The sequence below is a fragment of the Coturnix japonica genome, chromosome 23 (assembly GCF_001577835.2).
Source record: "Coturnix japonica isolate 7356 chromosome 23, Coturnix japonica 2.1, whole genome shotgun sequence".
NCBI lineage: Eukaryota > Metazoa > Chordata > Aves > Galliformes > Phasianidae > Coturnix > Coturnix japonica.
The window spans coordinates 3,652,608-3,764,359 of NC_029538.1; the positions used below are offsets into that span (position 1 = coordinate 3,652,608).

At 49.6% G+C, this 111,752-nt stretch overlaps 7 protein-coding genes and 2 long non-coding RNA genes across 18 annotated transcripts; 4 read left to right on the plus strand and 5 right to left on the minus strand.

Annotated features, from left to right (window-relative positions):
* Positions 1-7,437: 7,437 nt before the first annotated feature.
* COL8A2 (collagen type VIII alpha 2 chain) lies at positions 7,438-30,560 on the plus strand. 2 transcript variants are annotated; one of them, XM_015883240.2, is made up of 3 exons: positions 7,438-7,596; positions 22,585-22,764; positions 25,732-30,560. In XM_015883240.2, the coding sequence occupies exons 2-3, from the start codon at positions 22,602-22,604 to the stop codon at positions 27,651-27,653; spliced, it is 2,085 nt and encodes a 694-aa protein (XP_015738726.1). In that variant the 5' UTR covers positions 7,438-7,596; positions 22,585-22,601; the 3' UTR covers positions 27,654-30,560. The 2 variants fall into 2 exon arrangements, with proteins under 2 accessions (XP_015738726.1, XP_032304851.1); XM_032448960.1 differs by lacking the exon at positions 7,438-7,596 and having other exon boundaries at positions 21,854-22,764.
* ADPRS (ADP-ribosylserine hydrolase) lies at positions 30,270-35,010 on the minus strand. 2 transcript variants are annotated; one of them, XM_015883255.2, is made up of 6 exons: positions 34,665-35,010; positions 33,940-34,036; positions 33,294-33,501; positions 33,017-33,201; positions 32,831-32,931; positions 30,270-32,471 (listed from the first exon to the last, which is right to left on the minus strand). In XM_015883255.2, the coding sequence occupies exons 1-6, from the start codon at positions 34,993-34,995 to the stop codon at positions 32,179-32,181; spliced, it is 1,215 nt and encodes a 404-aa protein (XP_015738741.1). In that variant the 5' UTR covers positions 34,996-35,010; the 3' UTR covers positions 30,270-32,178. The 2 variants fall into 2 exon arrangements, with proteins under 2 accessions (XP_015738741.1, XP_015738740.1); XM_015883254.2 differs by having other exon boundaries at positions 34,632-35,010.
* Positions 35,011-35,053: 43 nt separating this feature from the next.
* On the minus strand, positions 35,054-38,523 carry TEKT2 (tektin 2). The gene is made up of 10 exons (XM_015883251.1): positions 38,437-38,523; positions 37,995-38,166; positions 37,600-37,725; positions 37,101-37,306; positions 36,851-36,994; positions 36,652-36,766; positions 36,356-36,463; positions 35,994-36,137; positions 35,771-35,850; positions 35,054-35,399 (listed from the first exon to the last, which is right to left on the minus strand). Exons 2-10 carry the CDS (start codon positions 38,148-38,150, stop codon positions 35,186-35,188), a joined length of 1,293 nt encoding a protein of 430 aa, XP_015738737.1. The 5' UTR covers positions 38,151-38,166; positions 38,437-38,523; the 3' UTR covers positions 35,054-35,185.
* On the plus strand, positions 38,132-41,556 carry LOC116654345. The gene is made up of 2 exons (XR_004309524.1): positions 38,132-38,238; positions 38,594-41,556. It is a non-coding gene; the product is annotated as an uncharacterized LOC116654345 (long non-coding RNA).
* AGO3 (argonaute RISC catalytic component 3) lies at positions 39,308-62,705 on the minus strand. 3 transcript variants are annotated; one of them, XR_001559351.2, is made up of 20 exons: positions 62,449-62,705; positions 58,060-58,231; positions 57,106-57,226; positions 56,289-56,497; positions 55,460-55,596; positions 54,139-54,273; positions 52,688-52,775; positions 52,392-52,539; positions 51,985-52,104; positions 51,505-51,627; positions 51,162-51,295; positions 50,542-50,726; positions 50,122-50,281; positions 49,029-49,119; positions 48,519-48,713; positions 48,034-48,195; positions 47,521-47,622; positions 47,015-47,214; positions 44,421-46,728; positions 39,308-44,035 (listed from the first exon to the last, which is right to left on the minus strand). XR_001559351.2 is itself a non-coding variant. In XM_015883234.2 (19 exons), exons 1-19 carry the CDS (start codon positions 62,465-62,467, stop codon positions 46,620-46,622), a joined length of 2,583 nt encoding a protein of 860 aa, XP_015738720.1. In that variant the 5' UTR covers positions 62,468-62,705; the 3' UTR covers positions 39,308-46,619. The 3 variants fall into 3 exon arrangements, 2 of the variants coding, with proteins under 2 accessions (XP_015738720.1, XP_015738719.1); XM_015883234.2 differs by having other exon boundaries at positions 39,308-46,728; positions 48,061-48,195; XM_015883233.2 differs by having other exon boundaries at positions 39,308-46,728.
* A 12-nt stretch (positions 62,706-62,717) lies between these two features.
* On the plus strand, positions 62,718-66,700 carry LOC116654346. The gene is made up of 2 exons (XR_004309525.1): positions 62,718-62,799; positions 63,227-66,700. It is a non-coding gene; the product is annotated as an uncharacterized LOC116654346 (long non-coding RNA).
* On the minus strand, positions 63,910-83,598 carry LOC107323823 (protein argonaute-1). Of its 2 annotated transcripts, XM_015883238.2 has the most exons (19): positions 83,469-83,598; positions 79,703-79,886; positions 78,740-78,860; positions 78,434-78,615; positions 78,202-78,338; positions 77,779-77,913; positions 77,375-77,462; positions 76,286-76,433; positions 75,862-75,981; positions 75,391-75,513; positions 74,701-74,834; positions 73,474-73,658; positions 73,152-73,311; positions 72,786-72,876; positions 70,526-70,720; positions 70,089-70,223; positions 69,122-69,223; positions 68,136-68,335; positions 63,910-67,845 (listed from the first exon to the last, which is right to left on the minus strand). In XM_015883238.2, exons 1-19 carry the CDS (start codon positions 83,491-83,493, stop codon positions 67,737-67,739), a joined length of 2,574 nt encoding a protein of 857 aa, XP_015738724.1. In that variant the 5' UTR covers positions 83,494-83,598; the 3' UTR covers positions 63,910-67,736. The 2 variants fall into 2 exon arrangements, with proteins under 2 accessions (XP_015738724.1, XP_032304850.1); XM_032448959.1 differs by lacking the exon at positions 83,469-83,598 and having other exon boundaries at positions 79,698-79,802.
* A 1,059-nt stretch (positions 83,599-84,657) lies between these two features.
* Positions 84,658-97,793, minus strand: LOC107323822 (argonaute RISC component 4). 2 transcript variants are annotated; one of them, XM_015883236.2, is made up of 18 exons: positions 97,707-97,793; positions 94,409-94,574; positions 93,838-93,958; positions 93,570-93,751; positions 93,053-93,189; positions 92,838-92,972; positions 92,575-92,662; positions 92,051-92,198; positions 91,853-91,972; positions 91,502-91,630; positions 91,208-91,341; positions 90,618-90,802; positions 89,862-90,021; positions 89,323-89,638; positions 88,986-89,120; positions 88,105-88,206; positions 87,678-87,877; positions 84,658-87,579 (listed from the first exon to the last, which is right to left on the minus strand). In XM_015883236.2, the coding sequence occupies exons 3-18, from the start codon at positions 93,940-93,942 to the stop codon at positions 87,471-87,473; spliced, it is 2,385 nt and encodes a 794-aa protein (XP_015738722.1). In that variant the 5' UTR covers positions 93,943-93,958; positions 94,409-94,574; positions 97,707-97,793; the 3' UTR covers positions 84,658-87,470. The 2 variants fall into 2 exon arrangements, with proteins under 2 accessions (XP_015738722.1, XP_015738721.1); XM_015883235.2 differs by lacking the exon at positions 97,707-97,793 and adding an exon at positions 96,834-96,933.
* Positions 97,794-97,889: 96 nt separating this feature from the next.
* Positions 97,890-110,618, plus strand: CLSPN (claspin). 4 transcript variants are annotated; one of them, XM_015883224.2, is made up of 25 exons: positions 97,890-97,999; positions 98,955-99,075; positions 99,881-100,332; positions 100,705-100,872; positions 101,213-101,302; positions 101,524-101,596; positions 101,806-101,914; positions 102,098-102,639; positions 103,150-103,341; positions 103,568-103,749; positions 104,154-104,356; positions 104,510-104,574; positions 104,850-105,055; positions 105,442-105,602; positions 105,699-105,925; positions 106,164-106,278; positions 106,351-106,429; positions 106,649-106,740; positions 107,207-107,371; positions 107,470-107,591; positions 107,672-107,799; positions 107,984-108,095; positions 108,694-108,776; positions 108,977-109,138; positions 109,354-110,618. In XM_015883224.2, the coding sequence occupies exons 1-25, from the start codon at positions 97,982-97,984 to the stop codon at positions 109,465-109,467; spliced, it is 3,981 nt and encodes a 1,326-aa protein (XP_015738710.1). In that variant the 5' UTR covers positions 97,890-97,981; the 3' UTR covers positions 109,468-110,618. The 4 variants fall into 4 exon arrangements, with proteins under 4 accessions (XP_015738710.1, XP_015738713.1, XP_015738714.1 ...); XM_015883227.2 differs by having other exon boundaries at positions 106,167-106,278; XM_015883228.2 differs by having other exon boundaries at positions 104,853-105,055.
* Positions 110,619-111,752: the final 1,134 nt, after the last annotated feature.

The following is a 111,752-nucleotide window of genomic DNA, read 5'->3' on the forward strand; positions in this document are numbered from 1 at the left end:
AGAACAATGTCCTGGGTTTTTTTTCAGCACAAAAAAACTTGGTTTTTGCTTTAATTAGAGCCGGCGCTGACATCCGAAGGCTCGGAGGGTTTGCTGGGCATGGGGCTGCCCTGCCCCAGGCTCTGTCTCTGTGTGTCTATCCTCATAGTGAGCACCATATGGGCACCCTCTGCCCATCCCCAAGCTCAGTGCCTTGTAACAGCCACATCACTGCTCCCACAGCAGCCAGATAATGCTGGGAAGGTGCTGGAGAACAGGGGGTCCCATGGAGGGTGGTTGGACATGGAGCCTGGAAACCAAATGGATTCCCTGAGTGTGGAGCACTGGGATGTCCTGGTTGGATCCCTCTCTGCCCAGCACACAGCAGAGAGGCAAGGAGCTGCCCTGGGCTCCAGCACCCCCCAAAGTCCTTCAGCCTCCCACCCTCAGCTCCAGCATCCCCCATCCTCCACTTCTGCATCCCTCCTTCAATCCTGGACTCCATAGCATCCCATAGGCCCCACCATCCCATGGGCTCCAACATCAAGCACGGGCAGCAGCATCCCAAGGGCATCAAGCATCCTATATGTGCCAACATCCTATGGGCTCCCTGGCTGCCAGCATCCCTCAGTATCATGCATCCCCCAACCCCAGGCTCTGGCATCCCATATCCTTCCATCCCACCTCCCCCTCCCCACCTTTGGCTGCTTAAGGCAATGCCACAGTGCTGGGGAATGCAGTGTTAACATGGAATGAGGAAGCAAGGAGTGGGCACAGACAGCTTGGCACAGGCCATGGAAAATGGAGGCCTAGAGAAATGTGACAGCAGGCTGGACTGGCTCGCGGTACCACACAGGCGTAGTTAAGCCTTCAAGCCTGCCATTGTTCTCCCCTAATTATTCCCACTCCCTGAGTATTACACCCCATAATTCAGGAAAGCTGAGTAATGGAAGAAACAACAGCAATTTTAATCTCTCAGTACCGGTGGTCTCCACCAAAAAAATGCTTTCAAGAACTCTGTGGTCTCCACTTCCTCCAGTTGGTGAGCGGTGAGGGGAGGGAGCGTCGGTCACTGCTCCAGGAGTGGGACTGAATGGGACCTCGATGGCGCCGGGAGAAGAGAGATGGGAGAACCCCACAGGTACCGTGAGCCCTGTGATGGTGGTGGGGGGTGAAGCTCCATTGGGAGTGGGGGTAAATGATGGGGATGTGGGGTGGGATGGATATGGGGGTGTGGGGTCAGAGCTGGGGATGTGAAGACAGATATGGGAAGAGCTGGAGCTGGGGACATGGGATCAGATGGATTTGTGATATAGGGTAGGATAGAGCTGGAAATGTGGGGACAGACAGAGCTGAGGATATGGGAACAGCCACATCTGGGGACATGGGGACAGACGGAGCCAGGCACGAACCCGCCTTGTGCCATCAGCATCTTATCTCCTGCTCGTGGCTAAACTGCAGAGAAAAGAACCGGGCATCCTGCTTTTGGACAGAGAATGTTTTCCTTAATGGGAACTTGCTTGAAGGAAAAAAACAAACCCTCCTCTCCCTTGAAATGCTTTTGTTGTTTGACACGAGCCACAGCAGGTCTGTGTTTGGGTCAGTGAGATTTTGGTATCCCTGGTGCGAGGAATGAGAGTGGCCACAGAGTGAAGGCAATCCCAACTGGGCTGGAGGAGCCTGGGGGCGGTGGGACCCCACGCCATCCCCATCCACTGCTATGGGAGTTACTGTGCTCACAGCACAGGGTTGGGAGTGGGAGGACTTGAACGAGATGATCTTATTGATTTTACCAGCCTTAATGATTCTGTGATTCTATGAAGATCCCTTTGTATTTCAGCACATTGCCCATCAGTGACATTCAGGGCTGCTCAAAGCACCAAACTTGCCCAGCTCTTCCTGCAGGCCCAGCAGCTAATGAACCTGCAGTCAATTAAAACAAGTGTTTTCCTTTCTGTTTGATGTTTCAGCAGCAGTCTAAAGCTCAGGACAAGTGAAGAAGCAGCTCACGAGGCCAAGAGGGGACAGTCACAGCCCAACCCATAGGGCTGGTAGCACTGTGCAGTGCAGCCAAGCAGATGGAGTGGATGCTTTTGGGACCTGGAGTGGTCCCTGAGGTGCCCAGCGGTGGCACAGGGTGGCTCAAGCAATAGAAGGGTGCGTGTTGCCTCTGTGTGGTCCTCATCCATCTGGATGTACTTACAGCAATCCTGCAGCAATTGTGAAAAGATCAAAACTCGTCAGGCCAACCTTGAATCCCAGCACATTTTTGGCATATTTGAGGACTGGTGTCTCAAACCTGACAGCAGGGAGGGAACGTGGCTGGCATCACCATGAAACCTCAGCACAGCAGCCCATGAAGATGCTCTGCCCCACATCTGGCTGCAATGGGCACGCAAAGCCCCTTCCCTGCAGGGGCACGAGGTCTCTGCACAGCACTGCCCTGGGGTTAATGACTGACCAACACCTTCAGCCCTGCACAGAGCTGCTCTGAGAGGTGTGGGGCTGTGCAGTTCATCATCACCTCCATCCTTACAGGGATGTATGGCCGGAGGATGCAGAGCGCTGCCAGCACTGCTGAATGGCTCAGTCATGGCAGGAGTGGGCTCTCCTGGCTGTTCCCCTGAGCTGCCTGGAAAGGGGCCACGTTCTGCTTTACAACTAAAATAACACATTATTTCATAGAGGGCCAGAGCTGCCGGAGTGGAGCCATCGCTGTGCTCCTGGTAGTGTGGGCACAGGGAGCAGCAATGCTGGGGGAGGAGGGGATCAACAGGGGCTGCTGTGTCCCCAAGTCACCTGTCCCCATTGGGGCCCAAGACCCCCCCAGTCCTGCACCCATCTATGGGCTGGGCTGAGCTCTGTGTGCTGCTGCCCCACACCATGCTCTAGGCACAGCAATGCCCCACTGCCCAGCTTCCCATGGGAAAGTGGGGCTGTGCCATGCTCCAGGCTTCCCATCCCAGGGAATTCAATGGGTCGAGCCCATGCCCCACTCACACGTCTGCTTCAGATCCCATTGAAAATGGCCCATTCCACCCCTGACCCGTTGACAGCCCCAACAATAGTGGGGCAGATAAAAATCATAGAGAAACAAGTGCACTTCCCTGGGCAGTGCTGCTCACAGTGGAACCCAATGGGGCCAGGGCTGAACTCTACCCAACCTCAGCACCCCTGTGCACCCCAAAAGCACCCACAGGTGTTGGTGCTGTGGAGCAGAAGGGAGCACAGATCCCAGCTCTGTGCTGCAGCTGGACCTCCTTGGAGAGCGACCCCCATAAAACGAAGCAGCAGCTGTTCGCAGGATAATAAAACATTATTTTCTTTTCTCTTTTAAAGCTGGTTTACTGCAGCAAGGTTTCAGCAGCACAGCGGCACGCCAGCAGCAGCAAAGCCATCATAAGGATGCTTTGGGCAGGTCAGTGCCTTCACCCTATGGGAAGGGCTCCCAGCACCCATGGGAGCACCCAGATGTGCAGCATAGACCCAATGGGGTCCCCATCCTGGAGCAGGAGCACCCAGAGGGATGCAGCCCTGGAGGCAGATTTACAAGCGAGCAGCCAGGGGTGTTTATGGTGGGCTGGAATGCGTGCTCTGAGCACGTGATGAGTTTACAACGTGCCAACATGTGGATTTATTTCCAGCCCACTGGCAGTGAGTTAATCACAGGAGGTGCATGGAGAGGTGACAGGGAGAGGTGGCACTGGGTGATGCTGTGGGTGCTCACAGGAGCAGCTCACCCCCATAGGAACACTAAGCTATTTCCAGCTGTATCTTACAGCAGGGTTTGCATGTGGCTGCTTGGAATTCACAGTACTGAGTGGTAACGGGGGTCACTTCATCCTTGGTGCCCACCCCACTGAATGGGGATGCTCAGTGCTGAGCAGCGCTTCCCTCTGCCATCCCATGGGGTGAGGATGGGCTGAAGGGCAGCAGTGGCTGCTGTGCTCCCTGCACAGCTCCCTTTTTAACCTCATCTACTCCTCTGCTTTGCACCCACAGTGCTGTCCCCAAACAGGGGCTGGAAGCTCCCACCTGCGCCATCCCCCTGCAGCACAGGGAGCCTTGGAAATGGGAGGCGAGTGCAGTTTTTCCATGCATATGTATATAGGAGGGGAACCAGCTGCCAAAGTAAATACAACCCTTCCCTTTCCAAAAATGTCCTCCAGGAATTGTAAAGGATCCTGGAGCAAGCATTCTGTCTCAGATCCTTTATGCACATAAAGCAGTTTCAATGGAGCTCTGGCAAAAAAAACCCCCTTGTGCCGAGAGGGTTATTTTTATGACAGGCACCAAAGGTGCTGGGAGCCGGGCACGGCCACGCGCACCCTACACAGAGAAACAATCCCAATAAAGAGCTTTATAGCCACTGAGGAATGTGGAACCTCCAGCAGCCCGGCCGGGGCTCACAGAGCTAATTGCTTTGGGATTTGCTCTTTGGAAGGGGGGGGGGTGTTGAGTCTCTGTGGTTGCAGGCTCGGAGGGTCCCAGCTGCCCCTGTGGTTCATTAGGATGCTGAGTGGGAATGAGGGATGCTTTGAGGAGGGCGGCAGTGTTTGTGGGGTAAGGGAAGGAGCCGTGTGGATCCCGCTGCCTTCTCCTGTTACAGCCCCAGGCTGAGCCCCCCAGGGCAGGGGGTGCTGCTGGGGACCCCTGGGTGCTGAGCTTTGGGCATCGCCACGCTCATCTCAGCTGTGTTTTCTTTGCTGGTCTTTCCTTGCTCATTTTAAGTGACTTTGGAAAATGGGATTTTGGCTCTTAAATCGTTCAGGGGCTTTTGAAAATTTGACTCTAAATACTTTCCGAAGTGCATTTGTATGAAGTAATTCTCTCCAACCTCCCACAGTGGTAGTCAGATTGCATTTAATCCATCACTGAATGTTCCCGAAGGCTGCGAGTTGGCTCCACGCGGCACACGGAGCCGCGGCTCTGCAGGCATTGCCTTCACCCCATTTGCTTCTCCCACCTGCTCAGGGATGCACCAGGGCCGTGCCCTCCCTCCTCTCACCAAGAACAAGGGGCTGGTAGTGGGTACAATGCTGTGATCCCACCCCATGGGGAGCATCACCAACCAGTGCAACCCAACCCAACGCAATGGCGCGGCATGCAGGACTCAGTGTCACCTGCTGGTGGGGACACGTTGAGCAGCACAGCCAATGGTTTGGGTGAACAGAAACGTGCTTGGCCCCCATTCCTGGCCCCCATTTACCCCACAAAGGCACACAGTCCCCTCCTTTGAATGCCACAGCTTTTCCTGCCGAGTGTTGCAGGCTCGTTTTCAGAGCGCAGCCACCCGCCTGGTGGAAACATGGAAACGATATTCCAGTGAGCAGCGCTGATTTGATTACGTCCGTGACCCACCGAAATTAAGTTAGGGCTGAAAACAGCCTTAGATTGAATTATTTCCCTCTCTCGCTCTGTCTGCACAGAGCACTGGGGATGGCTGAGACGGGCTTCTAGGGGAGCAGGGTGAAGCTGGACCCCCACATGGCACCCTATGCACACAGCAGGGCTCCATGCATCTGGATCCCAGCTCCATTGGGAGCACTGTGGAGCACTGGCATGGCAGGCAGGCGATGCGCTGCCAAAGGTTGGAGGCAGCAGAGCCACTAAATCCTGTGCTAAGCCCGGCATCCTCCTGCCAGCAGGGAGCTGTGCTCTGGGCAGCACATGGCACTGTGGGTCTGGATGAGCCAACCCAGTGCAATGCTGTGTCCCAGGGGGGACACCTTTGGGGATGGCACAGTGGGGAAGGTGCTGAGGAAGGAGAGGGTGTAGCCAGTGCTCCCCAGGCAGAGGGAAAGGTGGTGCATGGCTGGATGGAGTGTGGCATCACAGGGAGATGGAGCAGGGCAGCACATCATGGCTTTGCCTTGGGCTGCAGCTCGGCCAAAGGGCAGGAAAAAGGGCATAGAGGGACTGAACAGGGGGGTGATGACAGGAGGGAGAGGCCAGAGCAAAGCGGGGCTGCGGCTGATGGTTCGCTCTGTGGGACAGAGGAATGTCTGTGCTGCTAATGAGTCTGTTTGGAGAGGAAATGCTTTGCCAGTGAGAGCTCCGGTTAAACAAGGCTGGTTCGTTTCTGCGGGAGCTGCTGCATCCGTGGAGGCCCCTCCGTGCACTACCCCATGCTCCAGCCTTGGGATCTGCAATGGGGTTGGGATGGATGCAGCATGGGGCAAGGAGGGGGCTGGCACCTCTGGGAAGAGCCATCTGGGTGCACACAGTACCTACACAGAGACACTATGCCTGCCCAGCTCCATCCTGGCCAGAGCACATCAGCATTCCTGGGAGCAGGGTCTGGGGGACGGCATTGAGGGGGGATTAGCTGTCTGTGCTCCCCCCCACTCAGGCACTTAATACAGAAAACAAACAGCCTTGCACACCCCGATCAAGACTGGTTTTCTCTGCACACGTTGCCTGGGAGACCCTAATCTGCCTCTATGGGCACACTGGGGCCCTGCACCCCCAGGATGACACCGGAGGGTCCTCAGTCCCCAGCAATGGGGCTGGTGGTGGCCCTGCTGTGCGGGCACGAGGCTGCCAGCGGGATGCGGTGACTGCTCTGCATTGGGAATGGCACAGTGGGCAGGGAGGGCAGGGGGTGGGGGCTGAGGAGCACAATGCAGAACCATGCTGAGCCACAGAAGGGGTTTTGGGGTGGTTATACCCTCCCACCATAGCAAAGGAGAGCAGGATGTTCTGCTCACACCGGTCCTATGCCTGCTTAAGGAGCATGGGGGTGGTTTGGGGCAGAGCAGGAGCAAGCTTGCTCCAGGCCAAGAAGGGGAAAGAGGATGGAGCACCCATCCATCCCATCCACTGCACCCATCCTATCTATCCCATCCATCCCATCCCATCCCATCCATCCCATCCATCCCATCCCATCCCATCCCATCCCATCCCATCCCATCCCATCCCATCCATCCCATCCCATCCCATCCCCAGCACCCAGCCAAGCTCAGGGATGATATTTCCCCATCCCTATTGCTGCTATTATATGCTATATATACCCCCAGGGCTCTGCACACCCCAACACCCTCTGGGGGGTGCGACCTGTGGGGCACCGAGGAAATGATCCCTCCAACACAGCAGGGATGGGGCCGGGGATGGGGGGAGTGACTGCGTGTAGGGATTGATTTTGCTCACTGTCTGCATGCGGTGATTGGGAAGGAGTAACGCTGGGGAAAGGATCGGCTGAAAAGTAAGAACAGGAAAAGTAATTAAATAAAGGAGAGTGAATAAAACTATTTATAAAGATGGAAGTGAATTAAAAGAAAAAGAAGAAAGGGAAAAAAGAAAAAAAAAAATGGGGAAAAGAAATAGGAAAAACATAAAAAAATTGAAGAGCAAACCCTGCCCGCCGCCCGCCCAACCCGGCCCGGCCCGGCCCGGCCCCTCGCCCCCTCCCTCATCCCGCACGGCCCCGCTCCGCCCCGCTCCGCGCCCCCCGCACCGCCCCGAGCCCGCAGCCACAGCGGCCCCGGCCCCGTCCCGGCCCCGCCGCGCCCGGGGCAGGCTGTACCGTGCCGAGCCGTGCCGACAGGACCCGAACCGAGCCGAGCCGAACCGAGCCTGGCCGCCCCTCGATGCGACCCTGAGCAGCGCCGGGCCGAGGTAAGGTCGCCCCGCTGTCACCTGCGCTCACGTGTGGCCGCGCTCCGCGCTGAGCTCCTGCCCGTCGGGTCAGCAGACGCAGCGCTGCTCATCGCTTCTCCCCGTACGGAGATCGCTTTTCCAACCCTCTGCCCTGGGGAGCTGCTCACCCACCCGCTGCTCTTCAGTTCTTACGAGCTTTTATCACCCCCCGTTTCCCCCCCCGGTCCCGTTTAATCGCCCCCCGAGCGCTGTCCCACCGCGACCCGGCGCTGCCCGACCGCATCGCGCTCCGAACTTCGTGCGGGTAGAAGGGATTGGGGAACAAACTGAGCCCTGTGGGGCTGTGCCCGTGTGGGGCTGGGGCTGCCCTGGCTCTATGGGATGCAGCTTCACCCTAAAACATCGCCCCGAGCAGCGATGGGGAGGGATGGGGCAGCTCGTTCCCGAGCACTCGGAGCAGAGCAAGGTGCTTCTTAAGAGTTGCTGTTAATTGGCTCCTGCTCCTCCGAGCTCTGAATATTCCCATTGACCCACCGAGATCCCCCCGGCCGTTCCCCCGAGGGCTCAGCAATAACCCGCTGCCTCTATTTTCTCATCTGCGGGCGGCTTTGCTATAGGGAACATGTTTAATAAATCATAAGGCCGGTGAATTCCTGGGATTTTTATTGCTTCTGTAAAAATGCAGTTCTGATCTGTCTGAGAGGGACACTGGGAAACAAAGCGGCTCCGTGCAGGGACCGAACCCTGCGTGCTTAAGGCTGGGATGGGGGGGATGGAGTGCTGCGAGACCCCCACATGGGCACTGCCCACTCCGGGGGTGGCACGGTGCTGTTCCATCTGTTGGGGGCTGAGTGTTGAGCTGGGGATATGAGAGTCAAAGGGGGGGATGTGAGCACGGAGGGGGAGATGTTGCCCCCTGGATAGTGCCGGGCTGCGATGCCAGGGAGCAATGGCAGCCCCAGCCCCAGCCAGGCTTCGGATTACATTTTTCTTCCTCGCCCTATTGCCTGGGGGGGGAGAGAAGCAGTGAAAACAAAACTGGTCCGAAACAAAAAAAAGCCCTTTTCCCTCTCAGTTTGTTCCAGCCGAGGATTGAAGCTGAGAGCTGTCAGGGGCTCCTCAGGTCTTTGGAAAGTGCTGTCATCAGGGGGGGGCTCAATGCAGAGCTGCCCCATTGGGGCCTATGGGTGTCAGTGTGCTGGTGACCCTGCGCTGGGCTCCTTCCCCTCCGTGCTTTTGTTCCAGGCTGTGCACAGTCTGGCTGTGGGGAAGGGAGCTTTCCTTTGTACGAGCATTTAAATTCTTTGCAGTGATTCATATATTCCATTCATATGAAACGCAGTTGTGAGGAGTGTGAATGGGGACTGCTGGGGGATTTTGAAGGCAGTAAGCCCCAGAAGTGTCAGAAGTTATTCACACCTTGGTGAAATCAAGGATATTTCTGTCCGTGGCTCTTGGCAGGGGCTCAGCACAGCGTTGGGTTTTTGGTTTCCCATTTGGAAGCAGCATGGGGGGAGCACTGAGGCTGCTGTCTGCTCCAGCATTGGGGTCACAGCCCCCCAGCACCATCTATGGGGCTCCAGGCACTGCTGGGCTGCTCCTGTGGGGTGGCAAAGGGCAAACATCCCTGCCTCCCTCCAGGGCTGCTCTGCACCCGCTGTGCTCATGTGGTTGAGAAATCCCTCTTAAGAAGTGCTGCAAGGGGGAATCGGGCTCATAGCAATGGTCAGAGGGTCAAGCACGGCCTTGGGGGTATCTGTGTGCTCTGGAGGAGCTGGGGAGCTCAAACAAAGCAGTGATGTCTGAGCTGGGGTGCGCTCAGGTGTGGGGCTGGAGCCCATGGGGAGCTCTCGTCTCCAGGCAGCTCCACACAGCGTGAGCTGCTTATGTGCTGTGCAGCATCCCCTGTGATGCTGGTTCTAACGTGCCTGGTTCCAATGCTCCATCCCCTGTGGCATCTGTGATGTGAGGGACAGAACTCCCATTAGTGGGCTCCTGTGCCCATGGGTGCTGCACTGCACTGAGCTCCCAGCACAGCTCTGACAGCACCGGGCACGGCCACCTGCAGAACGCATTAACCCCATGGAAGGGGCGTGAAGGGCCCTTCCCTTCCCCTTTCTCACACACTCCCCCTGTCATTCTCTCATATTTCAACTTGTCTGCAGCTCGGAAGGCAGCAGAGTTTCCATTCCCCCTGTGCTAAAGAAAGCGTCTGTGACAACAGACCCAACAGCCCGGGAGAGGAGGGAGGAGGAGATGCTGAATTTCAGTTGTTTTTTCCCCCATTTCCCCCTTCCAAGCTTTCCCCTTTCACAGGGGCACAGGCTGTTGGGCTGATGCAGATTCCCCCAGCTGTGCTCTGCCCTGAGCTCTAATTAAGGCAATTAACTGCCTGTTTGGGGTAGCTGGGGGGCACCAGTGGGCACTGGCTCACACCCAGGGGCTCGCTGCCCCTCTGCCCTGCTCTCCCCTGGATATTCTGTGGGGGCTGACTGGAAAATCCCAATCCCTGCAGGAATCCCATAGGACAGAGCCCCGTGGGGCTGCAGGTGATGCCAGGAATGGGGACATGGCTCAGCCCAATGCTGTCCCCGTGTGACGGCCGATGCCAGCAGACACCATAAGCCTCTTTTCCCCCTATGTCGGAGCCATCCCTGAGTCACATCCCTGTGCCTCACCCTCTCCCCGGGGCTGTCTGCTCTCTGTACAACCCCGTGCATCGTCTGCGGACATCAAAGCACTGAGATCAAACCCAACTGTGCGGGGCCTTCTCGGCTGGATGGGTTTCAATGTCCTGAGCACATCTGCTCGGGGTCGTGCCGGGCAGTGAGGTCCATGGGCTGCAAACCTCGGGTTGCTGTGTGCATCCCTATTGCTGTAGGAGCTGCGCCCTTCCTTCCCTACATCCCACCCCAACCCCCCCATGTTCCCTCTGAACCCCCCCAGCACTATTTCCGAGTGCTGCAGACAGGAGTTGAGTGTTGTTCGGAGTGGGGAAGGGAACAAAGCAGCCCCAAAGCAGCTGCACGGGGTGCTCTCCCATCCCCTCCAACATCTGCGGAGGCTCCGTGGCCTCCCGTGGCCCCGATGTCATCTGAGTTCACTCGGTGCTGCCGAGCGCAGGAAGGAACCTCCGCCAAATCCCCGGCTGCTGTACAGCAGGGTCTCATCTCCTCTGCCTCCCCTGGGGCCGAGCCCGTCCCTCGGTCCCATCCACAGATGTTTGTCCTTAGAGACTCTCCAGGCTCCTCTGTGCAGGACAGGGTTTGGTGAGCAGGGAGGGAAAAAGCCCTTTGTGATTCCACCTGCTGCTCCGTGCAGGCAGCGAGGGGATGGAGAGGCACAGCCCCACTGTGGGTGCTTTGCACTGAGTGCTCAGCTCTTGCACTGGGGCTCAGTGCTCACTGCCCCATAGCAATGCCTCCATCATGAGGAGGATATGGCTCCAGGAATGCCCCCAAAATTCAGACCCCAAAGCTCGGGTCTGTGGGGCTGCACCTCCCGTGCAGATCTCCCTTGGCGGCTGCTGAGAGCTTCTTTATTGTTCCTGCGGAGGGTTTTGTTTCACTGCTGCCTTCCAAGTTCCCAGGGATCTAAATTGTAAAGAAGGGGTCTTGTAAAGAGCCCCATCCAGATGAATGAGACGATACTGCCGGTATCGAGGTGAGATCGATCCCCTCCTTTATGCGCAGACAATGCGGCCGCGGGAGCAAACAAGGACACAGCCTTTCTTCTGGGGCACATTAGCCTAAATCAGAGCCTCCTCTTTGTTTCCCCCTGGAACCAAAGCCCTGCAGCTGGGCCGCCTCGTGCCCAGCTCTGCAGCCACGTTTGGCTTCTCCCCTTCCCTACAGCCCTGAGGGTCAGCAGTGCCAGGGGTGCCCCATTGCCACAGGAGCAGCAGAGCTTTGGGGTCAGCACCCTGGTGCTCAAGGCAGCTCACTTGCTCTCAGCCCAGGTTAATTTGAAGGATGCACTGGGGGCTGATTTATGGCTTCCCATCAGAAAGCTGTGGTTGCATTCAGCAGCTGGGGTTGCATTTTCCCCTTGGGGACACTGGCACAGCTCTGTCCCCATTCCTCGGGGTGAGAGCCCAGAGCCTGGGTACACATCAGGGCACATCGCTGCCAAGGGGATATCGGTGTCAGGACAGCACAGCAGTGCAGATAAAGCAGCAGAGCCCTGGCACAGCTGCAGAACTCTGCCTGCATTCCACATAGCTTTAATTTCACCACTTATCGCCGTGCCTCCTGCTTGCTCTGAGTGCCGTGGGGTCAGCAGTGAGCTCTGCCATCCCACCTCTGTACGAGCCGCCGGTGCCCACCGAGGTTAACTATGTGGGTTTCTGCCAGAGCAGCATATTTTCAGCCTCAAACACGCATTGTCCGTGCTTTCAGAAAGGTATTCTCTGTGCCAGCCAGGGCAGAACCGAGCGCCCTGTTCTTGCTGTATCCTGATAGCACAGCCTGGCACTCCAGGTCCGATCCCCCACATCGGGGCTTTGGGTTACAGCAGCGAGACTTCTGTCTGCTCCCTGCCATCAATCCCAGTCCTCTGGGGCCCACAGAGATCCCACTGATAACCTCACCCCAAAACCTCACCTGCGCTTTGCTTTGGGTTGATGTGTGGTCAGGGATGCACTGAGCATCCCAAGCAGCTTTGGGGCTGGGGAGGATCTCTTTTGTAGTTATTCAGTGTCAGTGCTGAATGCAAACCATGAGCTCAGGTGAGCTCCTCCATCAGCAGATGGGCAAAGATTTGTCATTATTTTATACCCATACCGGTACTTTCCTCCCTTAAGGGAAGGTCCATCCAGCCTATAGGACTGACCCCGTGCCAAGCCGTGCCCGGGCAGCTCTTTGATGAAACGTGGGGCTCCTGAGAATTAATTTCATTCAAAACATTCTTCTCGTTTTTCTTAAAGCACAGCAAATCCGCCGTGCTTACAGCAGGAATGCACCCGGAGCGCTGCCGGGCAGACCTGAATTCCCTATGGTGCATGGATGGGATGGGGGCTTTGCTGGTCCCCCCACCAGGAGCACACAGGGCAGCCCCTGCCTTGTCCCACAGCAAAGGAAAGGTGGGTTTTTTGCCCTCCTTTTACACCCAGATTTTGCTGTTTTTCCTGGCAGCCCATCAGCGACGGCAGCTTTGCCCCCTTTGGCCTCTGGTCCCTTTGTGGGGTCAGGGTGCAGCCAGAAGCTGCCTCCCCCTGTCTGGCATTTGGAGGGCTGTGGGAGGAGGAACAACCCCATTTGTCCCAAAGGTCAGGGAAATGCCAGTGAGGCCGCAGTGTGGGTGACTGCCAGGCAGGCAGCAGCAGCTGGTGCTGAGCACTGTGCTGTCTGTAGGGTGGGATCTGGGCAGAGCCCACTGTGGGCTTTGTGGGGCAGCTCTGTGCTGGCTGTGCTGCTTCATTTGGTTACACTGAGTTTTCTCCAATTGAAGACTGGGGGCTGCGGGGCCCCCGATGAGGGGCTTTGGTGAGCCGGGCTGCAAGCCGATCCCCTTCTGTGGTTTTGCTGTTTTGGATGATACAAATTGTTATTCCAAGAACTACCCAGCAAATGGACCCCATTAACCCAGTCCATGGAGCACTGCATTGCTCGCCTTGGGGTGGCTGCAGGGATGGGGGCTGGTTCTGCATCACCCCGAGCTGGGCAGCTCTGAGCCACTTCAACTGGAGCATCCTCACCCCAGCCAGCATCGCCTCCCTCCATGCAGGGATGCTGCTGGCTCTGCTTGCGTTGGCTCCGCGGGGCTTTTTCCTGCATGGAGCTGGGCAGGAGCCAGTGGGTTTATAAATAAAAGCATCGGACACCTCTCTGGGTGGTGCTGAAAGTTCCTGAAATAGCCTCACAGCTCCGCCAAGGCTCGCGTGGCCGCGATGTTCAGCGTGGGGCAGGGCTGGTTGTGCTGCTTGGTGCTGGGCTCAGAGCCCCATTGGCATCACCCACCCCAGCACTGCCCCCAACCCAACCCAGAGCCCTTCCCTGCTCCATTCCCCACACAATAGCTTTGGGTTGGATGTGGATGGCTTTCTGCTCTTGTATTATTTTCTTTTAGAATTGTCCTCTAGAAAAATAGGATGAATAGGTCGAGTTAATTCTTTCCCCATGTCTCGTTGCCGCATGTGAAGTCCCATAAATCCCATGCAGGCCTAAGAGTGAGGCAGCCAGAAACCCAGAGCTCTGCGGGGCATGGCACGCTCAATCCGGGGGCTCTGATGCTGCCCATTTCCTAGAACCTCACTCTCCCCATTTCCTAGAAGGCAGAGACATGAACACACCCAGAGCTGCTCCCGTAGGCATTGAGGGCACAGGCTGGAATGGCTCTGCCCGGCACCTGGGCTGTTTGCTGCTCGGAGAGGTGCTTTGTTTCCCAGCAGTGCCCTGGAGCTGTGCTTTCCTGGAAGCCCGTGGGGTGCCCTGCATGCCTGGATGCCATCCCTGCCCCTTGCACAATTTGGTAACAGAGATGGGATTGATGAGCTGCCTGCTCGCCCTGGGGACAGCGCGTCTCCGGAGCGCGGCGCGGTGACGGATGTGCCCCGCTCTGGGATCCCATGTGATTTCCAGTCCTCGGAAGGCGCCTGGTCTGAGGTCAGCCCTGGGGCAGGATGGTGCCTGGCTGCCCCCGCAGCCCCATAGCAGCCTGGACCCGTGGGGATGGATGGCGTGAATGGTGTCCCGCTGCTTTGTGCCAAAGGACACTGTGTGAAGCGGAGACGAACCGCGCATTGCCTCATCTCCGCTCCCCTGGCACAGGGCAGAAGTAGCAAAGGGACAGTGAGGGGACGGCCCCCAGTCTCAGCCCTTGCGGCTCCGTCTCGCTGCCAGACTGGTTTATAATGGAAATAAGTGGTGGCCCCAGTGGTGAGGCCGGGCTGGCACTGGGCTGTGCGTGGGGTTGGAGCACTATAGGGTTTGGGAAGCGGGTGCTGAGCGTGGGCAGAGGGTGGCTCCCGCATGACACCGCCCGGAGCGGAGCTCTGCATGGAAAATAGGAGCTGAGTGTTTTTCCAGCTTGAAGCCTAAACAAAAGGTTTTGTAATAAATGCATCCCTCGGCCCCAGCTCTGCACCCGGCGCTGCCAGGACAAAGGCCAAGGGGCAGAGCTGTCCCATGCCCCTGTGCCACGGGGCACTGCCCCGCGCCGCCGCCAGCTTTTGGCTTTTTCATGCAAAACCTGCCCTTAAAAAAGCTCCTTCAGTGGGGTTTTGTGTGCTGTTGGCCAAAGCAGGGTGCAGAAATGTGGGAAAGAGGTGAGCAGCGGGGTGTGTGTGCCCATCAACACCAGCCAGCCATGACCAGGGGGTTTGGGATTCATTTCCTACAAGGAGGGCATGTGGCTGCATCCTTAGCAGGAACGGAGCAACCCTGCCCTATCTGAGGGCTAACAGAAACAAGTAGGTCCCAGCAAGAAAACATGCTGTCTTCTTCACTGATTTGCACCGCTGCTTGAACTCCAGGTCCCACATTTTGCTTGGCCGTGCATCAATGGTCGTAAAGACAGCTGAGTTCGGAGCTCTGTGCTGCACCGGGACACAGGGCTGGCTGAGGTGCTGCCAGACCTTTGAACTCACACACATCTCCCACTTCTCTGCAGCTCATTTGGAGCCAGCTGCTCCCGTGGGCTCCCTTCACAATTCAGGGCCAGAAGTGCTTGTTTTCCCCTTGGGATGGGCTCTGCTGTCCTCATCTGCACCCCCATCCCACTGCTCAGCTGATGGGATGAGGATGGACACTGAGGTCTGGGCAGGGGGACCCAGAACCCTTTACAGCAGCTGAGAGCAGAGGTTGGATTGTGCTGGGAATTAGGAGCTTCAGCAGCGTGGCTTCAGGTAGACAGCTGCAGATTGGCATAACTTGGGGCTTAAGGCTTTGTGTTCAGCTCAGAGATTGGCGGTGTGTGGGTACATTGGCCACCATTGGGTATGTGGTGCTGAGCATCAGGGTGTTGGGTGCTGGGCAACACTGGGTCCTTCTGTTGGGTGGGTGGATGGATGGATGGGGGATGGATGGATGGAGGAAGGGAGGGAGGGATGGTGGGATGAAGGGATGGATGAGCTCTGGGTTGGTGCCTCAGCTGAAGGGTTCAGAGGGAGCTGGGAGGTTTGGAGCACTCCCCAGACCCTGGAGAAGCTGGAATTCCCTGCAAGGCTTTCAGCTGTGAGACAAAAGAAATGTGGGAATGACAAAAATAAAAACAAATATATATATAAAACAAACCAAAACCCCAAAACCCCTCGAACTGAAAAATCAAACCAGCTGATTTCGCTGGTGTTGAAACATCTTGTGACAACGTTGGACACATTTTTTCCAAACATGATTCTGGGAAAAAAAAATTGAGAAGACCTGATTTTACCCAACCATTTTACCCAACCCTCCTCCATCCCCATAGCTGCTCACGTGCCATGGGGCGCACACGGTGTATCCCCAGCATAGAACAGAGCCCCACTGTGCTGTCTCACCCCACCACCAATTGGGCTGTGCTGAGAGGGGGGGACACACAGCAGAGCTCACATGGTGCCCCCCCAGATCCCCCCCCATCCCCATTCTCAGCATGGAGCAAAATGAAACTGGAGCCGGCGGCGGCGCGGGGTGGGAGCGCGGTTTCTGGTAGCGCCGTGTCAGAGTTTCCACTGCACACCTCGGGCTTTCTGGGACCACGAGGCGGCGGACATAAATTCAATTACATGAAATAACATAAACGAAGGGTGTCTGAGGATGGGGGTGTGAAACCCGCCCGGCAAAGACCTGCTCAGGGAGGGGGAAAACAGGCGCCGTGATGGAGAGGGGATGGGGGCACGCAGGGCTCAGTGCCTTGAGCTGCAGCCATGGGGATGGGGTGTTTGGGGCTGGCTGGGGAGGAAACCGTCACACTTATTTGTTTTAATGGGTTAATTGACAGAACACAGAAAAAAAAAGTCACATGCCTTAAACCCATGAAATCCCCTGGCTGAGGCTGGGCTTGTCAGTCATCCTTATAGGGCACAGCGAGGGCAGGACCAAACAAGGGGCCCCACTCCGGTTCCGTCCCCCCATAGCGCTGGCCCCACACCTGGTGCCATCCCCAGCACCCCATGGATATGGGCAGGATGGGGAGCCAAGAAGGAGCAGTGCCCGGGGGAGCGGGGCCAGCACCTCACTGCCCGGGAATCCAATCCTTCCTGCCCCCCTCCCAGCAGCCGAGGCTCCCGGTCCTGAAATGTATTTTAATGTAAACCTAGCTCTAAGGCAGCTTTTTCTCATTTTTAAACTATTTCATATCAATCCTTGGCCTGACATTTGTTTTCTTTGAATTTGGTGGGGAGCGTGGTCTGCATTGCTGAGGATATCTCCTCAGGAATCTTGGCAGAGGCTGCTCCGTATCTTTGAAGAAAGAGCAAATGCAAAACAGAAGGGCCGATATTAGAGGAGCACAAACAAGATTTCCCTGCACTTACCCCAGAAGCTGCAGGGCTGTGGGTGCTGGGGGTGGCACAGCACATCCCCAGCATGGGATGAGCCCATAGTAACCCCAACTTAGGCAGTGTTTGTGTCCCCAGCTGGGGGTCATCTTGGTCTGGGGACCCCCAGGTCCTCATCACAGCACAAATACAGGAGGGAATGTGGCTGTTGGGGTGGGACAGGGAGGAACAGTGGGATGCTGCAGGGCACCAGGATTCACATGGGGGTGTCCCTACAGTAGCACAAGGATGCGATGGATGGAGCACATCCATCCTTTGGAAGGCAGCTGGGCACAGAGCTCACTGCTCCATGCACAGAGCTATGGAGAGGGATGGGGTGCCAGGAGGTGCCCAGCTGTGCTGACTCAGTGGCATCTGCTGAAGGCTTCCCAGGCACAAAGTTACAGCACATCCTCAGCACCTGCCCAGAAACCGACCCATCTGTATGGGACCAGACGGATGCTATTACATTTATTTATAAAATATACTGTATCAAAGAGGAGAATAAAAGCACTCCAGAGGAGAAGGGAGGAGTGCCAAGCCACTTTGCCCAGCCTCAAACCAGTGCTCAGTTTTGGGGCTCAGCTGTGGCTTTGGCTGGGGTGCGGACAAGGGTCCCCAGCAGCCCCAAAGCCCCCAGCATCGCCCTGTGGCTCAGCTTCCCACCATGGGTGATGCTGGGACCTCAGCAACCCCAAACAGAACACAAGGGCTGAGCCCCAGTGATGCAGGTGCAGCAGGGTGCTGAGCAGGTGCCTGGGATTTGAGATGCTCAGGGCTGATCCTGTGCAGCTGTTGGTTTGGTGTCCCTATACCACTGCAGGGTGCTGAGAACACCCTGAAAATGCCCTCAAAGCATCCATACTGCTCAGCATGGCCAGGCAGCAGCTCCCATCCTGCAGAACCAACTTGGGGACAGGGCCCCATAGTGCAGGACAGCACAGCACAGCTTGCAGGGCTGAAGGCTCCAGCCTAGACTACAGCATAACATCACCAAACCAGCATGGCACAGCTCTGGCTTGGAGCTACGGTGCCCAGCAGGTGATACACAACACAATGTGACCCATTGGCATCACCACCCTCATTGAGCAGCACCCAGCTCCCAGTCTATGCCTTTGGTTTAGGGAAGGCACCATTCTGCCAGAAGGAGGAGGAGAGGGGAAGAAGAGAGGAGGGAAAAATAAAAAAGAAACCCCACAAAAATGTCTTCATAACAGGAAACGTCTCATAAAATACCTGTGGTTTGGCATGTGAAGTCTGGCTGGTCCAACTATGCACCTGGCAGGCAACCCTGCTATTAGTGCTGCACAGTCTGAGATTTGGCAGAGCTGAGGTTGGAGCCGGAGCCCTCTATGGGGCTGGGTGCAGGGGAACGTGCCCACAAAGACCCATAAGTCCCTGTATCCCCTAAGGGTGCAGGGAGCCAGGCAGAGCATCCTACACCCAGCTACAGAGCAGCCCCAGCGTGCTGCTTTTAAGTCCTGAGCAGTTTTAATTGGCTGAGCTCTTAATTGGCTGAGCACAGCTGGGTGAGGAGCTGCTCTTCATGATCCTAAAGCTGCGCTCCTGCCTGGATGCATCACACCACGGTGTGGGCACAGCATTGCTGTGTGCAGCACTCAGGACCCACCTGCTGCTGGATGCAGTGAAACAGCGGATTGTGATAAGGGCTTTAAGAGCAGAAACATTAAGAGCACAAACCACATTTGGACACACTGGGGCCTGAATTTTCCAGGCCGATCTACATCCCCACCAATACACACACCCACAGCTCTGTAGGCATCACGGTGCCACCGTCGCAGTGCGCATCAGCTGCGATCAGCCCTGAGTTTTGACAGCTGGGGGTGAGGGATTAAGGCCTGAGCTGTGCCCTGTGTCAGGCTCACGCCTTGCTCACGCCTTGCTGCTCTGCGGCACACGCACACCCAGGGTCACTAATCCGCCTTAGCCAACCCCTGACCCCACAGCTGTGGGATCAACAGTGGCACCAACCCCAGTGTCAGCACCGCAGTGGGGATCCGGGCTGCTCAGCACCACGAGGAGTGTGCAACGTGTGCATCCATGCCACGTCCCATGTGTCATCATCCCTTGGGGCAGGGTGTCCTTCCCGCTGCTCGCTGCACGTTGCACATCACACATTGCACGTGGGCTGGGTGTGCTGGGAGGCGAGTTAGGACAGGGAGCAGCACCCAGCGTGGGCTGTGTATCCAGCACAGTGCAGCTGGTTGGGGGGCAGCCTCCTGTGCTTACAGCCCTCCAACTCACCCCGCTGCAGCTCTGCACCTCGCCGTGCCCTGAGCTGCCCCGTGCGCTCTGATCGCCTGCGGTAGTTGTTAGTGCAGCAGGAGTTAATTAGCACGGAGCCCCCAGCTCTGCAGTTCATTTGGCTGCAGCTCCTGCCTGGATCGAGTGCTGCGGGTGGACACGGCCAGCACTGACTGCAGCACGCTGTGAGCTGCGGTGATGGGGACAAAGGGCAGTGCAGCGTGCTGTGCCATGCCATGCCATGCTGTGCCATGCTGGGCTGTGCCAAACAGTGTGATGATGCCATGCCATGCTGTACCACGTTGTGCCATGCTGTGTCATCTGATGTGGTGCCATCCTGTGCCACTCTGTGCCGTGCTGTCCGATGTGATGCTGTGTTGTGCCAAGCAGTGATGCTGTGCCACCTCATGCCATACAATGCCATGCAATATGATGCTATGCCGTGCCATGCTGTGCTGTTCCATGTGATGTGATGCCATGATGCCATGCTGTGCCTTGCCATACAACATGATGCAATGCCATGCAGTGCCATGCAATGCCATGCAGTGCCATGTAGTGCCATGCCATGCCCAGCCAGCCCCGTACCAGCCCCAGACCCGGGGCAGCAGGAAGCTGTGTGCAGATGGGGTGGGATGTTTTTCTTTCGTCAAAGAAAATGTTTTCTTGTTCCCTCTGATGAAGGCTGGGCGAGGCCCTGGATCCGCGCGGTGCGTACAGCAGCTTTTGGCTGCGATCCGGCGTCGTGCATTAAGGCCTCTCTGTGCCAAACCTCTCCCTGCGCTCCTGCACTGCTCGGCCGTGCACTGCTTTGGCTCCCACAGCCCGTCCTGCGGAAACACCGTGCTCTCTCTCTCCTTTTCAATAGCTCACTTTTCGTTTTCGCCTCCTTTTATTATTATTTTTAAAGCATGCGTAGCACAAACCCAATCATTTACCTCCTGCTGGAGACCGTCCAGCCCCGTGTTGGGCTTGGAAACCCTCCCTGCTGTATTTTTTTTCTTTATTGCAAATGACCGGGGATGGAGCTGCTGGATGGGACCCGGTGGCGGCCAAGTGCAGCCCACCCACGCGCCGATGCCGCCCCACGCTTTCTCCTTGCAATGTCCACGCAGAGATGGGGGATGTGTTTTGTTGTGCAATGCTGCACCCATCCCCATACCCAGACACTGATCCTCGTGTCTAAGTACTCCCAGTGCACAGCACAGGGATGGGCATGGGGTGGTGTCACCCCTCCTGGTAGCTCATGAGTGTGGCCAGAGGTTGGTACAGCTCTGGTTGGATCCAGGCTTGGATCTGGGATTGCTGTGACCAGCACTGATGGGGCTTTTACTGCTGTTTAAACAACTTCTCCGCTTCACTGACCTCCAACCACCAGCTCAGCTCCCCCGCAGACCGCCTGTATTGACTTTAAAATAATTAGCCTTGGAGCGAGCGGGCGCTGAGCTGCCTGCCGGCCCCGTCCTTAATATCTAAATAACAGCAGCCATAAATCAGCCACAGCCTTAGGAACAAGTGCGGGGTTGTGTGCGCGGGGCCGTGCCGGGGGCTGGGACATGGGGCTGGGGGCGAAAGCAGAGAAGGTGCCAGGGCTGCGCTGGATGGTGCTGGGAGCACAAGGCACAGCCTGTCTGCGGGGCTCCCCCGGCCCCACGCTCCTGTGAGAACAAGGTGACACTTCTTGTCTCGGCTCTTGGACTGGAAGTGTGAGATTTTTCTCTCCCTGGTGCTTTCATTGCGTGCCAGGGGTTTTTAACACGTCCTGCTCACGCGGTGCCGGGGGAGTGCGGCGGCTGTGAGCTCTGAAGCTGTGCCAGGGGTCCCTTGTGCTGTGCCAGGGGTCTCTGTGCCGTGCCACCACACCTTACCGGGGGTCTCCACGCTGCATCAGGGGTCCTTGTGCCATAGCAGAGATCTCAGTGCCATGCCAGGGGTCTCCGTGCTGTACTTGGGGTCTCCATGTCATACCAGAGGCTCCTGTGCCATACCAGGGCTGTACGTTCCATAACAGATCTCTGTGCTGTATCAGGGTCTCCAGGTCATCTCATCACAGCTGGGAGCATGGGGACCATCCCTGCTGGCTCCCAGCCCCATACAAGGAGCAGCCCCAGAGGATGGACCCATTATGTGGCTGCTAGTAGCAATTAACCAGCACTGCTTAATGCAGCTCTCGGGCGTGAAGGAGCCTCACACACACTGCGTGCACTTTATTCATCGTGCGGATCTCCAAATGTCTCCCTTTGGTTCTTATGAAGTCACCAACTGCAGGGACCGGGTGGTGTGGGACCAGGGGCTGGAGGTCCCCATGCCTCATCCCAGCCCCACAGCCCATGGGGAGTGCAGCAGGACTGCTCAGCTGTGTTAATGGAGAGCACACATCCCCCTCTGCTCCAGCTGTGCCAAGGAGTGGGACAGCCAGAAGCTTCCCATGGGGACACTGTGTCATGGGGGGACAGGGCTGGGTAAGGCCTGGGTGGCAGAGAGGAGAGATGGGGAAGGAGAGGATGGGATGAAGTCAGAGCCAGAGGCACGGGGGTCATTCCAGGTAAGGCAAACAAATAAATAGCTGATTCAGGGGTTTGTTCTCCTCTTTTATTTAGCAGAAACCGTATTTTTACAGCTGCAATCCCTTAAAATGGGATTTTTTTCCCCCCCTTAAACAGATCCCTGTAAAATAATGCTTCATAAAGAGCAGCGTTCCTCTGCTAAACCCTGCAGACAGACAGCAGCACGGCTCCTGTCGGACCCATCCGACACCTGCAGCCTCATTCCCTTTGCTCAATTGCTTTCCTTCTGTTTGTGTTGATGCATTTATTTCTCCCCTCTTTGCTCCCAATTTTCTTCTTTTTTTTCCTCACTGCTGTTTCAGCAAAAACCATCCAGGAAATTCCGATGAAATCCCAGCACACAGCAGCCCTGCCCCGGCGGGGAGAAGCAAAGAAGGGCTTAATGCTCATTAATTACCACCACGGCTCAATTATTGCGAGGAGGAGGGAAACAAGCACATCACGTGTCATTAAGCTTCCAAAAATAAGCAGCATTTGCAAATCAACCTGTTTGCACCGAGCTGAAAACGTCGCTGGGGGGGAGAGGTGTCTGCACACAGCGTGTTTATATCCAATAAGGGATATTCAGGCTGGGGATGCTGCTCACACATGGGGCTTTCCCGGCACCAAAGGGTGTATAAAGCAATGGGGAATTTCACTTTGGGGGGTCCCACTCTATTTGGGGCCCTTCCTTTGGGGGTTGGCATCACGGTGCTGCTGGGTTCCTCACTGCTGCTCTGTCCACAGGAGCATTGTGGAGCAGGATGCTGCCGGACGCTGCGGTGCTGCTGCTGCTGCTGCTGCTGGTTGGACTTCGAGTGGCTGCAGCTGGAGGAGCAGCCGGATACGCGCAGGTCAAGTACATGCAGCCCATGGTGAAGGGGCCCCTGGGACCCCCGTTTCGGGAAGGCAAAGGGCAGTACCTTGGTAAGGGGCGCTCGGAGGGGGTTGGGAGAAGGGGGGGGTGATGCTGACTGCGAGACCAGATCTGCCTGCAGCATCCCATAGCATCCCTCAGCCACTGAGCTCTGCCCAGCACACCCAGACCACATGGTCAGTGCTCTCTGAGCAGGTGCTTCGACCCCTAAAAAACCCCAAGGGCTATCTGTCAATATCAGCATAGAGAAGCTGACCCCCCACCCCCCATCCTGGTTAAGCTCACTCTGGGAGCTCATACACAAAGCAGCCCCGCAGCCCTTTGCTCTCTTCCTCCCATCCTGCCCATTTGCAGTGGCTCTGGGCTCGTCCTCCACCTATCCTGTTTCCCTGTCTGTGTTTCACACCAGCTGGGAAAGGAGAGAAAGGGCCAAGTCCAGAGCTGGGTGACCCAGCCCAGCATAAAGTGAGAGTGATTTCCTCCACCACACGTGTTAAATCAATCCCCACCAGGCGACATGTGCTGCTCGCAGGGGCAGAGGAGCTGAGGTCATTGCAGGGAGCAGCCAGCCCAGCTGCAGCTTCCAGCTGAGCCACAGCCCTTCACACCCGCTGGCTTTGAGCTGCTGCTTCCACCTTGTCTGCTTCCACCTTCCATGCACATCCTGCTTCCATGCCATGCATTCATGCATGCATTCCCTGCTTGTCCTTGCTGCAGAGCCCTGCTCTCTTAATGCCCAGCCACTGGGATGGGGCAATCCAAGGGGTTAACAGCCACCGGGACCCCCCAGGAAACCCAAGTGTTGGCTCTGGGAGGAGAAACTGGAGAAAGCTCAGCTGCTGGTGGCTGATTTACTGCAGGGAGGAACAGCTTATCAGGAGTTGAGCTCAGCACATGTGTCAGAAAACACACAGTGAAACCTGGAGCCGAAACGTGCTGGGAGCCCCCACTCCCTGCCCCCTTCTCAGCTGTTCTAGAGCTGCTCTCTGAATCCCAGCCAGAGACACAACCTTCCAGCTCAGCCTCACCAAAGAGCAGCACTTCAGCTGCTGATGGGCCGGGATTCAAGTATCTCCCTGCTGCTTTTCCTGCTTCTTTTCCTCCTTCCATGCACATCAAGGCAGCCCATGTGTGCTGGGGGGCTGCACAGGTGCCAGGCTGGAGTGGGCACAGGGCTGCAGTGATTCAGGACAGAGCAGAACAAACAGCAGGTGGAGGACCCCTGCTGAGCCCCCCAAATAACAACAGGAGAGATGGAGGCAGGTGGGGATACCTGTAGCTCCCGCATCCCTCTGAGCTCCATGCTGTGTAACTGCTCCTTTGGCAAGGCACATCCCTGCTACTCCCAAGCCTGATGTGGGGGCCGGGACCCCAATCTGGGGGACCAGGGCTGGTCTTTGGGTGCCACATAGTGAGACAGACAGGGCTGTTTGCCTTGGGGTGCCAAGCAGCTGCTCCAACCCCAAAGTAGAGTCCAGGGTGAATGGACGCAGCTGTGGGCAGGGGCTGGGCACTAGGATCCATATGGCAGTGCCCATGCATTGCGCAGGGCCAAGATGAGAGCTCATAGAACTCCTTCCCCCTTCCCCTGCCCCAGCTGGCTCGGAGCATTAGCATTCATGGCAGCTTTGTTCATGCTTCGAGGGGAACACATAACCCCATGCTGCTGCTGTGAAACGCAGAGCTCCGAGACATGCGTCTGTGGTAAGACATGGGCTTTTGAAATCGGATACCGCTGGGGCTGCAGTGTCCCAGTTTCTCCCCACTAACGTCCCCGGTTTGGTTTTCCCGTCTGCTTTTTGGCCGCCTGCAGGCTGGCAGCCCATGCCTGGCCTTTCTGCTGTGCTGCTCCGTGCGGCTGCGTGAGCAGCTTCTCCTTTCCACGGGCTCAGCTGTAGATCCTCGTTCTGATCCCATGCAAAATGACCTAGAAAATCCATTCTTTTCTAACCATGGCAAGAAGGAAAAAATAAAACCGGGTTGGGGATGAGGAAGGGGGGGGTTGTGGTGGTGGGGGGGAATGGGGGAAGGAAGCACATTGAAATCATTTTCCGGATAAAAAGTTTTCCAGAATTCAAGCCCCAGAAATGTTCCTTTATGCCCTTCACGTCTCCCTGCTTTCCTACACGGCTTTTGGGGTGAGGAGCACAAACCCAGCAGCAGCTCCATGTGCTGCATTGCAGTGCATGGGGCAGGCTGAGCGCTGGGGATGAGCATTGGCAGCTGCCACCCTGCTCTGTGCTGGGTGAGCTCGAGGTGCCGAGTTCTCTTCCCTTCACGTTTCTAGCTGTGCTCCTTCCAAGCTCTCCCTTCATTCTGAGCTTCCCCAGAGGCATTTTGCTGCGTTTCCCCTTTCTCACCCATTCCCCATGTCATGTGTTGCAGCACCCGCCCGCGCTCAGGGGGTGATTTATGCTCACGTCTGCGCTTTTCTCGCGGAGCTGCGGTGGGCATGTAATCCGGCCCTGCTCTCTTTGTAGTCTCTCAGCCCATTACTTTCTTTCTTATATCCGTTTGCAAAAGAGCTCTATAAATTCTTGAGATGTCAGGCGGCGGCGGCCCGCTCCCAGCTGGGCTGACTCACTTGGACGCGGTCGAGGCTGCGATTCCCTCGCAGCTATTGGAGCTTTTCCTCCATCCTCAGCGCTTTTTCCTTTGGAAGTTTCTCTCCACTTCTCTGGATGGGGACAGAAAACACCACCAATGTGTCTTAATGAGTCGCACATCACCTCTCAGGGCCCTCAATAACATGCCAGTGCTGTCTTTTTAATCCCAAAGGGGACCCAGCCATGCAGAGGTCTCCAGGCCCCAACCTCACGGGAATCATTTAGGCTGAAAAAGACCTCTGAGATCACTCAGTCCAACCCCAACCCATCCCACCATGGGATCTCATCCCTCAGCCCCATAGTGTGGCAAAATGGAGGTGCTGCCAACTGGAGGCACCCCAACATGGCAGCTCAATGTGTCCCCAATCAGCTGCCGCCCCAGTAAAGCTCTGTGCTCTCTTCTCTCTGCAGATATGCCGCCGCTGCTGCCCATGGACCTCAAAGGGGAGCCAGGACCACCAGGGAAGCCCGGCCCACGTGGCCCCCCCGGGCCCCCCGGATACCCAGGAAAGCCGGGCACAGGGAAGCCGGGCATGCATGGTCAGCCAGGGCCTGCGGGGCCCCCTGGCTTCTCTGGCATTGGGAAACCTGGCATCCCAGGACTGCCTGGCAAGGCGGGTATGAAGGGGATGCCCGGAGCCAAGGGTGAACCTGGCATGCGGGGAGAGCAAGGGCCCAGAGGTCTGCCCGGCCCCCCAGGGCTGCCAGGGCCCGCTGGCATCTCAGTCAATGGGAAACCAGGACCCCAAGGTGGCCCAGGGCTGCCGGGGTTTCGGGGTGAGCCTGGCCCCAAAGGAGAGCCGGGACCCCGTGGGGAGAGGGGGATGAAGGGTGAGAATGGAGTGGGGAAACCAGGGCTGCCAGGGCCAAGGGGCAATGGTGGCCCTCCTGGCCCTGCAGGGCCGCCAGGACCTGTTGGTGTTGGCAAACCTGGCCTTGATGGGCTGCCTGGAGCACCAGGGGAGAAGGGTGACATGGGCCCCCCTGGGGGGCCGGGGGTCAGTGGGGAGCCTGGCCCTGCAGGGCCACGGGGGCCGCCCGGCATCGATGGGATCGGTGTCCCAGGTGCAGCAGGGGTGCCAGGGATACAGGGCCCCATGGGGCCAAAGGGGGAACCGGGCATCCGTGGCCCCCCTGGTTTGCCAGGCGCCACAGGCTATGGGAAGCCAGGCATGCCCGGCCTCAAAGGAGACCGCGGGCAGCCCGGGGTGCCGGGAGCCATTGGTGATAAAGGGGAACCTGGAGTTGATGGTGAGCCAGGTGAGCAGGGCCCTGCTGGTGTCATCGGGCCACCGGGCCCACCGGGGTCCATGGGGCTGCCAGGCAAACACGGGCTGCCAGGCCCCAAGGGTGACGCGGGGCCCAGTGGGCCACCGGGAATGCCAGGGATGCGAGGTGACCAGGGCCCAAATGGCTTTGCAGGGAAACCAGGAGTGCCAGGAGAGAGGGGCCTGCCCGGCTCACAGGGCCCCCCCGGCCCAGCAGGCCCCAAAGGAGAACCAGGGTTCATCGGCCTCCCTGGGGTGCCAGGATTGACGGGTGGTCCCGGGCCCAAAGGGGATGGTGGGATCCCGGGGCAGCCGGGGCTGAGGGGTCCCTCCGGCATCCCCGGCTTGCAGGGACCTGCAGGGCCCATGGGGCCTCAGGGGCTGCCAGGGCTCAAAGGGGAGCCGGGGCTCCCCGGGGTTCCTGGTGAGGGGAAGATGGGTGAGCCTGGCATGGCCGGCCCCATCGGCCCACCAGGAATGCCGGGAACACCGGGGCTCAACGGGCCGCCCGGCCCCCCAGGGCCACCTGGACCACCAGGAGCACCGGGGGTGTTTGACGAGTCGGGCATCGCGGGGCTGCATCTGCCCGATGGCGGCGTGGAGGGGGCTGTGCTGGGCAATGGCAAACCAGGCAAACCGCAGTACGGCCGAGGGGAGCTCTCTGCCCGCATTGCACCCGCCTTCACCGCCATCCTCACCTCCCCCTTCCCGGCGTCCGGCATGCCCGTCAAGTTCGACCGGACTTTGTACAACGGGCACAACGGCTACAACCCGGTCACAGGGATATTCACCTGCCCCGTCTCCGGCATCTACTACTTTGCCTACCACGTTCACTGTAAAGGCGCGAGTGTCTGGGTGGCTTTTTTCAAGAACAACGAGCCCGCCACCTACACCTACGACGAGTACAAAAAGGGGTACCTGGACCAGGCGTCGGGCAGTGCCGTGCTTGAACTGAAGGAGAACGACCAGGTCTGGGTGCAGATGCCCTCTGATCAGGCCAACGGGCTGTACTCCACGGAATACATCCACTCCTCCTTCTCTGGGTTCCTGCTTTGCCCCACATAACGGCTGTTGGGCGCATTTCCTTTTCACCCACTTTAGCCATAAACTGTCATGTTTTTTTGTGTCTTTTTTTTTTTTATATATATATATAAAAAAAACTTTTAAAATTAATACAGAATCACTGGGAAGAACGCGAGCCGTTGTTGCGGGACGTTGCTTCACGCTGTTCGATCCATGAGTCAAAAGGGTCATCGGAAAAGGAGACGTTTTTCTTTCTTTCTTTCTTTTTAGGGGCAGGAGGAAGGGAGGGCGGGAGGTAACTTTCTCAGTAAGGTGTATCTGGAACAGCTTTTCCCCCAGTGACTGCACATCAAGCACAGGAACTCGCTTGGGATGGCAAGGATCTATTATGAGGTACATTGCTCTGTGATCCACAGAGGGCAGCACAGCGGATTGGACCCCTCCAGTCTACAATGAGTGCCCTCGTTTCCCATTCTGAGTACAGTCAGATAAACACAGCCGATGTGGTGGATGCTGTTTGCTGACCAGCACGGGGTCCCAAGCACTTACCACAAACACATACAGCAACAGAGATCCTTGCTGGGTTGAGGATTTCCCTCCCGAACCATCCAGTGTCCAAGTTTCAGTCTCCCTGATGCCTGTTTCTTCAAGCTGCTTTGAAGCAGTGTCTGATTCACTCCGGATCCAGTGTGGTTGGATTTACAATCAGAGAACATGGAACACTTCATGCATAAGCACCTTCTTAGAATAAGTAAATATTATTTTTTAGCCCTTCCCCAGCACGTTTAGGAACGAAACCATCCAGGCATCGGTCTCTGGGAGGACGACAGCCTGTTGCAGGGACTCTGGGACCCCTGTGCTAACAGCGGTCCTCTCTTGCATTAACCCAGCAAGCCCGAGGGCTGCTCCTATCCCACACAGAATCACAGAATTATCAAGGTTGGATACGTTTCTTTGCAGCCCAAAGACTTGGCCTCACAGCACGTCACCCCATGCCAACACAGTGGCACTGCGGTGTGCCAGCAGATGGAGTTTGGCTTTCCCCGCAGGAGCTGCCCACACAGCCTGCTTGCACTGCCCCACTCCTTCACCACACGTCAGCTTTCACATCAGCATTCCCTATCTTCTCTTTCTTTCAACCAAGGAGCAGCCATCGCTCTGACATTCCGTTCCGTCATCGTACAACGGTGCTATGATCTACTTAACAATGTTACATACAAGTGTAGTGCAATATGGTTCTGTGAGAGCACGCCATTCCAGGTGCATTCCTCTGTTAAAACATTCCCATTTGTTGTTGCCGCTTTGTTCTCTTAATGCTTGAAGATGCCATTGGACCAAACAGGAGCTGCGAGGTTCTGGGGAAGGAATGTGGGATGCTGACCACGTGGCTGCTCTGTCCTTGCCAACGGGAGGAATGGAACTCTGTTGCTTTGCAGATTTTCTCATGGTGGAGCAGCAATCAACACCTGCACATAGAGGAAAGCAGATCTCATCCCAGGTGAGCTGTGTGCTACTGGAGGTGATCTGCTGCGTGCCCCTCTGCAAGGGAACATCCCCGAGGAAACAAGGATGATTTGGTCACCAGCTGAGCAGCTGACAGCCTTACATTTTCCTAAAGCCTTCTCTATGGCCAAAGAAACAAAACGCAGCAAGAACGAGACTTGGGGCTGCTCTCCGGACAGACTGTACGAGATATTTAAACAACTTTGGTTTGGGTTTGGTTGGTTGTGTTTTCTTTTCCTCATGGAAACATCCCCAGCCCTGCGCATAAGAAACACGAAGGAGGTGTGAAGCTGAAGGGGCAGCAGTTGGGGCTGACGTCCCTCTGTGCAGAGCTGCAAGTCGTGGCGTGATGAAACTTTCTCAAGTTGAAACGCAGCCCCAGAGCTTTCTGATGCCACTGGATGCTGTGAGTCCTGACAGCAGGGAGGTGCCAGGCCCATTGGGTACTGCTTATTTCCCAGCAGGAACAGGAGCCAAAAGAATCCCCAGATGTCAAAGTGGAAGCTCGAATGCTTTCCTCAAGCCCAGGCTGGGAGGAGGGCTGAAGGACTGAGCCTGCGTCCCTGTGCCTCCTCCATCAAAGTGATCCCTGGGGATGCAGCACAGACTGGAGCTGGTGAGGTGGGATCCCAGCACACTGGGCCCGGCTCAGCCAGCAGCCCCGTGGCACACAGTGTGACGTGCACACTACCTGCAGGAGGTCAGCAGCTTCCACGTGCTCCCAGGTGGAAGCTCAGTCCTCTTCTTCAACAAAGCGACTTATTTATACTGTGTTCTAACCTACGTTCAGCCTTTCTGCTCTGTTCTGGTTTGCTGCAAACGTCATGTTCTATCTGGCAAAAAGCAATGGCAGAAATACTCACTATAACCAAACCAGGAACCCGTTGAGCGCTGTAGATATTGTTTTGCAATCTCACTTTCCCTTCACATCAACCGTCACCAACCCTCCACAGCTGCATCACCTGTTACACGTAGAAACAGAAAGGCAGAGATGTGACACACACACATACATGGGCTCCAAGGACGATGCAGAGGATGAGGAGCTGCTCACCAACCCCAGCACGGGCAGGAAGATATTTTGGAGTACTGAGTGTGTGATATCCACCAGCAGGGAGGGTTACTGCATGGTGTGTCACACTCAAGAACCAGGTTGGGTTGGATGAAGTATGTCTATTTTTAATGATGAAAACTGCATTACAATGTGCGTTTTTATATACAAATCTTTACTATTTTTTTTTGTTTTTTTGTTTTTAAATTTGCCTCTAGTATCTCCATTTCTAACCTAGCATTTAGAGGTTTTTAGTTTTGTAAATACTTATTACATGCACTGTCATAGTCAAAGTTGGTCTAAAATGCACTCTTTTGGTGATCAGAAACTGGCCTTCGGAACTAAAACTGCAGTACTTGATTGTATTGACAAACCATCAATAAAACTTATTGTACAAAGCTGGGCTTGGCTTTGCTTTTGTCCTCCTCGCCCCCCCCAGAGCTGTGGGTATGGGACAGAGGAGACCACAGCTGTGGGGCAGAGCTGAGTGTTTCAGTCTGGGTTTCATTCCTGGCCTAAAACAAGCTCTATTTTTTAAACAGGAAACTTCTGTCCTTCATGAGTTCCAAACGTTTTAAAATTCTCCAGCTCCTATAACAGGAAAACGTCCTCTTTTTTAAACAGCCCCATGAATAATCTGACATCTCTGGCAGGAAAATGTGAAAAATCTGACATTTTACACCTCAGATCTGCAGCACAACACAGAAACATACGAGAGAGCAAAATTCCACGTGATCTCAGAACAAGATATTCATTTAAACAAGTAAAACCCATTAAAGCACCACGCAGAAGACTGGCACACGAAGGAAGCAGAGGCAGGAAGGTCTGGAATGACCCCACACACCCAGGTTTTCCACACGTGCACACAGTGTGAAACCCACAGCAGCCACGTGCTGTTACCAAAAGGCAGAGAACTCCATTTGTGCTCAACATCCACATCCCAGGGTCACAATTAGAGAGATAACAGAGAGTTACATTGCCACATTCACATCTATACACACTTTCATATGACGACTGCTTGCCTCTTCCCTTTTGGTTTTAATTATTAGAAGCCTGTAACCCTCTTCAGAGGTGCCATACACAAGCTATTATTCCCTTTCTGACCAGCTCCCTTGGGAAGGTTTCAGATTTAAAACTGGAACGACACAGCTGTGCTGGAATATTCCTACCCAACGGTACCAGCTTCAAATCCCAACAGTCTTTTCATCTTCTTTTAACCCTTCCCAAGAATTCAGTCCTTGCTTAACACTACGTTTCATGATCTTTCTCCACGCACAGATTTAAACAGCAATCTCCCTTGGTGAGAACAGAACAGAATTAAAAACACACGAATATGAGGATTAGGAACTAAGAAATGGCTGGAGTAGCTGCAGGAATGTGAGCCAGCTATCCGAGGGAACACAAAATGCAAAGCAATCCCTTCTCCAATCTCAGCCACTTTCCATTCTGCCTTTAATGAAGTCAATCTCCTTGTGAGCTCTGCTCATCTGCAGCATCCTCACTCCACACTGGAGGAGGCAACCTGTCCCTCCACACAGGGTGGCCTCCAGGCTCTCCCATAGGGTGCTTCTCTGAAGGCTCCCACCCAGATCCTTTTGCTTGTCAGTTGAGAACAAGCACTCACACTTGTCAGTGTTTTAAGGACATGCATCCGCTGCTTGAGAGGCTGCTACCAAAGGAAATGAAGGACACGGCAGTAGAGGAAAGCAGCAAAACATCTGTGGATTCAGACACCACTTAGGAATGACAAAATGGCACAGTTATAAAAGAGTGGGACAAAGCAAGCAGCAATCTTATGAAAACCTGACACTCTTGTACTTCAGAGATGCCCCCACTGTCCAAGGCACCACATGCAGCCATGTCCCATCTCTTCAACCCCAGCTTGTGCTTCCACCTCTCATAGCAGCAGGTGTCTCCTCGATGGAGGCTCACTGCATCTGCACGGATCCACCACCAACTTTACGACCAGAAAAGCAGAGGCAATCACCTACTTTGCCTTCCAGACACGCACTCCCTTCAGAGCCGTTGGCAGTACAGTTCATGTAAGCTATTTGCCATCTTCTGTGTCTCTTGAAAAGCTTCACAGCTCTGCTCCCAACTCAGGGGTATCTGTTCTTCCCCGTAATAAGCCCCTGCAATGGCTCCTGCCATGGTAGCAATGGTGTCTGTATCACCACCCAGAGAGATACAGTAGATGATGGTCCTCTGCAGGTTGTTGTAGTGTTCAGGAATATCTGGGTCAGCTTCCATACAGCGCAGGAAGGAGTAAATGGCAGTGGGGACAGACCTCAAAGCAGCGATGCCATTGCCTGTTAACAAAACCAACCACCTTCAGTGCTGCAGAGCACTCCTGTCCTCTTTCCCACAGAGGCACCCTTTCCCTTTTTCACTGCAATGTCACCATCAACGCCTTTATTACTGATTTTATCACCACAAGCTTGCAGGAGACTCCCCACGGTTCACCAGTACTGCCCCCACCTCAGACAACATCCCACCTACATCAGAATAGCCTGACAGGACACATTTACTTAATCCTATCCAACATTAAGATCTGAGAGCCATTAGGATGAGATCTTAGAATAGGAAGAAATATCCTTCAAGATAGTTTTCATTAGCAAGACAATTTTCTTCCCACAAACAGAGGGTTGGAACTCAAAGAATTTCATACCTAATTCAAACAATACATCCGCTTTGGGAACGCTGCTGAGCTCCAGAAATTCCTTTATTTTCTTCAGACGCCTTGAAAACGGTAAGTCCTCAAATCCCAGCCTGGAAACAAGAGTGCAGTGAGAGGCTGTGAAGAGTCAGAGTGGACTGCACTCTGCAGGGTTAAGTGCTCTGTACAGCTACTTACGCTCTGGCATCAGTAAGAGACTTATCATCCGCCTCTACATCCTCCATGTGGCTGATGAGCTGCTCAAGGAAGGTCTCCCTGCTGAGCTCTCCCTGCAAGGCGAGATGCACTGCCAGGGCCTGCAGGATGGCCCCGTTGTAGCCCAAGGAGTTGGCATGGGTTAACTCAGCACTGAGCTTTGCAAACTGTGAATGAAAACGTATCATTAGCGAGACCAGAGTGGGACCCACCCAGCAGCAGGCAGTCACAGGGTGCCCCAATGAGCCCAGAACTGTACCTTCTTAACATCCTGAACATCAGAATAGGTGAGAGGAATGCCTGCAACCCTCATGGCACCACCATTTCCATAGGAGCCTTTCCCGTTGAATTGAGCTCTTGCTGGCTCAAACACATCAGTGCACTTGGGGCTCAGCAGCTTCTTAAAGACATTGACAACAGCCATCCCATAGCCCCTGTTGGGTTCCTTCTTGTACTCCTCAGCAAACCTGCGTGGGCAAGACAGCAGCAGTTACACAGGCGAGAAGGAATACAAGTGAGTTAGCAGCATAGGGACAGCTCTGTGATAGCCAGGGTTCAACTGACTGACCTCAGTGTGAAAAGAGGGCAGGGTGTATGAATGGCGCACAGACGTCTCCCACAACCCACTTGTTTCCCTCTCAACTGAGCTTTGAAATAGAAGCAAACTGGAAACATTTCCCTGGGTCACAACCACAAAGAAAGTCTTTTGTTCGAGTTCAATGGAAGTGTTTTCTAAACAAATAAATGCCCTCCTTTAAGTGGAACCAAATGCTACCAGGGCTGGGGATCCAAAAGGGAAATGGATCATAAACAAAGCGAGGCTGACCTCACTAATATCCACCAGCTAAATTAAGCACAGACACAAATAGCAACAAACAAACATGTAAAGAAATGCTTTCCCTCACCTCTTGGCCATGTCAACTTCATCAAACTCCCTCTTGGCCAGCAGGGATTGCACCACAGACCGGCTCATGGCCGTGTCATCCGTGTAGGTAAGAGTTTCTGAAACAGAGAGATACGAACTTCGTCTCACCACCCATTTCCCTGCGAGTGGAGGCCCAGAGACCCTCTCACAGCTCAATAGAGGCCCAGAGACCCCTCACAGCTCAATGGAGGCCCACAGATCCCCTCACAACTCAATAGAGGCCCAAAGACCCTCTCACAGCTCAATGGAGGCCCAGAGACCCCCTCACAGCTCAATGGAGGCCCAGAGACCCCCTCACAGCTCAATGGAGGCCCAGAGACCCCCTCACAGCTCAATGGAGGCCCACAGATCCCCCTGCAGCTCAATGGAGGCCCAGAGACACCCTCACAACTCAGTGGAGGCCCAGAGACCCCTCACAACTCAATATAGGCCCAGAGACCCCCTTAAAGCTCAATGGAGACCCAGAGACCCCCACACAGCTCAATGGAGACCCAGAGACCCCTCACAACTCAATAGAGGCCCAGAGACCCCTCACAACTCAATAGAGGCCCAGAGACCCTCTCACAGCTCAGTGGAGGCCCACAGACCCCTCACAACTCAATGGACCCCATCCCATCCCATCGCTTCCCATCCCGGCCCTGTATCCCCCCCCATAGGCCGGGCCTACCCCACCTCTCTGAGCGCTCCCTGCCGGCTCCCCCTCACCGCCCGTGGGCTCCAGGCCGCTTAGAAAGCTCATCAAATCCTGCAGCTTCACCACGCTCCGACCCTCGAACACGGCTCCCAGGCAGTCACCGAGCAGAGCTCCGGACAAACAGCCCCGGAATCGAGAGGGAGGAGGCCGAGAACGGGACAAGGCAGCGCGGCCTGAACACGATCCCGTCGCCGCCATCTTGCGTCGCAACGCCTCCCGGACCGGCAACAGCGCCCCCTTGCGGCGTGGAGGACTGAAAGGTGGAGCCGAGGGGACGCGAGTTCGAATCCCGCCGAGGAACTCGGGGTGCGGCTGCGGGATCCCAAACTCAGTGTGTAACATTAGGGCTAAGGGGGGACCCCATGGGGCACACGATCCATCACAAAACGCTTCCAGCCGCTCTGACAGACACTCTTTTATTCTTTAACGCTCCTCGGAGCACATTAACAGGCGGTTATATAACAAACAAAGGGCACATAGGAAGAATCAGGGCAGTGCAGTGTATATTTGCCCTCCCCCTGCTCGCCCTGCCCTATCCCAGCTCCAGCTGCCCGTCTCTGGGTGGGGATGGCGGCCTGTTGGTGGTGCGGTTGAACGTATCCACCTGCGGGACGAACTTCTCTGCAGGCACCACCAGCTTCTTGCGGCTGTCCATGCACTTGTTGTCCAGCACCAAGGAATTGGCTTTGCAAGCCATGTCGGTCTGAATGCGGTGCAGCTGGCGGTACAGACCATCCAGGGCATCCCTGGTAACAAGGAGATGGAAGGAGGTGGGTTCAGGTGCTGTATTCACATCTATGATTGATGGGAAGCATCACATCCATCACCAGCATCACCCCATGGGATCCAGCACTGCCCCATCCCTGCTTGGATGGAGCCCTGGGCAACCTGCTCTGATAACAGAGCTGGAGGTTGGTGGTTGGGGCTTTGAGATCCATGGGGTCCCTTCCAACCAAGCCATTCTATGATTCTATGATGCCATCGTATTGCTTGGGGCAACGCAGCATTGTTTGGGTCTGTGGATAGATGGGAACTCCCTCCATCCTCCCAGCACGCAGACATCCTGCCTTGCCCTCAGCCCACTGAGCCTGAGCTCTCATACAGAGAGGAGACTTACTGTGCTTCTGCAAGCTTCATCTTGAGTGCACGGATCGATGCTTCCAGCTGCTGGACCTCATCCGTGAGCCCATATTGTACCTGTGATGTGATGGAGATGCCCACAGCAGTGAACAGGGCTGATATGTTGCATTATAAAGGCCACGGTTCTCCCATCCCCCTGCTACATGTCAAACAAGCACCGTCCTGTTTGGTTCTGCTGTCCCTGCTGCCAAGGCTGATACCTGGTCCCTGCAGAGCTCCACGTTGGGCCGGTAGGTGCGGGTCTCCAGGCGGGTGTGTGCCACCTTCAGATCCTGCATCTTCCTCCTTAGATCCTCCTCCAGGCGCCTGATGTCCTCTTCCATCTCAGCAATCTCCTCTAAGGTCTAAAGTAAAGCAGACACATATCCAGAGGGACAGACACAGACTGGAAAACAGCCCCCATTTGCTGCGCTCCGAATGCATTTTACATGGAGCTGATGGGTTCTGAACCTCTCTTGCTCATGGCTTTGCATACAGACCAGGCACAGCGCTGCTATGGAGCACAGGACCTCTTTTGCATTCCATCCCCACCCAAGGCAGAATTGCAATGAGCACCATTTACATTTTTCTCCTGCCATTTCAGCTCATCGTAGGCTCTCTCCATGTCTCTGATCCTCTTGCGGAAGGCAAACTCTGTGGCTACACGCTGAGCCTCCAGCTCGTTGTTTGTCTATAGAGAGAACAGGTTGCAGTCACACACATTGGAGGGGCTCTCCCATAAGGTGTGCAGGTCACACAACCCCTGCAGCCAAAAAGGAGCAGCAGGGATGGATTGCTGTGAGCCTGCTGGGTTTGCTGGTGCACAGCGCTTTGAAAACAGGAGGGCACCACTAATTCACAACCCAAGGGTTAATTGACCTGGGCAATGGAAAGCATTGTTGCTTCTCGGAGCTTAGTCGAAGCCTTCATTTCCTCCTCAGCGTGTTCTTTGTTGTATTGGCTATTCTGATCCCACTCATCAACCGCAGTGGATCTGTGAACAAACCAGCAGTTATGACACTAAGTGGAGCATCCTCAGCCCAACCAAGGCAGCTTTGGATACAAGCTCTTTGCTCACCCGTTTGGGATCCGTGTTGGGTTCACCTTGTAGGAGATGTTGGGAGAGTTGATGCTGAGCGATAAGCAAGTACGATCTATTTCCAACGCTTCCATCTTGCCACGGTGATCAAAGCTGAGCTGCTGACGTGCTTCCTGCAGGAGGCTGCACAGTGCAAGGCTGGGGTCACAGGGAGCACACAGAGGGGTGCAGCTCCCCAATTCCAAAGCCTTTCAATCCCATCCCCATCAATGGGCCGCGTTTCCCTCACCACAGCTGTTCGAAGACTTCGTGCACTTTCTCCTGCAGCTCCTTCTTGGCTTTCTCAATCGCCTTCATCTCTTTGTGCAGCTCCTCCTCCACGGGGTCCCTCACCACGTCGATGGAACGTCGGCTTTCACGGAGCGTCAGACACTCCATGGTCACATCAAAGGACAAATTCTTGGCCTGCAGGGCTCGTTCTGCTGCTTCCTTCACCTGCAGGGAGCAGCTGGTTGTGGGGCAGCTCAATTCAGGGATGGGAGAGGGGAAAAAAAAAGGACATGAAACCCACCCACACTCTCCTTAAGGGGACCCTGTGCTGCCTGCATTGCAGGCCTGAAACTCACAGCTCAACAAGGAGCATCCAGGATGTCATTTCATTATAGAACCAACCCTGAAAACCTGTGCCAGCCCCTGGGCACCGTATGGGCTTTACCCACTGCCTCAGTTATTTAACACCCCACATTGAAAGCAGAGTTTGTTTGCAGCCATCTGTCATCCCGACATACTTTGGCCAAAGCATCGATTTCCTCGTCCGTGTCTGCAAGGCATTTGTCCAGGGTCTCCTTCCATCTGTTCAGGCTGTCGATGCGCTCAGCCAGCCGGGTTCGGTTGTCGTGTTCATCCCATTTCGCCTGGAATTGGAAGGAAAAACGCTGTGAGCTCTTGGTTGGTGTCGCTTTTTAAGGCTGTGAAACCTGCCAAAGCTTTTCCTGCTTTTACAGCATGGATCTGGAAAAGCAGAGAGGGCAAAAAGCAACTCGAGATGCAAAGGGCACAAGAGTCTAAAGGGATTTTAGGGGGTTCTCAGCATGGGAAGCCTTCCCCCATTCCCTGCTACACCCAGACCTGGGTGCTCTTCCCATCCTCTCAGTGATATTTGACTATAATCCGGTTCTCCCACCTGGTTGTTGGTTTCGTTTCGCAGCCCTCGTGCTTCCTGCCGGAGCTGATGCGATGCGGAGCGTTGGCTCTCGGCATCGGCGGAGATGAGACGGGAGTTGGCGTCCCAGTCGGGCACAGTGAATCTCTGTCCCGGTTTGACGCTCAGTGCTGCCATCTCGCTGAAGGGGCGGCTGGAAGGGAGCGGAACGATTTTGTCTTTGGTTCATCACGAAGAAGCGACATCGGCTGCTCCGATGGGGCCGGTATAGCCCTGGGGATGGGGCTGATGGAGGGGGGATGGATGGAGGGGGGGCACCGCACTCCGTACGGAGCCGGGGCAGCCCCAGGGTTGGGGTGTGGGTTGGATACAGCCCTGTGGGGTCGCAGCTCCCCCCGCATCGCTGGGGCCGGAGCCGAGTGATGGTGAAGGGACGCGGCCCCGCAGCCCCCCCCGCTCTCACCGCACTCCGTGCCGCCCCGCTCCGTTGCCCCACGCGTTGTCCCGTTGCTAAGCGGCCCCGTTGCCGTTCCACCCCCCTCCCCAACCCCCTTTAACCCCCAAACAGAGCGAGGGGGGCTTCAGCAAAGCTTTCGTCTTTTTGTTTGTTTTTATTGCAGTTTTTAGTGAGTTACACTTCAACCTGAAGCAAAGCGACGTGAAAGAAAGGGAAGGAAGAAAAGAAACCGACAACAGATTTCTCGTCGTTTTGTTATGGTTACAAGGGGTGAAACCGAAGCGAGCAGCAGAGGAGGGTTTGTTGGGTGTGATGGGAGCAGGACTGAGGACCTTTAAAAGCAAACGGAGGCGGATGGATGCAGCCCCACAAACAGGGGGATGGGAGCAGAAGTATAAAAAGAATAAAACAGTGCATATGCATTTCCCTCCCCAAAAAAACATTTATTATTATTTCTTACAGGTGGTTTACAATGCACCCCAATGGAAGGGAGTGAAGCCAGCAGAGCTGTGTGCACTGTGCAGGTGCCTATAGGGGGTGGTGGGAAGGAAACAACTCCTGCAACAGGTAGAAAACATTGGCAAGAACAAATAGAGTCTGGAATCACCCACCTCTGGGTCCTCCCCCTGTACAACCGCAGTACAAATAGGCACACATGGTCGAGATGGGTAAGTAAAGGAAAGGCTTTGAGCGAGCAGCTTGTTTGCCATCTGCCTACAACTGTGTGGGTGCCTCGAGTCACAGCTCTGCTTTAGATAAATTCCCTTTTGGAATTGGGAGCTTGATGGTGGGAAGGGCCCAGCTCTGCTTGTGCAATGAGAGCACTGAAAGCAGCTGCTAGGGCAGGAGAAAGAGTGAGACGTACACAGAGGGAACCTGGATGCACCGGGTTGGTTTATTAGAACTTTATTCTGAGAGAAGGAATCCCAAACAGCACAACAGTTTTGTTTCTCGTTTGAACAAGGTGGTATTGAATATGCAAAAAGGGTTTATTTGCACAACGCTGCTCCCAGCGGGCTCCTGCACCAACACAGCAATGCTTATGGCACACACAGCCAACCCAGCCACCACCAACCTCCCAAAGAGACATTTCAATGCCCAAAGTGGCTCATCACCAACTGCCACCAATTACAGTGAAAGCTTTAAGTGATACCCCTGCATGACAACACTCTTATCTATGATCAGCTGCCTCCATGCGCTCTAACACATGAATCCTCACCCAGAACAAGCATCAGTGCCATTTCTCCATCGATTTAATGCACCTGGGGAAGCCTGAGTGCTCACAAGCAGCACAGACAGGAGAGCTGCACCGTGATGCTCATGGCAGCACAGCTGGGACATCACTGAGCACCCATCCTGTCAGTGCTGCTGTGCAGGATCAACTGTGGAACAGACAACAAGAAAATGCAACTGCATAGAAGCAGGTTTAGCTACAAGGAAACAACGTGGGGTTTTCTCAAGGTGAGACTCGACAGATTGATGGCTGAGAGGAGCAGAAATCAAATATAAAATCCAAAGGAATGGCTCCAAATGGCTCCAAACACCAAAGGTTCCTCAGCTGTAGCACTGCCCCACTGGGTATCACTTGGCCAACAGAGCAGAGCACTGTGAGATGCCCAAATAACCCTTCTGGATGCACTGAAGAGATATGCAAGTGTTAGCACTATGAAAGGTGATTAGCAAATTGTTTTAATGCCTGTCGCACAATGGGATCAGAATTGGTTGTGGACCCACGATTCAGGTAAGATAATCTCACGACGATCACATTTTGGTGCTGTTGGAGATTGTTACGGTAGGTTTTCATTTCTCAACTGCTAAATGGGTTTGGGAGACCTCGGAGATTCTCAGCGACGTAAAGAAAACCTTTAATTTGAATCAACTCATCCTCTATTTTGCAACGAAAGACCACAGAAAGCAGCAGGGACTGAGCCCAAGGAGCTCCTCGGGACGGCTGTGCTGAGATAAAGCAGAGGGCACAGGCTGTGTGGGATGGACAGACTCCAAAGAGCAACTGGCAAGAAGGTTTGGACCAGGAATTCAGCACTTAGAGCGCGGCTGATCCTCAGAACACACAGCAGCTGGCTCTCGTAAGGCAACGCACGTCGTCCTGTGTACTAGATAGGGCTGAAAGCTGAAGCAAAAGCAATTCAGGGAGGGAACCCATCTGAGAGCCAGCACCGATGCCAGAGCTGCTGGCTGGATGACCCTATGGTACCCCAACACTGCAGAGAACAACCTGAAAAGCTCTTCTGTTATTCTCTATAACCACCCCACGCAGCCTGGAGCCTGAACCAGCACCTAAGGCACCCGGCAGCCTTCACTGCTCATACCTGGGTGTGAAAGGAGAGGCTCATTTCTCCCCATTACTGCTTTGCTGATCCCTCCTATCCCAGACACCACAGCACTGTGCATATATCACCACCTCAGCTGCAGGCAAGCTGCTCTTTAGAGAGTGATCATCAGTGATGTTCAGTCCTCAGCACCACATTCCCACTTCCCAACCTCTGCCAACAACATTCCTCGTGTCCTTACAGTCAGCAGCCGGGACAGGCAACATTCAAATGAAGGCAGAATTAATGGCTCTCTATGGAGAAACATATCAGAGTTAAGTTTTATTTCATAAAGCCACAGGTCTACCAGGCAGTACGTTTGTCTGACATTACTCTCCAGTAACCATTTGCTTTAAAAGCTTCTCATCTCGGGGTAGTGACATTCACAAATAATTCAGGGCTCCTTTTAAGTAACTCAACACAAAACCAGCTCCACTCTGATCAAGGGCTTCAAGCCTTAAAAGCAGTTCAAGCAACACTCTGACCCCACTATCGACCAGTGCAAACTGCCAGCACTAAAAGCTTCTGTCTCGGATCAGAAAAAGGCACATGCTTGCTCTCAATGAGTTCAAGTCTGACCCAAGCAGCCCAGGACGCTGAAGGTAACATGGGAGCTCTATCAGTATCTTCTGTACCAACCACCCAATGACTGCAGCCAGAAATCCACTGGAGCATCTGTGTTTAGTAAAGGGGTCACAGAACCCCACAGCTCTGTTGTCTGACCTACTGAACCTGTCTGTCTTGAACCAGGAAAGGCTGCTTTGGGATTCAGAGAACACAGATGATGGGGTTGAATGACTTAAAAACCACAGTACCCGTTAACATCAGCCTGTCTGCTGAGCTGTTCTGTTTAACCTCTTCTCTTGGCAATCGCTTCCCAATGCTTTTCCCTCCAAAGGAAACCACCATCCTGGTTCTGCTTGGTCCTGACCCAGAGAACTGATGCCTGAAAGCACCTAAAGGTACCACCAACCACTTGGCATTTTCAGTTATTTATCCTAAATGTTCAGCCACGTACAACTGGAAAATAGAATCTACACAGCACCGTCTTCTAAAAAAAGGCACTTTCTGAGGACTGTCTTGCTTAATAAGAAATATTCCCTTCGAATTTTAAACAGAACCACTTTGTTGTTGAAGGACCCTATGGGAACTACCCGTGTTAGGTGAGGGGGGACCTCGGACACAGATGGGCAAGGCCAGGGCAGGCAGGACACATTACTGCAGTGCTGATGCTTCAATGCTCTCCCTGCAGCCCAATCCCTCTGCACACACCTCTGCCTGCTGAGGGACCAACACCTTTGTTTTAGTGTTAAATGAGGCTTCCTGAGGCTCTGCCCCATGTTTGCAACTCAGCTATTGAAAAACACAGAACCTTTTGCTAGCAGAAAGCAGCAACGAGCTCAAGCTCTAAACCACTACAGCTCCAGGGTCACAACAATGAGCCAGTTACCTCGGTGATGCCTTGCTTAAACAAGTGCCAAAGCAAAATGGGTGTCCTAACAATATCAATATGAAGTACCATCTTCGGGTAGGAAAAGGGGAGACTGGGATCCTTCCCTTTCACATCCCCCTATGGGTTATTTCCACCAGATCCAATCAACCCATAAGCAGCAGCTGCAAAACTCCACAGCACTGAAGGGACAGAGGTGGCCATTTGGACAGCAGCTCTGACAATGGAATGGATAACTGCAAGGTATGGCAGCAGAGCGTTGGGTTCCTGGGTTATAAAAGTGCTCTGAGGAAGGTCCTAAACCCTCAACTCACAAAACTGGGAGGATATTAGAAGAGGACAAGATACAAAGGGAATATTGAGAAAGAACAAGGCCTCAAGCTGTTTGAAGGGCAGGCTGAGCTCGGAGTTTCACCAGAGCAAACTTCCAGAGTAGGAGAAAGCCAGTATTTGTAGCTGGAATTTGTACAGAAGATGAGTATCTTGTGTCTCACACTGAGCATTTTAAAGGACAAAAACCTGTATACAAAGTGAAACTGGTTTAGGACCAATGGCATCTAGAAATCATTTGCCTGACAGCTTTCAGAAACTCTTCTTACTCCAGAAAAACCATTTCTACAGCCAAGCTTCCAGAACGATGCCAGAACCAACCCCTACAGAAAACAACTTTTGGACACCGTAACCAAATCACACACTTAACAGTAACACAACAATCCTGAGTAATACGGCCACAGCTGAAGTGTACCCCCCTATACCCACCAGGGGAAGCCCCCTGCATGGGGTCAGTTGCTTTGCCAGCAGTGTTCACACACCTCCTAGCAATGCCCTGTGCAATGCCCTGTGCAATGCTCCGCTCCCTCTCAGCTCAATGCAGGGCTCAGCACCAACCCAGCTTTGGCACAGTACCAGCACTGCAGCTCCCACCAGGACGTGGCACTTAAGTACAAACGAGGTCTTGGTGAACTGATACAGCGTCTGCAGGGTGGGAGCCACGCACCCAGATGGGCAGCACGAGAGCTGCATGTCTGCAAAGGGTGAAGCACAGCCCTCGGCCACAGGCAGCTCCCATGCAAGAAAGAAGAAGGGGGGGGGGACCTGGTGAGCCACTCGAGATTTCCCCACACAGCACATAACATTTGAGCTTGTTTGGTTTTGTTTTTTTTTTTTGTCTTTTTTTTTTTTGTCTTTTTTAAAAGGAGAGCAGGTACAAAAATAAAAGAAATCCATTATACTCTGAAAATATACCGGAAACTGCCACCACAGATGAGGTACCATTTATATCCCGACCCCTCCCCCCCCACCCCCAAACTGCAAACATCAAAATATATATGTTTTTAAACAAAGGAAGAATATCTGGCTATTTAATCTCAGTTAAAATGACAGCACCCTTTGTTACACTTGATATTTCACACCATTAATTCTCTTTTGAAAACAAAACGAAGAACAAAAAAACAAGATCTCTAACTAACCTTGATTCCTTGCTTATCTCCTCATTCCTTAGTGCAGTAATTGTCCATCTCCATTTCAATAAATATAGCAGCTACAGCATCATAAATGTGTGGCCCTCACAACGCCAGTAAGTTGATATTGTAATACAAAGAAGTATCGGCACTTTACGTAGATATTTGCAAAACCAAGGAGAGAGATTCAAACCTCCACGTACTCTTCACATGAAAACCAGGTAAACCAGTTGTCCAAGCAATCTAGCATCTAAGATCACCTTTTCCCATTGAAGCTTCTTTTGTTTTTTGGTGAGAGTTGAAAGCGAAAAGCCTCTCGGGTCATAGTCACTGAGCGTGGGCAGGATGAGAAGGGCGCAGCGTCTCTGAAAGGAGCATTAAAAGACCTTTTAAAAAAGGAATTTTCATCTTAACGCCAGAAACCCACAAGAAGGTTTGGTAAAATCCTTTTCTTTCAAGAAAAAAAATAGTAATAATAATAATAATTCGGCTTCTCTTTAAACATTAGCTTTCTGTACAAAGCCTAACCTGAACCTTCTATTAACAGAACTGCCATCCTGCAGCTGCAGCCCAACAGGGTGGGGGGCTCAGGGCTAACCCTAACCCCACTGCACATTACAAGGAGAAAGGGGGGCTTGGGGCTAACCCTAACCTCGCAACTCCCCCAATACCCCTCCCTCTAAGCCACACGAGCTGCCCACCCTCAGGACTATTTCCAGTTCAACGGTGCAAGGTTAGTCTTTACATTACCTTCCTTATTACTGGGAGATAAAGCATGCCTACACGCCAACCGCTGAGCAGAGCTCTCTGAGACAGCGTTGCGAACAGCACTACATACATTTCAGTACAATATACAGATGCACAAAATACAGTACTTTGTCTTCTGGCAGAAAAGATGGGGGAGAAGTCATGCCTGCTGAAGCAAAAACGGGCTCAGATTTTAGGCTCAAAACACAGTATATTGGCAAAGAGCATCCTGTGAGAACACCGGGAGAGAAAGCTGCTTTACCGACCCTCTGGTTTTCATGTGGAGAGCAGGTGGGGGTTCAAGAAGGGCTGGGATAACAGCAATGCCCATAGAAACGATCTGCAGTATAATATACTATGAACCAGTGCAAATAAAAGACCAAAAAAACCCAAAAGAAACAGTCAAAAAAATGCAGTTCACGAGTTTACAAAGTGCAAAACTTCCCAGCCCCCCCTTGGAATCGATGCTCATCTCTGACATCTTAATATCGCTTTACCTTTAAAGTGGAATGAAAAGAGTCCCGTTGGTTTGATTCACATTTCAGTGATTTCAAAAGGTAGAACTTTATCCCAGCCCTCTTTTTTATTTGCAAAGTGAAATGAAGTCTTACCAACAACTTAATTTTAAAAGGAAAGTCGTTATCAAAGAGGGAAAATAGCCTAAAAACTCGTAATAACTCCCAGATGTTTTCTCCGTGTCAAATAGGTTTCATTAAGCACATAAAAACTCAGATCTTAATAATAAAAAAAATCCTTTTTTTTTTGTGTTTACTTCAAATCTCTTCCACGTCTCAAAGCCCAAAATAAGGCTGGTTCCTTTGTTAAACCAAAGCGCCGCAGGTGAAGCTTTGCAGAGATCCAAAAGCTATTAATTTTTTTTTGCTAATTTTGATTTAAAAAAGGAAAACAGGAAATTCCTTCTGACTAAAAAACTTTCCTTTCAAAATTAAGGCTTAATTACTTCGTCCTTTGAGAATCGAAGGTGTCCATTTCCCACCCACCCACCCCACAGCCAGTGGTACAAACACTGCTCTGGTTACAGCTCAATGGACACGGTTTTCTTTTCGCTTATTGCACTAAAAGATAGCAAAAACAAGTTGTCAGTTCTTTTTTAAAAACAAACACGGTTACGCTTCTAAAAAATAAAAAGTCGGTGTTGACCATCCGTTCTGTAATAATTAAATTAAAGCATTATTATTACTCTAATAAATATAAAAGAAACAAAGGAAGCTAAACTTCAAAAAACACGTACATGTGAAATCACATTAAGGTGTGAGAGGCAGCAAGTAAACGAGCGTTTTGCTTTTGTCAAAGACGACCTTAGCTCTAAAGTTTCAGTTCTGGTGTTTACTGTAGCCATCCCATCAAGCTCGGGACGCTCAACCTCACATGAAGCTTCAAGATGTTTGACTTGCCAGATAGAAAAGAATTGAAACTTTTGGACTAGGTTAAAACAGCAGCTTTAGTAAAGTCGCCAGGGAGCGAGTTGGGATCACCACTGCCTGCAGTAACACCACTAGCTTTGTTTGCTTCTTAAAAGGGAATTGTTGGAGCTGAGGACTCCAAAGCTGTGAAGAAAGGCAGCAGGTTGGCTAAACTACGTTCAAATGATTGGATTAGTGTGCAAAACATCTTCCCTCCCCTCTATTTCTTTCTACTTAGTGCTGTACATTCAGATGTACTCGGATATGTTCGAATGCTGATGGCAACACTGAGAGAAAGATTCCTCAATTGGGTGAAAAAACAAAAGGGTTTCTGCACACTTTTCTCTCTCCCCAAGAATGACTGTGACTGTTCTGATCCAGGTTGCTTATCTACAATCACACCACCCTTTCTTTGTTTAGAGTATCATTATTAATTTTGTTGGTTGTTTTTTTTGCAAAGAGAGTTGTGCTGCCGAGCAACTTGAGGTAAAGGCATAAGAGGGTTAAACTATGAGAAATGAAAAAGAAAAGGAAAATGATGGCGGTGCTTCCTACAGGAGACCGCGCCACAAAAGCAGTTGGCTGGTTTCATATTGCATAATAGTGCTGTGTTCCTCGGTGAAGTAAACAATCTTCCTTGTGTCAATTTAAGGGTCAGCCTCTCGGCCCTGCACGATCGGAGGCACACCCCATAAACCAACCCCACTGGAAACATACATTGTATGTGGCTTAATTTGTCAGTTCTTCCTGTCAGCGAGTTCGCTCCCCTTTTATTGACTTAAGCGAAGTACATCGTGCGTAAGGTGTCTTGGTGAATCTGTACAGCCTTCGCCAGGGCCTGCGGATCTCTGCCATTGCTCTGTCCTGAAACGTGGCTTCCTTCAGCACTGCAAGGAAATGGGAAAAATTAAGACAAGAGGGGATGTGGGAACAATATTTCATGAAGCCGAGCTTCGTTCTTGTAATCCAGGTGTTATTCGGTAGAAAACACCAACCCCACCATTGCCTGACACAGCCTTGCTGTCAGGAATGAGCATCTTAAGTCCAGCTGCAAAGGTAATGAGAATTAACTGCAAAATGAACAGTAATTATCTACGGTCAGATGGTTTTATGCCTGACAACAGAGCTGAGACCAACAGGGACAAACATTTAAGGACACGTGTTCTTCTTTACCTGTCATGTTCTTTGTCCACAAGATGGTATCGTGCTCTGAATGCTACCAGGTGAGCATAATACGCTGGTGCAGGTATAGAAACTGATCGTGTGCAGCGCACGTATGTGTGGCAGAGCTGGTAAGTCAGCAGCTGAAGTTCATCTGCAGTAAAACAGTTATCATCCCACAGAACATGATAGTGTGAGGGCCGGCTGGTACCCTAAGAAGAAAGGAACATCAGTTCACTCATCTTTTTTTCGGTGTCCATGCAATCAAGACAGATGTTTAAGTTCAGAAAAGGTCAGACTGTCTAGTCTGAATTCCTAAGCAACAGCAGCCAAAGAAACTTCAGGATTATGTCAGCAATAAATGTATTACAGAGATTAAATAAAGTCTAATATTCATACGATGATGTTATTTCGATTATCCTTGCTTGGGAAAAAGAAAACCACATGCCTTCTAAAGAACCCTTAACAACTGAAACATGCTTCCAACATGACTAAAGTGATAAAGATAACAATTATACCTGTATTCCAGCGTGACTGCAGAGGTAAAAATCAAACTCATACGGATGTGTAATGTCTGTATCTACAGTTGTTCCAGCTGGGATATTGCCACTTCGTCCAACCTAAACAAAAGTTACGTTAAAAACACTGCAGCTAACAACACAAATTCCTATTCAATGCACACAGCACTTCAGTGAAGGAACTGTCTTAGCTTTGTTTGCAATGTGACAACACAACAAACTAGGATGTCCAACGTGGACACTGCATGGCTTTTTACCATTGCAGTGCAGAATACTGCATCCAGAACCTGAGAACTCTGGATCTCAGAAAGCCAGAAGAGCTGCACATATGCAGTGCACACGGACACTGTGACAAAGCCTGATGTGTTTTGGTTTTTTCTACTGTATTTAAGGTCATTGATTTTTCAATTTGGTGCCACATCTTGTGCTAATCAATTCAACACATTCCCCAAATGCAAACAGAATCAGACTGGCAGTGAAGTTCATGCTAATATTCTATCTAGCAGTACTGACACCAAGCTTGAGCAGGACAACAGTTACCCTTTCTGTTCTGTCAGCACAGAACAACCGTGTATGATGTCGTTTCTGCACCACAATATAGGTTATTCCAGGCTGGTAATCCTTCTCCAAACTGATGCAGGCTTCTCTAATGGCTAGCAGTTCATAGTACAAAACCTACAAGCACAAGAACAGAAAAAGTTTTCCTCACATTATATTCTACACACAACACCTAATTAACAGTCTGCAGTTAACACTAAGTTCAGCTGTTCTACACTGTTATCAGCTTCAGGAAGTAATGAGAAATAGACTGTTTCCCAAGAGTAAGAGCTGTTCTTCCTAGACAACAAGGAAAGAGCAACTTCTCTTACCTAACACGCTTAACTCTCCTAAAAAGGCTCAATTCTTTTGTGGTATCTTAGCACAAATAGAAGCAGTACAGCTTATTCCAACAGGAGGGCAGGAATTCAGAGCTTCAGACAGTTCACAAATGAACCAACCTGTCGGAACTGTCCTTCAGAGACCCCATCCCTATAGAAGATGATACGCGTGGGCTTGAAGCGTGTTGACTTGTAGAACTGGATGAGAAGCTCCCTCACCATGGCAGCCAAATCTTGGATGATCTCTTGGCGGGGCCGTTGAACTCTCACGGTGGCACAGTATCGACTGGGATGAGCATCCATACTACCTACAACCTTCAGGAGAACATTGCATGACTAAAAGCAACAAGTTCAAGCCTATACAAGACGCTCTAACATCATAAAGCAGCTTTACTTTATATGACGTCTGCAAAAACATTCTATTTAACATAACTGCCTCGATTTAAAAAGCAAAATGCTATGAGAAATTATCAAGCAGTATTTTTCTTTTAAAGACAATTCTTAGCAACACTGGGAATGGATAGCAAGAATTGGCATAAGCCCTGAAAGAGATCTGACAAACACAAGTTGCATTTGCTGTTCTAACATCAACCCAAAATGAAACAACAGTGTTGATGTACTAAAACTTACAGCAGCTATGGAAGGTTTTTTTCCATCTCCAGCAGGAGGGTGAGTGACATCAGCTCCCAGAAAGATCACTGGCTGCTGGAACACAGAAGGTCTTGAAAAGGAAAAAAAAAAGTGCTAAGTCACACTTGCAGATGAACAGTTGGTGCTCAATATGGGGCTTTGTCTCTATTTCAGCTATGTTGCACAGAGAGACTTTCTTATCAGGTACTTCGGCCAGAGCTAAACAATGAGACCTTTGTGTGCAAGAAGTAAACTTCCACAACGCTAACGGTCATTGCGAAACACAGCCACTGAACTGCAGGCATGATTCTAGTGGAGAAAAGCCAAAGAGCTGCACCTTAACAATACAGGCAGTCTCTTACAGAAACCATTACTCTACCATTTGATTCCACTATATGGAATTCTTTCAGGAATCCTCAGGATAGAATTCCTACAACTTGCACTCCAGAAGTTTTTGTCTGGCTTGTGTGATGTGTCTGTCCACTCTTAAAGAACTCATAATAATAATAAAAGCTCCTAATAACTGTTAGGGACCACCAGAACTTCTTGTCTTCAGGACTGATAGACTGATTTGTGCTTCTTCAGAACAAAGCACGTAAGAAAGAGGGAGCACACATGGCTTAGATTCAAACCCCACTGAGGGCTTCTAAGCAACTGGAACACATGCACAGAGGTTCCCCATGCAAAGAATGAGCGTGAGCTGAATTGCTCAGCCTAACAGTGTGAGAGAAGTAGGGGGCTTTCAGTATATTTCTGCCCTTACTGACTGCACATTGGCACAGTAACCAAAGCTTAGACTGTTCTGTGATGCATGGCAGACTCCTAAACCTGCAGAAAACTCCTAATGGTACCAATCTTTCAGCACCTCCAGAACTGCAGCTGTTCAAGCTTTTGATATTGATCAAGCATGGAAAAACACCTGAGACTCAGCTCATAGACCAACAACTATTCAAGGCCCACACAAGAAGAGATGTAATTCCAGCTCATACCACATACTACCAGAAGGATAATTCAACACAAGCTTTGACTACAGTTAAATGTTGGGTGCTAAGTATCAAAGAAAACCCAAATACATCCCCATGCAGATTCTTACCGTTGATGAGGTACAAGGATGTTATTGATTCCTCCTAATTTAACGTTGATCTTCAGGCACAGGTTTGAAAGGGTCTGTGGAGATGTTTTAATGACGTTTTTGACTTGCACACACTGCGTGGCCATTCCCAACAGCGTGTCTCCCACACGCTTCACCTCCGCTGGGAAACAAAAATTAGGATACAAACTGAGCCCATTTGAAACTATTGCCATGTTTTGATCTTAGCTTCCATCACAACAGTTGAATACTCTGTAAAACAACTTTCTATTGAGTTGAACACTCAGACTTGCTTCTGATTTCAGCTTCAGACAGCACTGGCTTCTTATATCTAATGAATGCTCCAGAGCAGTTTTCTAACATGTCATGCATATGTTTGAATGATACTTCACCAAACAGGTAAACTCCAAGGTATTCCCTTACCGTACACTGGTGTTTTTCCTGGCAGGATGACAATGATGAGCTGAAGCCCTGAATAGGTGTTCTTGAGGTGCCGAAACATGGGCTCCACACTGTCTGCACCCTGGGCGTATTTACAGAAGCAGGGCTGGCCTTGGATCGGCATCCCTGCGTCCTTGGAGATCTTACGCAGCTGGTCTGTAAAACCCCTATAGATAAGGAGTTCACTGGATTTTTGCATTGGCAATAGCAAACAACAACCAGAGCAAAAACAGGTAGAAGAACTTTGTTACTCATACAGAGAAAAAGATTCCACATAGCTTTCAAAGTAGTGTTTTTAAAGCACCCGCATGGAGGCCACACAGATTTGAAACCACAGAGGTCAGAATGGAAAACAGCAAATCTGGGGCCTTTCAGTACTCCATTCATGATGCTAGACAAAACTAAACACAGAGCAGCAATATCGCAAGACTCAAACAGTGTTTTGATTGTAGCTTCCAGAAAGGAAGCTGCTTGGATTCTACCCTTAACACCCAAGGTGATTGTTTTGCTAGCTTTAATCATTAAGAATTCTTACATCCATGTTTTCAGTGAATGGTTTCATTACAAAAGCAGTCCAAAGCCTGAACTACGACATGCCTTACTTCAGTATTTCTTCTCTGCATTGTCTCTGCGTTGCAAAACAAGCTATAGCCCACATTTTGATCTCAACACCAGTGTGGAATTGCTTCCCTCTCATGTCCCAAACTCCGTGGCTTGGGGTTGCCACTGTTCTGTTCTGCAGGAAGAAGAAACATAGAAACATCCATGTGAGTGAAAGCAAAGAGGCTTGTGCTGTTTACTGCTTCAGGATAAGAGAAAACAAAGCCTGCCATTTAAACACTGATCCCTGTACTGCACAAGGCAACTGGAGCGCTCACAACACAGGTAGGAAATCATGCTTCAATCATCATAATAGAAGCAAAACCACAAAGGTGAAGACCTCACCCGTCCTCCATACTGCAGCATCGGTGCGGGCAGCACACGCCCTGTTACATGGGCCATCTCATCCCGGACTTTGAATTGGAACTCTTGAACAAATGGATCCGCATCATAATTTGCACTTCTCACCTAGAAGAGGTTTTTTCCACGTTACATTCAAAATTCACATAAAAAATTATAACTCCATAAAGAAAAGTCTAATAGGAACGCAGCAGAAATGTTCTACAATCCCTCTTCTCATTGAAAAAGGCTTAGATTCAGCTGCTTGTTGCTCAAATGCCACGAGATAGACTGGACGAGACTTTTTGTTCCCTTAGTTACTCAAGGTGCTCAATTGTAACGTGCTCATCATTTTGTTTGCTCACTGAATAGATCCAAAAGCATTTTCCTTAGGAAATAAGAGCACCTCAAATTAAGTCCTTTAATTACTGTTCAGAAAATCAATTGCTGAACAGCATCAAGCCAAACTGAAACTGAAGAACTCACCAATCTGCTTATTTCCTCTTGCCTATCTGGAGCAGACCTCGCTGTGGCCTTTATCATAGTTGATGTCTGATTGTCTGTTAGCTTCTTGATACACCGTTGGCCAGCCACAATGTTACATACCTTGAAGAAAAACCAGAAGCATTAATACAGAGCATTCAGAACCAGATCATTATGTATCATACTTGGGGAACTCCACAAACCTCCAAAGTATTTCAGCAATTGCACACTTACACTTAGTTCTAATCTTTCAAGCACTTAAAAAATGTAGTTTTTGGTGAAAAAAAAACAAAGCATATAAAGAACATGTAAATATGCAAACACCTGCACTGCAAAGTGCATTACCTCATGTTCTGCAAAACAATACTGCCTACCAATAATGAGCTGATTTATTAGAGTAAAATCCTTACTTCTAAAGGCAGGTAGGTGTGTTTCTGTTCCTGCCCCACTTGCAGGCAAGGCAGATGAGGATACTTCAGCTGGAGGTTGTATTTCTCTCTGAAGTACTGTGCTACTGTTCTCTCCACAGTCTGGCCATTTTCTAACTGTAAAGGAAAGCTGGAGAGACACAGGCTTTCATCAATCAAAATTATTACAAGCTTAGCTGGCAATTATTAGCACTCCCAGAACGAATACAATTAGATCCCATTAGGTATTCAGTGCTAAGCTACTGCACTTCTTACATCCTGACAAAGAAGCATCTTACGTTTGATGACTTGCAGGCCTCCTGGTTACATTACAAACACGGTATTTCCGTCTCATCGTTCCACAATGAGTCACTTCTACCTTCAGACCTGCACAGAAGTACCAAAAAGCCTGATGTTACAACCATGCAACAACTACCACAGGAGACAAAAAGTTCCATACGAAAGAGTGTGTTCCAACCCAACATTGCTCTCTGTGTACAGTCAATGCCAACACCAGCAGCTCAGCAGGTTCTCAGCAGAAAAGGTGGTTGGAAACAGCACTGCCACACAAATTACTCAACCTACAGCCCACTGGAAGAGGTTATTGAGGAAGCTGGGTGGTGTGTCCTGTCCAGGTTTGTGTGGATTGTGGCCATGCAATGAATATCCCCATCAAGACAGGTCAAGTAGAAAAGGATTGTGAGTGTGCATCTGGAACCCATTAATTGCTCTGTCATCAATCTGCTGTGACACTACAGAAAGAACCATCCTCCCACTGAGCTGCTCACGCAGGCTGCAAATTCTGTTAAGGCAGGCTCTGTTTCACTATACATGATTGTATCTTGGCTGCAGCTCCCAGATAGTACATCAATAATAGCAAATACTGACAGTGAAGGTAACCTCTTCATATTCTCTGACCGTGGTAACAAAGTGATTCAGCTGTCCAAGATTAAGAAGAAACAGCAGCTCATTCTCCAGTTATGGGCCTCCCGGAATGAATAAAGACAGATGTAAAAAGGAGGCATGTTTGGACTACTATGTGTGTCCTAAAAGGTACATTTCCCCTCTCCAGCTAATGACTATTCCATGAATATATTGCTTTGCAAATATAGCTGAGATTTATTTCCCTGCTGGCCAGTATTTCAGCAGAGTCCGAGCTTTCATCAAGTAACACAAGTGTCCCAGAGCAGAGCTCTGAACAGCTGAACTCTTTCAAGGCTCCTCTCTCTGCAAATCACACTGGAATGAAATGATACGGGAAAATGCAAAGCAAAGGAGCATATATGGAGTGAAACTACACTAAACAGTAGCTTATGCAATTCCTTTGGAATGGAATTTGGCCTTCAGCTGCAAGTTATTAAGTGGTACTTGTTTTTCCATACAGCAAACAGTTATTAGAAGTCACTGCAAATAGCATCCTTTCAAAGAATCAATTAAGTTCGCTTCAAAAAAATCAATGTTCATTTTGCCTCAGCATTTAAACAGCGGGAGACCTACAGCACAATACCACTACAACCTCAGTGACCCCTGCTTCTCAAAGGTTACAAGCCAGCAAGGCAAAGCTGCCCACTGCCAACCAGGTGATGAATGCTTCCCTCTTTAAGCCATAGGATCATCTCCCATTTGTGATGTACTGCACTTCTCCTGACAGGTGCAGGTCTCTTCTGATGCACGATAACCAGGGGAGTTTCCAGTTAAACTGAGTCCCTAGAATGACCCTAAGGGAAAGGACAGAGACATTTCTACTCACCCTTTATCTCTTTGGTGAATTTTACCCGATGAGAATCAGTCAGAGGTCTCGGTTGTTCATCAATATTATGAATGTCAAGAACTTCACACATAAACTGAATCACAGGTTGTGCTTTGTAGAAGGCAGTGGCAGAAACTAAATAGAACAAAATACCAAGAAAACCCAAGTCAGAACGCCCTGAAGCAGTAGATAAATTAAGGCTTTTCTCAGATTCCAAGTAACCCTCAAGGAAATGCTGCACAGCACTCAGTTCTTAAAACAGATTAACGAGCCTTCCAACAACCACAGTGACACATCAGTCTCCAGCATCGTCATCTTCCAGCTGCTTTGCATTTCTAGGTTTGGGAAAGGTTTTTCCCCAGATAACAGTAATTTCTAGAGAGCTGTAATGTCCTGAAGAGACTCTGTATTGAGCTACAAGCACAGCCAGCATCCATATCCCTGCTGAAGACTTTCTAATGTGTAAAGCTGAGACTATTCAGGATGCAGTACGATTTTGTCAATGATACCATACACCCAATGACCGAAACAGCATTTTAGCCACATAAATACTATTTTAAATACATACAAATATATTAGCATAGTAATTAGCTCAACCTTTGGTCTACCAGCATCTCTTACTACCCTGCACACCAGTGACCAAGTCACATTAAATGACAATAGTGTCTTTAAACAAAACAGTTGACCTGTCCCATGGAAGTAAGAACAGTCTGCTTAGAAAAGATATAAGCAAGTGACAACTTGTAGTAAGAAATGTGGCACAAACTGCAGCTCAGCACAATAAATATAATCCATACGTTTGAAACCTTAAATAGCAGCAACATGAGACAGCTGACAAGCACTTCACTGAGCTCCCAGATCTCCTGCACCAAAACCACCACGTCCCTGTGTTAAGGCAACAGAACATTCTTCAGACATGTGTCACTCCAGCAGGCTGCCAGCCCTGCATGACACACTCCAGCCAACACCTCCGGATGCTGATCAGTGAATGAACACACACAGCTCACACCCAGAGACCAGCAGCGTGCAGCTGCAGTCCCACAGCAATACAAGTGAGGAAGAAACACTTTGCAAAGAAGCTTGCACGAGCTTCAGCATCAACAAGAGCACGTGGTGGAGTTTGAACCTCAAACCACAACATGAGGTCATCAATCCATGGGCTGTAGGTTAAAGTCAAAGTTCTTGACTGCCTCATTCACTGAGAAAATGATACAAGAATAACTGCTGTGCTTTTTAATGCTGAAACCGATGGAATTCTAAGGTCACTTGTATTCTTGGAGAGAGGTCTCATCTCCACTCTTAGCTCTGAATCTCAACTCACCATCGATGTTGAGCATCATCTTCCACATGGCAGGCCGGACAGACTGATGGAACCCAAACCAGACCTCCCTGCCCCCCCCCAGGGGGTGATCGTAGCCTTCTGGAGCTGAGAAGAAGGAGCGGCCCACAGGGGTGTACCTGGTGACAGAAGATGAGCACACCTTTACGCTGTCACTTTTCAAACATAAGATAAAGAAACCCAATCATAAGATTGTAACACACAGTATTATGTTTTGGGAGATTCTGTGCATGAGGAATCCCTGTCAAATGGAAAAAACACCAGTGCACAGCCACCATACTGGCTACAGCCAGCAACCAAAATGAACCCCAATTGCCCAAATAAAGCCAAACTGATATAGCCTTCCCTAATGTTTCAAGATGATTCTTCTGAGATTCTAAGATTAACAGGCGTGGTTAGGACAGGTATCTACTCCTGATGATGCATTGAAATCACAAGAAGCATGCACCATTGATGGGTATATCAATGAATTAAAGACTCATGCTTTCAAACAGTCACCAAGTGAGCAGTATTTGGCTCAACTGGAACAGAATATGTGGGAGCAGTGCTACAGCACACTGTAAGCTCTCCGTATTTTAGCACAGACCTATTACAAGCATCTCCCACTTCTTGATCTTTCCCAACAAGCATATCACCTGCTCTGGGGTTTATATATCTACAGAAATACACGTACACAATTAGCTTCTATCTCCCCAGTTCAGTTCATCAGCTGTGCTGTGTGAGGGAATGATCGTTCTTTCTTTTCAGGATGAAGGTGTCCCAGTGGGGATCCTTCAGGTAAAGACAGACCGTAGGAAGACAGTGAACCTACTTCATGGAGGGCAGGTGTCGTAGCACCACATCGACAGCATGAACAGGGTTAGTGCTGATAGGTTTGTCTAGTTCCAGAGGCTCAGGCAAGGTTCTTCCTGTCAAAACTTCATGCAGCAAGTGCCAGCTCACCCGAGAAACAAACTTTATTGACACTTTGAAGGGACGATCTTTTCCACCTTCTCCTGGTAATGTCACATCCAAATCCACCTGGGGGGGGCAAAAAAAAAGAAGCAGAAGCTGAATTCTTGAGTTTAGTCTGTCCTCTCTATTCAGCACCCTAAACAAGAGGCAATGCTGGAAGAGAACCATTTTCTTTGCATTTATTGAGCTGGAAATGAAGACTACATAAGGTGAAAGCTGCTCTTGGGATCAGCCTAAGAGAAGGGATCCAGACACTTGCTTTCTCAACAGTGGTTTCAAAAGCATGGATCACTTTGCCACCGTGGCTATTAATCACAATGAAATAGCTTCCCTGTGCTGCAGGAGGACACAAAACATGTTCTTTGAGTCCCTGGCTTTCTGGAGGTGGTCTCTGAAGCTCTGAGTGTGCTTTAAGCACACTGACCCCTCCACACTTCTACAAGAGAACATCACTTATGGAAAAAAGCATTTAATAACAACTTTTCAATGCACTATTCAACGAAAGCTTTTGGGTGTAACTTAGAAAAGTAAATGGAAGAAGTTCGAAGAAACAAGTCTCAATAGCTCAAAACTCCCCACCAATCTGTTAAATGTCTCTTAAGAGCTGAGCTGGGTTTTCTTTGGCTTTTCTGGAAAGCTGTTACAAGTACCATCTGTTTCTCCAGTTATCTTACCCCAGTAGTGGCCACGGGAAGTGGGTTGGCTGTATAAAGGCTTCTTTTCCCATCATAAACTGGTCGACGGTCCCCAAATATTGTCACTTTAAAATGCTGCACCATTGAGTCCACCACCTCCCTAGAAAAAAAGGTGGTGCTTAACATGTTTGCAGGGAAGTTTCATACTAGAAAGGGCTGATATTCCAAGAAGGTCCTTCTCACATCACAGCTGAGGTAACAGACCGATACTAAAGAATAAACCCACAACCAATGCAAACGCCTCAGAATTAGAAAACGTTTTCTGATATTTTACAACAAAATCAGGTAAAAAATGATCAGATTGGTGCACAGTTCAATTCAGCCAGTCTTATTAACCACAAGTTGATGGCAATAATGAGAACAGTAACTCATAGCAAATAGGTGCAAGCACTGAATTTACACTTGAGATTAAAACGTGATGTTTTGTTTCTCTTTCCATATGAAAAATACCTTCTCGATACAAGCAGCCCATGCACCACCTGCAAAGGGACTTTTGCAGCATCTCTGAAATACGCCTTCAGGTTTTGAATGCTCTGGAGATTCTTTGTGTTTCATGTGCCTCAATTCCCTCATTCTACAGAAATCACACATTTTACTTCTGAAACATACACATAACTAGCACTCTTGCAAAGGAGAAGCTTACTCATAACGCCATTTCCTGACCAGGCAATATTACCCTCCAGCACTTCATCACAACAATAAACACCAGCTTCCTCTTTAAGCAGGGCTCAAGGCAGCACTTGCACCTCCCAGCTGGAGTTTGGAGAAGGCCAAACTCTCTACTTGGCACTTCTATGTCACAGAAGCATTAAAATTCAAGAGTACCCATCTCAGGTTCAAAGCTACACAGAGAACTGATTTGCTTCCATAGGTCCCCCCTGCTTAAAAACATCAGCAGTAATAGAATTTAGAAGACAAATGTCACCTCCTTACCTGTTCACCCTCCGAGGACACTTATCTGGTTTGATATCCACCTCATAGAGGTAGACATCAATCTTTGGGATTTCAACTTGGAAGCAGTTGGCCAGCAGTTTAATGGGTTTGCCCATGGTGCCATAGCCAGGCCGTCTGGGCACCATGAGCAGGGGCTGTGCCCCGACGGGTCCTGTCAGGGAACAAAGCGACAGATTAAAAGACAAGCACAAGAAACAACCTGCATTGCAAAGGTACAAGCTTATCTTCTAGTAGCTTTAAGATACAAAAGGATCCTTATATTGTAGGCACACTTGCTGGCCTCCCATTAAGGCTCACTAATGTACCTTCTCATTCTTAATCAAGTCACAGCGAGGTCAGGCAGGCACCTATGTTCAGTGCAACACATAACATGAGAATGCATTCTGTGTTGTTTAGATGGGAGCCCTCAGCTCAAGGTCCTGATTATCCATGCCCTACAAAACCCAACAGTAGTAAATATGGTCCACGCTTGAGCTAATTTCTATTGGCTATTTAAAAGCACCTTCTTGTACTGCAGCAATAAGAACAACGTGCTCTGCAGTCCGACTTTGCTTCGAGATCTTACAAATTACTCATCACACAAATGTCAGAGCGTTTGATTCAATTAGTTCGAAGTTCTCCCCTCCACTCCCACTCGGTGACGCAGACAGCAATTCCTGCCCACTCTTTTCATAGAAGAGTTGAAATGTCAAGTGCTGGTAACATAAAAAAAAGCCCCGTTTCATTTGTCTTTTGATTAATCTCCCCCATTCCTGGAACAAGCCGTATTCCTTTCAGGCAGGCTGTGTACTGACAATAGGTGAACACCAGAGCGAAGTTCCACTGTAACATTTGCTTGGCTCTACCCAGAAACCTATCACAAAATTCTGCGTGGGTTGGATCCGAGCCATAAAACAGAACAAAAACATCAAACAAGAGGCATCATTAAAAACACCCTCACAGCCCGTGCTTATGCAAAACGAGCTCCAAGCATCTGTTCTCCTCGCTTTTTGCTTCATTTTAATACTATGAAATGAGTACGAGCAGCCCCCCTACGTTTTACTCCAGATATATTTTCAGTGTATAAGCATATGCAAGAAGTTACTACCAAACGTTTGAGTGACACAAGTGACTCAATAGCTTGTTTGAATGTTAAAAGTAGATTTGTGGCATTGCTTATGTATAGATTCTATCGACAAGAAACTGCTGAAGTGAAGATAATGTAAAGGTTGCTACAATCAGGGCTGCCCGGTCCCCCCACCCACACATCATCTTGGATGGCTCTGATGATTCAGTGCCTTGGATCCATGTCATGTACAGCAAATGACCAAAGCACTGAGTGCAGGATTACTCTACACTGAGTGTAACTGATAGAGCTGCTCTTCCATGTAATTCAGCCATAGGAAGGCAAAGCATGGGAGATCTGTCACATCAATGTGTGAGCATCCTTCTGAACAGGGCAGGATCCTCCTGCAGTATGGAACACAGCCCTTCCATAGAGCTCACAGGGAAGGAAAGGAACTGGGCTCATATCTACAGAGCAGCCAGACGGTGCTTAGCACAGCACAACACACACAGGGCCTGCAAGTACACGCAGCAAACCATGCTAAGGAAAAGCTTCTGGCGTGCAAGGCAGTTTTACAGCAAGAAGAAATACTGCTTTCTAGCAAGATGCTAACAGGAGATAAGGGTTTCCTTACATCAGCCTTCTGTAGGGAAGGGAAGCCAGTACCAGGCTTCCAGCATGAGATTAACCATTTTCACACTGTGGGCTTCAGCATTACAAATGTTAAAAATACAAATAGACGCTCAGTTAATCCAGACCTCTAAGCAAAGGGTGGCTGAGCAGATCGGGGGCTGTGATGGAAGACATGACAGGTATGGGCTCAGAACACAGACCTGGCAGCCCTGGCTGCATCCAGAGGACGGAGAGGAAGATCCCCTTTCACAGGGCCCCTTTCTGCTCAGGCTGTGGAGCTCAGAGAGAATCCAACCAGCAGCAAGACACGAGTCAATCCAGACACTCTGGATTGAAACAACAGGGTGAGGAGATCCTATGTAAGCACTGGTTTCCATAATAATAATAATAATTCCTTCCCTATGCCAGAAATCATGAATTCCCTTATTTCTGCAGCAGCAACCTCTCTGGGTGGCATTACATTATTGATGAGTAACGCAATCCACGTTTTCTCAACATTCCTACTCGCAATTTAGGCTCTGCTTTAAAGAAAAAAACAGTTCCAGACAATAAGTCATGTTAGAACTCATCGCTCCATCCATCCACCGCTGCTCTGCTTTCAGTTCCCATTGCCCCATGTACAGCCTGAGAGCAGAACAAGACCCCAGGCACACGATGCAGGACTAAGCTTAGAGCCACACTACCAGGAAATAGAAGTAATTTCTTACAGTGAAGCTTATTCTTTAGGCAGAATAAAGTGTGATTTACGCCCTCAGCAAGTTTTGCAGGTGATGAAGGTTAAAAGGAGCAGAGAATTAATGGCAGCACAGCACAAAGAAGTGAGGAACAACGCCTGATGAACATTAAGAACCAAATCAATCCGTATCCATCTCTAACCTTGCCCTCAGCTGAAGGTAAATGCTTCCCTTGGCACCCCAGTCACAAAACCTATTCTAACATAAGAGAAAAATGATTTAGTTAGCAAGATCTCTGCCCCCCTGGCAGGACACTGTGCTGCCTGTCCTCACTGCAGCTCCCAGCCTTGGGACCATTGTTGAGCTCTCAGCCCATCCCAGATGCTGCCTCTCAGTCCTTCGCTGCAGGAATTGCTGGCTCTGGATGCAGTGGGGGGCTGCTGCTCCACTGGTGTCATTTAAATGCAGACCAGATGTGTCCAAAAGCCTCATGTTCCCGTTATTTCATTTAAAACTCTTTTAGAAATTAGCTTAAGCTACATCCCACCCGACAATTAAACCCCTATGGAAGCAAAGCGACGGGGAAGAAACCATTTGTGAAGTTGGTACTTCGATTCCAGCAGCTTCCACTGCAATTCCACAGAGGCGAAGTTCCATTGTAACTCACATCACATGCATTCCTGACCAGAGTAGCTGCTGAAGGCACTTATGATTCATTCCCCCCTTTCTTCTCAACCCCACCCACAAAACTAGAACTTCTAATGGTCCTCCCAAGCCACCAACCTCAACACAGCGAGGCATTCTGTCTGCTACAAGCTCCTATGGAAAACAGACCACAGGATTAAATGATGCCTGTCATGCTTTAAAAGCACCACGACACCTTAACACTAAAAGCTCTGGATGTGGAAGGGACAAAAACTGATTCCAGAGAGAAAAGCAACTCGTTCCTGTGCTACACTTGTAAATCTGAACCTGAATCAGATCTGAATCTGAATCACGCCGGGTTATCACTATAGCTTACTCAACACACACAGACTGTTCACATGCCATCCAAATTCCAAAGGATCGTTAAAATCCAGCCCTTTCCTAACATGGTTTCAAATCCATCACTTAAGCTCATTAAGCGAGGACGCGGGTGGCGAGATTTCCCAGCCAAATCCATCACCAAGTTCAACCTCTGTACAAACACTAAAGGCGTCCATGTGTGAAGAGCCAGGGTGGGCCTGCTTAGCACCTCCAGCTCCTGCATCACATTCCAACACACCTTAAGCTTTAAGTCTCACTTTAAACACACGGTGCACAAATAACGAGCCTTTGCTTCCCACAGTACCAACCAAAACAGCAAAGGCCTGAACGAAGGGCATCACAGAATTAACAAGGTTGGGAAAGACCTACAAGATCATCTAGTCCAACCATTCCCAATACTTCCCATCTAAATCATATTCATCAATATGAATAGACATTTCTTGAACGCTCCCATGGTCGGTGACTCCACCACCTCTTTGGGCAGTGCATTATAATGCCTGACTACCCTTTCTGAGAAGCAATACTTCCTAATATCCAGCCTGAATCTCCCCTGACGCACCTTAAAACCATTCCCTCTACTTCTATCATGGATTACACGAGATTAGAGGCTCACTACAACCTCCATTCTAACTTCTAACTAAGGAAGTTATAGAGAGATATAAGGTCTCCCCTGAGCCTCTTCTCCAGGCTGAACAACCCCATCTCCCTCATTAGGCCTCATGTAGGGGCACAACCAGCCGATATGGGTGTGATTACACCCAGGCCCAGCAGCACGGACACAACCGGGATACACCGACAGCGATGCGCTCTGCATGGCACCCTCCGGCTCTTCAGGCGATACCCCGATGCTGCCGGGTTATACAATGCCCGCGGGGTTACGAAACGCTGTTCCCGGTTCCGCTGGGCCCAGCCGCTCCCCGCTGAGCCCGGCCACATCCCGCTTCTCCCCTCCCCACCCGGTGCCGCCCGGTTCCCCGTTAGGCCGCTCACCTGCGCTGCTGATTTCCATTCATGGAGCTGGGTGCAGCCACTCGGGGCTGCGGGCTCCTCCGCTGGGCTGAGCTGGGCCCGGTGGGGCTGAGCTGTGAGGGAGCAGAGCGGCTCCCGGTCCCGTTAGGCCGCAGCTCCTCTGGGCCGCTCCCGTCTCCTGAGGAGGCGGCGGAAGTTGCGTGGCCGCCCCGCAGCCCCGACTCACGCTGCCGCCCGCCGAACCTACGGCAGCCGGAAGTTCCGCCCCCGCACCGCACTTCCGGGATAAAGGCCGGAAATAAGGCGGAACCGGAAGTGCGTGAGGCGGGGCGGTAGTCAAGATGGCGGCTGTCAAGATGGCGGAGGAAGCGGGTCCGTCATGGCCCGGGCGGAGCGATAAGATGAGATGCTGCGGCCAGGAGCGGGTCCGATTGTGTGCACTGAGGGGTTACGGCGACATTTGGGATCTCCAGCCTTTGAAGTTGAATTCCTTTTAAGTCATTGCCAAAAGGACAGCAATGAACGGAGCTTTGGCCTTCATTCCATGCAAGGCCGCAGCTCAAGGCCCTGCTCCCCTCAGCTCATCATCCCCCATAGGGCTGCCCCACACTGCATAGAGCTGGGAGCAATCAGTACCAGCTATGGGGGGTGATGATATAAGCGCTCTAACAACATAAATTAGATCTAAAGGAAACTACTGGAATGTCTCCTTTATTCACATCCTGAAAGTCAGCTATGGGAGCTGATGCTGTAAAAATGTAGATATCTAAAAATCTACTGGAATGTTTCCTTCATTCAGATCCTGAAAGTGGAAACGTGATCACCACCATCACATCACCATCAGCCGTAGGGCTGAGGGATATGTCTCCATGTGGGCACCTCCTGCTGCTGTTATTGGAGCCCAGCGCCAGAGCTCAGGTACCAACCCAACAACCTGACACCATGGAGTGACAGAGATCTGCTTCCAGGGCCTCAGAGCCGGCACATGAAGCACCATTTTCTGTTACATCTTGGAAACGAGTCCCCTGAAACAGCTGATTGCTGCCATGGATGGAACCCTTCTGAGCGTGTTCTAATGTTAAAAGCAGGAAGGGATGAACAGAGTTGGTAAAGATGCTCAGTTCCATGCAGTGCATTCTAACAGCCCACATCAATTAGCTAATGAATATTTGCATGCCATTGGCAAATGCTTCCCTGCAATTGCTTCGCATTATTCAAAAACCCAGAGTTACAGCTCAGCTGCTCAATAATTCAGTGCCTAAAGGAATGTCGATACATGCACAAACGGATCCAGAGGATGGCAAACAACCTCCACTTCTGTACCCAAGACACAAGCCTAAACTTACAAGGTAAAGGACACTTGGGACGACAAAGTTGCAAGCAAAAAAAACCCCTCAGGATTAAGGCAAAAAAAAAATAAAGATGAAAATAAAAATAAACCCATCCACAAAAGCGACCAAATGAGATAGAGATACAATGTTCCGCAGCTCTTTAATCATACCGTTTTCTTTAATAAAGAGGTGGTTACGATCTTACAGTGTTACCTTTTGGCCTAATCCAAGGGTTCTGTTACTCTTTGACCGCTCTTAATTCCACGCATAGCAAAAAAAAAACCACCAAAAGAACCAAAAGTCGATACCCGACCTTTCAAATATACGCCATTATTTTCTTAATAAAATAAGTTTTGTGCTGCTGCTCGTTTCGTTAAGTACTGTACATCAACTGTTCACATCTATTGAACAAACGGACCGTACAGAGTTCAAGCTAAAGCAAAAAAGAAACCAACAACCCAAGGAGGGGGTTTGTAAACACCCCACTGACAGTTCAACACCTGCTGGATAAAGGAGGTACGAAAGGGGGCTTAGAACTGAACACAAAAGCACTGGAGTCCCCATGGATTTTCTTTCACAACTATCGAAGTGCAAATCACTCAGGCAAGATATGGATTTCATGTGTTTATTGCTGTCCTGCTGTCTGGCTTCCCTTCCTAAAAGAACGACATTCTTTATTCACACTCATTTTCCATGTAGAAAACCTTCCACGAGGCAACGCTGAATGCGTTTGTGACACGACGCATTGGCTCAGAGGCTTGCAAGTAATGGGACACCCCGACTGCCCCCGTCACGTCCAGGTGTGAGACAAGGGAAACAAACAGCATCCAAGAACCTACAGATAAATGGAGGTTATTCCTCTTCCCACAAGGCTTGCATGCACTTGGCGATGTTTCCAGTTGCAGAAGGAACGCGTGCGCATTGAAAAGGCAGAGAGACTCGGGAGCCATTCGGGACGTCCAGGTGGGGTTTGTGGCTAACTACAAATCCTGATACGTCTCTGGCTTAACAGCTATCTGCTACGGGTAGCAAAATGCACAGCACCTCAACATGCACTTATTTGATTGCATCTTGGACAAGGAAACAGTAGAAATATCGAATGCTGGAGCCGCGCAGAAGGTACAGTGCATAGTCTGTTATAGAAAACATGCGGGTAACCCAATCCCCTTCTAAATATCTTCCAAGTGGAAATACAGGTTGGAGGGCACAGCAGCTATTGAGTTTGGCTTTTTTATTGAATCAAAACCACGAAAACCCAATGCAGAGGGTGAAATAAGGGCAGAACGCGATCTGCAAGTCACCAGCTGAGCGTTTCAGAAGCTGTGAAGCTTTTGTGTAGTTAAAATTGCTGTTAAAAGTAGGTGCTACATCAGCAAGTCTTCATTCATAGTTCTCTATGAACAGCCACCTTACAAATGAGTGCAAATCTTAAAGGTCCATTTTACATTTCAAGTCTCAAGGTTAAAAAAAAAGAAAACGACGACAACGACAACAAAACATTACAGAGCAACAAGCGGGTTTCTGTAAATGCCCACACCGTCTCTTCTCCAATGGTTAAAAATGGCACGTGCTCTGCCACAGCTACTGCAAGACATTGCAGAACTCCAGACCCAACTAAAACACTGACAGAAAAACTAGGAACCAAAATACCTTCACCCCTCGCTGCCGCCAGCAGCCGGGTGCTTTCCTTTGTAATGCTGGTGAACAAACCCACTTACAGAGAGAACCTTGACCTTAACCCTGGTTTGATTCTTAACGAGGGGCTCTCTAATACTTGGTGAGCAGGTACAGCCCCTCTGAGACCGTTTTGCTTTCAACGAACACAAGCCAGAGGTCTGAGGATGAAATGGAGAGGTGCTGGATTTGTGTCACTATGCAGGCACTTGTGTATAGGAATGTAGGCTTCTCGCATTGACGCTTTAGTGTTGATGCATTCCCTGCTCTCTAAAAGCTTTCCTAAGACTTCACACCCTACTGACCATGAAGAGCTCCTGGTCTCCTCCCCACCACCCTGCAGACAGACAGCAGCGGTGTTTGACACAAGGTGCAAAGGAGAATGTGAACCAAATACCGCAGTCCCGAGGAAAAAAGACAACTGTGCTAAATGTAGGATCTTCACCAAAGGTGACATCAGCGGGCTCAGAGCTTAAGTTTGCATAGCATATAGATGTCTTCATTGTTCACAAACACGTTGCCCAAAAAGAAAACAGGTAGAGTGAATTCCCGGTATTAGGACAGATCAATGGGCCAGCACAACTAGTGCGGATTTCATGAAGGCAAGGCGAGTTGAAACATCAGAAAGTACAAAACAAAAAGGTGTGCTTGTATCACTGACAAGGGGCAGTGCTGGTGACAGATCTGCTCTGAAAACCATGTCCGCTTTTGGCAGTAAAATGATAACAGTGCTCTTCTGCTAAGAGCTCGGTAGGAGCGCACACTGTTTCTCTCTTCAAGGAAGTGTTGTGCACACCCTTCATATAGAAAATAAATCCAATCTGCCCACGTGATATTGGTAATGAGTTGTTCCTACTGCCCTGCCGTGCATAATGGCCATTCTGTGCGGCAAAATGAGTCTGAAAAGCAGCCACCATGTTACAAACAAACAAAAAAAAAAGGCTTTTTTTCCCCCTACCCCCCCTCCCCATTAAAAACAGATCGGGAGGAGCTTCCCCACCACCATGAGAAGGATTCGATCATTCGTACTAAGGAACGCCTCCGGTGTGCTTCCAGAACTAAACTGGGTGACCCAAAGAGCAGCACAGCAGTGGAGAGGCCCCGAGCTGCACGGCCACGTTGTGGAACGCACAGGAAACCTTGGGAGCCTCTGATGATGTAAACTCTGAGGAGGTGAATGACTCGTGTGATTTGGCAACAGACTCAGCATCGTATAAAAATAACGCCCAGTAAAAAAACCCCGGTGTCCATCAATAGAAATTCGGGGGGGGAAAAAAAAAAGGAAAAAGAAAGAAACTGACAGCGATTTCTGTCCTCATGGGACGCCAACGCCCCCATTTGTCAAAAACAGTTTTAAATAACAAGTAGTACATTGGAAACAAAAATGGGTCAGCAGCCATTAAACGTGTCCTATATGAAAAGTGCACATCTTTCAATGGAGTTTGACCACCACGAGGTCGTGATCGAACGCAAACTGCAACTCAGGACCATAGAAATCAATTAACTCCTTCCGATGGAAACATGGACCACCATCAAGACAAGATTACTGGTTTCCTTACAAGATTAAAAACATGGAAATTTTGCAGCATCGTAGTAAGGCACTCACCCATGGAAAAGTCTGTGACTGTTGCTTCAAATGGCAGCAGCTAACTAGCTTTGAACACGAGGAAGACAGTTTTCAGTTCTAAGTGCTAGGGTGCCTTACGTTATATGGGGGGAATTGCTCAGGGCCGGGGAACTGTTAGTGTCAGAGTTATCTAGAAACTAGGTGTTTGTTTTTTCTTCCCCTTCACCCATTAAAGCATCTCATATTCTAAAATATTAGTTTTATAAATCTAATCTTCTGTTTTAAGGCTCTAAAAATCCCCTCCCCCCAACCCTCACAAAAAATACCTACCAGCGCCTGGTGGGCAACGGAGGACCAAATCCGCCTTTCACAGTCAGGAGTCTTTAGTATTGCATCTTAAACATGAAAACCTGCTTCCGCCTCCTGGGCCTTTTTATATCCCTTCCTTGAATGCCTTCAATGCGTGTTTGGTCAGGTCGAACATTTTTGCAAAGCCAGAAATAATTAAAAAAATAATCAATCAATCAATCAATCAGTCTCTTCCAATCCTACGAAGGTGTCAGATCTTCCTGCCCGGTGCTGCTGGTCTCCTGCCTCGGACCGACGCTGCCTGCCCTGCAGTGATTTCTCATTGGAAAAAAACAAACAAACAAACAAGGTGTCCCAAATGCTTCCTTTTTTGTATGGCTCCTACAAATCTGAAAGCTTTCTTGAGTGAGGTAACAAAAGTTAGGCTTTCAAGCAAAGTACATGGTACGTAAAGTGTCCTGATGAACCTGTACGGCCTTTGCCAAGGCCTGGGGGTCTCTGCCGTTGCTCTGTCCGGATATATGGCTGCCCTCGCCACTGAAAGTGTAAGAAAATAGTTGTGAAATTACTTCATATTCCCCTTGTCCAGGAACAATGAGAACCCCCTTTGATATCAGAGCCTGCTGTGCTGGAAATTGCTTGCACTTCTCCCTTGTGCTACATGTGAGCCAAGCCCAGCACTGCAGGGATTCTGGCACCCTGAGGTACATGACAATGATCAAACACTCCAGGGTGGGACTTCCCCCTCCTCAATCCCCACTCCCTCCTAGACTGGGACCTCCCCCAGGGTTTGCCCTCCCTTGGGACCGCAGGCACAGCCCCCTCACCTGTCGTGCTCCTTGTCCACCAGGTGGTACCGCGCTCTGAATGCCACCAGCCGGGCATAGTAAGCTGGGGCTGGGATGGAGACCGAGCGGGTGCAGCGCACATAGGTATGGCACAGCTGGTAGGTGAGGATCTGCAGCTCATCTGCAGTGAACCGGTTGTCATCCCAGAGCACGTAGTAATGGGAGGGCCGGCTTGTACCCTGCAAGGACACGGGGTGCTGTGAGAGATGCTGCTTGTGCTCACAGACCAGGTATCCGCAGGCAGCTGCCTTGCATCCTGGTCACCCGCCTCCTCCATCTAAACAAGCTGTCAAAACAATCTCAGTAGGAGAGGGGCCCAGGCTTCTTTAATTTGGGAGCCCTAAAAGTGAACAGGCAGGAAAGCACTTTGCACTGAAGCATAAACGACGCCCAGGCGCTGCTGGTGCTTCTGTGCTGCTTGCCCAGGCTCCCAACCCCACACAGCCCCACTGCCTCACACTGCACTAGCACACAGCTCCCAACAAACCAAGCCAGCTCCCCGCTGTCCTTGCAGGAGGAGTGGATGCCAAAAAGCCTCCCTTGTGGAAGCAGCTGCAGATTGAGTGCAATTTCTTCGGTATGGTTTCCAACTAATCTTGGCTGCCTGATGAAAGGGATGGCTGGCCACAGCTCTCCCGCCCACACCAGACAGCAGGTCCCTGCTGAGGACCAGGCACATCAGTGAGCCCTGCGTGCTTGGGCACCATCTGACAAGCTGCTGAACTGGCCTCTCCAAAGAAGGAAATTCTCAGAGGAGAGATCTTTGGCTCCAGGAGAGAAGCCAAGTACGTGCCACGTCATGCAGCGGCTGTCCTGGCACCGTCCAGAACAAATCACCACAATGGCAGCTTGGATCAAACCACTCATGTCTCCAAGAAGGGCCCTTCATATGCACAAGAGAGCAATTTGCAACAACAACCAAAGGAAAGCAATGCATCACAAGAGCCAGCCCTGCAGCACAGTACCTGAATGCCTGCATGACTGCACAAGTAAAAGTCAAACTCGAAAGGGTGGGTGATGTTTGTATCCACTGTTGTTCCTGCTGGGATATTCCCGCTCTTCCCAATCTACAGAGAGAAGAAAGAGATCCAAGTTTGGCTATTTCCTGCTGCCCACAGCGCTGTGGGTAACAGCTGCCCTGCACCAGGGCCACAGCACAGGGTCATTAACTCCACATCTCAGTAGGAAAGCACTGTGTGGAGCCACTTTATTACAGGGGAACAGAATCGGGTTATCCTGCTCTGCTCCCTGTCCCGACAAGCTTGCCAGCATTTTCTGCCAGCATCAACACCAGGTATGACATACACATAAAACAAACGACATCAGAAGGAGAACAGGCAGGGTGAGGGCTGAGCATGGCCCATCCCACTGCAAAGATGAGGATTAAGTGAGTAAAACACCAGGGATCTCTGCAGACAGTGTACAATGGGGCCTCTGCCACAAGATACAAGGGTTTTACGCCATGACCACAGATGGCTCTTAGGTCCTGGGTAGAGACTGAGTCCAGCTAGACTACATTTTAACCCTAACTTTAGACCAAATCTAGGATAAGCTGCAGTGATCAGTGACTTACTGCACAGCACAAAGCACACAAACTTTGTGTGAGCTGCAAGCAAGCAAGGGGTTATCCATCCTGTCACAACGTCAGTGACTACAGCTATCCCCAAAACAACAGATGTTTCCAGGCTGACAGAGGCTATTTCAAGAGAGTCACCAGGATCATCAGCACCCAGTAACTCATCATAACAGCTAACAGCTGTCTGGGTTTCCAGAAGAAGCCTAATCCTCACAGATACAGGAGTCAACCGAGCAGCACATGTCATTCAAGAAAGTGCTCTCCCTGCCAGTGGTGAGCTTTGCACTCAGAAAGTCCAAGGCAGGCTGCCCATGAAAGCTGGCAATGAAATAGCCCCCCCCAGGCCCAGCACTCACCCTCTCATTCTTGTCTGCGCAGAAGAGACGAGTGTGATGCCTTTTCTGGACAACGATATAAGTGATGCCAGGCTGGTAATCCTTTTCCAGTTTGATGCAGGCATCTCGGATTGCTAGGAGCTCATAGTGAAGGATCTAGAGAGACAGACAATATAAAGTTAGTGGACACGCTGGCCTGTGTCTGCACCCAGCCTTCTCCATACACCCCTAGGCACTATGAATCCCTAGGCACAAGTGGGAAAAGAGGACAGTGTTCAAACCTGACCTCAGGGGAAGCTTCCAGGCACCAGCTGTCTGGTGTCCTCATGCTGTTAAGCATGTCCTGAGTGACTGCCAGATATCCAGCACCAGCTTTGGTTCAGCTCCAGACTGTTTAATCAGCCCAACACCACCACTACACCCAAAGCATGTCATAGAGTAAAAGAAGGGATCCTCACCTGGGGGAGCTGCCCCTCGGGAACACCGTCACGGTAGAAGATGATCCTGGTGGGTTTGAAGCGTGTGGATTTGTAGAACTGGATGAGGAGTTCCCTTACCATGTAGGACAAATCCTCAATGATTTCCTGACGAGGACGCTGCACGCGCACTGTGGCACAGTACCGGCTGGGGTGGGCGTCCATGCTGCCCACAACCTGCAGGGACAGCAGTGGGCCAGGCCCATGTGTTACTGCTGCATGGATAAAGGCCATGTGGGACTTTCCCATCTTCTGACTGTTTCAAACGCCCACAGCTGACTGTGGGCAGAGCACCTCGAGCTCACAGATCAGGAGATGGGACAGCAAATGCCACGCAGGCAACTGCAACCAACCCTGGTGGCAACCACATCCCAGTTTCGTTCTCTCTAGAGCCCTTTGTGGCACTTTTGGGAAGTCCTGGTGAGATGACTTGGTGATCACTGCCGAGCCACGTGGCTGTGTGGGTTGAGACAGGGCTGTTTGGGCTCTGTTCCCACACTCCTGCTCAACTGCAGATGACTGAAAGGGGAATGCCCTTTCTGCCTGTGTGCTCACCTCCCTCTCCATCCCTCACTTGAGGTTTTTGGCTTCCATGAATAACAGCATCATGCTGAACTTACTTTGTTGTGTCATCAGGGCAATGGCATCCCCAGGTACAAGACCTCACCTACCACTGCCATGCCACTGCTGTAAATGCTGCTTACATCTTTATTACATCTACAACAAGGAGCTCTGAGACCAGCTCTCAGCAGTCCAACCACAGCAAAAGCACCAGCGTCCTGCCCACACAAGGGCTGCCAGGAGGCTCTCAGCTCCAAATGAACCAGGGAAAATGTCTGCAAGGAGCATCTGCCAGCATCCCATCCCCGCGCTCTGCTCAGACACAGACAGCGGAGCTGCCCCAGACGGCGGCAGTCTGCCCCCCCGCAAGGACACGGCGGGATGAGTCACCTCGTGGCAGCTGCTGAGCAGGGAGTCACCCATTGCAGCTGGGCACTGCAGAGGACAGACCTCAAAGATGTCAGGCAATGAAGCCTGAGAGCAGCCAGGCTTGGCTGTGACGCAGGGGTGGAGGCATGGCGTGAGTCATAGGTACCAAGGCGGGCTCTGGCCCACACAGTGCGACATGCTGCTCGACTGCTGCAAGGCTGGTGGGGATGCTGCTGCGTGGTCTGCACACAGGGCAGGGAAAGCACCACAGACTCACACATCCTCTGCAGCAACGCTCCTGCCCCGTGGCCCTCAGCTCAGCACCAGTTTCACTTTTGCTTAGCAAAAGGAGCTCTAGGCTTCGGGCTGCTGAAATGCTCAACAAAAATGTTTCCTTTGGCCCCTCTGATGGGCTTTTTTCTGTGACCTTATTAACAACAAACCAAGCAGAAGATCAAGGCCATCTGAAGGCTCTACCCCCTTCTCCCTTGCAGATCAGAAAGAGCTTTTATAGAAATGAAGACTAAAACTCCACAGTGGTTCTGTACAGAAAGACAGAGAATGTTTTCAGAGTGGAAGCACCGCAGCCAGGAATCAGCCTGCTCTGTCCCACCCACACTTATGAACAAACAGCCAAAAGCATTTCCCAACCCCTTTTTAATTAAGAAAAAAACAATTCTCCAAAGACATTTGCATGCCAAGGAAAACCTGAGCTACGAGTCCTGGAAAGCTAAGAACTTAATAGGAAAATGCTGATGTGCTTAATTAAAACAGACGCTACGAGAACCTGACACTCCTCCTCTACAACAAGAACGAGGCAACCTGTCAGAGCCTCAGCACAAACACGAGCAGCCAGCCAGCCCAGCAGCACGTGAGCAGCCATCACACACTCAGTGGATGCTCATTATGTGCTTGGAGTGAATGAACAAAGCCACTTTGTTTCTCCCATTCCCAAATCCTCATGCACCCATCTGGAGAAGGTTCCTCCAGGCCTAATGTGGAAGAACTGGGATGCCTCCAGCCCCAGCGAGTGCAATGGCAGCACTGAGCTCCCCGCATGGTCATCTAACAGCACTGCAGGGCTCGGCACATCACGAGCCCCATCTGCTGGCTGCTGCCAGCTCTCCCAGCAGGAACCCAACAACTTCGGAGCTCCCCACATCCCCAAGGAGGTGCCCAAGGGTCATGGGCCCATCTTGAGAAGTGTCACCACAGGAACAACCGTGAAGCAGCACACAAGTCATGCTCCAGTTCCTGCCTCTCTGCAGGCCTACCAAGCACCAGTGAGCCCAGCCCCAGAATGGGAACTTACAGCTGTTATAGAGGGTTTCTTCCCATCTCCAGCAGGTGGGTGAGTGACATCAGCCCCGAGGAATATCACTGGCTGCTGAAAAACAGCAGAGCTGGTGGGAAAGAAGAGAAAGCAGCAGTCAGCCTCCTGGACACATCTCAGGGCAGCACAGCCCAACAGAGACAAGCAGATTGCCAGAGCACATTTCCCAACCTCCAGGCTCTGGGCAGGCACACGGACAGCTTGTCACAAGGCAAGACCGGCTATAAGCCCTCACTGCAGGGAGCTGCTTTACACAGCTGCACAGCCTGAGGGAAGGGATGACAGGAGGGACATGGGACACGGCACACGAGCCCTACAGCCACGACAGGCAGCAGCCATACGAACCGCTGGTGAGGCACTAGGATGTTGTTGATCCCGCCAAGCTTGACGTTGATCTTGAGGCAGAGGTTGGAAAGGGTCTGTGGGGAGGTTTTCACCACGTTCTTGACCTGGACACACTGTGTGGCCATTCCCAGGAGAGTGTCCCCAACACGCTTCACCTCGGCTGTGGGCAAAGGAAGGGTATGAATGGGCAGGCAATCAGCAAAGCACAGCTTTCAGCATCGCCCTCAAAAACAGGGGGAGTAAGTGGAAGGGGCAGAGCCAGCCCTTCTGAGCCAGGGCAAAACCCTTCACTTCTCCCCGCCTGCCCCTACCCAAGACGCACCGTACACTGGTGTTTTTCCTGGCAGGATGACAATGATGAGCTGAAGCCCTGAATAGGTGTTCTTGAGGTGCCGAAACATTGGCTCCACACTGTCTGCACCCTGGGCGTATTTACAGAAGCAGGGCTGGCCTTGGATCGGCATCCCTGCGTCCTTGGAGATCTTACGCAGCTGGTCTGTAAAGTTCCTGTGCCCAGGAGGAGAGAAAAATCAGCCCCAAATCAGCCCACACAGTGAATGCCAACACGTGTTAGAACTGAGCGGCCCCAGCCTGGCCACCCTCTTTTAGTGCTCTCTTACCCACAGTAAAGACTTCCTGAGGACTGAAGGAGCTGTAAGCTGCTCCTATCTAGAAATCTAGAAATCAGGAGAAGGGCAGCAGACCTTTTCTCTGGGAAAGGCTGATTTCAAGGTGATTTGCAAAGCCAAGACCAGCCTTCACTTATCAAACTGAAGTGCTCTGCTGCACACAAAATGCTATCACATCAGACAACCACAAAGCTACCCTAAGACTTCTGTGTAATAAAAACCCACGGCATGTTAGTGTAATCCATGCAGGAAGTGTCCTGTTCCAGAAGACACTGTGTCCTTGAAAGCAGCAGGAACATTGCTAATCTGGCCACTGAAGTCAAGGGGAGAGGCTTCTTGTTTCAGGGGGAAATGTTGGTTAACCCAGAAGACAGGGAGATAAAGGGCAACATGAGGATGTAGAGACCCTGTGATGTCACTGCACAAAGGAAATCTCTCCAAGGTAAATCATGGAGTAAAGTGGAACAGAAAGTTCATGAGCCAAATTCAATTCAATTCTGAGCTCCTGGGTTATGGCAGAAACTTTAACTAAGTATTTCTGACAATCTTATCCACCTCCTCCTTGAGGAAATCCAGATTAGAAGAGTTCAATACTGTACCACTGGCTTTAGGTCTGGCAGCATCATAACTGGATACAAAGGACAGAGCAAGGAAAGAGAGGCTGCCAGTCCACAGTGATGATGTGCAAACTTCAACCTGGCCAGGATCAACAGCCGTGCACTCCAGATAAACTAACAACAATCAACACCAAACACCCAGCCTGAACCTGGATCAAATTTGTAGCAGCAAGCAGTTCAGATACAGATCCAATGTCAGCAGGAAGGGAAGCGCAACCTCAGGCTGCAGACAGCAGTGCTGCACTGCACCCAACACAGCTCCATCTGCCTCTCCCCACCCTCAGGGGCTGCCCGTTTCCTTACTTCAGCACCTCTTCTCGACACTGCTTCTGCGGGGCAAAGCAAGCAATGGCCCAGACTTTGATCTCAATGCCGTTGTAGAACTGCTTCCCTCGCATGTCCCACACGCCCTGGTTGGGAGTTGCAATGGCTCGGTTCTGCAAGGCAAACAGACGGTCAGAGCGCTGCCGCCGAGGGGCCACGTCCACCAGGCACAGCAGGACCAGCCCCACGCCGGCAGCCCCCGGGGAATTCATGTGCTGTGTCTGCACTCCCCATCATCAAGCCGCACACCCTGAAGAGCTGTGCTTGCTCCCTGCTCTTCCATGGACAACTGTGGCTCTCAGCCATGGGTAGTAAAGAATTTCAGCTCCTTCAAGGTGATGGAAAATTCACCTGAGCTGCTCTCATGTGGGATCACAAAGCAGAGTCCTGGGAACCACGAATCCCTCCGGGTGTGGACACAAACCCCATCCATGTGTCAACCACACAGACCGTGGGACAACCACAGCCTGACCCCAAGTATCCATCTCCCTTTCAGCCCATTTTCTTGTCACTGCATAATTCACAACTGTCAGAAAAGTCATATTGCAAAAAACATTCAGGTGCTCCAATATAAAAATTCCACCTCTATCCAATAAATCTGAAGGTTTTAGTCAAAAACAGTGTTTTCCATCCCTGTGCACTGCAGCCATCCAGCACAGCCCTGCTTACCCTGCCTCCATACTGCAGAATAGGCGCCGGCAGGACCCTCCCCGTCACCTCCGTCATGTCATCCTTCACCTTGATCCCAAACTCCTGGATGTACGGATCCAGGTTGTAGCTGGCATTCTTCATCTGCAGAGGGAAGGAAGGGCCAGTGGGAAGGAATGAGACCAACTGCTTCGTGCCATGCAGTGTTCAGCTGACAGGAAACATGGGGACACCTCAAGTTATGCTCTCTACAAAGCTGAATTCCTCTTGGTAGGGAAGGGGAAGCAATTGAACACTAAAGGCGAAACTCTGCCCTCCAAACTGACCTGTGGAGGACCAAGCCATTAACCCCACTGGCATCTTCTAAACAGGCCACAGCTGCTTCCTGCTGTGCAGCTTAGCAGCAGGTCCAGATTGAGGCACTGTCCCTTACAGCACAGCCTGCCACCAGAGCCCCAGCCCAACACCAACCCCTGCCATGGGCACACATACCAGGCGGCTGATCTCCTCCTGCCTGTCTGGGGCAGACCTGGCCGTTGCTTTTATCATGGTTGATGTTTGATTGTCTGTGAGCTTCTTGATGCACCGCTGGCCTGCCACGATGTTACACACCTGTGTGCAGAGGAAAGCAAGCAGGTGTGTTATTAAAACATGTGAGGCACAGAGAGCCACAGCCAATCTGCCCTGAGACACCACTGGTGACAAGCCTACAGCTGCAGGAGAGCAGCATCTTTACATGAACACAATCTCATTTCTCACCTCTTAGCAGCAGCTCTCATCAGGTCAGTATTGTAGTAGTTAGCACCCATTAGCTGCAGAATATTGCCATGCATTGGCCAGCAAAGACCAGAGGCCACAATGCTTTGGACCATGCCTAAAAGCTGGAATGCTCAACAGTGCAGAAGCCAGCACTCACCTCCAAGGGCAGGTATGTGTGCTTCTGCTCTTGGCCAACCTGGAGACACGGGAGGTGAGGGTATTTCAGCTGCAGGTTGTATTTCTGCTTGAAGTATTGAGCCACTGTGCACTCCACCGTCTGACCGCTCTCCAGCTGCAAGGGAAACCTGGCAGAGGCAGGACACAAAGGATGCACCTACTCAGAACAGACACTTCCAAACCTCAAGCACTTCTTAGTCTGGCTGAGAAGAGAAGGAACAGGCAGCTCCAGCACAAGAAAATAAAAAGCAGAACAGAAGTATTTTCAGAAATCAAGACAGGAATACTCTGATCCCAGTCTAAGACTGTGATCTCTAAATAAAGCTCTTCCTCACTAATCCAGCTCATCAAGGCAAATGTTTATTACAGGACATGCCACGCATGCCGCTGTCAGGTTCATAAATACAGCCACATGGCATTCAGAAGGACTTCCGTGCTTGGTGCCTTCTTTGGGAGTTGAGCTGGGATTCAGGCAAAGGTTAACCAGATCCTGAACGTTTATAGGGACAGGGAAAGCACAAGGAGCAGATGTGCAGGCAGCTCAGCACTGAGGGCACCTCAACCAGCCCCGTGGGAGCCCACCCAGCTCCATGGGGGTCCATGGGGAGCAGGACAGCCCCAGAGCAAGATGGGCTGCTCTTGGCCCACACCCCTCAGCACAAAAGGACTCCCTGGCCAACCCTCCTCCCAGGCACATGCAAATAATGTTAAGGTAGGGGATCGTTTTATCCCTTGACAAAGCTTCTGCTTTGGCAGCATCTATTTTAAGCAAGAAGAAAGCCAAACTCAGAGGTAAAAACTAGGACAATTCCTGGCATGTTAGCTCCCGCCCTCCACAGTGTGCTGTCTGCCAGACAAAGCATCCTCTCCCCTCCATCCCACCCACACTCCCAGCACATGACACAGAGCAGCGCGAGTTACTGCTGTGCCCAAGACTGCTGCAGAGTGCCAAGCACATCTCCTTTTACTGTCACAGCCTGGAGTTTTCTCTCCAGCTCTCCCTAACACTAACAGCAGCTGCTAAAAAGGAGTTTAGATTTTTCTGAGGGCATCTTCCCACCCTCCTTACGTCTGGTGGCTGGCCGGCCGCCGGGTAACGTTACACACACGGTATTTCCTCTTCATCTGCCCACAGTGGGTAACTTCTACTTTCAAACCTGATGCAAGACAGAAAGACACAGCAGAACCACTTGTAAATGCAGGAATGATTCCCTTTTGCCCAATCTCCCCCCATAACACTACAAACACCTCCCTTAAGTAATTAACTGCACAACAAGGTATGCTTGTGGATACCTATGAAGTGCAGCAAGGGAGGCAAGAGTGCCCCGGGCAGCGTTTTAAAGGTGCAAACCCTGCACTCCCCTGTTGCTGCCAGGGTGGGAGATAAGCTGATTTGCCAAAGCCAGTCTGCAGCAGCACCAGGCTGGGCTCAGCACTGCAGCAGGGCCCCACAGTTCTGCCCAGAGGCTCTACCTTTGATCTCCTTGGTGAAACGCACTCTCTGTGAGTCTGTCAGTGGCTTCGGTTGTTCATCGATGTTCCGGATATCCAGCACCTCACACATGAACTCAATTACAGGCTGGGCTTTGTAGAAGGCCGTTGCAGAAACTGAGGAACAGATACCATGATGAATATCTCTGCTCTCTTCCAACAGATAGATCTGGCTCAGGAGCAGGCAAGGTCCAGACTCCCCATACACACCCTGCCCCAGTGCTGCAGACCCCCCACCCCACTGCATTCAGCACTGGACTCTGGGCTCCCATCAACCAGACAAAAGCAAAAAGCCCCCAACCTACAGTGCTAAGATGTAGCCTGTGCTGCCTTCTGTGGGCAAATGTAACTGTGCTGGGCATGCTTGAAAGCAAATTATTTTTACTGGCATGAAAAATACATCACCATCAATGTTGAGCATCATCTTCCACATGGCAGGCCTGACAGACTGGTGGAAACCGAACCAGACCTCCCTGCCACCTCCCAGGGGGTGGTAATAGCCTTCTGGTGGGGAGAAGAAGGAGCGACCCACAGGGGTGTATCTGCAAACCAGAGGAAACAGTGCATGGAGCAGCAGGCATCGACCACATCAGTGCAAGGCAGCGACCGTGGAGCACCCCCAGCCACGTGCACGTACCTCATGGAAGCCAGGTGCCTCATGGCCACATCCAGTGCCTGGACAGACTCCAAAGGGACAGGGATCTGCCCGCTCACCAAAGCTTCGTGGAGCATCCGCCAGCTCACAATGGCCATCCACTTGATAGAGACCTTAAATATCCTGTCCTTGCCTTCTCCTGGGATTGTCACCTCAAAGTCAACCTGGGTGCAGAAGGGAAGGGAAGCAATCACGGCACTGGCACAGGACTTAACAGTCACAGCACAAAGAGAGGTGGCTTTTCAGTTGTTTCTTCCCATGCTTGGGGATCTCCCATCCCACTCTTACCCTCTCATTTCCAATGGGTAAGGCTGTAACAGTGTAAATGTTTTTCTTCCCATCATAGACTGGCTTCCGGTCACCAAAGATCTGAGGTTTGAAGTGTTGCACCATGTACTCCACGACTTCCCTACACAGACAAGCAGAGGCAAGAAAGAAAGGAACGAGGTTTGGTTTGCCAGTTTCTTCACAGCCTAACGTGTGACCTGCCAGGTGCTGAGCTCCTCCACCTGGGGCACCTCTGGGCTCTCATTGCAGTGCTGCAGGCCAAGGAATGGCAGAGCCAGGTCCTTCCCAAAGCAAAAGGGCACCCACACAACACCTACATGCCCTGCCCCACAGCTTGTTATATCAGTTTCAGCAGAACAAGTTCACACAGCATGCAGCAGCTGGCTGCAAACCTGCAGTGCATTCCACGGACATAAGCTGCCAAGAATATAGGAAACAGCAGCTACAGCATCTGCTTGCTGGCTTCTGAGGCACAGAGCCACCCAGGCTGCTTTGGATAGGAGAGGAAGGAGAGTGAAAAGGGTGTCAAAAAGAAAAGAAAGAGAAAAAAAGCATGCAGTGTCCCAAGGTCTGGAGCTGACTAATTTTACATGATGTGGTTGTTGACAAAATTGCACAGCTGCTTTGAAGAAGCAGGAGAGTGTGCTAAGTTCAGGACCTTCTAAGCTATCAGGAACAAACAGTGCTGCACAAGCACAGCTCGTAACGTTCAGCCAGCTGCACACGTTGGGCAGTGCTGGCACTTCAGCACAGAAGGGATCCAGGCACGTGGGGCTGAGATGGCACCAACCAAGCTTGGCAGTGCCCAGGTGTTTGATGGGCATGAGCACACCTGGGCTGGAGGCCACAGGGCACCAGAACTGCTTCCAATACTGTTTCCACCAGTGAAGAGGAAGAGAGGCACTTACTGCAAGGAATCTAGAAGCACAGAATGAACTCCAAAACCTCTAATACTTGCCTTACCTGTTGACTCTACGTGGGCATTTGTCGGGCTTGATATCCACTTCATAATGATATACATCGATCTTAGGAATGTCCACTTCAAAGTAGTTGGCCAAGAGCTTGATGGGCTTCCCAACAGTTCCTATCCCGGGCCGACGCGGTGCTTGAAATACCTGCTGCAAGGGTGGCAGGTATGCGCCTGCAGCTGATGGAGAGAAAGCAAAGGGTCAGGAGGGCTGGAAATCCAGAAATCAGACAGATGGGTGATAGAGCCCACAGCCTTCCCACGGCCACATCCCAAACTCACACCCCAGCGTTACACTGACTTACTGACGGAGATGTGAAGCTGGATATGAAGGATGAGGACCAACACAGGACTGCAACGGTGCTGCTTTCTGAAGCAGGATCTGCCCTTCCTGCTCCCTGCCCACTTTCCCAATCTCCATCCATCCCAGTTTGCATCTTATTTGTTTCTCAAATGAGGTCTTCAGCCAGCTGGGCCGGGTGCAGGGATACAGCACATAAAGATATTCAGAGCACTCCATCTGCATGGCCAACTGTCAGAGCCAACCCCAGCTCCAATTTAGGATCCATAACACATGGAGCTCTTACCACCCCTCATTCACATCCAATTTCTACTTAAATCCAAATTATAACCCCCGGATAAAAATACTGGAAGGAGAAGAATGTAAGATCAGCAACGTCAACTCCAAACGTCCTTTTCAGTTTTGCAGCAGATCTCTGCAAGATGATGAGATGTCACTGTGCCCCAGGACTGGTTATAAGGTGCTGATCTGCTGATGAACTGCTCACACTACAGCTCATGTCTCCACATGATGAACATCTCTTGGCAATCTCCAGCACCCTGGCTATGAGATGATACCAACTGCCAGCACAAACCCCTCAGGAGCTGCACGATTCTCCTCTGCCTTCCTTCCACCTGAAGATTTCCAGATGTTTTACGAGCACAAGCCCTCACCATTGAGATTGTGAGGCACAGATTAAGGAGACAGCCTCAAGCGACACAAGAGCTGGCTGAGGAGTTCAACATAAGCCACGGAATGTTGTGAATGCAATGTAAGTCATCCGGACATCCCTGCTGCAGAGCACAGCTCCACAAAGATGAGGGCAGCAAACCAGAGCGGTGACAAGGATGGGAAAGCTGCTGTCTGTGCTGCAGCAGAGGGTTTCATTTTGGTCACTGCAGAGGTCCTCGATCACAAGGAGTTGAAGCAGTCACCCACTGAAGAGTGACCCCAACATCCCCAGACTGAGGGGTTTCTCCGCATACCTCGACTCTCCATGGCAAAGCTGCACAGACTCCCACTTTGTGATGTAAATGAGGGCGCCGAGGGCCAGGGGCTGCAGGGTGAGTGTTGTTCCTGCAGCACAATGCAGCCAGTGAGCGGTACAAAATCCGCCTGCCATTATAAATTCAGCAGCTCGGGAGGAATCACAGACTTTGGCACACAAAGCCATGGCCTGGGGACACGGCGGGCAGCAGGGCCTTCCTTGGGTGCATGAAAGAGCAGCAGCGGGCAGGGATGGCAGCAATGCCAGGCTGAGTCCATATGGGGTCACCAGCGTTGGGAGCAGCTTTGTTTCTGCTGCTGCTGCTTCTAACAGCCGGCAAACACAAGCCACTGACCAACAGCTGCCTGGGCCAAAGCACCGGTGGGAAGGCGTGAAATTACCATGTCATTTAAATCCTCTCCAAGGCGGCATTCAGGAGAGGGGCCACAGAACAGGCTGAGACAAAAGGGAGTTTTATCACCAAAGAGGGACTGAAGGGCCCCTCCTGCACAGCCAGCACTGTGAAGATGGAGCTGAGAACCAGAGCAGCAGGGCTGAATGTGTGTGACAAAAGCCCCCAGACACAACGTGCAGCCCAACCTCATCCTGAGCCATTTTCCACCTTAAATCAACCCTAAGAAGTGAAAACTCCCAGCAGGAAGCAAAGCAAGCAACAGCACCAGCATCAAAGCCAGAACAGCAGCAACATTCCCAGCTCCATCACAGCTCTCATCAACAGGCAAGGCTGCTTCATGCAGCTGTTAATAAGGACTGTGAACCAACACACGCAGCAGTGGCACTAAACCCATCAGGGCTGCCCAACTAGAGCTTTGCAGGCTGTTAACCCGGCTGTGCCATGTGCAGGAGCTCACAGCAGCTGGCAGAGCTGGAAATACACACATTTGTGTCTGCAGTGAAGGGCCGGGGCCTGGCAGCCAGCACTGCTCTCTACTCCACTCATCCACAACGTCTCCTCGCTGACTGTGAGCCCCAGGGTTTCTGCTAACAGCACCTAGAAAGGCCATAAGATAACATCTCTCCCATCTGTTCAGGCTGAGTTTCACAGACGCTGGTGTAGCCTTTCCAAGCACAAGAGAAGAAAGTGCAGCTGACAGACAAAGAAATCCTCCCAGCTCCTGGGGAAGAGCCAGGACAAAGGCAAACAGCTTCATGTTCCACGTGCCCATCTATGAGGGTACACCCTGTCCATGGGGTGAACACCCCACAGTCCAGACCTATCCCCAAAGGGAGCTTCAAACCCACACACAGCTGACTCCATCCTGCTTTAAAGCACTGCTTTTCTGCCCCATCTGTCCTCCTTCCCATCGTTTATCTCTTGCTGGGGTTAGAGATAGACTACGGAAAGCACTCAGGGATGAACCACACGTGCTCAGCCTCCAGGCAAAGTGCTGCTCCAGGCTTTGTGTCTCACTTTAATCCTATCCCAGCAACACACCGATGTGATCACACCATACAGGGATCCAACAGCCAGAACCAGCAGTGGGTTTATCCACAAGGAGCTGCACAGGGACACAACGGTTAAGCCTATAAGCGTTAAGGAAACTTGCAAAGGATGAACAGCACGGAGAGCTGGGGAGAAACCAAGTCTGGCTTCAAAGCTGCCCCCCATGTACTGCTCCCCATACACTGCTCTCCATGTATTGCTCTCCAGGCCATCTCACGCTCAGCAAATCATTCCCCTATGTGCTCTATGATCCCGGTACACACAGCTGGGCTGAGCAGGAGGCTCCCAGCACACAGCAGGGGATGCTGAAGCACAGCTCTCACCCTACTGACCCAGTACTGTGCTCCGGACCTCATCCTCCACACAACCAACAATAAATCGACCCCAAACACCCAGCACACGGACATGGGCAGCTCCACACGGGATGTGATGGTGGGATGGGATGTGTTGAGGTGGGATGGGATGTGTTGAGGTGGGATGGGATGGGTTGAGGTGGGATGGGATGGGTTGAGGTGGGATGGGATGTGTTGAGGTGGGATGGTGATGGTTGCGTGGTGATGGGATGTGTTGAGGTGGGATGGATTTGGGAAGGTGGGATTGGGATGTATTGAGGTGGGATGGGTGTGTTGAGGGTGGGAACATGGGATGTTCGTTGAGGTGGGATGGGCATGGTGTTGCGGTGGGATGGATGTGTTGAGGTGGATGGGATGTGTTGAGGTGGGATGGAATGGGTTGAGGTGGGAATGGGATGGTCTTTGAGGTGGGATGGGATGTGTTGAGGTGGGATGCCGCCCGGCCCGGCTCATCTTCCAACCCGACAGAGCCCCGTAGCGGCTCTATGAGCCCCGTGTGCCGGTGCAGAGCCCCACACATCCCCGCACCGTCTCCACATCCCCCGTCCATCCAGGCCCTGGAAGCGGCGCGGCCCCCCTTCGCCTCACAGCCACGTTCCCGCATCCCCCTCCGTAGGCCGCGCTCCCTCCCCGTTCCCCCCTCAGCAAACTCCCCTCTCTGCTCCCCGTTCCCCACCTGCTCCCGAAGGTCCCGCTTCCATCCCATCCACGCGGGTGCCGCTCCGAGCCGGGCCGCGGGCAGCGCAGGGCCGGGGCGCTGGGCCGGGGCCGGTACCGCACCGCCGCAGCCGCCTCACGCTGCGCCCTACTGCGCACGCGCCGCCGCCGCCCGGCCCCGCGCCCAACAAAGGCGGCGCCCCACGGCCCCGCCAACGCCGCCATCTTGGAGCGTCACCTCAGGGCTGATGCGATGGTTCCGAGCCGGTTCCGACCCAATAAGGGACAGAACCGCGACCCAAACGGCACCTTATAACCATCCAGACCCCAAATGGGGCTCAATAATACGGCTCAGTTAAAGCAGCAGCCAGCAGCGTTGTGTTGGTTCAATGCTTCACATCACAACCTGCTGTGCACAACACAAGTTGCAATGCCAAGTTAATCAATATAAAGCACCTTAATTAGGTTACCCACTGCATGATTATTAAACATAAAGGATGACCAGCATTGAGCACACGAACACCCCGTTTTCTTTTTTTAATCATTGTTTTTTATTTTTATTTTCGGACACATGAACACAAAATATCCCTGCAGGCTAAAAATCCAAATAAAAATCCAAAGAAATCATCGGAATCATAGAATAATACATTGCAAATTGTACACAACCGGCATCGTATCGCAACATGGGGCCGCTATCCCACCCAGAACAGCTTCCAATGAGTACCTCGTATTGCTATCAGACACCCAGCCCAAAGTTCAGCAAATAACCATCTCCAACGTTACAAGTCTAACAATATAGAAACGAAAATTACACCGTAGGGCAAAAAGGAACGAATGCAAACATCTTACACTGAAGTTTCAGCCTCTAGACATATAGAAATATGGAAACGCCAATAGCAAGGTGTAAGAAAACCTGGAAGTGATATTACAAGGTCTTTCCTCAAATGCACAAGGAAACAAAAAATCAAACCTTGCAGCTGAAACAGTATTGATACAATGCCCTCCAAACTCTGCCTTCCGAAAATGAAAGCAGAGCTGCTGCCTTGCTATTGAGCAAGAAAAATCCTACAGCACATCCACAAAGGTAGATTGGGGGGGTAGGGTCTGTTGAACAAACGTGCCCCTTTTATTTTGTATTAAATATCAACCATCCCCATTCCCCGACTCTTTAAACGTTGCTACATGTAAAACCCTCCACACCACAGAGCTAAACAGTGGCCAACAGGCTTTATTTATATATATATATAAAAAAAAAGAACAAAAACGAAACGAAAACACCTTAAAAACTACATCTACAGAATGCACATCTTCCCATTGATTGACACATGCATCACAATTCAGATCACCAAGCCCAACCTCCAGACTCAGCTTTCAGACCTGCATAGGACAGTATTACCAAAACCTTGATCTTATAGTTATCACCAAGCAACAGTCCTGAACGTCAACGCTCCCTGCACTATTATCCTATTCTCTTTTCTTGTTTGCAGTGGTGTTTTAACACCTGATTGAGTTCAGGTTTTTGCTGTGCTTCCCAAAGCAAGGTTAACATAGCATCACACAATGGCTGGGTTGGATGGGAACCCCCCCAGCCCTCCCCCCTGCTATGGGTTGGCTGCCCAGGGCCCCATCCACGACCTTGGGCACCTATAACAACCCATATTGTCTCAATATATGATTTATATTGAGCAGTCTGAGCTCAAATACTCAGCCCAGTCACACAGAAGAGAGGCTCTCACTTCACTCAATCTGAACTAGGAGTGCTTGGCACTGGACAACAAACTACCTGGTGATAAAACTCAATACTTCTTATGCACCCCCCCCCTATGAAACCAGCCCCGTTCCTGCCTAGTGCACAAACTCAAACAGCCATCTTTGATCCTAGAACTCAAAAAAGGGTGCTCAGCTTCTTTTCAAGGTGCCAAAGTTCTCCACGTGTGTCGGGTCGGTCAGAGTTCATTCCAAATAAAGGGGTTGATTTTGGTATTCTCCCTGAACGAGTACTGAGAAAGCAGCCATCAGTTTCCCACCCACATGTCCTGATTTTATTACACAAGTGAGGTATTCTTTCAAAATAAAAACAATAAAGAAAAAACAAAAAAGCATCTTTTTCCAACCTAAGCTCATCTACTACATGTGCCAGGAGCAGAGTTTGCTTCAGTCCCATTTGAACAGGATAAAAAAAAAACAACAGTTTAAACTTAATTTCATGAGACAACCTATTTGACAGAAGGTTACAAAACCATTTGAAGACTACGCTCAGTGTACTCTGGTACGACTGAAGTACAACCAGCATTTAGAAATGTAAACTTCCATTTATTTACAAGCTTAAAAGACCGAAGGAAACAGCATTTCCTATTGCTGAAGTTTTGAGGGGGCTGGTTCCTCAGCTTTGGAACAGCAGACGACTTAGCAGCAAACCCCACACGAGCATCAGAGACCACAGTGCAATTGTTGGGCTTCTCAAACGTGCTATGCAAGTAGTGGTGTGAGCTCTACTCAGGTCAGGAACACACTTTTAATCTAATTAACGCTAACACCGAAGAGGAATCTACTCTTCGTGCTCTACCTTTATGGATCCCAAAGGTAAAACCAAGCCCCTCTTCCTTATTACACACTGCAGCTGAGAAAAGCCAAGCAGATTTTAAAACCCTAATTTCTATAGGCTGGGACAGAATCGGTATAATTAGACTTACATTGATTAATCATGCTGTTGAATGCAGTTGTGTGTGCAACCCGGATTCCCAGGGGAAGAAGTTGAAAATGCTGGTACGAGTCCTTAGGTTGCCTGTCACACAATACATTACACTGTACAGGTTGGCAAGCCTTTCCTACACGTAACACCCAGTTCCAAACCTATACAAAAAGCTGCAGACGGGACACCAACAGTGAATAGAAAACAGTTAAAAAGAACTCTTTAAAAACAAAAAAAAAAGAGCACGGAAAGTGAGTCTTTTCTAATTAGGTTTCAGAATCTGCCAAATTGTGTGCTCAGAAAACGACACGAGAACATTTGGGGTCACTCATGCACAATCCTCAGCTAGAAAATTACACTGGTAGGGGGGGGGCTTAGAAAACAAATATTTATTGCCAAAGTTAAACCTCCTATGAGAAAAAAGTGTTAAAATCACTTCGATTTATCAAACCACACAGCAGCATCAAGTGGGCACTTTTGTAAAAGTCTGCAAAATACCTAAAAGCTAATTTTTTTTCCTTTTTTTTTTGTATATATTTTTTTCTTTTTTTCCTTTTTTTTTTTTTTTTTTTAAAGTCCTTTTTGTTTTTCAGAGGGGGGAAAATGATGTTATGATACCACGGCAGTATTATCTGTTACAATTAAAACCTACTGACAGGCATCCCCACACCTACCTGGGTATGTTACACATTCACAGAGCAGGAACCACCGATCTGAACTCGCAGAATAGTGCAATTGCTTTGCAGCCCGAGTCTGCAGGTTAAAAAGGTCGTTAGTAAAACCGACAAAAACTGCAAGACCTGTGAAAGTGAACGTCCGTTAAAAGGCATTTACAGTAGTGAAGTCTAAAATCTCCATTAAAAAAATCTATGGCCCCACACGAGAGAACAATTACATTGAACAGGAGGAGTTTCGCCATACTACGCATACTAAGCAGCGCATGAGGACGGAGAATCAGCCGTCACCATCAACTAATGGGAGGAGAAGGGAACCTAAAGACCAGAGCTAGCAAAATATTCGATAGAAACCTTTCGTGCCAAGTCCTTTAAAAACATCAGGATGGTCGGCCTTTTGCGCTTTGAGGTAAAAATTCAGTCCAATGCGTCAGAAAAGACAGTCTATGAATTTCTATTACGTAAAACAACGAAACGAATGGCTCAATTGTGTCGGTGCATCAGACATTGTTTGAAGTACGGATTCAGTGCGACTGTTCAGAGCTGCTGGTAGTGGGCAGTCTGAAAGAAACCGGGCCCTAGCTATAGCAGTAGGCATTGAAAACATGTCAGGACTGAATGAGTCGTTGGCTTTGCCTCATCTTCCCAGATGCTCTCAAGCAAAATACATTGTATGCTGAGTATCGTGGTGGATCTGCACTGCCTTTGCCAGAGCCTGAGGATCACGGCCATTGCTCTGTCCTGACACGTGGCTGCCTTCAGCACTGTAAAAACGCAGACACATACAGAGAACCATGAACAACTGAGCCTGTAATTCAAGTTCATTGTGTGGCTACCAAGGCAGCGAGGTGCAGCTCCTTACCTGTCGTGATCCTTGTCCACAAGATGGTATCTAGCCCTAAATGCTACCAGTCTGGCATAGTATGCAGGTGCTGGAATAGAGACTGATCGCGTACACCTCACATACGTGTGACACAGCTGATAGGTCAGCAGCTGTAGCTCATCTGCAGTGAAACAGTTGTCATCCCACAGGACCTGGTAGTGGGAGGGCCGGCTGGTTCCCTGCGGAGAAGAGATGAGAGTTCAGCCAGGCAGCATCAACATACACAGAGGAGGTATCTGAACACCACACCTTCTATCAGTACACTGAAGATTAAGTGCTAAATAGGCACTCACTGAACTGATGCGACTCTACATTGGACAAACTATAAATAAAAGCAACATTACTCATCAGGACAACAATCAGGATTTATTCCCATTACCTGAGCACAGCAGAGCTGAAGCATTACCTGAATTCCTGCGTGGCTACAGAGGTAAAAGTCAAATTCAGAAGGATGCGTGATGGTGCTGTCTACAGTAGTGCCCGCTGGTACGTTGCCACTCTTACCCACCTAAAGTGGAAAGTTTATTATTAGCCCATGTTGGGTTTTTTTGCCTTCATTTAGAAGTGATCCAAAAATACCCCCTCAGGTAGAAGCTACATTTGGCTGGCTGAGAATTTATAGCTGAAAAACGTGGAAAAAATCAGGTAACTTACATAGGAGGAATGAAAATGTTCTCTGTGGGTTTATTTTTAGGAACTTCACCAAATCCAGGTGGTGCGTGATCAGAGAAAAATGAAATTCTTGCCAGCACCATTAAAATTGCAGAGTGGAATAAAGTATATGTCGGTATTTTAGAATATGAAAAGATGCTGGCTTACTGAAATAGACTTCACGCCCTTGTTTGCAATCACACCCCAGAGATGTGTAACAACATAACAGGGCATTTCCTAAAAAAGGCTCCTTAGTTGGCTCATGGATTTGTGACACGCAAATCTTAGAGATGCATCTAAAAAAGAACAGACCAACTGACCGACCAACGTGTTGGGAATCTCAAGACTACCAAAATGAGGCTACAGCTCCAGATATGCAAATCCAGAGATACTGAGTATGCTCACTCCAAAACGGGCCGGGAATGAACTGCTCCATCTGACTGTCTGATGCAGAGCAGTAAAAAAAGGGGAGGAACTAGCTATTTTTGGCCTTAGAGAAAAGCCTGTTCCAGCACAGAACCTGTTTGTACAAATTAGTTCACTTCCAGTGGGCGAGATGGATTCCACCCCCATTAGCCAAACCACCTACGCTCCCATCCCCGTCACCTCCTTACTGAAGTACTCAACATTACTTGCCCTTTCAGTTTTGTCAGCACAGAACAGCCTGGTGTGATGTCTTTTCTGCACAACAATGTAGGTTATTCCTGGTCTGTAGTCCTCTTCCAAACTAATACAGGCCTTTCGGATTGCTATAAGTTCTGGCCAAGCTACCTGGACACAGAAGATTTAACTATTAGTGCATACGGTATTATTCTTTCCATATATAAAAGCCACTTCATAAGGAGCACAATCAACCAGGAGAACTTTATGTTCTGTCTACTCAGGAGAACGAAATTTAACTGTGAATTGCATTCCACATATGCAGTGTCAAGGTCAATCCCTTCACGACCATCAAGAAATCAGCAGACAGTACCTGCTTCATCTGCCCTTCTGAAACTCCTCCTCTGTAGTAAATGATTCTCGTAGGCTTGAAACGTGTGGATTTGTAAAACTGTATCAGCAGTTCTCGCACCATGTTTGTCAGGTCCTGTATCACCTCCTGACTGTACAGCAGCTCCTGGGATGTCTCCTGTCGGGAGGTCTGCACTCGCACTGTGGCGCAGTAACGGCTGGGATGGCCATCCATGCTGCCAACCACAGCAGCTATGGAAGGCTTCTTTCCATCCCCAGCAGGAGGGTGAGTGACATCTGCTCCCAAAAAGATCACTGGCTGCTGGAACACTGAGGGCCTGTTTAATAGGATTAAGGTTTATTTAATAACAATGTAAAGAAGGGGGGGATGGGTGAGGAAGGAGAAAAAGACAACCAAGGAAGGCATATCCAAACCATGTAATGGCACTAGAACCATTCCAGATCTTTAAAGATGAAGGTGTTTGCCTCAATCTATCCCAGAATAAACAGAAAGCAAAATAGAAAGAAAAAAAGGATCGAAGGCGCTAAATCTCCTCTTACCTTTGATGAGGTACGAGCACATTGTTGATTCCTCCAAGCTTTGCATTTATTTTCAGACACAGGTTGGACAGCGTTTGGGGTGAGGTTTTCACCACATTCTTTACCTGAACACACTGAGTGGCCATGCCAAGAAGAGTGTCACCAACTCGCTTTACTTCAGCTGCGACAGAAAACAGGATGGTGGTTGCAGTTACATGAAGTCATCAGTTCCACATCTTCCTCTTCTTTTTCCCAAATGTTATGCTAGACAAAACCCTCAAAGGCTCACTGACAAGGTCTCAGCCTGCTCTTTGGGAATGAACAAACCCAAAGTGTGTGTGGTGATAGAACGAGGAAAATGCTTTCAAACTTAAAAAGGGGAGATTTAAGTTGGATATGAGGAAGAATTCTTCTACACTGAGTGTGATGAGGCACTGGAGTAGGTTGCTCAGAGCTGTGGTGGATGCCCAGTCCCAGGAGATGTTCAAGGCCAGGCTGGACAGTCTGAGTAACCTGACTGAGCTATGGACGTTTACATCACTGCAGGGGAGTTGGACTAGACTGTCTTCAAAGTTCCTTTCCAACTCTAAGCTATGAATCTACTCCACCGAGTATTGACAATCCAACCTCCAAAATACAATTAGACCAAAAAACTCAATAGCAAACTCTCTTAAACTAAAGGCACTACCTGCTTTGCCTCCTTCCTACCAATGAAGTGCATAATAAGATACCCGCTTAACGTTCAACTCCTTAACAATTCACAAAACTTCCACGTACCATACACAGGTGTCTTTCCGGGTAGAATCACCACAATCAGCTGCAGACCAACATAAGTCAGTTTTAAGTGTTTAAACATGGGCTCCACACTGTCTGCACCCTGGGCGTATTTACAGAAGCAGGGCTGGCCTTGGATCGGCATCCCTGCATCCTTGGAGATCTTACGCAGCTGGTCTGTAAAACTCCTGGAAATAAGATACAAATGGATGCAGCTTGGTCTTTTCACCACATCCCACTTTCCTGTTATTTCAATTAATCACATTCTATCAATTATGAATAGTTCAGATGTCGGAATAAAAGATCACAACCAGTTCTTTGTAAAAAACAGCATTATACAAAATCTGAATGCAGTTTCTACAACCTGAAATGTAACCTCAGCAGTAAGGGAATTATTGCTCTCCTAGCCAACCAATTAGGTTATGAACTTTATTAAAGCCTCCTCCCAAGCAGTATGCATTTAAGGCACTGCAGAACTATGATTTCCTCTTTTTACTATTAGATGCATCATTAACTTATACTACGTATTGTCTTTCAAAAATAGGAAAATAAACCCTGAAATAGGTATCCTGAATAAAGAGGAAAATACTTACTTTAGTAAGTCTTCCCTGCATTGTTTTTGAGGAGCAAAACAGGCAACAGCCCAAACTTTAATCTCAATGCCAGCATAGAACTGTTTCCCTCTCATGTCCCACACACCTTGGTTTGGTGTGGCCACAGTCTTGTTCTAGGTAAAAACCAAAGGCAAATTAAAAATAAAATGCTGCCTGGTTTTGTCTACAGCCAGAGTTCACACAAAAGCAAACCTTGTGAGAAGATACAGGGAACCTTTAATGAATTTCAGCACCCTCAGTACAAGGTATTTCACTCAAGACTGGAAGACTCACCCTGCCTCCATATTGCAGCATTGGCGCTGGCAAAACTCTGCCTGTCAACTCTGTCATTTCATTATGGACAACAATACCAAACTCCTTCAGATATGGATCAGGTCCACCAACCATACTGTTACTTTTCACCTGGTGACAAGAGAAGTATCTGTGTAACCACACCTAGCGTTTCAGGTGGCTCTGTCTTCTTTGCAATTAATAGCTTTTCCGTTTAAAAGGATTTATTTTAAAGAAGTCAGATTTTTTGATCTTCTGCAATTCTTGGCTCATCTGGTTATCATTACATACACACCAGTGCTTCTGAAAGTCACACTCACAAATGCAGGCTGTTTAGCTGGAAGTTGGACTTACCAGTCTGCTGATTTCTTCCTGTCGGTCCGGTGCAGATCTTGCAGTTGCTTTTATCATCGTTGATGTCTGATTGTCTGTTAACTTCTTGATACACCTCTGACCTGCCACTATGTTACACACCTGCACAAGAACAGTGAAAAGTGGCACGACACCACTTTAAAAAGGACAATGCAACGCAAGAGAAAGTCAGATCCTTACCTCAAGAGGCAAGTATGTGTGTTTCTGCTCCTGTCCTACTTGGAGACAGGGAAGATGAGGATATTTCAGCTGCAGGCTGTACTTCTGCTTGAAATACTGAGCTACTGTACACTCCATAGCCTGTCCATTTTCCAACTGCAGAGGAAACCTACAAAAGATATTTGCTCTGGTTAGTTTGGCGTTGTTGTTTTAAATCTCAAAAGAGGAAAGGAAGAGTGGAAAATTAATCCAGAGTAGAAATGCTTAACACAATTATTTTCCTTAGCTACTGGATTTCTCCTTAACGATAATATTTCACAGTTTACTGGAACTATTTATAAAATGATAGCCTTCAATAACCCTTCTGTTTTCTTGTACTTATAGAAATAAAGCAGGTGTCTAAACCCACATTACTTCTCTGTCCTTTTAAGGCTAAACACGCTTTCAAATCCACACAGCTCTTTCACCTTCAGATTCAACTTTTCTTGTATAAACAACACATCAGAATGATCCAAGGTCTTAAAACTCATCAGGAATATACGTACGTCTGATGACTGGCTGGTCGACGAGTAACGTTGCAAACTCGGTATTTTCTTTTCATCTGGCCACAGTGAGTAACCTCTACTTTTAGACCTGGAAACCCAAAATAAAAATCACCTAAATAGAATCAGACATAGGAGTCACCTTTGGGAAAGATGAGACCAAAAAGGAAAGGACGACTTCCCAAGTGCCTTGTGAATTTTCATTACAACACAGTAGTTACAAATTGACAGCATTTTGATGCAGCAGCTTTAGAACAAGCCTTTACCTCTGATTTCTTTGGTAAACTTGACACGCTGGGAGTCTGTCAGAGGCTTGGTTTGTTCATTGATGTTCTGAATGTCCAAGACCTCACACATGAACTCAATGATAGGCTGAGCACGATAGAAAGCAGTTGCTGATACTACAGTAAAATAAAGAGGACATTTAATTTAGAAGCAGCACGAACTCCATCACATTAGTGAGACACAATTACCTACGTACCATCAATGTTGAGCATCATGTTCCACATGGCAGGCCTCACAGACTGGTGGAAACCAAACCAGACCTCCCTGCCACCACCCAGAGGGTGGTAATAGCCTTCAGGGGGGGAAAAAAAGGAGCGACCCACAGGAGTATACCTGAAAAAGAAAAAGGAAGTCATTAATTTGAACATTCCTCTCCAATAAACCTTCCTGAAGTTATGTGTTTAAAACATGGTTCTATGGCACACTACAACTGTTAGAACTAACTCGTGGTAAGCATATAAAACCGGAGCAGAGCAGTTGGAAAACATATAGCAAATTCCAGTTGGAAACATGACCAGTAGATACAAGTCTTGAGTTCAGATCAAATATCCCTATTCTAGTGCAGATTTGTAATGCAGGCATTGAATTACACAACAGCTTCCCTCAACCCTTCAGGTGTTTGAAGGTGTAACAGCAGAATACCAGCAAGTAACTAACAGAAATGGAAGACAGAGACAAGACTGACCCGTTATACAGACACCTGAAGTACCCACCTCATGGAGGGAAGGTGCCGTGTAATCACATCAAGGGCCTGTACAGAATCTTCAGGAACTTCATTCAGATGCCCTGCCAGAGCTTCCAACAGCAACTGAAGGCTGACGACTGACACCCACTGAATGGACACCTTAAAAGTCTGGTCCTTCCCCTCTCCTGGAAGCGTCACCTCCATATCCACCTTACAGATAAAGCGAAGCAGAAGCTTTTTTTAAGGACTGCAGCAGATTTCTGCACGAAGTTCAGACCGCTCACAGTAACACTCACTCTGTCCCTGCCGATGGGTAACGGGTGTGCAGTGTACATGTTCCGCTTCCCGTCGTATCCAGGCTGCCGGTCACCAAATATCTGCATCTTGAAGTGTCTCACCATAGTATCCACCACTTCTCTATAAAGTTAGGTTAAAAAACAGGAAAATCCAGCAGTGATCTTATGTGGTTTCAAATTCCTTTTCTAGATTTTCTTAACTGATCAAGGTAGGAGGAGCTACAGCGCACTCAAACACACACAGGTCATCAGCAGAAACCAGCAGTAAGTCACCTCCAGGTTAAGACACTGAAGTTTCAATACAAAGTGCAAGGCATGTGTCCAAACTCATTGCTGCCAGAAGAGATGCTCTCAGTACAAGCAGAGCAATCTGAAGAACTGTTCATACCCAGGAGCAAATACAAGCATCTGCCCTGGGGTGAGCTGGGGTGCTCTTCAGATGGGCTCTACTGATATGCACAAACACCTAAAACACTTGTATCAATTTACAAGCAGAACTCCCTCACCCCGGTTACTAACAGACATCTTTGTATAACAGCTAACAGTGTTATCGCTATTAAACAGCTCCTACCTGTTCACTCTTCGGGGTCGTTTTTCTGGTTTGATATCCACATCATAGTGATAAACGTCGATCTTAGGGATCTGAACCTGAAAATGGTTGGCTAGGAGGCGGATGGGCTTCCCAACAGTGCCCAGGCCTGGGCGACGGGGGGGCTGGAAAAGACTTGCTGGGGGCCCTGTGAAGTCAAACAAATACAGAAGAGAATTATAACTCAGTGCAGCATCTTTTCAGGTGTGTTTAGCTGGAAAGTCTTTTTGACATGGCAGAAAGAAACCTTAAAGTCCTCAAAGTTTTAAGATCTGAGATACCACGTTAACAAGATTAAACGCTTTCTGTTGTTGTTCAATCTATCACAGCCCCAGTCTACACTGCATACAAAGCAATATCTTTTCATGGCTTTTGTCTGTATCTGGCAGCATGCAGGGTGATCTGTGATTCTTCCCTCTGTTCTCGAGCAGCAAAGCAGAGGGGCAAAGAGTAGCAATAAACTAACAGTTAAACTAAGGGCAAGTTCAGTATCATAAGTGTCAACCTGCCAGTATCCATTTAAATCAAGGGCTCACAGTTATATTAGAAGCGAAGAGAAGCAGATAAGCTGTAGGAGGATGAAGCTCATATTTGGGAACACTTCAGTGTGCAGCAATAAGCTTAACACAATCCTAAACTACAGCTAAGACCAAACGAAAGGAGCCTCCTGCACTTGGGTTTGTAAGCAGCTGACGGCCATCGCACCCAAATACCAACCCCACAATGACTGCAAGCAGAACGCTCAGAGCAGCTGGAGCCCAATTGACACATCACTGCCAAAGCTTTGGCTGTATGGGGTGCAGACATCCCACACGATGCATTGCTGGTTCTGCACCCACATGAGTAATTGCCACCAGGGCAGGAGCACAGTTAAACTGGTTGTAGGGTCCAGTTAGTACTTCTACAAGCTACAGCCATCTCGCCAAGTGTGAATCATCAAGGGCAATCAAAGTTTGCTGTGCTTATTTGGATACGAGAGAGATGATCCATTAATCCTGCGCTAATTAGCCTGAAGTAAGTGCAAGCACTGACCTCCCACAAGAGATTAAATGACAACTATATTTACCCATTTTCCTGCCTCATATTGATACGTTTCGTGGGCAGGAATGGCTGTGCTGACCGAGGTCAGCGTCCATGGAAGGAGATGCAACTTAAACCTTCTCCTTTCTAAAGGCACTTCTCCAAGGATTCTGGAGACCACCCTGCCCCATCAGCCTGACAAGGTTCACATGCACTATTTAACTCCATTTCTTCCACCGTGGGACATTTATGGGTACTGAAACCTCAAGATGTTACTTCAGACAGGAAGTGTTGTACGGAGCAAGAAGAGGATCCAGCAGAGCAGGCAGCCAGCACGGACAGACTGCATGGTGCAGCTGCAGAGCAGACTGTCAGAACAAACCTCTGCTGGTTTCTCGGTCTCTGAAGGTCCCTTCCAACCCCTACAATTATATCACAGAATCACAGACTGGCATGGGTTGAAAAGGACCACAATGATCATCCAGTTCCAACCCCCTTCTATATGTAGGGTCACCAACCAGCAGCCCAGGCTGCCCAGAGCCACATCCAGCCTGGCCTTGAATGCCTGCAGGGATGGGGCATCCACAGCCTCCTTGGGCAACCTGTTCCAGTGNAGCAGCCCAGGCTGCCCAGAGCCACATCCAGCCTGGCCTTGAATGCCTGCAGGGATGGGGCATCCACAGCCTCCTTGGGCAACCTGTTCCAGTGCATCACCAACCTCTGGGTGAAAAACATCCTCCTTATATCCAACCTAAACCTCCCTGTCTCACTTTAAAACCATCCCCCTTGTCCTATCACTGTCCACCCTCACAAACAGCCGTTCCCCCTCCTGTTATACGCTCCCTTCAAGTACTTGAAGGCCACAATGAGGTCTCCCCAGAGCCTTCTCTTTTCCAAGCTAAACAAGCCCAGTTCTCTTAGTATCAATAAATACCTAATATTTCAACCGAATTAACAATTATACCAAGACAAGTCACACTTCGGTAGAGAAACCCAACCGGCAGAAGAATTAGCTCGGCTATTAAAACACAAGCAAGAAAACACCACATGCAAAATAACACCAGCATTCAACCACAGGCTGCTGACCAATATAACGCCCTCATCAGCCTCTCTGTGCTCACAGCCTCTCTGTGCTCACAGCCGCTGCCGCCCATCCCAAGCACAGCCCGAGTGCCCCATTGACAGCTCAGCCATCACCCGCCCCACAAACTTCCCCCGTAGTTCCCAGCCGGTTCCAGGCCGTGTCGTTCGGTTCTCATCGCTCCAGGCTCTCCCCGCGGCCCAGCGGCCTGTAGCGGCTCCCGAGCCCGCGGCCTCCGCTTCCTCCACCTCCTCCCCTCTCCCGTACAGCCCCCACCGGGGCCTCGCCCCTCCCGCTGTATCTCACCGGGTCCCAACGCTTCCATAGCGGCGGCGGCGGCGGCGGCCTCGCTGCGGTCCCCCCCGGCCCCACCGGCCGCCCCGGGCCCCGCCGCCGCCGCCGCCGCGTAACGCTTGATCTCGGGAATATTGACTTCGGGATGTGGGCCAGGCGAGGAAACGGGGGGGAGCAGCGGCGGTGGGGGGGGTGGCGGCGGCGGCGGGGGGGGAGCTGCCGGAGCTCCGCTAACCCCGAGCGGCGTTGCAAACAATCCCCCCGCTGCGCGCCGCCGAGCGCGCCCCCGCCGCCGCCGCCAGCACGCGCCGCCTCCCGCCGTGCGCGCCCCCTCCACGCTGCCCTGAGCCGCGGGAGCGCGCACGCACAACGCCCCCCTGCTGGCGGGCGGGAGCGCGCACGTCGTTACGCACACAGGTGAGCGCGCCCCGCCCCCTCCCAGCAATGAGGCGCTTCGGTCCGTTGGTTCTCGGCTCTTTTTAACCCCATTTTACACAATATAAAACACATTTTACACAATATAAAACATCGCCTCCATCCGGAGCCATTATTAGAGCCAAATTCAGGCCCTGTGGTAACTAAAGAGGCGCTGTGCGGCCTGGCAGCCCGCTGTTGTCACTCTGTCCGTTCTATGATGTGTTAGAGACATAAAAACAGCCACAATTACCCGGATCTGCACAGAAATAACAGCGGACACCTCACAAATGTCACCGGGAACCTCAGAAATTGCTGTTTTTTCTCCCTTTATCACGCTGCGAGATGCAGCCTGACTTTTAATTGCGACAAAACAACTAATAAACGTTATCAAACCGTTTTTATATTGTACAAAGTGCGGACCTGTCGTGTATATATATATATATATATATAAGGTGAATCGGATCTTACATTGTGTAGGTTCGGGTTGTGGTGTCACCGCGGCCCGACCCCGCACTGAGGAGACCCCGGTACCACACGGAGCTCCACCCCCACACGGAGAGCGCTGATTGGACGGTGCTGGAGAGGGCGGGGCGAAGAGATACAAACACCCAATCAGACACAAGGAAGGCGGGGCTTAAAGGGATGTGCTGAGCGATGATTGGTTGGTGCTAAAAAAGGGCGGGGCTAAAGCAGCGCGCGAAGACTCGAAGAGGTTCATTAGGCGGCACAGGCCGGGCCGGGTCATGGCGGCTCCCGTTGAGGTGAGTGTGACCGCACCGTGTGTTCATCTGCCTCCTACCGGGGATATTACAGCTCCTGTGACCGCAGGGCTGAGGGCGGACATGGCCATTGAGCGACATGGCGGAGCTTCCACAGCTCAACCGGGCGGCCCCGCAGCTCCGTCCTCCCGCCTTTGCTTCAGGACTGCATTTCCCAGAATGCTCAGGGAGGCGGCGCTCACTTCCGGCTCGCGGTGCATTGTGGGAGCTCGTGGCGGCCTTCCGGTGTGATGGCGCTTCACTTCCGGTTGTAGGCCGCGTTTGGTCGTAATGAACTCAAAGCGCTGATTGAGTTGTGTGTGTGTGCGGTCACGTGGGGCACAGGCACGTTTAGACACTAATAAACATTGATAGAGTGTGGAAATACGAGGACAGGCTGAGGGAGATGGGTTTGTTCAGCCTGGAGAAGAGAAGGTTGCGGGGAGACCTCATTGCAGCCTTTCAATACCTGAAGGGAACCTACTCTTCCCTTAAACTCTTCGGAAGGGCTGACAATAGCAGGACACGGGGAAATGGTTTGAAGTTAAAGGAGGGAAGATTTAGGTTGGATGTTAGGGGGAAGTTCTTCACTAGGAGAGTGGTTAGGCCCTGGAACAGGCTGCCCAGGGAGGTTGTGGATGCCCCGTCCTTGGAGGTGTTCAAGGCCAGGTTGGACGGGGCCATGGGCAACATGATCTATGGGGTCTCTATGGGGATCTATGGAGTCTCCTGGGCAACCTGATCTAGTAAATGTGTATGTTTGGTGGCCCTGCCAGGCAGGGGGGTTGGAACTACATGATCCTTGAGGTCCCTTCCAACCCAGGTCATTCTGTGATTCTGTGATTCTGTGAAATAAAGGCCAATGATGTCTATGTGATCCTATGAAGGAGCACAGCAAGGCCTCAGTTGGGCCCTATGAGTCGTTGGTTGCTAAGAACAGCTGCCCTTTGCTTTGTAGCTCCAAGCAGAAGAGCTGGATGTGGCTGCGCTGAAGGCCCAGGGCAGGGACACAGACAGCGGGCAGGGCAGCACTGAGCCCCCATCACCAGCCATCAACACCACGTCACTGCAGGATGGAGGTCTGTAATGGGGCTGATGGGCTTCACAGTGGGGATCTGCTGGGCTGTATGAGGCCAAAGTGCCGCTTTGGTTGCTTAGGATGTGACCAGAGAGCTGTAGATCTGACAAAAAGGGGTTTCGAGGTTGTCACGAGTTATTGAGATTTACCTATGACCGTGACAGGGGGGAGCCACCCCATAGGGCCCCCAGGGCCTGGAAAGGAGGGGGGAAAGGAAAATGGGATAAAAACAGCGGCAGTCTAAGGAGGAAAAACTTATTTTACTAAATATGATATCGGAATACAAGATAACACAATATAATATAATTGAGGCTAATAAATCGAACGAAACACAAGAGAGAGAGTCCCCAAAAACCGAGAGGCCGACTGTGAACTAGAGGCGACACGGCTGGAACGCTTCCCACTCTCTGAGAGTCCAAAAGAAAGAGAGAGCTACAGCCTGGGAACAAGATTATACAGCGTCCTGGTCCCGTGACTCATCCCTGACCTTGTTGTTCTCTGGGATCTGTAGTCTTCTTCTGTGGACTGCACATTCAATAGAAGTATCCATGCTTTACATGATGTTATGATGTGGAATACTGATAGCAAAATTACAAAACCATGACAGAGGTACAGAAAGGGAAGTTATTATTTCAAACTTTATTCATGTCAATATAACTGATGCCAACAGTTAAATAGATTGACATCTGTAACATTTAACAGATGCATAACTGTATACACTGTATTGATAACCGATTGCTTGCTAATTAACCAGTGTAATGTGCTTTTCCATAGCACGTATCACTTCTTTTAATATAATTTTCCAGATTCAGAAGAAGAGATTTTTGTAAGTAGAAAAGCAAAAGGCAAGAAGGTGCTTCAGGACAGTGAAAGCGAAGATGGGGAGGACAGTGACTCTTCTGTGCAGAAGGAATCTCAGAGTGGAGACAGAGAAAATGGAGAGGAAAAGGAGGATGTTATTGCCCAGAGAAACAAGAAATCCCGGATTCGGCAGGCTGTGCTGGACAGCGATGGCAGTGACAATGAGGATCATTTGCAAACTGATAATCTTGACACAAGCAAGAAGTCTGACTTGCCTGAGAATGAGCTGGAAGAGGAGAAACAGCTGAAGTCTGGGAAAAAATCCAGAAAGCATAAACATGGTTTTGAAGGTGAAGCAGCTGAAAAAGCTGTGGGGAAACCCAGAAGAAGAAAAGAGAGGGAGAGAAGAGCTGAGTCCATCAAACAGCTGATAAAAGGAAAGAAGCCGAGCTCAGAGGTATGTGCTTTTGGCAGAAAATCTCAGGTGCTTTCCACATTAAGTTAAATGTTTATCAGTATTTTTGTTTCGGTGCTTCTGCGTCCTTTGTGTCCTCATTACTGCAACAGACAGGGTATAATATCCACAAGGATTATTGAGTCCCATTAATTTTAGCTGTAGGGAACACTGCTCCATAAATTTAGCTTATCAGTTTTGCGGTGCTCTGAAGTAAACAAGTCCGGCTTATGGGCAAAGCAGATGCTAGACTAAGTTTGGCCATACCCACATTCTAAGTTCCCTCGAGATCTGTTGACAGTAATAAATGCACATAGAAGAACTGAAGAGGAAATCCTGAAACAAATAATTCAGCTATTTTCTTTCTGGACCCAGCAGGTGGATGGTGGTGAGAGGAATCCTTCAAACGACAGTGGGTGTCTTCTTGATGACAAAGAACTTTTTGATAATGGCTTAGAAGAGGAAGATGATTCCTTCGCAGGGGACGAAGAGTCAATAGAGTCAATACGAGCTGCAGTGAAAGAGAAAATAAAGAAGTACAAGGTATAGCAATAGAACATTGATGGATATTAGCAGAAAGCATTTTATTTGAGCATATGTGAAACCTATTGACAATTGTTCTGTTTATAACAGAGGGTAAAACAGTCCTCTGTTCTTGAAGATAGAGGAATGTGTATTGGAAAGTTATAAGGCTACAAAAGAAGCTTTGGAGATTTGCCATAGTGTTATACAGGATTTGTGCTCGTTGATGAGGATGTGTACAGATCCTGTTTTGCTGGTTTTGGTGACCAGTTATGATATTATATAATAATTTTGACTTGTTTGCCCTCACTATGCCTGTCTATGTACTGAAATAAATGAATCTCTCTTTTACACACTGTAGAACAAAGAACGGTTTTCTGAGGATGAAGGCTACAAACATGTGTTTGATGATGATAACGAGGAATCTGCATTAAAAGAACCGAAAAGGAAGGTGAAGTATTTTTATGTTGTTTGTTACAGTTACTCAAACCACTGGGAGTTTTTGGTGCCTTTTCAATGCTATCTTATGCTGTTGTTGATTTGCTGTTTGTCAGTTTCAGTTGGTTGTTTTGTGCTGACTTCTTGTTACTTGAAAGAGTAACAGCTATTCAGGGAATAGAGTCCCATAATTTTCCATTCTGACTTCAGAGACCTTTCTTTTCTTTTCTTAAGGAGCGGAAAGCAGCAAAGTTGAGTAAGGAAGCCATTAAACAGCTACACAGTGAGACCCAGCGACTCATTAGAGGTACGACTAAATTCTATTAGTATGTAGTGGGGTTTAAATTAGTAAGAAATTCAGGGGAGAAATGGAAAGGATTTGTCTGAAAGTGTGGATCTTTCTTTTACCTGGCATTAGTTACTTAGGGTTGAAGATTAAAAGACCGCTTTTAATCAAGGACCTTTTTAAAGGTATAAATGCCTTAGATGACTATTCAATTTTTCTTGCACTTTCAGAATCATCTGTGTCTCTCCCATACCATATGCCTGAGGCCAAAAGTGTTTGTGAATTCTACAAGCGTAGATCCCGACCAGTGTATGAAGGAAATGCCATGGCGTTACTGAAGTAAGGACTTAAACCTTCCTCATGTATTATCAGGAATATTGAGGATATCCCTCCTTTGCTCCAGTTTTTTATCCTTCACCTCTTCCTATACATCAATAAGAGAAAACTATTTTCTTCTCTCAGTTTGTTCTCAGCCTTTTCTCTCCTTTCCTGATAACCATAATTTCTTTCTGCCTTCATTAGGTCCACTAAATACCAGTTCACCCTGAATGAAGAAGCTGAAGGCACGAAGACCTCAAGCACAGGTTGCAAAGACGGGCCAACAGAAGGTGGTCAGTCAGCAGCTAATGAGCCAGAAGCAAATCTTGGTGGAGATGTTGATACTGCTGCCAAGGATCCTCGCCTTGGTGTAGGGCAGAACTTGACAGAAGACTGTGCTGAAAAGTCCAGGAAGAACAATGATGATTCTCGTAGTGCTGTGACTGTAACAACTGCCAGTGAAACAGAAGAACTGCAATCAGTCCTAAGCACTGATTGCAGTGAACAGAAAGAGAGTGAGGTTCCTCTACCATTTGAAGGCAATGCTCTGGAGCAAAGAGGTGAAACAGCATCAGGCCTGGAAAACAACCAACAAGTGAGGCCTGAATCAACAGCACAGCCTGAAAAAGTGAAGAAGTCCAAACTGGATAAACTCCGTGAGCTGGGAATTGATTTGACCATCAAGCCAAGAATCTGCTCTGGCAATGAATCTTTTATAAACCTCGATGAATCTGATATGAATAAAGGTATCACTTATTTTTGTCATACTGTCAGATCTTCTTAAGTAAGCAGAGTGAAACTAAATTTAAAAGGAAAACCTCTAAGAAGCGTTAGAGCAAAGTCAGGCATGTTTTCTTACCATTACAGATTCTAATGTGTTTCCTTTAACTAATGGTGGAATGGGAAATTCTGATTCCTTAGTACTCACATGCCTGAAGGAATGCTTACTCCAGCCTTTAGTCTTTAGTATATATATTAAGAGAAATGTAGAGATTCCTGGTGGCTGGAAGTGCAGAGTGGCATTGAGTTGAGGTCTTGTGGATAAATCATACTCAGTGGTAATGTCATGTAGTACTACTTACTGCAGAAATACTCTGTAACGATTTCTTATGTCAAATTGTTTTATAACTACCAGAATGTCCAGGGTTTACAGTTTTTAATTAACTTCTTTTGAAAAAATGTTAAGATCTGCTCTTGATACAAATTTAATAGTATCAAATTCATTTACTTTTCATGCAACCAATGTGGATTTAAAGAATTAGAAGCCTTGAAGGCGCGTTTCCTGAAGCACACCCTTCAAACATCGAAACCCAAAGCAGAACGGACCATAAACATGAACATTATTCGTAAGGAAACCACATCGGAAGGAAAGGAGGAACTAAAAGCAGACGTGGTGCCAGCGGTTTTAGCTGCAGAGAGCCTGGATGAAGCAGCCCTCACAAAGCCAGGTCAGTCTGGGAGTTGTGGTGGTTATTTCTTGTGCTATAACACATCTGCCCATGGCTCTCTCTCTCTTCCAGCTGACAGATCAATTCATAAAATCATTTAAAAAACGAGTTGTTTTAAAATTGCGTTGATGTACGTGTAGTTGCATTACATTGGATGCTTGAAAGCAACAAGGTTCAGGATTCAACGTAGTACATCTAACATAGGAATTAATTCATTTCTGTCCAGGTGAAAAGCTGCAAGTGCTGAAGGCAAAACTCCAGGAGGCCATGAAACTCCGCAGGAGTGAGGAGCGCCAAAAACGGCAAGCACTGTTCAAACTGGATAATGAGGAGCTGCTGGAGGAGGAGGAGGAGGAGGAGGAAGAGATGACAGATGAGTCTGAGGAAGAGGAGGAAGGTGATCATGAGGTCTGTGTGCAACATGTTCAGATAACCCACTCAGATTCTCAATTCTGATTCTCCTCAATGAAAGTAGACTACTAACATGTACAAAAGATTCTGATGCCACTCATATAAATGTCTTGTCTCATTCCTAGCAGGGGAAAATGTCTTTGGAATGAATTCATTCCTGATCCAGAGTGGAGTTTGCCAGTTTTTTGTTTTTAAAGAGGGTCAAAATAATGTGCCTATTTTGAGCTCTTCTGTGCCAGATGTCTTAGACTCCAATAGGGGTGAGGAATGGAAGAACTGAGTGTCACTCTGTCACTCAGTGTTCTCCTCCATGTGTTGGAACATCTCAAAAAGCTTGCAAGGAGGGTTGCAGCTTGAACAATAACCACAGTCTATCTGCTGTATTTGGGGATGCTGTCTAGGCTGTGGAATTTCTGCTCGACGAGGCAGAGGAAGACAATGAAGATTTGGAAGAGAAACAAGTTGAGGACGGCGATAAAGAAACTGACAGAGAGTCAACTGATGGAGAAAAGGTGGAGCAATCTGTGGATGGTGCTTCTGTTCCCAAACTGGCTTCAACAGAGTCTACACTGATGCTCTTTAAGGACAGCTCCTCCAAAATGGGGTAAGACAACAAAACTTACAGATGTTCTTGAACAATATTAAGCATGGCTAATATCCCTGACAGCTATTTTGATACCTCATTTCTTGCAAGTAGGTATGATAGATAATGGCACTTGTGTATATTAACAGGTACCTTTTACTTAATGAATTACAGGTACTCTCTTCATGATGAGAAACACGATAGTGAAGAAGCTACAGACAAAGAACCTACCAAGTTAGGTAAAGTAGAAATGCTATATTAGCTGGCTTTCATTTTTACTTTCTTTTTTCATGTGGCACGTAGAGATGTTTCTATTTGGGATTTGTTTGTGACTCTTTTCTGATGTCATTAGCTGTGTATTTACATGGTTTTGCTATGAAAGGTATGATTAAAAACTTAGGAGAGCATGAAAAAAGCTAGAGGGAAGTAAAGTTAAAAGTAATGCTGGGGAAACAAATGTAATACTGGACCATAAGAGAGAAAATTAAGCATTACATTGAAACTTCCTTTTCAGAAGATGATGATTCATTTTCTCTACCAACACCAGCAAAAGAGAATAGCCATAACAGCAGCTTTGAGTTTATTGGCTCCATGATTCCATCGTATCAGCCCTGTAACAAACAGGTGTCGCGTGGAGGGAGCTTTTTACCCGCAGCAGGAGGTTTCAGGTCACCTTCCCCAGGCTTTTTCAAAACAAGCTTTATCAGCTCTGCTTCCAAGGTAAGGCTCCTGTCCCTGTCTCATATTAACATGATGAATAAATGTGTTTTATCCTGCCATATTTTTGGAAAAAATAACACGAGAAGAAGGCATCTAAACACCTGCTATTGTATGAGTAAGGTTTCAGACAAGCAAACGTCCCTGGAGTTTAAAATGTCTCTAAAGTCTCAAAGAGAAGAGGCTGTAGTTTGATTTTTGATCTCTGAAATATATCTGCTTTAAATATAGCGTTTGACTTCAGTGACTGTAGGATTTATCAGAGCAACTCGGAAATACTTCAACTTCTTTTTATCCTGAAAATTATTATAAATGTTTATCTGGTTCTCGCTTTTGATTTCCAGGGGTGCAAAGTAATTAACTGGTTTATTTTACCTTCTTTTGCCTAGAGCTCCGGAAAGATGTCAGAGCCCTCTCTTCCCATAGAAGATTCCCAGGACCTGTATAATGCATCTCCTGAACCAAAGAGTTTATTTCCAGGGGCTGGAGAATCCCAGTTTCAATTTTCTCTGGAAGATGACACCCAGAGCCAGCTGCTTGATGCAGATGGGTAGGTTACAGGTGTAAAGGATGATATTTTGTGCCCTTTAACAGAAGTAGAACGTACAGAACAGCAAGATTTTGCTAACTACAGACTTTCTTTCAGGTTCTTGAATGTTGGACAGCATAGAAATAAGTACCAGTCCTCAAAGCATGGGCTGACTCTGGCCAGTATGGATGAGAACGCGATGGATGCAAACATGGATGAATTATTGGACTTGTGTTCTGGACAGTTTAGCAGTCAAGCCGAGCATGTGCCAAGTACCAGCAGCAACAAGAAACAAAACATGGAAGAGCTGCTCAATCTTTGCTCTGGAAAATTTGTGACTCAGAGTATGTCCTGAATTCTATTCCTAGCTTTGCTGCTGACTTGGTTTCTAAGCTTTACACTAACATATGTTCTAGTTCTGGGCAATAATGCAGGATGTGGAACTTGTGAGACTTCTGAGAGCTGTAATAATATGTTGGTGCATGCTAGCTGTCATTTCTGAAGTGTTCTCTGACATTCTAAACGTTAAAATATACCTGTCTAATAAGTTGCCACCTCACTGTTTGGTTTTTTTTTTTGTAGCAGATTCTCCCACATGGGCATCATCTGTATCTTCCAAGGCAGAGAAGGACAGTGACATAGAAGACCCAATGGCAGAAGCACTAGCACTTTGTTCAGGCTCCTTCCCCACAGACAGGTTAGCATTATTCCTCAGGGATTTACAGAAGCTTTTAGTGGTTGTTGTCTCATTTCACTCATTTCCCCCTAGGGAGGTGGAGGATGAGGAGCACGAGGAGCTTGGTGATTTCCAGCTTGTAACAGACGACAATGCATTTGATAGCGAAGAGGTACAGTGTGGCACTCTGACTGAGAAATCAGCTTATCTACTTAATTTTGGAATATTTGGAATATTTATCAGTGCAAAATACAGCGTCATCCAGCACAGCAAATCTTCTTTTAAAATCACTTCTGTTTTATTCTGTGTTTATGGGCTGAGGGACAGAAGAAGCTGTCGTTACAGAGAATCCACTTTCAGATTAAACTTCATTTCCATTAACTTTTCACAGGATGAAAAGAGTGGAGATAGTGATGGTGAAGAAGCAGAAGTAAGTGATGAAGAAGAAGTGCTGAGACGCAGAGAGGGCTCAAAGAAAAAACTGTAAGTGCTAGTAGTGGTTTTTGCATTGATGCTGTCACACTGCATGGGTTAACTATGCTGCTGGTTGTCTGGAGAGAATTTCCATTATAATTCCCATTATAGAGGGAAATGAAAAGGTCAGGATGAAAGCAGTGCAGCAATTTCTCCACCAAAATGGGGTTGCAATGAATCACTGTCATTCTTCAAGTCTTAAGGTCTTTATTCGTTCTAGTAGGCAACACATCTTGTTGACGGTTATCATCATCACATTTGGCAAGCAATTGACAAGCAGTCTAGTGGATGACAATAATTTGGGGGTGTTGTGTGTTGGCAGGCTTTATATGTAAATGTGCAAGAACTTTCAGGTCTTATGAGTCATGCTTTCTCTTTGAGAGTGTGTGCTAATCTTAGATAGACCTTACTTTCAGAAGACTTATAGGGTAAGAATTGATCTACCAAACTAAACTCTACTTACATTCTTTGACAGCAAACTGGAGGATTTCATGGAAGATGAAGCAGAACTGTCAGGGAGTGACGTGGGAAGTGAAGATGAATATGATGGAGAAGACCTGAATGAATACGAAGAAGATATTATTGACGAAGAACTCCCTAATGAAGCGGAATTAGAAAGTCAAGTACAGAAGTTACACATGTCAGTGGCCACATTGTTGTACATTTGTGTGTGTGGGTGAAGTTATGGCTCTTAGTTGTGACCTGCACTAACCCTCTCCCTTTTGTTTGCATTGACAGGAAAGCAGTGCTTGATGATGACAAGCGTCAGTTACGCTTGTACCAAGAGAGGTACCTCATTGATGGTGACCTTCACAGCGATGGCCCTGGCAGAATGAGAAGGTTCAGATGGAAAAACATAGGTGCCTTTCTGATCCACAGATAGGAGATGGGCTGAAAGGTTAAGAGAGAAGATATGTGATTACTTATTCTCTTCTTCTAGATGATGCTTCCCAGATGGACTTGTTTCAGAGGGATTCTGATAATGAAGATGAAAATGAACAGTTTGATGAAACAGAAGTAAAATGGAGGAAAGAGAGGTTTGAACGAGAGCAGTGGCTTCGTGAGCAGGTATTCACTACCAGAAGGGCATCTTGTTCAATCCTTTGTACCATTACCAGATGAGACATTCTGGAAACAATAATATTCATGGATTTACCTTTATAATGGAAAGATGTGATCTACTTTAATTACTGAATGTTCATTCTTAGTACGAGCTCTTTCAGTTTTACAAAATATCTTCTCTCTGCTACAGAAGGAAAAAAATAAAGAGCAGGAGGAGGAAGAGGAGGAGGAAGACATCGGTGAGGACAGTCAGTTCATGAAACTAGCCAAAAAAGTAACTGTGAAGTCCCTACAGAAGAAAGGTGGGCTTATCTTCTTTTGCTGAAGTGACAACCAAAGAAAAGAGAGAGCTGAACTTCCAGTCATTGTTAGCTGGTCTCCAGGGAACCAGGCTGGGGGAAAGCATCAATCTGAAAGCTTGTTGATAATTGTGTGTACTCGATAAAATACTTTGTTACTTCTGGAAAGAAAGTGCTGTGGAGTGGAAGTAAATTCCTCAGCATCTTTTAGTCCATCATCAGGCTGTTTGTCATCCTTTAAATCACAAATAGACTGCTAAAGTGACATGCTTCCTAGCAGCTTCTCCAAATATGTGTGACTTAAGGAGAAACTGTGTAAGGTCCTGGAAACACATTCAGGTTCTCCCCAATTGTAGTAGAAGTTTAACTGTTTCAAGTGTGCAAAACTGTTTCAAAACCAAATTTTCCCTTCTAAATGGCAGTACTAATTGCCAGAGTGATCTTCCCAGTTGTGCAGCTCGTGGTATAATTCAATGCAGATTGTTTGGGTTCTTCTTCAGTCTGCAATATGTTGTCATTTCTAAATTCCTCAGTTTGATATAAAGTTGTATTATTCCAAACTAAGTTCAGAAACTGATGTTTTCCTGTTTGTCTCTGCTAGCAAGCCCTGCAGTAGTGGTACAAGATGCAAAGCTATTGCCCAGGAACCCATTTGAAACATTCAGACCTGCCCGTGACATCCAGGTTGGTTTTGGTTCTCAAAAGTGATATTTCCAGACTGCATCTGTTAGGACACCTCAGAGTCAGCTGAAGCCTGGATTCATGCTGTGGTAACAAGGAACGTTTTGGTACACGATATTCTTCTCTATTGAGGGTAATGTACTGCTGAAAAGAGCTGTCTTGTTGCATTAAACCACTCACATGAACTTTTCTTTGTTCTTCAGATTAAAAACGGGTCTCTCTTGAATAGACCCAAAGATATCCTTCAGAAACTAGCGGCAATGTCAGATCTTAATCCAAACGCACCTCGGAACTCCAGGAATTTTGTCTTCCACACACTTTCCCCAGACAAGAATGAAGAGACAAAAGAGAAATCAAAACATCAGGTAAAGATTTGTGTAGGAATATGCTCCAGTCCTGTCGATGATTTGAACATACAGACACCAAACACTGCCAAATAGTTAAGAGCACCACTGTTATAAATATCCTCAATGATTTCCTGTGGCGCGGGAATGTGATCTCACACCAAATAATTCTGTCATAATTCAGAATTCAATCTTGGGGTACTTAGTGTGTTCTAATGTACTCTGTTCCTCTGTAGGTGAAGAAAAGAGGTCCTTCTGCAGCAATAACAGCTCTTCCCAAACGACCCAGGGTTGACAGCACAGAGGAAACGAGTCAAAGCCGAAGCATATTCCAGTACTTGGAGAGCTGAATGTTGTTGTGTAGGGCCAGAAGTTACATCTTGTCTCTCTGTCAGTTGCAGGCTGAGCTGCAAATCTCTGCCAGCAATCATCAGGAAGGTAAACAAACTGCTGTACGTTGTTCTTCCTGCTTTCTTCATTCCAGTTCTTTCCAAGCAATGGTCAGGTTTATTCTCGTTCCACTCCATGGCAATTGGGAGCACAAAATCCATGCTTGGTTTGGAACGAATGCAAGCTTGGTCTAAGCATTAAGGAAACTTAACCACCATGAGACTCTGTGAGGATTGTATACATGTTCCAGTGTTACATTTTCACCTGGAAGCATCACTGTTGTGATACAGAAATGCTGCATCAAAGCACAGATAGGAAGTATTTCTGCAGTTTTAGGTAAGAAGAAAGCAGTATTAATTACACTAGGGTTTATGTTGTTTGCACTTAGTACTAAGGAGCCACAGCTTCCTTCAGTGTCTTATTTTCTCTGTTAAGCATTTATTAGCTTCTTAACTTTGGAAGCTCTAATTTACATTTGTAATTAATTTATGTTTCTTTTAATAAGAAGGCCCCAGCCTGTTATGAGGCAGTACGATAGGAATGCCTTTCACACCTTCTTTTCCTTTTCATATTCATACACATGCCATATGAGTAACAGATGTGGGAGGGGAGAAGGAGGTGTGCAGGTTGGAGCTTTCATTTCTGCTTTCTTCTGCCCAACTGAAAAGTGGTATAAATTATCTCACCCCCCATTTTCATCCACGCTTTGCTCTTCCATCACAAATCACCCATTTCTGAGCAGTGGGAAACGAAGAGCCCTCTCTGCAAGGAGGATATTAGAATACAGAACCATTACAGCTATTCTGAATAGCGTGAAAGGAACTAGAGGTGGAAGATCCAGCATTTCTGACCTTTCTGAGGGTATGCCAAGCATGTTTCAATTAGATGCCATGTTATGGTAGCACAGTGGCCTGCTCTGTAGGACTAGGAGACCAATGTCTCACCCTGGGGTTGCTCACTATCACAATCGTGTACATTTTGTAGCATCTCAATTATAAGCCCAGTGTGCGACGTGTAAAATATTTGACTGTATATTGTGTTTATAGAGAACTATGGTACCAATTGCAGTGCAATTTTACAATAAAACAGGTTTTTAATGTACAGGATTTTACTCAGCTGTGTGCATACCTTTGTTTTTCCTTCACCATTGGCTCATCGCATGCATAGAACTGCTTAGACCTGGGTTTGAACTGTGGCTGAGTTGTGGCATCTCAATCCAGCCCCTTAGAATAGTGGGATTTTGTTTTATTTTCCTCAAATATTTCAACATCTTTCTTTGAGGTTGCGTGTGGAGCAAGGCTGGAGTTCATTCCAGATGGGCACTCTGCTCCTGGCAATGCAATGCAATGAAAACCAGCTCAGTGGTTTATTTCCAGCTGTGATGGTAACGTTGTGCCAGCTGAGAGCCCTCTCTTATTGGGGCCAGAAGGTGAGTGTGCAAAGGGTGAGAGCAATGTTGCACACCAGGGCTTGAGCTGCTCGGTCCTGACTTAGAACTGAAGGTGAAGTCAGAGGGGCAGCACAGATGGTTTGCATCAGATGTCCTCTGAAGGACACAACTGGAAGGAGGTTTCCTCCTCCTTGCAACAGTGGTTTGTGCTGGTTTCTACACTGCAAATTCAGCAGGTTTACTGGACAGAAACATTGAAATCTGCAAAATTCAGCATCTTCCATTGATTTTGCCAATCTGCCCACCACTAGGGAGCAGCAAGAGAATGCTCTTCCCTTAGCAGAAGAGAAAGGACTTGCAATTAAAGCTCAAACTGTGCTCTGACTGGAAGGGGAACTCTTGCAGTTTTCCATGCTCTGTGATTGCAAAGATTTCAGTTAACCTCTTCCCTAATTAGACCTGTAATTCAGGAATTGGGGGTATGTTAAACCCTGCTGTTCCCTACTGTGTGATGCTTGAGATGTTCGTGGTGTGGGAGGAATTCCGCACTGGCTGCAGTGCTGGAGGAGGCAGCAATGAGGGGCTGCTCTGCGTCCTCACCCGTCTGGCACATTCGCTCTGCTTTGCCTTCTCATTTTCAACTATTGATTCTGCTCGCCCCTCGTGTTAACAGGGAGAGAAATCTCCCCCAGGGAGCGCTGAGAGCTGCCCCAGGCTGGGGGAGGAAGAGCTGAATGCTGGGCTGAGCAAAGAGAAGCGAAGGGGTGGGAATGAGAGGAGCAGAGGGGTGGGATGGAGAACCCCACAGCCACAGGGGGGGCAGCCATGGGCAGAACCATCTCTTGGAGCACCCTG

Bases quoted from the DNA above. Each gene is read 5' to 3' on its own strand.
- ADPRS (XM_015883254.2), bottom strand. From the start codon at position 34,995: ATGTTACACACTGAGTTTGGGATCCCGCAGCCGCACCCCGAGTTCCTC. The intron at 32,932-33,016 runs GTAAGTAGCTGT...TCTTGTTTCCAG, and splicing joins TCTCTTACTGATGCCAGAGC to GCTGGGATTTGAGGACTTAC. The intron at 32,472-32,830 runs GTATGAAATTCT...TTTTGTTAACAG, and splicing joins GGATGTATTGTTTGAATTAG to GCAATGGCATCGCTGCTTTG.
- TEKT2 (XM_015883251.1), bottom strand. From the start codon at position 38,150: ATGGCAGCACTGAGCGTCAAACCGGGACAGAGATTCACTGTGCCCGAC. The intron at 36,464-36,651 runs GTCAATTAACCC...TTCTCTCTATAG, and splicing joins CAATGCTTTCCATTGCCCAG to ACAAACAACGAGCTGGAGGC. The intron at 35,851-35,993 runs GTATCAGCCTTG...ATCACATCACAG, and splicing joins TGGAGCTCTGCAGGGACCAG to GTACAATATGGGCTCACGGA.
- LOC107323822 (XM_015883235.2), bottom strand. The intron at 91,973-92,050 runs GTAAGGATCTGA...GTTCTTGTGCAG, and splicing joins ACACATACTTGCCTCTTGAG to GTGTGTAACATAGTGGCAGG. The intron at 90,803-91,207 runs GTAAGTATTTTC...TCTTATTTCCAG, and splicing joins TGCAGGGAAGACTTACTAAA to GAGTTTTACAGACCAGCTGC.
- COL8A2 (XM_015883240.2), top strand. From the start codon at position 22,602: ATGCTGCCGGACGCTGCGGTGCTGCTGCTGCTGCTGCTGCTGGTTGGA. The intron at 22,765-25,731 runs GTAAGGGGCGCT...TTCTCTCTGCAG, and splicing joins AGGCAAAGGGCAGTACCTTG to ATATGCCGCCGCTGCTGCCC.
- LOC107323823 (XM_015883238.2), bottom strand. From the start codon at position 83,493: ATGGAAGCGGGACCTTCGGGAGCAG. The intron at 72,877-73,151 runs GTTCGTATGGCT...CTTTCCCACCAG, and splicing joins ATCCTAGTGCCTCACCAGCG to CTCTGCTGTTTTTCAGCAGC. The intron at 69,224-70,088 runs GTGAGTGCTGGG...TTCTCTCTGTAG, and splicing joins GCGCAGACAAGAATGAGAGG to ATTGGGAAGAGCGGGAATAT.
- CLSPN (XM_015883224.2), top strand. The intron at 100,333-100,704 runs GTATGTGCTTTT...TTCTGGACCCAG, and splicing joins GAAAGAAGCCGAGCTCAGAG to CAGGTGGATGGTGGTGAGAG. The intron at 105,926-106,163 runs GTATGTCCTGAA...TTTTTTTTGTAG, and splicing joins TGGAAAATTTGTGACTCAGA to CAGATTCTCCCACATGGGCA.
- AGO3 (XM_015883233.2), bottom strand. The intron at 52,105-52,391 runs GTAAGGATTTTA...TTTTTCTTCAAG, and splicing joins ACACCTACCTGCCTTTAGAA to GTATGTAACATTGTGGCTGG. The intron at 48,714-49,028 runs GTAAGTTTTAGT...GTTCTCCTGAAG, and splicing joins AAAAACCTTCCATAGCTGCT to GTTGTAGGTAGTATGGATGC.